At 37.5% G+C, this 144,179-nt stretch overlaps 1 protein-coding gene and 2 pseudogenes across 4 annotated transcripts; all 3 read right to left on the bottom strand.

Moving 5' to 3' along the window:
- Positions 1-1,178: 1,178 nt before the first annotated feature.
- LOC114087272 (purine nucleoside phosphorylase LACC1-like) lies at positions 1,179-16,735 on the bottom strand (annotated as a pseudogene).
- A 39,973-nt stretch (positions 16,736-56,708) lies between these two features.
- LOC114087487 (purine nucleoside phosphorylase LACC1) lies at positions 56,709-143,553 on the bottom strand. Of its 4 annotated transcripts, XR_011707377.1 has the most exons (9): positions 143,345-143,553; positions 142,291-142,367; positions 141,562-142,177; positions 140,755-140,933; positions 139,755-139,920; positions 136,653-136,878; positions 134,278-134,394; positions 67,460-67,655; positions 56,709-57,678 (listed from the first exon to the last, which is right to left on the bottom strand). XR_011707377.1 is itself a non-coding variant. In XM_071611483.1 (8 exons), the coding sequence occupies exons 3-8, from the start codon at positions 142,121-142,123 to the stop codon at positions 67,619-67,621; spliced, it is 1,287 nt and encodes a 428-aa protein (XP_071467584.1). In that variant the 5' UTR covers positions 142,124-142,177; positions 142,291-142,367; positions 143,345-143,553; the 3' UTR covers positions 64,211-67,618. The 4 variants fall into 4 exon arrangements, 3 of the variants coding, with proteins under 3 accessions (XP_071467584.1, XP_071467583.1, XP_027784783.2); XM_071611483.1 differs by lacking the exon at positions 56,709-57,678 and having other exon boundaries at positions 64,211-67,655; XM_027928982.2 differs by lacking the exons at positions 56,709-57,678; positions 67,460-67,655 and adding an exon at positions 135,393-135,553 and having other exon boundaries at positions 134,309-134,394; positions 143,345-143,544.
- On the bottom strand, positions 60,375-63,455 carry LOC114087270 (thyroid receptor-interacting protein 11 pseudogene; annotated as a pseudogene).
- Positions 143,554-144,179: the final 626 nt, after the last annotated feature.

Below are 144,179 nucleotides of genomic sequence, written 5' to 3'. Positions count from 1 at the left end.
TCACACACCTATAATTTATTCATCCCCTCTCTATTTGTTTCTTTCCTGAAGGTCATGAATATGCAAAAATATACATCTGGCTGAGGAATTTTTAATTAAATTAACTTATAGAAGAATTTTATACTTTCTGATATTTGATAAAATAGTAAGTTCATAATGCATCCAATTGTATCCTATTTTAAGGTTAACTTAATTATAATGTGAAAGTTCTCTTTTAGAACTTCATTTTGACTGCTTCATCTTAAAGATCTTACAACTAAACATTTCAAAACATTATTAGTAAATAATATTTCCTTTTTAAAACCAAGAACTGAGATTCAAAACTTAAATAACTTTGACAATGTCATATGATCAAACTGACTTCTCAACCAATTCCATTAATTTAGCTAGGTCAAAACAAAAATGTCACTTTCTTCTTTATGGTCTAAATATCAAAGTCACAGATTTACAACTAAAAGGGAATTCAAAACATCATTTCTCATTCCACATAGAATCATAACCACAGGAAAATCTAAATATTATTTTCAAATACCTTCACACAAAAAAATTCTGTAACCTTAGTACAGTGTCTGAAAGTACATCTGTGCTCTTCAGCAACAGTTATGTAGTCATTTAAACTAAAAGCAGTTTTCCAAACGTGTCTTGTTTTATTTAACTCTTTATTTTTACATCTGCTGCTGCATCTGCGTGAATTACTTTCTACACCATGCCTGATATTCCTACTCTCTGGTGCCTGGATAACAAGGGTTCCCAAACAGAGGCAGCACTATGTCCCTAGGCAGTACTTAGGCAATCATGGAAGGTTGCTGTTTGATTCTTGCAATGACTGGGGGTGCTACTGGCATTAAGAATTGCAAGGGCCAAAGATACTTTTAAGGGCACAGTAGGATTATCTTACCCACTAATGTTAATAATATCCTTGCTTACAAACACTGACACTTAGCCAAAACCTAAAGACTCCTCAGGAATCTACCTAGGGACCATCTCCTTTGGGAATTCTACTCTGATTCATATCATTTGACTTATATATCCCCTTTATCTGCTCCTATAATAAGAGAATAGTACGCAGGCTCCACCCCTATCATTACATTGATCACAAAGTAATATAATTAACTGTCACACCCACTAGAAAAATTGATTTTTTTCCTGTACTAAAAATTCAGGAAAATTCTCAATGCTTAATTAATATACTTAACAGAGTGAGCAACCCCACATGATTTTTGGCAGGATCTGCAAAACTATAGATATGCAGTTAGCACCAAGAGCTGCTATTGTGATTCCTCTCTGGTTTGAGGTTATTCCATCATAGGATCCAGGCTCCTCCCTTCCCATAATCCAGACTTCATTGGCATGATCAGCCTGATACCAAAGATACATGATAAAAAGATTTTGAAAATGGGGTTTCTCATAATATAAGCATTTCTGAAAGTACTTATTTCAGCATAAAATTATGTAACCAGCATAAATTACTAGAATTCAATAAGACTATCATTTCAATACAAAATACTAAATGCAGCATCTCTGCATGTTTTATTCAAAGGAAACTGGGTTTTAACACTTAAGAGTTCAATAAAGTTCATCGTGAAGACCTCATACTACAAATGGGTACTAGTCTTCCAAAAAGTAGACATTTAACATTTTAATAAAGAACTTAAATTAATTATCAAATTAATATTACATTTATTTTTCCTAGACTCAAATGAAGCTAGAATTTTTGTAAGGAACAAGATATTATTCCTTAATTATGATGCTAGTTTTTAGAAAATAATGGCTTTTCTTTCCTACAATTCAATAATCTTTCTTCTATATCAAAAAGGATAGTGTTACTCTACTAAGAATTAACCATACTTTTAGAATTGAAGAGCTCTATATGAAAAAAACTGAGATTCATATAAATATATATTATGAGATTTATGTAAATATATATTCATGACATTTATAAATCTCATAAAATTGATCTTTATGTTATGATACATAAATCTAAGAAAAACAACTACTAAAATTTTAGCAGAAACAAAAGTGAAAGAGTTTAATTAAAATCGATGTAGTTACTGGTATGGTCTAAAAATATGGTTCAAAATATGAAACAAAATTTTTCCTTTATTTGATAAAAATTTTCTACATTAAATCCTGCAGTATTTGCCAAACTACATACATTTTCTTGTGCCGCAGTCTGGCTGGGCACAATCAGAAGCCACTTGTCAAAAGAAACTAACTTTATTTTTAGAACCAAACACGCCAAACAAAACAGCCTCTCAGGAAAAATCCTCAGAGCCTCAACTGCCACCACCGGCTTTCCACAAGCCTGTCTCTCCCCCCACAAGCTTCTCTCCACCTCCCACAATCCTCCTGCTCTTGAGGCCGATTGGCTGGGTCACGTGGGCAGAGCCAAAAAGTCCCCCAATGAGCAGCTCCGTGGTCTGAAAGGGCAGGGAAACAGTCCAATGAGCATCACCGCAGAGGAGCCAATCAGCTAGATGTTGCTGGGGCCGAGGAGCCAATCAGCTAGATGTTGCTGGGGCCGCTGTGAGCCAATCATCAGCCGGCAGCTGGATTGCTGGCAGCTGGAAGTTTGCTGGGGCCCCTTCGGCTGTGGCTCTCAACATCTCCCCCTCTCTGTTTAAACAACAAGCATGTGGCTTAGGGACCGTGTCTGTTAGGCAGTCCAATTCAACATATGGTCCTTACCCGTCATCGGATGAACTGACCTCTAGGCGTTAGCCTCCTGTCTTAGGTTGGTACCACTGCAATTGGATCATACCCGTCACTGACTACCGGTCCAGCATACAGCTATACTTGTGGATAGGCCTTTGCACCAGTGGGGGGGTGAGGTTCTTTGCCTCACCTCTGTTGGCCCCCAAATTTTAGACCATCACTAGTAGAGGAGGATGCAAAATGCCATGACATTAAGCCAATTGAGGGCTCCTTTGAAAAATTGTACCACCGGTGACATCATCAGCAAAAATACCCCAACACTACCACAAGTCGCTGCACCAACAGATAGTTCACAATGCATACAGGTGAGCTCACAATGTGTCCAGGAAAGTTCTGCAAGCAGTTCAGTGATGGCTATTGTAGAAGCTGTAGATTGGTTTTATCTTTGACTTCACCAGCACTGGAATGAAGATAGGAATTCTAGCAATAATGGCTAAAGAAAAAATTATGTAACAATTTTCTTAACAATTTACATTGTCTTCACCGGCACTGGGATGAAGATAGGAATTCTGGCAATAATGGCTAAAGAAAAAATTATGTAACATTACAGAAGGCACTAAAAGAAAACAATTTTCTTAACAATTTACATTATCTTTAAGAGAATTATTAAATATAATGAAAAGGAAAGGTGAAAGTAAACAAACAGATCTGTTAACCTTCTTTTTTGTTTACATATTAAAACAATCCTCAACAGTTGTTTACCCAATTTAAATTAAACCATATAAATCACGTGAAAAAAAATATTTGGATCCATTTTATCATGAGTGCTCATCATATATGATATATGGACATACGTACATTCAAACATATAACACAAAACACAAGTGTGCACACATAACATAATACATACAACACATAACATTATAGTAAAGGCCTTATACCTTTTTACAGGTGAAATCTCCATTGCAATGTTTAAAAACTCTATAGTCAAAAAATAGAACTGATCAGCAAAACATTAACCTAGGTCTGTATGAGCTCAAAAAACAAAATAGAACTTCAAGATATGGCAAAGGGCAATAATAAAATAGATATTGAAAAAAGCATCCTGGTTCTGTTGCAGATGTAAGAATAGCCAAACTGGAGTTTTGGATATCAGTTGTTATGGATTTGAGCCAAATCATCTTCTTTTTGGTCTGTAGAAATCGCTTTAGTTAATCTTTCTGGAATCCAAATCGGCTGCTGTTCTCCCTGTGGAAACACACAAACAGACCCCCGACTCCAGACAATTACTGGGTCAGGACCTTTCCATTGTCCTGTTAGAATATCCTTCCAAAGTACCTTGGGCTTATGCACATTTTTTGGACACATATGCCTTTCCGCAGCACTAAGTCCTGATGAATCCAAATTTAAAAAGTTTAGAGTAAAAAGGGTTATTTTAAGTTTATCTTTGGGGAATATATACCCCTTCCCAATTCCTTCTTTTTGCTTTAATAAGTACATTTTAATAGTTTGATGAGCTCTTTCAACTATGCCTTGTCCCTGTGGATTGTATGGGATTCCTGTTATATGAGTAATGCCAAATGTTGAGCAAAATTGTTTAAAAGAGGTAGAAGTATAACCAGGGGCATTATCTGTTTTTAACTGTTTTGGAACACCCACAGTGGCAAAATTTTGTAAGCAGTGAGCTATAACATCTTTAGTTTTTTCTCCGGCATGAAGGGAGCCCATCAAAAATCCAGAAGAAGTATCAACTGTAACATGCAAATATTTTAATTTTCCAAATTCTGGCAAGTGTGTGATGTCCATCTGCCAAATATGGTTAGGTATCAATCCTCTAGGATTGACTCCAAGATTAACTTGTGGTAAAAAGGTCACACAATTTTGACATTGTTTTATTATTTGTCTAGCTTGTTCCTTAGTTATTTTAAAACGCTTTTGTAAAGTATTAGCATTGACATGGAACTTTTTATGAAAATTTATAGCTTCTTCTAGTGTAGAGAAAATATGTATGTCATGTGTAGTTTTATCTGCTAAATCATTGCCCAAACTAAGGGCTCCAGGCAATCCTGTATGTGCCCTGATATGTCCTATAAAGAATGGATCTTTTCTGTCCCAGATTAGACTTTGTATAGTGGAAAGCAAAGAGAAAACAGTAGAAGAAGGGGAAATCCTACCAGCATCTTCAAGAGATACTATAGCATTAACTACATACTGACTATCAGAAAATAAATTAAATACAGAATCTTTAAACATCACAAAAGCTTGTAAAACTGCATTAAGCTCTACCTTTTGAGATGATTGTTTGGGTACTAAAAATGTAAAAGTTTGATCAGGGGTAACTACTGCTGCTGTACCATTATTTGACCCATCAGTGAATATATTTGGAGCATTCATGATAGGTGTTTTTCTTGTCATTTTTGGAAAAATTACAGGATGCAATGACCAAAAAGACAATAAAGGATTAGATGGTAAGTGGTTATCAAATGAAACATTAGATTTGCACATGATTATTGCCCAAGTATTTAACTCATTAGCTAACTCATCAATTTGATTCATAGTATATGGAGTAATAATTTTATTGGGAGAAATTCCAAACACTCCCTTTGCTGCTTTTATTCCTTTGAGTTAATTGTCCTACAGCCTCAGGATACCTAGTAAGAATAGTGTTAGGAGAATAAGATAAATGTATCCATAATAATGGACCTTCTTGCCAAAATACTCCTGTAGGAATATTTTTTGTTGGTAGTACAATAAATAATAAAGGCAAACTTATATCAATTCTATCCAAATGCATATTTTCCATATATGTTTCAATGATTTTTAATGCCTTTCTTGCTTCAGGCGTTAACATTCGGGGTGAATTTGGATCTGATGGACCTTTTAGGATATCAAATAAAGGTCTCAACTCTCCTGTTGGTATACCTAAATAAGGCCTTATCCAATTTATGTCTCCTAATAACTTTTGAAAGTCATTAAGTGATTTGAGTTGATCTACTCGTATTTGAATTTTTGGTGGACGGACCATGGTTGAGGATAATAGAACTCCTAAATAATTAATTGGAAAATTTAATTGTACTTTATCTATTGCTATCTCTAGATTATATTTTTTTAATAAGTTTGTAAGTGTGGCATAACATTCTAGCAATGTGTTTTTATCTTTGTGTGCTAATAATACATCATCCATATAGTGAAATATTTGTAGTTCAGGATTTTGATTTCTAAGTGGCTGGATTGCTTTGTTAACATAAATTTGACACATAGTTGGGCTGTTAGCCATCCCTTGAGGGAGTACTTTCCATTCATATCTCTGATCAGGACCTTCATGATTCAGTGCAGGGATAGTAAATGCAAAACGTGGACTATCCTCAGGATGAATTGGAATTGAAAAAAAACAATCTTTAATATCTATAACTAAAACATACCAGGTTTTTGGCAAAGCAGACAACTGAGGAATCCCTGATTGAGCAGGTCCCATAATAACCATCTCATTATTAATGGCTCTTAAATCTTGCAATAATCTCCATTTACCAGATTTCTTTTTGATGACAAAAATGGGAGTATTATGGGGAGATACAGAAGGTTGTATATGTCCTTCCGCTAATTGTTGTTTGACCAGGTCATGGGCTGCTTGTATCTTTTCTTTAGTCAGGGGCCACTGAGGAACCCATACTGGTCTTTCTGATTTCCAAGTAATTTTTATTGTCTCAGTGGCCCTTTCTGAAAATCCAACCCATGTCTGTCTGTTCCTTGATCTATTTGTATTGGTGCTGCTATACCTTGTTCTTGTTTTTCTAATCTTTTTCCTTTCCTAAAACCTTGTCTAGTCATAATAGTGGGTGCATTTTGGTTGATGTTATTTGTTAATGTCAAACCTAATTGATCTAGGACATCTCGTCCCCATAAATTTACGGGAAGATGATCCAATACATATGGCTGTATAGTTCCTTCACATCCTTCAGGATCCTTCCAATCTAATACCATTGCACTTCTATGGGGATTAGTCGCCACTCCTAGGCCTCGAAGCATTTGAGTGGCTTGTTGTAATGGCCAATGTTTTGGCCATTCTTGACGAGAGATGATGCTAAGGTCTGCACCTGTATCCAGTAGCCCATTAAATTCATGTCCTTGAATATTTAGTTTTAGCATGGGGCAGAATCTAAATTTAAAGAAAGCATAGCCCAGTCTACACCTGTGGAGCCTAATCCCTTGGAACCTCTTTCTACAGTACGACTGGAAAATTTATCATGTAGGCTGGGTATTATTAGTAACTGTGCTATTCTATCTCCTGGTGAAATTACTGATATACCCTTTGGAGAACTGGCTATAATTTTTATTTCACCTTCATAATCGGGATCAATTACCCCAGGACTTATCATAAGTCCTTTTAGAGTAGAAGAGCTGCATCCCAATAATAAGCCTACTGGTCCTTTGGGAAGAGGTCCTTTCACCCCTGTGGGAATGATTTGAACTCCCATCTCTGGAGTTAGTACTGCTCTGGCGGAGGCGCAGATGTCCAACCCTGCGCTCCCTCTGGTTTGTCTGATGAGGGATCTGATGGACAATGTGTCCTGGGCACTACCCTGATGGGGTTGCTGGGTTCCTCCAGTGCTCCATATATTTGTGGTTTTGGGCCCCGGAGCATTGGGCCCCCCTGTCCATTTTTTGGCAATGGAGCCCGATGCCTTTCTCCACGATATCGTGGATAAACACCTGGTCCTTGTTCGTTTTTTGATAATGGAGTACCCTCTATGGTGGTTTGAGAACGGCATTCATTAGCCCAATGTCTCCCTCTACGGCATCGTGGGCAAATACCTGGTATTCTACTCCTTTGATACCTAGTTTTGTTAAACCCTCCTCCAATGGGGCAATTCCTTTTAAAATGTCCTGTTTGTTCACAATTGTAGCATGTTCTTGGCCTGGCATCTAAAGCCTGTTTTACTGCAGCTGCCACAATTTGCCCTTGTTCATTAATGTCTCTGGCATCTAAAGCCTGTTTTACTGCAGCTGCCACGACTTGCTCTTGTTCATTAATGTCTCTACATAATTTAATATATGTGTTTAAATCTTCATGTTTCCATGGTCTAATGATATCTCTGCACCAACGATTCGCTTGCTCATAAGCCAGGTGTTTTAGTAATGGCATTGCTTGTTCTGTATTCCCAAAAACTCTGGTAGCTGTTTGAATAAGCCTATCTATAAATTCAGCATAAGGTTCATTAGCTCCTTGTATTACCTTAGATAATTGACCTTGTAAACCTCCATGTCCTTGTAAAGTCTTCCATGCCTTAATTGCATCTGCAGCAATTTGTGCGTATACGCCAGGATCATATGCAATTTGTTGCTGCTGATCCTCATAAGGTCCCTTTCCTAACAACATATCTAGATTTCTCTGAGGATAACCAGCTGCTGCATTTCGCCTAGCCGTCTCCTTGCAAAATTCCTCATTGGCAACCTTCCATAACAGGTATTGTCCTCCATTTAGCACAGCTTTACACATATTAGCCCAATCTGCTGGCGTCATGTTCAAGTTGTTAATGGATTCGACCATGCTTACAGTGAAGGGTGCTTGAGGACCATAGGTTGTTACAGCCTCTTTTAGCTGCTTCACTGTTTTGAAATTTAAAACTTGGTAAAATCGCTGCCCTCCTGCCTCAAATACAGGGCATGTTAATATTTGAGATCTTGTTTCAGGATCCCAACTATCAACTGCGGGGGTTGGGGACCTCCCAGCATATGGAGGTGGCCTTGTTAGTTGGACACTTACGTCCTCTGGTGATAGAAAGGTGTTAGTAGCAGTCTCCTGTTGTAACTTTCCCCCTGATGGCTTTTTCTGTTTTACACTTTCTTTCTCTGTCTGACTAACTTGAGAGGCCTTCTCTTTTACTTGAATCTTTTCCTCTGTCTGACTAGCTTGAGAGGCCTTCTCTTTTACTTGAATCATTATGTCTTCTCCTTCCTCTACTATTGTCTGAACTGAAGGCTTTGGACTAAGCAAACAAGAAACCAACGCCCACAATGTCAATGTGCCAACTGGCAGAGTCCCTGGGCTTTTCTTTTCTATTCTTTTTAAATCTTCACCATGATGGTTCCATTGTGATATATTTAACAACTCCTCCTTAAAAAGCCATGGGCTACATTTTTGTATTGTATCAACGTATGCCCTGACTGCTATTGATTTTACTGGGATGCCTCCTTCCTCTAACAATTTACTTAACACTCTTTCAATTTGTTTTTTACTAATTTCTGATCCCGTATTTCTACTATAATACAACCCAACAAGATGACGCCTAACAAAACTGAAACAGAGTGAAACAAAATTGAAACAACACAAAATCATTATAATAGCCTCCTGAAATGTCCATCCGTCCTTTCTCCCTATCTGTTCCTCAGATGTGAGCGGTTTTTCTTCCATCTTACACATCTCCAGGGACAGGCAACTTAAAACAAAAGTGAAACAAAGTAACAAAAGAAGAATCTTAAAATGGCTACCCATCCTCTCGCCCTGCCCTCAGGGGCGAGCAGTTCACTTACCCTCAGTCGCTCCCCGTGCGAGCCACCAGATGCCGCAGTCTGGCTGGGCACAATCAGAAGCCACTTGTCAAAAGAAACTAACTTTATTTTTAGAACCAAACACGCCAAACAAAACAGCTCCTCAGGAAAAATCCTCAGAGCCTCAACTGCCACCACCGGCTTTCCACAAGCCTGTCTCTCCCCCCACAAGCTTCTCTCCACCTCCCACAATCCTCCTGCTCTTGAGGCCGATTGGCTGGGTCACGTGGGCAGAGCCAAAAAGTCCCCCAATGAGCAGCTCCGTGGTCTGAAAGGGCAGGGAAACAGTCCAATGAGCATCACCGCAGAGGAGCCAATCAGCTAGATGTTGCTGGGGCCGAGGAGCCAATCAGCTAGATGTTGCTGGGGCCGCTGTGAGCCAATCATCAGCCGGCAGCTGGATTGCTGGCAGCTGGAAGTTTGCTGGGGCCCCTTCGGCTGTGGCTCTCAACATTCTTGAACAACTACCTTGAGATCTTTTTGTTTGGAACTACTGAAGAGATTGAAGGAGCTAAGAGTTGGTATATAAGATATCCCACCTGTTCTTGTAGTAAAACCATGTATGAAAATATCTGTTGAAGACATGTAATGAGGATCGGCGAGTGGAATTCCGGGCGGCTGCAGCGACTCTGGTGCAAGGCGAAGAAGGCGGCATGAGCGACCCCTGAATGTGCATTTGGGCATATTTAGCCATTTGGTTTTGATTAGGAGAAAGAAGTCGGCCATCCCTGTGAAAGGTTACTCCCTGCGGCCCGCCGGCATGGTAGACACATCGCCCCAATTGGAGGAGTGGTGGAGCAGAGCCACCGCCCGCGCCTGCAAGGTAGGCAAACCTGTGACTGACCAGCGGAGCAGGCCCAGCGGCCTGCCGGCGTGGTAGACACATCGCCCCAATTGGAAGAAGGTCCCAGCTGCTGCCCACAAGGTAGGCAGACCGTGCATCCTGGAGAAGGGGCCCGGCGGCACGCCGGCCTAGTTGAAAGATCACCCCAATTGGAGGAGGGGCACAGCCGCCGCCTGCGCCTGCAAGCCAAAGTTAATCAAAAGGGATAAAGAGGGACACTACATACTGCTCAAGGGAACCATACACCAACAAGACATAACAATCATAAACATATATGCTCCAAACAATGGTGCAGCTATGTTCATCAAACAAACTCTTCTCAAGTTCAAGAGTCTAACAGACCACCATACAATAATTATGGGAGACTTTAACACACCTCTCTCACCACTGGACAGATCTTCCAAAAAAAAAGTTGAATAAAGAAACTATAGAACTCAATAATACAATTAATAACCTAGACTTAATTGACATATACAGAATATACCACCCAACATCAAGCAGTTACACTTTTTTCTCAGCAGCACACGGATCCTTCTCAAAAATAGATCATATATTATGTCACAGGGCAACTCTTAGACATTATAAAGGAGTAGAGATAATACCATGCATCTTATCTGATCATAATGGAATGAAACTGGAAATCAATGATAAAAGAAGGAAGGAAAAATCATGCATCACTTGGAGAATGAACAATAGGTTACTGAATGATCAATGGGTTATAGAAGACATCAAGGAGGAAATTAAAAAATTCTTAGAGATAAATGAAAACACAAACACAACATATCAGAATCTATGGGACACAATGAAAGCAGTTCTAAGAGGAAAATTCATTGCCTGGAGTTCATTCCTTAAAAAAAGAAAAAAACAACAAATAAATGATCTCACACTTCATCTCAAAATCCTAGAAAAAGAAGAGCAAATCAATAGCAAAAGAAGTAGAAGGCAAGAAATAATGAAAATCAGAGCTGAAATTAATGAAATCGAAACAAAAGAAACAATTGAAAAAATTGACAAAACTAAAAGTTGGTTCTTTGAAAAAATAAATAAGATCGACAGACCCTTAGCCATGCTAACGAAGAGAAGAAGAGAGAGAACTCAAATTACTAGCATATGGGATGAAAAAGGCAATATCACAACAGACACTTCAGAAATACAGAAGATAATTAGAAATTATTTTGAATCCTTATACTCCAATAAAATAGAATATAGTGAAGGCATCGATAAATTTCTTAAGTCATATGATCTACCCAGATTGAGTCAGGAGGATATAGACAACCTAAACAGACCAATATCAATCGAGGAAATAGAAGAAGCCATCAAAAGACTACCAACTAAGAAAAGCCCAGGACCGGATGGGTATACAGCAGAGTTTTACAAAACCTTTAAAGAAGAACTAATACCAATACTTTTCAAGCTATTCCAGGAAATAGAGAAAGAGGGAGAACTTCCAAATTCATTCTACAAGGCCAACATCACCCTGATTCCTAAACCAGAAAAAGACACTTCAAAGAAAGAAAACTACAGACCAATATCTCTAATGAATCTAGATGAAAAAATCCTCAATAAAATTCTGGCGAATCGGATACAAAAACATATCAAAAAAATTGTGCACCATGATCAAGTAGGATTCATCCCTGGGATGCAAGGCTGGTTCAATATATGGAAATCAATAAATGTTATTCACCACATCAATAGACTTAAAGATAAGAACCATATGATCATATCGATAGATGCAGAAAAAGCATTCGACAAAGTACAGCATCCCTTCATGTTCAAAACTCTAGAAAAACTAGGGATAACAGGAACATACCTCAATATTGTAAAAGCTACCTATGCTAAGCCTCAGGCTAGCATCATTCTGAATGGAGAATAATTGAAGGCATTCCCTCTAAAATCTGGAACAAGACAGGGATGCCCTCTCTCACCACTTCTGTTCAACATAGTTCTCGAAACACTGGCCAGAGCAATTAGACAGACGAAAGAAATTAAAGGCATAAAAATAGGAAAAGAAGAACTTAAATTATCACTATTTGCAGGTCACATGATTTGATACCTAGCAGACCCAAAAGGGTCTACAAAGAAACTATTAGAGCTAATAAATGAATTCAGCAAAGTGGCAGGATATAAAATCAACACGCATAAATCAAAGGCATTCCTGTATATCAGCGACAAATCCTCTGAAATGGAAATGAGGACAACCACTCCATTCACAATATCCTCAAAAAAAATAAAATACTTGGGAATCAACCTAACAAAAGAGGTGAAAGACTTATACAATGAAAACTACAGAACCCTAAAGAGAGAAATAGAAGAAGATCTTAGAAGATGGAAAAAGATACCCTGTTCATGGATAGGCAGAACCAACATCATCAAAATGGCGATATTATCAAAACTTCTCTATAGGTTTAATGCAATGCCAATCAAAATCCCAATGGCATTTCTTGTAGAAATAGATAAAGCAATCATGAAATTCATATGGAAAAATAAAAGACCCAGAATAGCAAAAACAACTCTAAGCAGGAAGTGTGAATCAGGTGGTATAGCGATACCAGACTTCAAACTATACTACAGAGCAATAGTAACAAAAACAGCATGGTACTGGTACCAAAACAGGCGGGTGGACCAATGGTACAGAATAGAGGACACAGAAACCAATCCACAAAATTACAACTATCTTATATTTGATAAAGGGGCTAAAAGCATGCAATGGAGGAAGGATAGAATCTTCAACAAATGGTGCTGGGAAAACTGGAAATCCATATGCAACAAAATGAAACTGAATCCCTTTCTCTCGCCATGCACAAAAGATAACTCAAAATGGATCAAGGAGCTTGATATCAAATCAGAGACACGGCACCTGATAGAAGAAAAAGTTGGCTACGATCTACATACTGTGGGGTCGGGCTCCAAATTCCTCAATAGGACACCCATAGCACAAGAGTTAATATCTAGAATCAACAAATGGGACTTACTCAAACTAAAAAGATTTTTCTCAGCAAAAGAAACAATAAGAGAGGTAAATAGGGAGCCTACATCCTGGGAACAAATCTTTACTCCTCACACTTCAGATAGAGCCCTAATATCCAGAGTATACAAAGAACTCAAAAAATTAAATAATAAGATAACAAATAACCCAATCAACAAATGGGCCAAGGACCTGAACAGACACTTCTCAGAGGAGGACATAAAATCAATCAACAAGTACATGAAAAAATGCTCACCATCTCTAGCAGTCAGAGAAATGCAAATCAAAACCACCCTAAGATACCATCTCACTCCAGTAAGATTGGCAGCCATTATGAAGTCAAACAACAAGAAGTGTTGGCGAGGATGCGGGGAAAAGGGTACACTTGTACATTGCTGGTGGGACTGCAAATTGGTGCGGTCAATTTGGAAAGCAGTATGAAGATTTCTTGGAAAGCTGGGAATGGAACCACCATTTGACCCAGCTATTCCCCTTCTCGGTCTATTCCCTAAAGACCTAAAAAGAGCATACTACAGGGACACTGCTACATCAATGTTCATAGCAGCACAATTCACAATAGCAAGACTGTGGAACCAACCTAGATGTCCTTCAATAGACGAATGGATAAAAAAAATGTGGCATTTATACACAATGGAGTATTACTCTGCATTAAAAAAATGACAAAATCATAGAATTTGCAGGGAAATGGATGGCATTAGAGCAGATTATGCTAAGTGAAGCTAGCCAATCCCTAAAAAACAAATGCCAAATGTCTTCTTTGATATAAGGAGAGTAACTAAGAACAGAGTAGGGACGAAGAGCATGAGAAGAAGATTAACATTAAACAGGGATGAGAGGTGGGAGGGAAAGGGAGAGAGAAGGGAAATTGCATGGAAATGGAAGGAGACCCTCAGGGTTATACAAAATTACATACAAGAGGAAGTGAGGGGAAAGGGAAAAAAACAAGGGGGAGAAATGAATTACATTAGATGGGGTAGAGAGAGAAGAGGGGAGGGGAGGGGAGGGAAGGGGGGATAGTAGAGGATAGGAAAGGCAGCAGAATACAACAGACACTAGTATGGCAATATGTAAATCAGTGGATGTGTAACCGATGTGATTCTGCAATCTGTATACAGGGTAAAAATGGGAGTTCATAACCCACTTGAATCAAAGTGTGAAATATGATATGTCAAGAACTATGTAATATTTTGAACAGCCAACAATAAAAATTTTTTAAAAAGGCATGTAATGAGGATTAAAAAGATGCTCTCCAAAAGACTACAAAGCATTACAAAAGCCAGTCTCTCCAGCAGACCTCTCTGATCACTTCAACCAGCTCTTATTGATCTGACTTCTAATTTTGACAGCACTTTGTACCTCCATATGTTCTTATTACCTACTGCTGTTTACCTTCCATATGGGATTACTGCTTTTCAAAGGGTATCTTCTGTCTCACCTGTCTTTTTCATACCAACAGCACACAGCTCACAGTACATACTGTCTAACCAAGAAGGAAGATTGACTATTTTAAATTTCACCCTTCTGGGAAAGTATTAATGAGTTGATGTTTCAGAACTTCTAAATAAGATTTCCAGTGTTACAAATCGCATTGTAAAGAAGGGCTGGGAAATTTGCTTAAAGCTAAATTTGTTTAGAACAAATTTGTTTATTTAGTATGGCTTTGAAGGAGTCTTCCCTTGTCACTGTGACCCACAAGGCCATCCATAACACACATTGCAAATGATGCTAATGAACAATAAGTGAACAAAAGAAAAGGTGGGGGGAGGTGAGCAACTTCTGAAGAAAGACTGGATTTTCACATATACAGAAAAACAATAGAGAATGTTGAATATACCTGGGACCAAAGGAGATGTGATAATAGTTAATTCTCCTTTCAGTGCTGGCAGACTTCTCAAATATGTTTCTATTTCACTGTGGATTTCTTCTAGTTCATGAGCGGTGATTGTGTTTATCTCAGTGTTTCAAAAGGCCATCCCTCAAAGTCACCTATAAATCATCAAACTCAAAATTGTAAACCTCAGTGAAGAGACGATTAATAAAAGCCTTCATTAAGGTTTTCCTGTGTGCAGATACAATTGCCTTAATGCTCTTCAGATTTTGTTCATCTATTTTTTGCTTAATGGTACACAAAGAGGCAGCCATGCTGGGATTATTAACTGTCTCATATTCTCTCCAGAGAGCTAACAATCCATTTCTTGTTTCCAGTTCACAATTATCACAGCTCATGTTACTGCAACCCATTATGCAAAGGAACTTGGCCTTGGGTATTGGATGCATTCAATGTCTTCAATATGTCTCACGGCAGTTTTCTGACAGTTCAACTTCAAATCAAAGAGATCAATCAAAACTGCATCTGCCATCCTTCAATAGTACACAAAGTTTTTCAAAGAAGATTTCTGTGCCAAATTACCTGAAAAAAAAAATGGCACAAGTAAGAATACAAAATAATATCAATTTTCTTACAGTTACAACAGAAATTTGTGGTGAATAAAAAAAAAAAAAAGAATTGACCTCAAAAGGTAACCAAAATAGGGTTAGGGTTGTGGCTCAGTGGTAGAGTGTGAGCAGGGGGTTTGATCCTCAACACCACATAAAAATAAATAAATACAGTCATTGTGTCTATCTACAACTAAAAAAAAAAATTTTTAAAGTAACCAAATAGTAACTCTATACTGCTTCCAGAAAAGACAGACCACTATTAGTCATAAGAGAAACATGACAAAGTCATCTTTTATTCTTTTTGTGAACATGTGGGTACATCTTTCCAGAACAATAATTCTGCTTTATTTTCTTTATATTTATAGCAAGTTTCAGTAGAAAATTACTTGTTGCCTTAGAAAGTACTGTTTTTAATTACAGGGTGTCAATCTACGTGCTCTATCATTGGTTCTGCATAACTGTTAAACTGGGTCACATCCCCTCATATGAAACATAGAGAGGCCTTAAGTTTAAGAGTTTAACCCGAAAATCGAAGTTTTGTGGGATGAAAGCCGAGGGACTAAGGGACTTCCCTCAGTGTGTGCCTTCTGGGCAAGGATCACGGAAGCGGCCGCCACTTGGATCCCAGGCGCTTCCTACCTACCTGGTTATTCTGGTTGGCGCCCAACTCCTCACCTTCCACCCAAGCGAAGTTAAAAGTCCCTCCCTGGTGACGCTTTGGGTGACCCCTTTGCCCGACCCTGTTCTCCCGCCGCCCCCTCGTCCTCTCCGCTCCCGCCGAATTTCATTTCGACAGCTGTGAGAGGGTGGCCACCCGCCTTTGCTGGACACCATGGATTCCCACGCGGCATGTCTGTCACCGCGGAGTCCCTGTCCACTGTGTGACGGGCGGCAGCTCCGCACCCGCCCGGCTGCTCCTCCGACTGCTCCCCGCCCACTTAGGGCTTTGGGACCTGCGGACAGACTCGCAGCAGCGCGGTTCCCCTTCTCGAGCCTCACCCTCGGCTGCTCGGCCTGTCTGCAGGCAGCTCGGCCACGACCCGCAGCCTCCCTCCCGACCCCGAGTCCGCCCGAAACCCGGAAGCCGCGAGCCCCACGCACCTTTGCCCCTCACCGCGCCCTGGCGCCCCAGCAACCTCCGCGTCCGCTCCGGGTGGAAACCCGATGGCAGAGGATGGGGGCCGGGGATTCCTGGGACCGGTCCGCGCCGAGCGCCCGCCGCCGCTCAGCAGTTCCCAGTCAGGAGCCGAAGCGCGGAGGACCCTCTGGCTTAGCCAGGCGGGTCAGCGGGCCCAAGGGGACACTCCGGACCCGGAGAGGGGGCGGCGGGAGCTGGGGCGCCGTGGAGTGGTCGCCAGGAGGGAACGGCGGGTCCTGTGAGGGCCGGGCGGCGGGAATGGCGGTCGTGTGGCCGCGAGCGCGCGGGGGGCAGGAGTCCGGGCTGCGGGCGAGTCCCCTGAGCGGACTGGAAGTCCCCGCAGCTGGCGCTTCCCGACGACCCCCTGAGCCAGCAGTGGGGCGGGGACACTTGGTTTAAGGAGTCCAGGCCCGATCCTGTCAGGTTAGCTCTTAGCGACTTGTCCCCTCCAGGTTCAAGGAATGGGCCTCTAGGGGGCGGTTGGTTAGCGTAGTTTTGTTTGCCTTTTGGTGATTCTGCCTTTCTTGAGAACAAGCCAATCCTCATGACAGCTCCCTCACTTTTATTGACTACACAAGGGTCGCTTATGCCCCTACCCCTTTTTTGCCCTTTTAAATAGTAGGTTTCTCTAATTGGAAGAAGGCACCAATTCTTAGAATCTTGCTAAAGGTACAATTCAGCGTCCCTTACCTTTCCTCCAGGAGTGTGATTTCACACATATTGAGCAGCTAAGGTATGGAAGGCATGTGCTATGATGGTGAAGGGGAAAAAAATCCAGCCTCCTCAGAATAAGAGTCTCTGTAGAACTGGCTAAGATGGAAGAAGAGGTCCCTTTATTATTGTTCAGGTGATAAATGCTGAAGAAGCTTTGCATGAATGACAGAGAATCTCTTGGAGGTGGGCACCTGTTTCTTCTTGACCAGAGACTGGGAGCATCAGCCCAGAATAGGAGCCCATTCTCCTTATCCCTGGCAACTGTTCTTGTCAAATTGGTATTTTCCCTGGACATCTGTTAGGAACCTTGAGTGGTAAGTGGTACACCTAACCAGAAGGTACACTGTTGTTTTATGTTAACTTTTACCTCAAGCAAAATATAGGTCTTGTAGTTGTTAAAGCAAGTTTACTATATATATATAGACAGTGTTGAGAATTCAAATTCTTTCATGCATCAGTAGTGGCACTAAAAAACAAAATATTTCAAAATAGTGAAGTTGTTAGGGAACAGTGTTATTTTGTGTTTACAATCATTTCCTTTCACCTTCTGGTAATAACTTCATGTGTCATTCCATTCTTACTCATCCTACCTCAGTGGTTTTCAGTCCTGGCCAAAAAAAACAGAATTAAAGTGGAACTTAAAAACAAATAATAATAATGCAGGGAACTCCACCCCAGATAAACATTGAATCAAAATCTCCTAGAGTCAGTCCTGGTATGTTTTGTTTTTCTTTCTTGTTTTATTCTTTACAGATGATTTAGATGCATAATTCATTTTGAAAAAATAATGGCCTTCTTCCCAAGCCATTCAAACAAAGGCTGTTCTTTGGATAGGCCACATGACTTCATCTTTACATTTGCTGTTTGTTCTACTTAGGACACCCTTCTTTTTGTATGCCTGTTTAGATAACTGTTCTTTATTCAATCTTCAAGCTCAAACATAGCCTTCCTTGAATTCCCATCCTAGATGCAGATAGTTTCTTTGGCATTTTGTTCACATACCAGAAACCCTGTATTAGAGGCAGTCCAGACCTCTTTCCAAACAAAAAATTGAAAAAGTTGGTTAAACATTGAATTGTATACTGTATAAGCATGAACTTTATGTATTGTAAATTATATCTAAGCAAAGCTTTTTTAAAATAGAAAAAGAGCAGTTTAACTAGAAAATCATGAAAGAGTGTAACATTATAAACTTTTATTTTTTACCTAAAACAGCTGTCTGCTCATTTGCCAATCTATTCAGAAAGCCCAGGGCCTTCTTTGCACATGGTCTACTGATTGGAGTTCTGTATTTTATCTCTTGCATAAATCATACAGCTAACCCAGTAGTAAGATTTCCCAAGATTTTGTTCCTTTAAGAGGAGAATAAAGGCACTTGTGAAGCAATCTGAGTGCTATTTTAATCTTTATAATCTTTAATAGTTATCTCACACAGCTTTATTGGATCTTTCCAAAATATTAAACATTGTTTTTAAAGAAATGACAAACTTTATTTCCATGCTATTTTATTTATAAATATTTTATTTACCCCAAGCAAAATATAGGTCTTGTAGTTGTTAAAGCAAGTTTACTATATTTATATAGACAGTGTTGAGAATTCAAATTCTTTCATGCATCAGTAGTGGCACTAAAAAACAAAATATTTCAAAATAGTGAAGTTGTTAGGGAACAGTGGAAATAAAGTTTGTCATTTATATGTTATAAAAGCACAGTGGCATAAATAGATTGGGAACAAACACAAGTAACTTATAGGACCCTACATCTGGTAGTGCAGAAAGGGGCAGCCTCATTGGAGAGTACTTTGCTAGCCATGAGCATTTAGCATGATATGGGAATTAGCCACTTATGATTTACAAAAGAAATAGGGTTAATTGCTTAGAGGTCAAATGTAGATAGGCTAGGAGAGCATCTACTGTGCCTCTCCATTTTAATTATTTGACTATATGGGTTCTTCCTCATAGAGATTTAGAATATTTATTCTGAAGACAGAGATTGTGCCTTTCTTTTCAGGGGAACTGCTGGGGAAATCCCCAGACATTCTTACCCTAACATGTAAATTTTATGAAAACGTGGAATTTTAAAAACTTGTTAACATTGTTTTTAAGGCATTTGCACAACAGTTTATGGATCTTCTTAAAAGCTTGAACTAGTTTCCTGGGGCTGCCATACCAATTACCACAAACTAGATGGTTTAAAATGACAAAAATTTGTTCCCTCACAGTTGTGGATGTCAAGTTATAAAACAGAGGTGTTGACAGACTTTGTACTCTTTGAAGCTTTCCTTGCCTCTTCCATTTTTTGGTGGCTCCAGACATTTCCAGCCTGGTGACTACATGACATGGGGGTCTGTGCCTCCATCTTCACTTGGTCTTTCTGTGTGTCTGAGTCTCAACTCTCTCTGTCTACCTTTCTCTTATAAAGAGAGCTTGAAAATAAATGGAAGAGCAATCAAATGAGAACAAGCAAAGGCTATTTGTTCAGAGGCTGCAAGGAAGTGCTACCATCTGCATTTTAGCTGAGTCAGAGGCAGGAAGTGGAGTATGACTTGATTGGAGGTATAGACTTAGGGAAGCTACAGGCAGGCTGGTTAGAGTGAGGCATCCAATGTGATTGATCAGGGGTGTATATTTGGTGTTCTCTGGTTGGCCCCAAGTTGGAAGCAGAGATAAAAATTAGGGAAAATATCATCATTAATCAGGGAGTGACTATTTGGGGGCACTTGTTATATTTGGTTTCCTGGGTTGTTACTAGAGATAGTGTTCTGACTTCCTACATGTCTGATTTATAAATAACAAATTGGCTTCCTGGACTGCTTCCTGGACTGTAGTGAGTCGGTTTCCTGGATGGGTTGCTACAGATTGTTTCTGATTTTTATTTTAATGGTCTGGCCATTGTATGGTTGCATATTTATTCTTACACCTGCCATTGAATTTAGCGCCCACACAAAATTCTTTAACCAAATCACATCTGCAAAGATCCCTTCTTCTTCTTTTCCCTACATAGAATCACATTCATGGGTTTTGAGCATTAGGACATGGATAGAGTATCTTGGGAGCCACCATTCAACCCACCAAAAACTCTTCTTGGTTTAGAAATGATGCTTGCTTGTTTAGAGGAATAAAACAAAAAGAAGCAAAAACCTTATCCCTTAGTGTCCTAAATAGACAGGCAGGTAGGTTATGACTAGATTTCACCAAAGACCTATGATTTCTATCACAAAGGCAGGGACATTTTGCAATAGTTGCCTGGGCATTCTTTAAAGCTTCATTTGGAGTTTCAGACCAACCCTTTTGCCTACCACTCCGAAATGAGATGTTTTGGTAGGCACTAATAAAACATGTCTACATTTTCAGAGAAACCCCACCTTTGGTATGAAGCTTGATGAAATATAGATAACATATGGATACTGCCTGAATTATCTTAGAGAGTTAAGGAATAAAACAAACCTTTTCTGTTTCTGTTTTCAATATCCTGAAATTTTAATTTCGGTGCCTGGTCAGAAAGTGGAAAAATTACTAGTTTCAGTGGATTCTAAAACATAGGGATATAATAAAATTTCATGATTTGATTTATTCTTTTTGGATGATGGCTGGCTATGTTCTAACTTCTCCTCAAAACATGATTGAAAGTTCTGGACAGGGGCTGTACCTCAGTTGTAGAGCACTTGCCTAGGACATGTGAGGCGCTAGGTTCCATCCACAGCACCAGATAAAAATAAATAAAATAAACATATTGTGAAAAAAAATTCTTTATTTTAATTTTTTATTATTTTTTATTTATATATTACAGCAGAATATATTACAATTTTTAGTACACATATAGAGCCCCATTTTTCATGTCTCTGTATATGAAGTATATTCACACCAATTCATGTCTTCATACATGTACTTTGGATAATAATGTGATCACATTCCATCCATTTCTAACCCCATTCACTCTACCTTCTCCTCCCACCACTCTGCCCTATCTAGAGTTCATCTATTCCTCCCACACTCCCCCTCCCTACCCCACTATGAATCAGCCATCTTATATCAGAGAAAACATTCAGCATTTGGTTTTTTGGGATTGGCTAACTTTACTTAGCATTATCTTCTCTAACTCAATCCATTTACCTGCAAATGCCATGTTTTTATTCTCTTTTATTGCTCAGTAATATTCCATTGTGTATATATGCCACTTTTAAAAAAAATCATTCATCTGTTGAAGAGCATCTAGGTTGGTTCCACAGTTTAGCTATTGTGAATTGTGCTACTATAAACATTGATGTGGCTGTGTCCCTGTAGTATGATGTTTTAAGTTCTTTGGGTATAGACTCAGAAAGAGGGATTTCTGGGTCAAATGGTGGTTCCATTCCCAATTTTTCAAGAAATTTCCATATTGGCTGCACCAGTTTGCAGCACCACCATCAGTGTATGAGTGTATTTTTTTCCCCACATCCTTGCCAACATTTATTGTTGTTTGTATTTATAATAGCTGCCATTCTGACTGGAGTGAGATGAAATCTTAGAGTAGTTTTGATTTGCAATTCTCTAATTGCTAGAGATGATGAACATTTTTTCATATATTTATTGAGTGGTTGTACATCCTCTTCTGAGAAGTGTCCTGTTCAGGTCCTTGGGCCATTTATTGATTGTGTTATTTGCTTTTTTGGTGCTTAGTTTTTAGTGCTCTTTCTGATGTGTGAGGGGTTAAGATTTGCTCCCAAGAGGTGGCTCTCTATTCACCTCACAGATTGTTTCTTTTGCTGAGAAGGAACTTTTTAGTTTGAGTCAATTCCATTTATTGATTCTTAATTTTAATTCTAGTGACAAAGGAGTTTTATTAAGGAAATTGGGGCCTAATCCCACTTGATGGAGATTAGGGCCTAGTTTTTCTTCTATTAGATGCAGGGTCTCTGGTTTTATTCCTAAGTCCTTGATCCATTTTGAGTTGAGTTTTGTGCATGGTGAGAGATAGAGGTTTCATTTTATTTTGTTGCATATGGATTTCCAGTTTTCCCAGCACTATTTGTTGAAGAGGCTATCTTTCTCCAATGTATGTTTTTGGCGCCTTTGTCTAATATAAGATAATTGTAATTTTATGGGTTAGTCTCTGTGTCCTTTCTCTGTTTCATTGGTCTACCACTCTCTTTTGGTGCCAATATCATGCTGTTTTTGATACTATTGTTCTGTAGTATAGTTTAAGGTTTGGTATAGTGATGCCACCTGCTTCACTCTACCTGCTTAGGATTGCTTTAGCTTTTCTGGGTCTCTTATTTTTCCAGATGAATTTCATGAGTGCTTTTTCTATTTCTATGAGGAAAGTCATTGGTATTTTGATCAGAATTGCATTAAATCTTTTAGTAGGATGGTCATTTTGATAATATTAATTCTGCCTATCCAAGAACAAGGTAGATCTTTCCGTCTTCTAAGGTCGTCTTTGATTTCTTTCTTCGGGGTTCTGTAATTTTCATTATATAGATCTTTCACCTCTTTTGTTAAGTTGATTCCCAAGTTGAGAGTTCTGGGCTGGGACTGTAGCTCAGTGATAGAGCGCTTGCCTAGCACATGTGAGGCGCTGGGTTCAATCCATAGCACCACCTTAAAATAAATGAAATAAAGATATTGTGGAAAAATTTCTTAAAAAAAAAAAAGTCCTTCAATCTTGGTTCTGAAGTTCAATTCCCATTGATTTATGCAATTCCAATGAATTATCAGTAGATGGCAGTAGATTGTTTTCATTTATTTCCATTCTATTGTAGAGATACAAAAAAAGCTCACACACCCAATTTTACAACAGATATCCTTTCATGATTTGTTGGTTTAAATAAATGTCATGCACTAGTTCTTCAGCTTACGTTACTTTAGAGAAAGAGATCAAGAAGTAGCAGTAATTATTTTCATGGTATAAATCTAATTTGCTTCATTCTTTAAGTTACTTCACCAAATATTCTAGGGAATACAAAAATGAGTAACACGTTGTATCTTCCTTTTTGCAGTTTACAGTTGAAGGGGAAAGATAGTGTAAAATAATGGAATTAATAAGAATAAATGTGGTGAAAACTCACCACTTGGTGGGAATTTGCTAAGGGCTTTATTTGCATTATTTAATTTCATGCATTGTCCTTACAGTAACACTAATGAGCCAGATACTCTTGTTCCTACGTATAAATAAGGAATCTGAGGCTCAGGTTAGAAATAATTTACCTAATAAGGTATAAAGTGTCACAACCTGGAACCAAAACTAGCTTTATCTTACTCTAGAACCTATAATGTAATCAATCATCATATGAGGCAGAGAAACAACATATTAAGAGAGAGAGATCACATATTCCCAGAAAAATTTAGAAATGTTTCTTAAAATGCTACCCCAAAGTAGAGTTTGAAGATTGGTTTTGATGTTGACATGAACAGAGAGTGTTATAGAAGCCATATTCTATCAGAACAGGGTAAGTTGGAGTACAGATAGACCACAGTTAGACACCTATTCTGTGCCAGACAGTGGAGGGTCTCTTCTCTCATGGAGTTTACATAAGTTGAAGGATACAGAAAAAATATAAATGTAAAAGATGTCAGTGGTAACAGATGTCAGTAATAATAAATGCTATGAAGCAAAGCAAGGAACCAGAAGATGAAAGAATAGGGTCATGTTCTTAAGAGAGTCATCAGGAAAGGTTTCTCTGCTAAGACAGTTATTTGGGAGTGGGTAAGGAATGATTACATTCCAATAGAATTTAAAGATACAACTAATTAATAAAAAAATTGCATGTAGCATGCATGATAATAAGAGTCAAGACACTAGACTGTCTCTAGTATAAGACAACTGGGGCAATATCCATGAGCAGCCTACCTGTGGGGTGTCTTCAAATATTTTCCAAAGGGCCTATGAAGTGACAACAATGAGCTCTCCTTTATGACTTGCTGGGGCAGGTCTGGTTGAATTGCCCTGGGGTATCTACCTTTCTAGAGACCTCTCTACTAATTAATCTGAAGGTTTGGCTTGAACAACAAGAAAAATGAATTAACTTACTGAGATGGAAAAAACTATGAAAGAGCAGCTTTAGTGGTGATGATTGAGTGGAAAAGGGAACCAGAATTCAATTTGGAACATATTACTTTGAAATGCCTTTTATTTTAATTTTTTTAAAGAGAGAAAGAGAGAGAGAGAGAGAGAGAGAGAGAAAGAGAGAATTTTTAATATTTATTTTTTAGTTTTCGGCGGACACAACATCTTTGTATGTGGTGCTGAGGATCGAACCCGGGCCGCACACCTGCCAGGCAACCGCACTACCGCTTGAGCCACATCCCCAGCCCCTGAAATGCCTTTTAAATTTCAAGTGGAGATATCAAGTAGGCCATTTGGACTGACTCTGTCCTTGAAGAAGGACATTCAGGCTACAGATATAAATTTGGGAGTTGTTAATCTATAAATGGATTTTCAAGCTGTAGAACTAGATGGTGGATGACATAACCAGTAACATGTGTATGAGAAAAGTAGATGAGAATTGAGCCCTGGAACATTCCAACAAGTGAGAAAGATGAGAAGGAATCGGCAAAAGAAACCAAGTGTAGTTTTTCAGAGAAGGTGGTCAGATCAAATGTGTCAAATGATGCCATTAGGTCAAATAAAAAAAAAAGGGAGACTGAACTTATCCGTTGGAATGTGATAACATGGAGGTCAGATAAGCGCTTAAGAGTAGAGTGGTAACTGTTTGTTCTCATTGGTTGAAGAAGAATGAAGGGAAAGGAATTGAACAGCATGTGTTGTTGCTTATAAATGGGAACAAGAAATGGTTGAGTAGCTGATGGGTTACAGAATCAAAGCAAGGATGTTGGTGTTGGTAGGTGATGATTTATCAGAGTCATATATGGCCAAATAAAGAGGGGAATTATGTTGAGAGAACATTCAAATAATGTCTTTGAAAAATGAGAAAGTCCAAGAGCTGAGGATTGACCTTAGTTATGAGTAAGGACACTTTATTCATTATAAGAAAAGGATAGACTGGTATATGGGTACAGGTTTAGAAAGACTAGTAGATGAATGATTTACTAACCTGTGATATTTTCTACTATCTCAGTTAAATAAGAGGGTAGAGTATTAGCTGAAAAGGGAAATAGATGTGGGAAGTTTGTTTTTTTAAAGAAATATATACAGCTACTTGAGCATAAGTGAAGCAAGTGATTGTATTTTTCCAGGAAGGTCAAGGAAAGAGTTCTAGGAGAAGTGGGGGTGAATGCAAAGGAATCTAAGCCAGATAAGGAAGTAAGAATACATGAAGGTCTGAAGGATCATGTAAAGGTAGAAGTGTTAATGGATTGGAAGTCTTGGTGTGATTGAACAAATACTGAATAGAATGAGCTAGAGAGTTAAAATACAGTTTGCAATTAAAATAATGTATGAGGTACTATTATTCCTGTGGGTGCCTGAGGAGAGTGGATGAAAGAAGACATCAAGGAACTCAGAGGCCAGGGTATTAGATTTACCATCTGTGTGGATGTGGAAACTCCAGAGAAATGTAAAGGGGAAAATGATGCAGAAACAGAAGTTATAATCTAGGAGTGAGGAGAAGAGAACTAAAGATTAATTAATAACAACAAGGACAGGTAAAGCTTAGTCTGATGGCCTGAACCTCAAAGAACCAAAGGTTTTAAATAGAAGAGAAGGATACTAGTTTGGTAGTGCTGACAGGGAACAGGAACAACGCCTTACCTCTAGATTTAGTAGTGATTTGAGGATGAAGAAGCAATATTTTTGGATTTCAGTTAGAGGCAAAAGGTGAAGGGAAAGTTCACTGACATTGTGAAAGATAGGATCTTTCAGAGACCACAATGGAAGGATTATAAAATAGTTGAGGAGTAGGTAACACAACATCAAATTCATTTAGCAAGTGAATATGGATGGGTCTTCATGACCAGGAATGAGCCCTTGGGAAGTAGAGTATTTTTCCAGGAAGGTCATCACAGTGTCTTTGATTATGGAAATGACACTGATTTGGAGGAAAGAGAAGAGACTCACCAGGAAGGCAACATAGTTAGCAAGAACTTAGGAGGAGCCTGCAGAACTCACAGGGTTCCTTCTTCAGTCATGCAAATTATGATACTGAGGCCAGGGGACATCTCCAGGAGCTGCAGCTGCTCCATCAATGTGCTTTACTGGAATAGTTCCCCAAAGAAGAAAAGATGTTAGTAGGAAAGGGAAAAGAAGGAAGTTGTGGGCTGGGGATGTATGGGGATGTAGCTCAGTGTGGAGTTATGTTTTTAGTAGGCACAGAGGCTGCAAGTTCAATCTCCAGTACTGGAAAAAAAAATTGATTAAAGCAACAATGTAACTACAAAAGAGTTGTTCAGTTTGATTCTGGAGGTTTAAAGATACAATTCTGCCCTTAAAATATAATCTTGGTAGTTTAGTTTAAGAGCATAAAATTTGGAACCCAAATATCTGAATTTAAATCACATCTCTTTTTTATTTTTTATTGATTTTTTTAAAAATAAATGACAGTGGAATGCATTACAATTACTTATATAGCACAATTTTTCATATCTCTAGTTGTATATAAAGTTTGTTGACACCAATTCGTGTCTTCATACATGTATTTGGATAATGATATCTATCACATTCCATCATCCTTAGTAATCCCCTGCCTCCTCCCTTTCCCTCCCACCCCTCAGCTCTATCTAGAGTTCATCTATTCCTCCCATGCTCCCCCTAAATCGCATCTCAATAACTATCTGGCTTCCGTTAAGTTTCTTAATCCATTCGTGCCTCACTGTACTTTTCTAGAAAATGAAAATTATAATAATAATATCTACCTCATAGAGTCAAATGATTTAGTATTTGTAAAGTTCTTAGAATACTGTCAGGCTCCACATAAACACTATATACTATAATTTTTGTTGTCATTGTTGTTTTTGTTTTATCTAAACCACTTATAACAATGTCCAGCATAAAGCAAGCACGGTATAAAAACTTATGGAGAGAACTGTCTGAAAGTATAAAGGCATGTAATTTCACATTAGGTAGGCAGAATAAGGATGTTGTCTATGAGCATGAAAGGCAAACTAAAGAGCTGGAGAGAAAAATTAGATTTGGATTTGTTAGAATTGATCTGGGACAGTTCTGTGTGCTAGGAGGAAAGGACTTAGAATAATGACTTGAACAGAGTAAATGGACTCGGCATCAGGAAAGACTTCAGGAAAGTGGTACATTTGAGGTGAGATTTGAAGGAAGTGACCTGAAGAGACAGGAAAGAATCATAAATTCTCAGGGGTGGTTATAAAAATCTGCTAGTTAAGCTCCCAGGCTTTCTTTTGCATGGTAGGATATTCTGGATAGACTTAAGTCTCCTCGGGTAGAGAGCAACTTAACTTTGATTTTCTCTCTTTTTATTTATATATCATGTTTTAATCTTTTAAAAGATGTGTGACTAATGCAGGAATACTTTGTCTATAATTTTTAGGAAACATATTTAGCGATTTTAAATGTTTCCTAGCATGTGCCTTACTTTATGACCTTTCTTTCTTTCTTTCTTTTTCTTGCAAAGCTTGTAGTCACTTGAGTACAATTTGGGAAGATGCACAGATTCTATATAAATCAATTAAGAGTTTTTTAAAAAGGATCAGTCATCTGAATAGAAAAACCATTATGTTTAATGGAAAATGGCAGCTTCCAATTTCAAAAGTACTTATTGACATTGAATTCCATTTACATATCATAAAAACTTGAACCATTTTCTCTGAGTAGGAATGGACAGGCAGATTTGAGACCTTTTCTCCTAAAGCCCATAATGCCCTCACTTCTGCCAACTCAGCATTGTTATTTTGGGACAACTTTCTCTTCATCTTTCAATGGAGAAAAATATGTACTCCTTCATCTTATCAGTTATTCCTAACTCAAGTACACTGGCACATGATTTTCAACCTGCTTAGGTCTTACCCTGACCAAAATAACACTGGCAAGAGTGCTACATTCCCCACATTCTATATTCATGGTAGAGATTGCTAAAGCATTCTTAGAACTAATTCTCACCAATTGTGTGTGTGTGTGTGTGTGTGTGTGTGTGTGTGTGTGTTTGGAAAAATGAGGACACAGCGCATCAAAGAAGAAACTTACTCAAGGTCATAAGAGCTAAAAAGCAGGAGAACCAAGATTCAAATACGGTTCAACTTTTCTTCCAAAATCTCTCCCTTACTCATTGTCTTTTAATTACTCATACCATTGGTGAAATGTCATTGCATTCCTGTGACATGTTTGACAATTTATAACAATATAGATGTTTTTGTAGGAGTAAAGAAGGTGAGCCAGACAGTGGAAAATAGGAGATTACAGACAATGAGAATGTCAGGAAGCAAGGAAAGGAAGAGTGAAGAAGTTCCTAAAGATGGTAGTGAATCAATCTTAAGAAATAAATAATTAAAAGGTCACCAATAAAAAGTAGTACAAAAGGATAATTGTGTTAGAAGGAATAATAAATTAAAGTAGAAGGAGGCAGTTATATTTCACCAGGAAGAAACGTACTCAGAGTTTAAAAAAGCTATAACAACCTGAAAATACAGGCCTATGTTGAAAATCCATCAACTATAATTGCTATTGAGTTGTTGTGGTGGCACTATAATTATAATTAGGACAACCAAAATATTTATATTTTTTCATAAAAGAACAGTTATGGCATTGCAGTAGGCAACTTTGAATTGCCTACTATTATTTCCTTTGATTATGGTTTTATCTAGAATCAGGGAGGATTACCAATCCTAAATGTACTTTTCTTTTAAATCAGAAAAAAACACCTAATATTTCATGTTCCTATAAAGAAACATAAGTGTCTTAAAATGTCTTCATTTCGTTTTTTATCATATACTTTATTCTTTTATCTAGCTGTGGGTAAAGAAGATACATCATCATTAACTGAAATTGTAGAGGAACTTGCAAAACAACAATCCCAAACATCAGAAATAGAAAGAAATAAAAAAGTTCTGTTTCATTTACAGGTAACTTATTTTATATAATTTTTTAAATGTCTTCAAAATATTAGTAGTGACATAAGGTTTTACGAGAACTTCATATTGGGAATCAATTTTAAATTCCTACTCATTCTCTCAGTTTCTCTATTCTAAGTAAAGTCTATATGAGTATTCCAGGTTTATGGAACATTTTATATTCCCAATACAGTATAAAGATTCACCAATGTCATTGTAACTATAGAATAAGTGTATGAAACCTAACATGTCATATAGAATCATTTTCAATTAACTTTATTGGATAGTTTTTCCTAAAATACTGAATTCAATAAAAGTTACATTGTTAGCCAGTGTTTTAAAAGTTATAGCTTGTGAAAAACTAGTTGTCAGTGAACATTTCAAGCAGCCTCCTCCTATCCTTGCCATTCAGAATATATTCATAAGTCCAGTATCAGGAACATGGAAGCCATTCTTCTTCTTTGCATGCAGCATAACTAATTATAACTATATTCTGTGAATATGATGAAATAAATCAATGTAAAAGTAGTATCATCATTTGTAAATTTTGTTATTTAATATATAAATTAAAAGACTAGGCTCTGGAGCTGAACCATCTTATTTGAAAGGCCAGATTTGCTATTTTTAGTTCTGTATTTGAATTTGTGTCACTATCTCCTTATTTTTAAAATGGAGATAATAATGGGACTTTCCTCTAGGCTTTTGTAAGGTATAAATGAATGACCTCATAACTATCTATAAGGTATCATTGGTGGTGCCCTGGTGCACAGATACACAGGGCCTGATTTTGACATTGGCTTTAGCCAGTAAATTAGCAGACATATGTTGATGATAATTATGTTAATGTAACATGATTCCTTATTTTGCATGTTAGAACCCTTATAAAAAGCAGTACATTTATACAGTAGGATATAATGCAAGAATAATATATTGGATTTTCTGGACAACTTACCAGTCTTCAAAGAGTTTTGCAGATATTTATTTCTTTAGGGCCCACTTTCTATTGAGCATTTTGCTAAGCATTTTTTTCTGAACATTGTCCTTATCCTTGTATTGCTCACAATTTATTTGGGAAGGAGACAAAGTAAACAAATAACTGCACTCAGGGTGGTAGCATCTACAATAGAGGTAGGAGCCCAACATATTTAACACTGAAGAATGAGTGATTGTCAAAGAAGTGATGTTTCAATCTTGGTTGTTAAAGAGCAGTTGGAATTCACTGATTGATTTGGTATCTGCGGCAGATATAAGGTTAAGGGATCTGGGATGAGGAAGAAGATATTCCAGATAAACAGAATCTGAGAATATTCACAGAAGACTGAAACAGCATTGGCACATTCATAGAATTCTAAGTAATTTGATAATAAAGTAATTTAAGTTAAATCTAAGTAATTTAATATAGTATAGAGTACATTTTGAGAAGAGGTGGGAGATATATACCATGATAAGACTTTATTCTAAAAGTGATGGGAAACCTTTGGTTTTTAAACAGGAAACAAATTATAAATTTCTCTTATATAGAGAGAATTTTTAAAAATATATATAAAAAGTGCTTCTTATAATCCAACATCTATTCATGACAAAAATGACTTAGCAAATTAGGATTAGAAGGGAACTTCTTCCATCTTAAAAAAAAAATTCTAAAGACAACCATATACCTAAGGTTGGAAGACTGAATGTTTCTCTCTTAAGATGAAGACCAATGCAAGGATGTCTACTCTTGTTTGTATTCAGGAAGTTACTGGGAGTTGGAGCCAGTATAATCATGTAAGAAAAAGAAATAAAAGGTATCCAGACGAGAAAGGAAGAATTAAACTGTTTCTATTCACAGGTAGCATGATTATTTTTTAAAAATCCCAAATAATCTGTAAGAAAGCTTAGTTCTAAAAAGTTAGTTATAGGATATAAGATTGATATACAAAATAAACCATTGTATTTCTATATATTGGCAGAAATATATAGAATTTTATAATTTTCAGAAATTCTATAATTTTTAGAAATTAAAAATTTTTAAGCAATACCACTTACAATAGTCCCAAAGTTATGCAATACTTAGGGATCATTTTGACATAAGGTTTATCAAATCTATATGTTGAAAATGCAAAATAATGATGAGAAAAATTAAACAACACTTGAATAAATGGAGACAGATACTATGTTGTAAATCAGAAACCACAGGATTATGATGTCAGTTCTCCCAGTTTTACTTATAGACTAAAAGTAATACTAGTCAAAATCCCAGAAGATTTTGTTATTGTTGTTGTTGTTTGCTTGCTTTTCGAGTAATTGACAGGCTGATTTCTACAAGTTGTATGGAAATACAAAGGAGGACCTAGGACAGCCAAAATAATTTTGAAGAACAGTGTTGGAAGTCTTATACTATTTGGATATTTTCCAACACCAACAAACAATTTTCTGATTTTCCCAATGCCAACTGCATATTGAAGAGTTCAATTCAATTCTGATATTATGTGAGGTTAGCATCAGATCTCACAAGTTAAAGGAATAATCCCCACAAGGCTTCCCCATTTCCATTGTCAGTTACAATTCCCAGACCACTCATACACTCATACTTCTGACCAACTGACTATAAATCAGGGATATTTTAGTCAAATTTTTATCACTATCATAAATACTTGAGAAAAATAACTTAGAATAGGAAAGCTTTGTTTTGGCTCATGGTTTCAGAGGATTCAGTCCGTGGTCAGCTGGTTCCAAGGCAGGAATGTTATAGAAGAAAGGCAGAGGAAAGGTACTTAGCCCATGGCAGTCAGAAAGCACAGAGAAAAGTAGGCACCTAGGATGGATAGTCCCCAGGGCATGCCCCAGTGATCTATATCCTCAAAAATGCCCCATCTTCCTTTAGTTCCTGCCACCTCCCAGTAGTCCATGGAGCTGTCTGTGGATTATTCCCCTGATGACATCAGAGCCCTCACCATCAATAATTTTCCAAAAGCCCACCTCTGAACCTTCCTGTACTGAGGATCAAGCCTTCAAGAAATGAGACTTCAGGGAAAATACCAGATCCAGACCACAAAGAGGGTTTCTCATGTCTACCCCCCATCCATACTCAAGGCTTAATAATTTGCTAGAGTGAATCACAGAACTCAGGAAAGCACTTTACTTACTATTACTAGTTTATTATAAAAGATACAATTCAGGAACAGCCAAACAGAGAAGATTCACAGGACAAGGTGCTGGGAAGGGACTTGCATAGAGCTGCCATATGGAGCACACCACCTTCCCAGAACCTGGATGTGTTCACCAACCTGAAAGTTCTCCAAAATTCATCATTGAAATTTTTTTTTTTATGGAGGTTGCATCATGTAAGCTTGACTGATTATTAGCTCAACTTCTAGCCTCTCCCCTCTCCCAAGAGGTGGGGACAGTGTAGATAAGGCTGAAAGTCCAGGATTTTAATCAAGTCTCAGCCTTTCTGATAGCCAGTCCCCATCCGGAAGCTCTCTAGAAGCCCATTGAGAGAATTTTTTTAAATCAGATTGGAGAAAAACACTTGAATATCCTCATGCCAGGAAAATTCCTTGGAAGGAAAATTCCTAGGAAGGAAGAAAGGAAGGTAGAAAGGAAAAGAAAAGAAAAACAGGGAGAAAATGTTTGGGAGTAATGGATATGTTTATTATTTTAATTGTTGTGATGACTTTATGAACATAAAAAATTAAAACTCATCACATTGCAGCTTCAGTATATGTAGTTTCTTTCATTCTATTTTTGCCTCAAAAAGCCAACAAAGGAGCAAAGAATACTGAGAAAAGGGAAAAGAGAAATACAAAAGAGAAAGAGGAGAAGGATGAAAAACAAGAGGCTGATTAAAGAGGAGGAGGAAGAGGAAAGAGTAGTGGTAGTAATTTAAAGTTGGAAATGTATTGAAGGAAAAAGATCTTAAAGCTAGTAATAAAGTTTAACAGCCTGTTACATTAGATCAGAAAAGAGAGGAGATGATGACCAAAGTAGTTTTCATCTCCTCTCCCTGTATTAATAAATAGAGTTGATATCCTAATGTAACTGACAACACCTGTCTCTTTCCTGACCATGTGCATCACTCATTTAATAAATACTTACTGAGTACCTACTTTGTACTAGTACTATCTTAAGCATTGGGAACATGGTGATAATGACAGAAAAGATTTCCGCAGCCATAGAGTCACTTTATAGTTAGGGGAGGCAAAAAATAAAGACGTTTTCTAAAAAAAATAAAATTAATAATAATAATAATAATAATAATAATAATAATAATAATAATAGATAATTTTAGATACTGATGGGTTCCAAAGAAAATAAAGTAGGGTAATGTATAGAGAGTAGCTGGGGGAGGGGAAAGGGTGGTTAATTTATATTTTGAGTCAGGGAAGCCTGTTTGAAGGAATAGTAATAAGGCTGAATTGTGACAAGACCCAGCAGTGTTAGAGAATTTTTTTTTATGTCATGCTGGGGATTGAACCCAGGGTCTCATGATTGCCAGGCAAGTGCTCTACCACTGAGCTATATTCTCAACCAAGGTTTGAGAATTATAAGGTAGATGGAAAAATAAACAGTTACAAATACTCTTAGGAAGGAATTAGGCATATTTGATAAACAGAAAAGAGGCTACAAGAAAGGAGAATAGTATATGGGCAAGATAGCAAAGTAGAGAGGTACTAGAGCATATAAGGCCTTACAAGCCACTTCGGTGAATTTGAATTTTATTATTAATGCAATGGGACACCACTGGAGAATCTTGAGCAGGGAGGTAGCATGATATGATAAATGGAGCCTAAGAGAAGGACAAGAATGAAAATAGGAAGATGTATTAGAAACTAGGCCACACTACAAAGATTGGCCAGAAGTAAATGTGGGGACTTAAGTGAGAGAACCAATTCTCACATTTTGGTGGGAAGTAAGATGTGGGGTAAGGGAAATGGAAAAATTAAGAATAACTTTTTGGCTTTGGATTATCCAGGTGGAAAATGGTGTAGTTTTTTGGAATCAGAAGAAGTAAGGAGGAACATGGTTTGTATATAAGGTGTCCCCAAAAGCTCCTGTGTTAGTGCAGGAATGTTCTGAGGTGCAATGATTGGATTGTGAGAGCTTTAACCTTCTAATCAGTCCATCCTAGTGTGAATAGACTGGATGGTAACTGTAGGCAGCTGGGGTTTGGCTGAAGGAGGTAGGTCACTGGGGAAGTGCCCTGGAAGGGTTCATCATCCCTGTGACTTCCTTCCTACTTTCCTCTGTCTACTTCTTGCCTCCATGTCTTCCACCACTCCCTTCCACTATGATGTGCTGCCGCTCTTGGGCCCAGAGCAATGGACTAGACCAAAATAAACTTTTCTTCCTCTCCATCGTTCTTTTTGGGTATTTTGATCATAGCAATGAAAGGCTAACACAGTGTGTACATTAAATATTTTCTGAATATACCTAACTGAAGTGTCTATTAAACACCCAAACAGAAATGTCAAGTGGGCATTTGAAATATTAGCACTGAAGACAAAAATTTAGTTTCACCAGCATATTATACTTTTCAATGTACTTATCTTTTTGGTCTCTATCAGAAAAAAGGATTGAAGGCCTTGTCTTTTTAATACAATGCCTTCCTCCCAACATTAAAACTTTATTTAGAGAGAATGACCATCTAGATAGAAAAAAATAGTGGAGATACCCTGCAATTATTTTGGTGGGAGGATCTACAGAATTTGTTGTACAGTTAGATACAAAGAAAAGGAGGAATTAAGGACATCTCTCAAAGCCATACTGTTAAGTATTTGGGGAATATAGGGTTATATTAATTGCATTTTTGTTCCCAATTTTTCATCCCTTTGTATATGCACTGTAATGCCAGATTCGTGGGACCCCAATAGACCTCCAGAAGCCGAATCCAATGCAATCACACAAGAGTCTTTATTGCAAGCTCAAGCCTGGATGCACAACCATTTCTGACGTAGCGGTCCCAGGGAGTGAGTCCCAGTCCTTTGTTCAGTGAGATATTATAGGTTTTGGGGGGATACTCTGTGCATCACAGCATCACACAGCAAATCATTCCTCACCGCAGGAAAGTCAAACAACAACTCTTAACATTGATTAGCATATTCACTGGCGGGAACAAGTTGGGTAGGGGTGATTTGTTAGTACAAGAGGGGGATTCCTTTGAACTGATTGGTTTAGGCCACAAGGTGTGTACGTGCTACACTACATGGTTCCCCAACATATTATCAACCACCATAAACTACTGGAGGTCATCTGTCATCCCAGGTATTTTCCCTGTCTCATGCTGATTGGTGGTTGCTAGGGGGTTGCTATGGGTCCTCACCTAGCCTAACTGAGTCAGGGACACCTGGCACCGCAGATCTCTCCTGTTATTTGCAGACAAACAACTCAGCAGGGTGGGTATGCGCTTAGGAGTACTCTGTGGGTTTTTCCAAGGACAAGGGTCATGCCCCCTTCCTTGGACAGGCTTTGCTCTGAGGTAGAACCTGGTTTCTCAGCCCACCCTTTCCCATATCATTATAATGCTCTCACATCATGGGCAGACATACTTCCACTCCTTGACTCTGAGTTTGATCATGTGACTGGCTGGGGTATTAGCAGATATGATTCCAGCAAAAGCTTTTTAAAAGCTCTTAAATAGTTGAGCTTTGGCTTTTCTGCATCTGCTATTGCCGCAGTCCGGCTGAGCAGAATAACCGCAAGGTGACAAGCAACTTGAAGGTTGAAGTGGGAATTGCTTTATTGTAGGGAAAACTCAGCAGGAACTGAGTGGGAACTCAAGGTAGCGGGCACCCAAGGTAGCAGGAGCTGCCTTACTGCAAAACAGCAGAGGTATATATACCTAACTGGTTACACACAGCTTAACTCAATTAGCATCATCCAGTTACAGCAATCAGCCAATAAGGAATCCCTACCATCTTAATGGCTTTGTGGCGTTGCCTTACAAACCACTCTTCCTGGCAAACTGCCAGGCGCCATCTTGACTTGATATGTGGTCCCCAACATCTCCTCCCTTTTGTTTTATTAAACAACAAGTATGTGGTTTAGGGACCATGCCCGTTTTAGGTTGTCCAATACTACATATGGTCCTTACCCATCATTGGATGGTCTGACCTCAAATCGTCAGCCTCCTGGCTTAGGTTGGTACCATTGTAATTGGATCTTACCCGTCTTTGACTACTGGCCCAATACACTTAGCCATACTTGTGGATAACGACCATAGTGGTTTTTACACAAACACCATAAACAACCTGCCACAAGTAGAAAGAGGAGGATACAAATGCCATGATACCAAGCCAATTGACGGCTCCAAGTAAGAAGCCCTTGGAAAAATTGTACCACCGATGACACTGTCAGCAAAGATACCCTGGTACTATTACAATTATCCATAGGTTAGTTCATAATGCATATAAGTGATACACAGTCCAGGTAAATTCTGTAAGCAGCTTAAAGCAGAGGAATCCATTAATATATCTATTTCTTATTAAAGTAAATCGACTCTTTGATTGACCATTACTTGTTGAGTTACATTATTCATTGATGCATCAGTTTATACAGTTTGTTGTGATAGCTATCACAGAAGCTGTAGCAGCAGCAGCAGAAACAGCAACAGCTATGATGATGGTAGCTGTAATTCCGAAGTCTCATTTGGTTTTTCAGTAATACTGGAAATTCTTCTTTTTTTTTTGTCTTCACTGGCACTGGGAATGAAGGTAGGAATTCTGGCAATGATGGCTAAAGAAAATTGTGTAGCATTCCAGCAAGCACTAAGAAATCAATTTTCTGAACAATTTAGTACATTATCCTGAACAGAACACAGTGCCTGGTGTAACTACTACCAATTAATTGAAGTAAGCTTAACAGGTTCTGTTTTTTACATTTGAAATAGGCCTCAATGGTGCTCATATTTCATTAGCCTTCAGGTGTGGGAGAACCATTGTCGCAGATGTAAGGATAGCTAAACTGGAGTTAGCATTCTGAACATTTGTATCACAGGAATAGCGAGGAGTCCCGTGGCAGCACCTACAGCAAATAGGGAAAAACTGACGACTCATTAGTTATTGGCATTGGAAATGGCCAAACTTCAGGGGCGCCAGGCACGTCCTGCTCCCTGGGCAGCCCCATGGCAGGGGGGCGGGGAAGGGCCGCCGGCAGCTGGAAAATCCCTGCTGCACCTGCGACCCATTTGCGCATGCGGCACCGCCGCGCCACGGTGCTTCACGCACCCTCTGGTTATGAAAAGAGATTAGTAGCAGCCTCCTATTGTAACTCCTTCCCTGATAGTCCCTCCTCTGAACTTTCTTCCTCTTTCTGACTAGAGTTCCTGGGCTTTTATCAACGTATGCCCTAACTGTTCTTGGTTTTACTGGGGTGCCTCCTTCCTTTAGCAATTTACTTAACACTCCTCCAGTTCGACCTTCACCAACTTCTGATCCCATATTTCCGCAACAAAGACAACACAACACACTAAGATAAAACAAAACAAAAACACACTGTATCAATCTTCTCCATTTTCTTGAAATGGCTATTCATCCTCTCACCCTATCTGCTTCCTCAGGGGCGAGCAGGTTTCCTCCTGTCCTATCTATTTCTAGGGACAGGCAGCTTTCCTCCCATCCTATCTATTTCTAGGGATGGGCAGCTTACCTTGTCACTTACCCCCGAGGGTCCCAGAGTTCTCCGTACGGGCCACCATATGCCGCCGTCTGGCTGAGCAGAATAACTGGGAGGTGACAAGCAACTTGAAGGTTGAAGCGGGAACTGCTTTATTGTAGGGAAAACTCAGCAGGAACTGAGTGGGAACTCAAGGTAGCGGTCACCCATGGTAGCAGGAGCCACCTTATTGCAAAACAGCAGAGGTATATATACCTAACTGGTTATACACAGCTTGACTCAATTAGCATCATCCAATTACAGCAATCAGCCAATAAGGAATCCCTACCATCTTAATGGCTTGGTGGCGTTGCCTTACAAACCACTCTTCCTGGCAAACTGCCAGGTACCATCTTGACTTGATATATGGTCCCCAACATGCTATCATGAGCAGGACATGCCTGGGCTGACCAACTGGAGCACAGGAGACACATAAAGTAGAACCAAGACACCCTACCAGCCCAGTTCCAAGCCAACATGTTATGTTGGTTATGTTGGTATGGTTATGTCTTATAACCAGCCAAACCCCAGTCATTTTTTTCTTTGATAAATATATAAATACTTAAATTTCAGATGTACCTATATTATTAAAGGACATAGTACACCTGTATACTAGTCTGGGATAGAAAAATAAAAATTACAAACTGCACGAATAGAGTTCCTAAATTCAAAACCAGGATTTGACCCTTACTGGTCAAATGATGAATTACTTTTGTTATTCAACATCTCAGAACTCAGTTTCATTATCATACAGTGGGAATAACAATGGCAACTGTTGAGGCTTTTCACCCATACCAGTCCTCTTCTCACTTCTTACCTTTTACATAGGAAACTGTATCCAAAACTCTGTGGCTAATTTCTTCTTCTTTTTTTTTAATTTTTTTTTAGTTGTAGTTGGACACAATACCTTTATTTTATTTATTTATTTTTATGTGGTGCTGAGGATCAAACTCAGCACCTTGCACATGCTAGGTGAGCGCTCTACCGCTGAGCCACAATCCCAGCCCTGTGGCTAATTTCACATGTTCCTTTTTAAAAAATGCCAAGAGAAGGAACTTAATGAATACATTTCCTGAATAAGGGGACTTAAAATTGCTGCCTAAATGCAATTTTTAAAATAAGCCCCAGGGCAGGGATGTGACTCCAGTGAGCACTTGCCTAGCATGCAAGGCCCTGGATTTAATCCCCAGATACACACTCATATACACTCACATACACACACACACACACACACACAAACTCAGGTGTTTGAGCTGTGAGTAGAAAAACATAGCTAAGCTAGCCAATCCCCACCTCTCCCAGTCATGTGAATCACCTAGCCAACACCTTCTTTTCCCTGTCATGTCAGTATTTTTTACTATGAACACCTATTTGTTGTTGTGTCACTGAGGTTTTGTGGTTCTGGCAATAGATAACTGATTCAAGGGGAAATAGGCTAGGAAGGGAAGAAAAATTAGTCTTTTGGGACATGATGAGTTTGCAATGGCCAATGGCATCTGGCTATGGAATTAAAAAGTCACTTTTATTCTCCGTATCATCGGTAGATGCATAGTTCAAAATTGTAAGTATGGGCAAGGTAACCCAAAGGTTATGTAGAGAGGGAGAAGAGGGAATGATGAATTACTGAACTCTGAGGAAGACCTGTGTTTGAAGAAATCACTGAGATTAAGAAGGAATGCTCAGAGATAGCTAAGGAGAATGAGGAAGAGTGGTGCTAGGAAAACTCCTTTTAAGGAGGCACCAGTTAGCCATGCCCAATGCCCTAGAGAGGTAAAGTAGATATTGTAGATATCTTATCATTTTACAAATGAAGAAAGCGAGGTGGGATGGGTAATTAAATTTGTTATGCATGATCACACAAAGTAGTGAACAGCAGTAAGGATTGCTGGAACCTAGGTCCAGGTCTTTTATTTATTTATTTATTTATTTTTAGTGTTGATGGACCTTTATTTTATTCATTTATTTATATGCAGTGCTGAGAATTGAACCCAGTGCCTCCCACATGGAAGGCAAGTGCTCTACCACTGACCACGATCCCAGCAGGTCTTTTAATTCTTGAGTCAGGGCTTTATCATTTTATTATATTGTCTTCCTTGATACCCATAAATATATTATTAAAATATTTTATTAAATGATTTTAAGTATTTTTACACATAAAATATTAAAACAAAATGATGAAATTTTAACATTTAGTATTAAATGACCATTAAAAAGTAATAAATATATGACTCTGGACTCTTTCTGAGAAATAAATTGTTACATTATTGCATATTTGCTTCTATTATGCATCAGTTCTTTTCTGTATCTGATAAATGTATATTTTATGTTAAATGATTTTCCTGCATACATTATGGATCAAAACAATTTTCCTCTCATGCTGAGTACCATGAATTAATAATGTTAATGTTGAAATATATTACAGAATGAACTTCATGAGCTTGAAAAACAAATAGCAGCTGTCTCTGCTGAAACTAAAGCAACAGAGAGGCAGACTTTTACAGTCAATTATTATTTACATGAATGGAGAACAAATATTGAAAAGAACATGCTTTTAATAGTAAAAATTATTTCTACCATTACAGAATTAATATGGAAACTAAGAAGATGCATATTTTCACTTGATTATGACTAATTTGACACAATACAAAAAGCATCTGAAGTATTAAAGGTAAAATCCCCTCATTTACATGTTCTCTATAAAGAGATACCATGGAAGTACACCATAGCAATAGAAAAGACACAACTCAATTCTTAAATTTTTTATTGAAGCTGGTAAGGTGTAGAACATCTGAAGTTTTAAACACTATTGGTGTGAATATACATTCTTAAAAGAATTTGGGAAAGGAATTTGAGATTACCTAGTACTTTTCTTATGCTGATAGGTTTTTCAAGGCACAATTGTCATAAGTCCACAAACTGTAAATGTTTGATTTTTCATTTTTATATATTCTTTTTGTTACACATGACAGTAGAATCTATTTTGATATATTTAGACAAGCTTGGAATCTATCTTATTCTAATGAGGATCCTGGTCTTGTGCATGTACACAATGATGAGATTCACTACAGTATGTCCATATCTGTACATAGGAAATTACATGAGATTCATTCTAGTATCTTTTCCATTTCCATCTCTCCATTCCTTCACTTCGTTCCCCTTTGTCTAATGCAACGAACTTCTTTTTTCCCCATCCCATTATTGTGGGTTAGCATCCACATATCAGAGAGAACATGCAACCCTAGATTTTTTGGGGAATGGCTTATTTTGCTTAGCATGATAATCTCCAGATTCATCCATTTACTGGCAAATGTCATAGAGTAATTCTTCTTTATGGCTGATTAACATTCCATTGTGTATATATACCACAATTTCTTTATCTATTCATATGCTAGTGGGCATCTAGGTTGTTTCCATAGCTTAGGTATAGTGAAATGTGCTGCTATAAACATTGATGTAACTTGGTCACTGTAGTATGCTGATTATAACACCTTTGGATAAAAATTGAAGAGTTGACTAATTAGATCAAATAGTGGTTTCATTCCTAGTTTTATGAGGACTCTCTGTACCGTTTTCCAGAATGGTTGCACTATTGTAATCCCACCAACAATGTATGAGTGTAGCCTCTTCCCCTCATCCCATCAACATTTATTGTTACTTGTATTCTTGATAATTGCCATTCTGGTTGGAGTGATGTGAAATCTCAAAGTAGTGTTTTTTGTTTGTTTGTTTGTTTTTGAATTTCAAAGTGTATTTTGACATTTTTTCCATTTGATTTACATTTCTCTAATTGCTATAGATGTTGAACATTTTTTCATATATTTGTTGACTATTCATATTTCTTCTTTTGACAAGTGTCTTTTTAGTTTCTTTGCCCATTTATTGATTGTGTTATTTGGGTGTTTTTGTTGTGGATTTTGTTTTGGCTTTGGTTTTGGTGTTAAGCTTTTTTAGTTCTTTGAATATTCTTATATGGGGGGGGGCAAAGATTTTTCTCCCATCCTGTAGGCTCTCTTCACACTCTTGTTTCTTTTGCTGTGAAGAAACTTTTTCGTGTGATACTAACCCATTTATTGATTTTTTATTTTACTTCTTGTGCTTTAGGAGTCTTATTAAGGAAGTTGATTCCTAAGATGACATGTTGGAGTGTTGGGCCTACATTTTCTTCTAGTAGGTGCAGTGTTTCTGGTCTAATACCTAGGTCTTGATCCATTTGAATTTTGTGCAGGGTGAAAGATAGGGATTAAATTTTATTTTACTACATGATTTCCAGTTTGTTTGAGTTGATTTTCATTTTGATTAATGTAAACATGCATCTGTGTTACCATCATCTAGATCAAGACATAGAACTTTCCCAGCATGTCCAGAAAGTTGTTTTGTACCCCTTTCATAGGCAAACCACAATTTCATCAGCTGAATTTTGAAAAGAGATTTACTGAGAATAACTCATGTCCCATTCACCATTCAAATTATTTAATTCAGTGGCTTTTAGTAAATCTACAGATCCATGCAACCATCATCCAAATTAATTTTAGGAAATTTCTTCCTCAAAAGAAACCCATTACTTTCTCTGTGACTTCTCCATCTGTCCCTATTTTATCCCTAATTTTGTTCCACCCTGATTTTTCTCCCTTCCTGATACTCTAAGATTCCATCTTTTATCCTCTCACTAGAAAACTTCTTAATTCATTCTCCTAGGGTAGGTTTGTTTGTGACAAATTATTTTCTTTTTATTTATTTATTTATGTTTTTTATCTTAGAATGTCTTGGTTTCCCCTACTTTCCTGAAGAATGTTTTTGCTATAGATAGGATATAGAATTGTGGGTCAACAGTTCTTTCCATAGTTGAAAAATACTGTATTACTGGAACCCTTCTGGCTTCCATGATTTCAATGAGAAATCTCCCATCAGCAGACATTTCTCCCCACACCAATGTTTGTTTCTTGTTTCTTCAAGATTTTCTTATCTCTGGTTTTCATAAATTTTACTATGACATGTTTAGACATAGATTTATTTAAATTTAACTATTGGTGGTTCTCTCACCTTTTGGATTCTAAAAGTATGTCTTTTGCCAGATTTGGGATTTTTTTAATCCATTATTTATTTGAATACTTTTTCAGTTTCTCTTTGTCTTCTCCTTGCAGAACTTGAATGATAGAAAAGTTAGGACTTTTCTTATAGTCTCATGGGCCCTTGAGACTCTCTTCCTTTCCCCTTTCAATCTATTTTCCATCTATTGCTCCAACTGAGTAGGTTTTAGTGCTCTTTCTTTTAGTTTATTAAATTCTCTTGTTATCTCCAGCTACTGTTGAAATCCATGGAAATTTATCATTTGGGTTATTCTATCTTTAATTCTTCAATTTTTATTTTGGTCTTTTATCTTCTATTCATCTTACCAAGATGTTCTTTTTTCTACTTTTTCCATGCATGTTCGTAATTGCTTGTTGAAGCATTTTTATGATGATTGGTCTAAGATGCTTATCAGGTAATTGGAACTTCTGTGTTATTCTGGTGTTAGTGCATGTTGATTGTCATTTCTTAGTCAGTCTTGAGATCTTCCTGGTTTTTGGTATGATGTATGGTTTTCTATTGAAATCTGGACACATTGAGTATTATGTTTCAAGATTCTGCATTCTCCAGATAGTAAAGAAAGTCCAGATCCTCCTATCAGTGTCTATTGACACCCACAGAAGAGCACGGGTTTCTTGTTACTGCTGGAGTGGGGTATTGGCTGGGTTCTGGGCCTCTGCTCATAGCACCCTGGCTTACCATTCCCCAAATAACCTCCACCACACTCTTTGGCAGTAGTCTTTTTACCACTGAGTAGTGATGAGATTCCAGACTCTCTGGGCCCCCTCTGACATTTCTCAAGCAAGGAGAGGAATTATCACTATTGATGAGGGCAGAGGTCCTTCAGATGGGCTCTGCTGACTACCTGATGTGGCTTGCTACTGCCCAGAGGGACTTGAAATTCATGATTCCACAGTTAGCTCTCCAGTTCCACCCTAGTATCGGGATTTGGGAACCTTATTATAGCTAGCAGTGATAGTTGTTTACACTTTCCACTGAGTTTTTACCAGTGTGAAGAGGTTTTTTTGTTTGTTTTTGTTTTCTTCCTGTGGTATTTGACTTAAGGAGTTATTGCCTAAACATTTTATTTTACTAGGCTATCATTTTCCTCATCTTTTGGCTAGAGAAAGCAGGCTTTCCATGGGACTTTTATTATCAGCCTTTACTGGCATTTCCAGAATATTCTCTAGGATATGTAGCAAAAAAGGAAAATCCATGTTATTCCTTATGTCCTGGGGTCCCTAGGAAATTTGCTTTCTTCTCTCCAACTTTCAGAAGCTTCTGATATTTGTTTTATACATGATGTCTAGGGGGGTTAGTTGTACTTATCAAGAAGAATAGATACATGAAGTAAATCTCCATTTTTCCATAAGCAGTAGTGTAAATTGGTATTTTAAATGACAGTGCGAGTTGAGTGGCCACTGATATTAGATCTTCAGGAACTGTCACTGAAGTTAAGACTCCACTTTTAAATGTTTTATCATAGAACTTCTTACCCTGAAATCTAATGACATTTTAAACATTCATAATAGGGAAGCCTCTCTAAAGATTCATTTATGTTTTTAAATTATAGTTCTATTACTTCTAATACATTTCAAATCATTCCCCAATTCCATTAGAGTGTTATAGTCAAAAATGAAAATTTAAGAAATTAAAGACTCTTTGTAAAAATTTTTGAAACTGAAGAACAAATACAGTCAGCTTATTGTCTTGAGAACATTGTATTTTTTCAATAATTTTAATAACTGTCTGATATGAATTGGTCATTGATTTGAATAACTACTTCTCAAAACAACCAATTTTTTGAAGAAGATGATAAGTTCAAATACCAGAAGATTTTTATTACTTATTTTTTATTTTGTGTCTTTTTTTCCTGTCCTTTATGAATATCTTACTGATAGCCTTGGTTGCGTTTAAGGGGGGTGCATTGCATATTTTAGTTTGTATGTCAATATTTCTTGTATATATTTTGGTTCAGAAAAATTGAAAATGGTTTTTAGATTTCAATTTTTTTTTCTGTCATGTAACTATTTTTAGTATTTCTAGGTCATACCTAAGTGAAAAAAATTCCAAATATTTATCCCAAAATGTCTTTTTATTCCCCTGTCTATTGTCTACCTTTATACATTTTGGAAGAAGGGAATTGAAGATAAGAGAGTGAAGAATAAAGATAAACTATGAGTCATTGAGGGAAAAATTGTGAACCAAAAATACAAAGCATACACACACAAAGATTCAAATACAAAGCATTGAGCAACAATCAGTGATTTTTAGTCCAAAGTTAAAAAAAAAAAGTGTTATTTGCCACATCCAGGAGGAGACTGGAGCATTTCAGACATTTTTAGCAAATGATGAGTGCTGCAAGCAGTGTTTTGTGATAGCAGACATTTTGCAAAGCATTGGTGATTTACTCTTGCCTAAATTTTGTACAATCTGAGCTGAAAATTTGAAAGGATGGGGGGGGGGAAGTGACAGACTTTCAGAGCTCCTAGAGATCATGAACAAAGCTTGTGTAACTTGATACAACATGTAGCTGTACAACTGACAATTGCATTCATGTATTAATGTGGGCTGCAGAATGACTACACAGCTAGACGCCAGTCCTATGAGAAAACCCCAGAGAAGAAGGGAAAAAAGGGGACCTAAAAGGCACCATAAGATTTGTTCAAGTAGATAGCTATAAAATATGGTAACAAATTATTCAGTTTTGTAGAAAGTAGAACAAATGTTAAGCATTATTATTTATTGAGTTCCTGGTATTTATCAAGCACTGTATATAGCTAACTCACTTAAATCCTTATAACATATCTTACAGAGCTTCAGAAAATTTAAATAATGCATACAAAGTTATACAGCTAAAGATAAGTGACAAAGCAAGATATGAATTCATGTCTGTTTGTATTCTTTTTCTCCCAAGGTTATTTAAAAATGTTTTTTTATTTCTAGGAATACATTCTTCTTGATAAAAATTAGATATTAGAGGTAGGGCTATAGTTCCTTCAAAACCGCTTCCTATCCCATTACTCTTTCTCATCACTGTCCCCTCTTATTAATGGTACATACACATACACACACCTCCAGCACTACCACCCTATTCCCCTATGGGAAGGAGGTTATATAAATGTACATATATATGTTTGCCACTGATTTACTTAAGAATTTCTCATGTAGATTTTTTCTATTAGTACATGTTGACCTACTGTACTCTTCTTAACTGTTACAAAATAGCCCACAGTATAGCTTAGCTTAATTTATATAATTATGTCACAACTGATGAATATTTAAACAGTTTCCAGTTTTTCATTATTAAGAGTTGTGTTTTTCATTATTAATGTTGAGTGAATACCATAGTATATATACCCCATTCACCAAAAATTAGAATTATATTCATAATAGTCATATTGTCCAAGCTCTTTTTGTTACTTAAAATTTCTTTTGTTTTTTTAAGTTGGAACTCTTCTTTTACTAACAGCCAAAAATATCATATAACAGATACAAATTCATTTTGTTACTCTCATTGTAGCCAAATTTTTCAAAATCTTCTCACTCTGGTGTTATTTACAATTCCCATATTCATTTTTTATTGATTTAAAAAATAAATGACAGTGAAGTGCATTACAATTCTTATTACATGTATACAGCACAATTTTTCATATTTCTGGTTGTATATAAAGTATGTTGACACCATTTCATGTCTTCACACATGTACTTTGGATAATGATGTCTATCACATACCACCATCCTTGTAATCCCCTGTGCCCTCCCTTCCCCTCCCACCCCTCTGCCCTATCTAGAATTCACCAATTCCTCCCATGCTCCCCCTCCCTACCCCACTGCGAGTCATCCTCCTTATATCAGAAAAAACATTCAGCATTTTGGGGGGTATTGGCTAACTTCACTTAGCATTATCTTCTCCAACACCATCCATTTACCTACCAATGCCATGATTTTATTCTCCTTTACTGCTAAGTAATATTCCATTGTGTATATATGCCACACTTTTTTTATCCATTTATCCACTGAAGGGCACCTAGGTTGGCACCACAGTTTAGCTATTGTGAATAGTGCTGCTATAAACATCGATGTAGCTGTTTCCCTGTAGTATGCTGTTTTTAAGTCTTTTGAGTATAATCAGAGGAGAGGGATAGCTGGGTCAAATGGTGGTTCTATTCCCAGTTTTCCAAGGAATCTCCATACTGCTTTCCATATTGGCTGCACCAATTTGCAGTCCCACCAGCAATGTTTGAGTGTACTTTTCCCCCCATATCCTTGCCAACACTTATTGTTGTTTGTCTTCATAATAGTTGCCATTCTGAATGGAGTGAGATAAAATCTTAGAGTGGTTTTGATTTGCATTTCTCTAATTGCTAGAGATGATGAACATTTTTTCATAAATTTGTTGATTGATTATATATCATCTTCTGAGAAGTGTCTGTTCGGGTCCTTGGCCCATTTGTTGAATGGGTTATTTGATTTTTTTGGTGCTTAGCTTTTTGAGTTCTTTATATACCCTAGAGATTAGTGCTCTATCTGATGTGTGAGAGGTAAAGTTTTGCTTCCAAGATGTAGCCTCTCTCTTCACCTCACAGATTGTTTCTTTTGCTGAGAAGAAACTTTTTAGATTGAGTCCATCCCATTTATTGATTCTTAATTTTAATTCTTGTGCCAAAGGAGTCTTATTAAGGAAGTTGGGGCCTAATCCCACATGATGGAGATTAGGGCCTACTTTTTCTTGTTGTATTAGCTGCAGGTCATACTATAGGGCTCAGCCACATCAATGTTTATAGCAGCACAATTCACAATAGCTAAACTGTAGAAACAACCTAGATGCCCTTCAATAGATGAATGGATTAAAAAAATGAGGCATACATACACAATGGGTTATTACTCAGCAATAAAAGAGAATATAATCATGGCATTTGCAGGTAAATGGATGGAGTTACACAAGATAATGGTAAGTGAAGTTATCCAATCCCAAATAATCAAATGCCAAAACTTTTTCTTTTTTATTAAAACGAGTCTGATTCATAGTGGGATAGGGACAGGGACCATGGGAGGAATAGATGAACTCTAGATAGGGCAGAGGAGTTGGAGGGGAAGGGAGGGGGCATGGGGTTATCATTATTATCCAAAGTACATGTATGAAGACATGAATTGGTATGAATATATTTTGTATATAACCAGAGATATGAAAAATTGTGCTCTATTTGTGTAATAAGAATTGTAATGCATTCCACTGTCATATATAAATAAAAATATAATGTATAAAAAAGAATTGTAATGCATTCCACTGTCATCTATAAATAAAAAATGTAATAAAAATAAATACATAAATAGTGTATATTTATAAAATCAATAGCTTTTTGTTTCTTTCATTGTATTGGTATAAAAATCGGTGTTTTGCTATAATGAGATATCACTTCATATTCCTGAGACAGCCATGACCAAAAAGGCAATAACAAGTATAACAACTAAGAAGGATGTGAAGAAATTGGAAGCTTCACATATTACTGTTGGGGATATGGTGCATTCATTTTGGAAAATAATTTTGTCATTCTTCAAATGATTAAGCATGGTTATCATATACATCAGTCAGCTCTTCAATGATGTAACTAAAATATCCAACAAGGACAGCTTAGAGGAGGAAAAGTTTATTTTGGGCTCACACTTTCAGAGGTTCAATCCATAATCTGTGGACTCCAGGGTTGGGGGCCTAAGAAAGGGCAGATCATCATGGTAAAAGGACATGGCAGAGGACAGCTGCTCAGCTCATGGCATCTAGGAAGCAGAGAGTGAGGAGCTAGGGACAAAATACAATCCCTGAGGATTTGCCCCAGTCACATGCTCCAGACCTAATTCCTCCAGTCACACCCAACCTGCCTACAGTTACCACCCCATAATCCATTCAAATTATTAATCCAAGTGGATTAATCCACTGATTAGGTTACAGCTCTCAGAATGTAAGCATTTCATTTCACCACTGAAATTCCTGAATTGCCTAACACCATGAGCTTTTCAGGGCATACCTCATATCATTATATATGTTGGTCATATGGTGTTATCAAGTCATAATGTCATGTCATCTACTAATTCTCCTATGCATATGCCCAAGAAAGATAAAAACATGCACATGAACACTTGCATGTAAATGTTCATAGCAGCATGATTCATAATAGCTAAAAAATGCAAACAACTCAAACATCCATTAAGTGATGAAGTAGATAAATAAAATGTGATAGATTATATAATGGGCTATTATTTGACAGTATAAATAATGAAGTACTAATGCATACTATGAAGTAGTATGCATACTACGCCATAGATGACCCTTAACACATTATCATAAAGTGAAAGAATTCAGTCACAAAAAAACCAACATATTATGATTCCATTATAATGAAATGTAGGCAAATGCATAAAAAAGAGAAAGATTGGTGGGGATTCTAATTCACACTAAGTGGGGAGAAGAATAGAGGTATTTTGGACTAGACAGAGAGGAGGGAAAGTAGGGGAGGGGCCATGGGTGTAGGAATGATAGTAGAATGGATCAGACATTATTCCATATGTAAATATATGATTACATGACTTATGTAACTTTATATCATGTACAACCAGAGGAATGAGACGTTATACTCCATTTATATATGATGTGTCAAAATGCATTCTATTGACATGTATAACTAAGTAGAATAAATAAAGATATATTTTTAAAATAATTGAATTATATGTGTGTTCCTTGTGTAGCCATCGGGAATTTTGACCTTTTTATTTTTTTGTGGAAGGACACCAACCACCTTCCCAATTTCCATTCTGCCTTATTGCCTTGTGTTGTTATCATTGTCTGGCTCAGCATAAATACTGATTCACTTAATAGTAGAGAAATACACTACATTATCTCTTAGATATTTAAATCGATGTATGGGTCTATTTCAGTGAACCACTGATATGGGAAATGGAATCATTTCTATTAACTGATGGCAAGAAAAAAATTAAAGAAATTGAATTTAACAGTTTATTAGTAAAAAGAACAATTTGTGAATTGGGCATCCCTCAGAACCAGCAGGGGTTTAGGAGATCCTTTCCATAATGTGAGCAGGTGGCCTTTCTAGACAGAAAATGAAAGTGAGGTAGAGAAAAATGTGATTGGTCACTTCTTAGTGTTGTTCTTATTTGAACATGTTCTGATCAGGTGGTAGCCTATGATTGAAGCATGGCTACAATAATTGTCTGAGACTTGGCTATTTCTTACAAAAGTATACTCCTACGTTAGGTTCTCTATTAGTAAAATTAGTCAGCTTTTCATCACTGTGACCAAAATACCTGACAAGAACAACTTTGAGGAGGAAAAATTTATTTTGGCTCACAGTTTTAGAGATCTTCTCTCTATGTTCCTCTTACTCCAATGCAGAAGCATGGCATAAAGACATTGTGGAGGAAACCTGCTCAACTTATGCCAGTCAGGAGGCAGAGAGGGAGGGAGAGAGGGAGTGAGGGAGAGAGAGAGAGAGAGAGACAGAGAGAGAGAGAGAGAGAGAGAGAGAGAGAGAGAGAGAGAGAGAGATCCACCAGGAGAAGAGAAGAGGGAGCCAGGGAGAAGAAAAACCTTTCAACTAGGTCCCACCTCCCAGTAGTACAATCAGCTATCAATGATGGATTAATCCACTGATGAGATCAGAGCCCTCAGGATCCAATCATTGCCTAAAAGCCTCACCTCTGAACCTTGTTGTATTGGGAACCAGGATTTCAGCACAGAAGTTGTTTGTTGTTTGTTGTTGTTGTTGTTGTTTGATTTTTTTTTAAAGGGGGGCACATTCCAGATGTAAACCATTACACATACTAATTTAAGTTACAGTTCTGAGAAGGGAGTCAGAATAAATTAAGTTTAATTTAATGCTGGGTAGCTGCCTTGAGAATGTGTTCCATCAAGGATGCTCACTTGGGTTCAATTCTCAAACACCACTAGCACTTGCTAGCTATGAAAGCTTGGACCAATGACTCTTTGGTCTTTGGTTCCTTCATGAAAAATGATAATAATAATACCCCCATCATAAGGTGTTCTGAGAATTTACTTATATGCAGAAAGCTTTTGGCACAACATCTAACTTGTAATAAGTATTGAATAAATAGTTATCACACAATTATTGTTTACATTTACTATTATCATTATTTACAACAGTTTCTAATCAAATGCTTTCTCTTAGAGTAGGCAAAAGATCTTTCATGGCTGTTGTGTTCTTCTCAAGCCCTGTTGATGTGTGCTGTTCTCTTCACAGGTGCAACATAAGAGGTATTATGCAATTCTTAAGCGTTTACATTGTCAGGTGAACAAGCTTCAATCAAATAGAAGACAATGGCAATGGAACATTCAACAGCTGGAAAAAACTGCAGCTGAACTAAGAAAATGTGTTGGAATGAAAGAGTGACATTACCATCGGGCAATGTGGAACACAGACCATGACAACAAAACTTTGGGGACAGAATTTTAAGTAAACCCTTTGGTTGCTTAACAACCAGCCTCCACTGGCAGAGGCCTGTCTAAATGACAGATGCGTTTTCTCTTTTTTGAATCAGTTATCTGTTGGTTAAAGTACCTCCCAACCTTACAATGGATGGCACTAGATAGACAAAAGCAATGCATACAAGAAAATAGTGGAAGGACCTTTGTGAATATTTCAAATGTGAATACTATATTATGCTTACATCTTTTAAAATACATTTATTTTATGTATTTTTATGTAGTGCTGAGGATAGAACCCAGGGCCTCACATGTGCTAGGTGAGTGCTCTACCACTGAGCCACAGCCCCAACCCCCATTATGCTTACATTTTAACAATGTTGTATTCACTACCCTACAAAGTAAAAAATTAGAAAAGAAACAATCAAATTTTCAATAATTTAAATTGTTGAGATAGTAAAAATGGTTGTTTTCAAACTTTTTATTACATCATGCTTTTTATAACTGCCTTCATAGTAGCCCACAAATATTAATATTCACAGTAATGTTGCTATATGTTTAATGTTCCAGATATTTCACACAGATTTCTCTTTTATCCAGAAGGTAACAATCATTTTTCTTTCTTATTAAATAACACATTTTAGAGTATTGCAATGCATATTATTTTTGTTCCTTTTTCTGTCTATACATTCTTTTTTTCTGCTGTGACTAAGTTAAAGTTACAATATCATATAAGGCCAACATACAAGCAAGTTCTTGAAAGAAGTTAACTAGTATAGAGAAACAGTTTTATTCTCCTAGGAAAGCAAATATTATATCCATGGCAATAGATCAAATGTTAACTTTTCCTTTTAAAATACAGTGCTCCCTTTCATGGCTCCATTGAGTCAAATACTTAGAGGCAAAACCCAAATATTAGTTATTACAGAGACTAGTTTAAATCTTCACTTGTAGGATTAAATGATTTCAAAGCAACATCAACAAGTCATTTCAAATCCTTTTTCTCTTCACCTTTCTATGTGCCTGAGATTCAGTAAAAGTGTAGTTGATATAAAACCTGATATAAATAATCTCATTATGTCTGACATTAATAGTCTTATCATGGCTTACTATGGTTAACATTTCAAATGGCTCATCCTGTTGTTTTGTCAGGATGATTAAATAATCATGACTCAGAAACACAGCTACAAATGAAAATAGTTAAATCTACAGATTGTAGAGAGTACCTACTAAGCTCAGCTGGAGATAAGGCTGAAACAGATGGTGATCATATAAATATATTTTAATATAACTTGTAGGTTAAGAGTGCTTATATTTAAACTTCATAATTTTAACTATAGCTTATAAAAGAAAAATTGTCTAAACTTTTTAAGTTTATCATGAGATTAAAAATATTTATACATGATAAATAACACCTTGAGTTACAGTTTCAGGAAAATCCAGTGTCTAAGAAGTGACTGCACTAGTTGAGAGTTGTCAAGAGACCACAAAAAGAGGCAAATTGATCCCAGATTGCACAGAGTACAAGTTACTGGGGACTTACTGACACAACCATGGCCAAGAGTGACAACAAGACTAGTGGATCCATATCAATGTGGGCTTAAAAAGAGTGGCTTTCACCCAAGTAGAAGTATACCTGGACTTATCACAAGCTAACATCAAAGATGTCAGGCATATTCCTGGAGCTGACAGTACTAGGGTCTGGTCGTAAAGCTCCACGTACCTCTCTAACGATTTTGTTAATCTGTCATAGTCTGGGTAACTATAAGGCAAACAGGCCAGAGGTTTCTCAGAGGCACCCATGGTGGCTACAATTCAAGATGGTTGCAGTCAGGTTCAAAAATATATATAAGTCTAATCTACTTCAGATAATGTAGTTTTTAAAAATATCATTAGTAATAAACACAATTATTTTCAATATTATGGCAGTTCAATTATTTGAGAGAAATCATTTTTCTTTTCTCTTTATACTCTTTAAAATAATTTCAGATAATGGAGAGCTTAATATTAATCAAGAACTAAAACACGAGGTGGCCTCAAACCTATTGAATTGGTAGATATGACATTTCAGCCCTATCATAAAGCCTAAGGTTGGAAAATTCAAATTATTTACTTTTATTTCAATATAACTGAATCTAGCTTAGAATATGAGACCTTTAGCCTAGTGTTCTGTTAGAGACTCTTTTCTGTTACTATAACAGCATAACTGAGACTGTTTATTTATCAAGAAAAGAATTTAGTTAGCCCATAGGTTTGGAGGCTGAAATTCCAAATAGGGTAGCACGAGCTCTGGCAAGGGCAAGGGCCCCTCTTGCTACTTTACCTCATGGCAGATGGCATCATGGTGGGAGCATATACAGGAATGACAGATCATATTGCAAGATGGGAATCCAAAGAGCCACTGGGGACTACTTGAGGTCCTAGGAGAACTATGCAATCCCTGAGGACCTAAGCACTTTCCACTAGCACCCACCTCTTAAAGTCCCACCAGCTAGACAATACTACTGGGGACCAAACCTCCAACTATAAACCTTTTGGGGACATAAATTATATAAAAACCATCTCATGGTCTTTCTCACATGTTTCTGGTTCCTTTCACCTCCTTGGTTGGATTAATTCCCGGGAATCTTTTTAAGATATTGTGATTGGGATGGTTTTCTTGATTTCATTCTCAGAAGAGTCACTGTGGAAATACAGAAAATCTATGGATTTATGAATGCTGCTCTTGTGTCATGCTACTTCGTTGAATTAATTTATCAGCTCTAGTCTTCTGGTGCAGTGTTTGGGGCCTTCTAAGTATAGACTCATGTCATCAGCAAACAGAAAGTTTGACTTCTTCATTTCCTATTTGTAAATCTTTAATTTCCTTCTCTTGCTTGATTGTTCTGGTTAGGATTTTAAGAACTATATTGAATACAAGTTGTGAGGGTGAACATCCTTGTCTTGTTCCTGCTTTTACAGAAAATGCTTTCAGTTTTTCTCCATTCAGTATGATACAGGCTTTGGGTTTGTCATCTACAGCCTTTATAATGTTGAGGTAAGTTCTTTTTTTCCCCTAGTTTCTCCATTCATGTTTTTAACATGAAGGTGTGTTGAAATTTATCAAAGGACTATTTTACATCTATTGGGATGATTATGTGATTTTTGTTCTTAATTTTGCTTGAGTGGCAAATTACATTTATTGATTTGCATATGCCAAATCAACCTTGCATGCCTGGGATAATACATTTGATCATGGTCTATTATCTTCTTGATGTTTTCTAATGTCTTGCTGATATCTAGGATTTTTGTGTCTGTGTTCATCAGTGATATTGGTCTGTTAGTTTTCTTTCCTTGATGTGTCTTTGTCTGGTTTTGGTATCAGGATTATACTGGCTTCACAGAATGTATTTGGGAATGTTCCCTCCCTTTTAATTTCATGAAATAATTTGAGAACGACCGGTATTAGTTCTTCTTTAAAGGTCTGGCTGAGAATACATCTGGTCCTGGGCTTTTCTTTGTTGGAAGGTTTTTGGTGTTACAATTTCACTACTTGATATTTGTCTGTTTAGGTTTTCTATGTCTTCCTGGTTCAACTTGGGCAGGTCATATTTGTCCAGAAATTTGTTGGCATCGTCTGGATTTTCCAGTTTATTGGAGTATAAAATTTCAAAATAGTTTCTAATGATTGTGTGTGTTTTAGAAGTGTCTGTGATGATATATCCCTTTTCATCTCTAATTTTGTTTATGTGGGTCTTTCTTTCTTTTGGTTAATTTTGCTAAGGATTTATCAATCTTATTGAGCTTTATTGCATTGATCTCTTTATTGCATTGATCCTGTATATATTTTTATTCTCTATTAATTAATTTGGACTCTGATATTAATTATTTCCTGTCTTCTAATCATTTAGAGTTAATTTGCTCTTCCTTTTCTAAAACCTTGAAGTGGAACATAAGTTTATTTAGGATCTATTTTTTAATGTACGTACTCATTTTTTTCTCTTAGAACTGCTTTCCTACTGTCCAAGAGATTTTGATGTCTTCTCTTATTTGTTTCCTAAAAATTTATGGATTTCTTTTCTCATTTATTTATTCTATGATCATATTTTATTTAAAATAATGGTGTTAAATCTCCATGTGCTTATGTAGCTCTCTTTTCTTTTTATATTTATTTCTAGTTGTAAATTCAGTTTTTTTTCTGATGAAATACTCTGTAGAAGTCTATTAGGTACATTTGATTTATAGTATTAAAGTCAGAAAAATCCTTATTAATTTTATATTTGGATGACCTGTCTGCTGGTGATAGAGGTTGTTGTAAACCACATGGTTGGATCTTGTTTTTTGATCCAACCCATTAATCTGTGTCTTTTAACTGGGGAGTTGAGACCAGATACATTCAGGGTTATTATGGATATGTGTTTGTAGTTTTCTGATATTTTGGTTTGTTTACTACATTTAATTCTGTCTTAATTTTCATTTAGTTGGTTGCTCTTCTCATGGTCACCATCTATTTAGGAGCTTTGGTGGTTATTTTTGGGTACATCTTTGTGTAGTTTATCTTTGAGCATTCTTTGTAGTGCTTCTTTGGTGATCATAAATTCTTGAAGCTTATCCCTCTCATGTAAAGTTATACTTTCTGCATCAATTTTGAAAGAGCTTTGCTGGATTTAGAAATCTTGACTGACAAAATTTTTCTTTAAGAGCTTTCTTTGAATATCTCATTCTGGGCCTTGCTCTTCTTTAGGATCTGAGTTCAGGAGTCAAAAGTGATCCTTAGTGGCTTGCTCCTAAATGAGACCTGATGGTTTTCTCTTGCAGCTTTTAGTGCTCTTTCCTTCTTTTCTATGTTAAGTATTCTGATTATCATGTGTCTTAGGTTCTATTTTGACCTTGTCTATTTGGTACCCTATATGCCCCCTCTATGTGGATGCTCCCTCATTTCTGATATAAGGACATTTTTCTTTTACTGTCTCATTGAAAATGTTCTTAATGCCGTCAGCCTGTATTTCCACATTCTTTTCTATCCCAATGACACTCAGGTATGCTCTTTTAATCCTGTCCCAGAGTTCTTGTGCATTCTGAATATGGTGTTTTATTTTCCCCCTTTATTACATGCTGAGTATTCAAGTTCCTTTACCCTGTCTTTTTTTTTCTTTGACCCATTAAGAATAAATTATTATTTTTGCCTGTACAGAAATGCATCACAAAAATGATATTAAAATAATAACTTTATTATAAAGATAATATTTGATGAATAGGATAAAACTTTCACTGAAGAAAACTGAAGGATGGGATTAGAAATATTTAGCCAATACACATTAACTTTCACCATGTGATTTTGGAAATTCCAATTTGTTTATAATTCTACTTTGGAAATTCCAATTTGTTGATAATTCTCTCAGTCAGCCAGAGAATATATAAGTGCTTGAATTTAATTATCACAATAGCTAATAATGCTTTTATTTAAAAAAGATTTTTAAATTTTATGGTAGTACAAAAGTAAAAGACATTCAGTAGAACTCATACTTTAGATTTTGAATTTTCACTTGTTCCTGGGCTAGCAATATGCAGTACAACACTCCCTTGACAGGGCAGCACCAGTGAGTGGCAACTCTCTATCAGCCCCATCTGCACACTGCAGAACATTAGGTGTGGTACATGCATTTTCAATTTAACATGTTTTCAAGTTACAGAGGAATTCCCCGAATGTAGCTCTGCTCTAAGTAGAGGATCATCTCTGATGCTACATTGCACAAGGCTCAGGAGGCAGTTTAACATTTGTCAAATGAACTCCTAGGGCAACTTTCTTTAAATGTACATAAGAATGGCAATATAAATAAGTTATTCGATGTACAACTTCCAACTGTAAATAAGAACATCTTCATACAACTAAGCATCAAGTCAGGACTTTTTATAATGGGCTGAAAAAAATTAAAGAAATATTCTTAAGTTCTAAACAGCTGGTGCTGGTGTCATGGAAGTGATTTCAGTGATCCTTAAGATGCAAGTGTGTCTCCTGGCTGTGGTGGTGATGGTCACATCAACCTATATGCATGATGAAATCACAGAGAACCATATCCACAGAGTTGTAGGGGACTGGCAATGCCCCAGAAAAAAACCTTCTTCTCCTCCTTTTTACACAAATTCTTCTAAAGATGATGAGCATTTCCTTCAGGTACATTTTCCGCACTATGTAAAAAAGTCAAAACTAGTACTTTTTTTTCTTTTTTGTAAATTGCTGGAGGTTTAAAGATAGACCACATGTTCCTATCAAAGAAATAAAAAAAAGTTGACACTGAGAGAAAATTAAAAAAAAAGAAATAAAAAAGAAAAGCTGACACCTGCAGCTTCCAAAACCACTAAGAACACTTTCATTAAAATTAATTAAAATTAATTAAAATGTATCATTTTTATTTTTTTAATTGTATAAAAATTTATATTAAATTATGTAATTCATGTTAAATAATCTGATTTATCTTAAATTTTATTTAATTTGTTTACATTTTATTAAATTAATTTAAATAAAATTTAGTAAATTTTAAAATATAACATAATTAAATATAAATTTTATTAAATTAATAAACAATACTAATTAAATAGTAAATTTAAATTAAATATAATAAAACTAACAAAATTAATAAAACAAACCTAAATTAAATGTAAGAAAATTAATTTATATTTAATTATAACAATTTATTTTATATTAAATTTTATTAAATTAATTTTAATAAAAATGTTCTTAATGGTTCTAGAAACTACAGGTGTCAGAGAAACAATTTTCACATAATCTGCTTTCTCTCCTCTCCGACTTTGCCCAACTCAAGTTGGAAACTCTTGATTCATGTTTTATCTTAATTTACAAAAATAAAAAAGAGAAGCGTGTAGATAAATAGTCCAGATTTTAATGATACATTCTTACAAATTAACTTTTTTATTGGACATGATTGATGTAATGACTCAAACTTAACGTGTAGAAATCATTTTCCTTATGGACATATTTAACACCTAGAAAATTGAATTTAACATGAAGTGACTTTTTATACAATTGAAAATAGTAAAATGGATAGGTTCATAGTATTTTGATTAAAAGAATCTTAGAATTTATCCACTAAATTTCATGTTTGGGCCCTGCAACTGTAATTTTCTTTTAGTAGTTGTACAATGTTTTCTTTGATAAAGAATTCACAACTTCTTGCTACATCATAGTTTGGATTTTTCTTTTTTTCTGTTATTTAAATGTATCATTTTTATTTTAATACAATTAAATTTAACAAATAATATCATTAAAAGAGAGGTTGAGCTGTATAGTTCACTGATACTGTTCTGATTCACAAAGTATTTAAGAACTGATTACTGCTTATGGTTACCTAATAACATCAGAACAAATTTTTATAAACAGAAAGTGCTACATCAAACAAAACAAAAAAAAATTTTTTAAGAGCTACATCCAAAAAAAAAAAAGAAAGAAAAAAGGAAGACAAAATACCCAGTAACTCTATATATCAGCCTTTTTTCTTTATCTTTTTTCTATAAATACGGGACTTTTTTTCCAAAATGCCAAACTGTGAGAAGTACCTTGTGTTTATGGCTTCTTTAAAGTGCTAAATCATCTCTGGCTTAAGAATCACGTATTGCTTTAAAAGGTCCTTTAGTACAACTCTGGGGCTGTTGTCAAGGGGCATTGGCAATAGTGTACAGGTCAAATGAAGATGCCCAGGTCCATCAGGTCCAAATCCAGCTGCATTAATAAGAGTCACAGCTTCCAAATGGGGAGCCAAGAATGGTTCTTCTACCAGCTCTGAATTCTGCTGCATCTTTAAAACTTCCTGGTACTTTTGCCCCTTGCTTTCTCCTTCCTAGCGAGTCTAAAAGTTTCATGGCATGAACAGAAAGTTTTGGTGGTAGAATAGCTGGATGAATGTTAGGAAGGCCTTAGGCCTGAGCCTAAGCAACTCCGTTTTAAAAACTCCAGTTTGAAACCTGCAGTTTCACTAGGCACACCCACAGAGTCCTCCAGTATGTCCTCAAACAAATTGCTTCTCCTCACTCTGTTAAACAGAGAGAAGTCCCTGGCAGGCTGTCCTCTCCTGATAAGAGGGAAAGGGGAGAATCTCTATCAGGTTGGAGACCACCAGAAAAGTTGTTTCTGACCCCAGGGTAAATGATGTCACTGAGTAATCTGGTGGTAGCTGATAAGGATTGAAAGGGGGGTCAAAAGCCCCCAAATTTAGTATAAATAATAGAGCAAATGAACAGGAATTCAGCCAGCCCAAACAAAGATGCACTCAAGATGGAAAGCCTGCTAAGGACCTGACATCCCATCACTTGTCATAATTTTCTGAGCCTCTGTGTGATCCTCACTGCTCTCAAACTCTACCGCCTCGTCTGGACCTTGGTGAGAGCCACAACTTCTCCCTAGGACCCTCTCCTCAACCAGTCGTCCACTGCATGCCAGGAAAAGCCTGCCTTGATTCTGGACCTGATCACCACAGTCTGAGTTAGTATGCATCTGATGGACTTAAAGCCTAAGGCTTAGGACTTTTGAATTTAGCATGCAGAGGAAATGTCTGTCATTAGCCTATCATGATTAAGTGTGTTTTGCAGTGCTTAGAATTAATCTAGAATTGTTTGCTGTGAATTAATTATGTCTATTGCAGTGCTTAGCATTAAGGATTGTTGCTTTCTTGATTAAGAACCTATAGAGTGAAATTAGTAATTTGAGTGAATAAAGCATTGAAAGGGGCAGAAGTACATAAACATTCTTTATTTCTCCCCTCAAGTGCATACATCACAATTTTGCCCCCTAGTGACAACGAGATTCTGTTTCCAGAAACTGAACAAAAAGTCCTGAAAAAGAACTATTAAGCATAGTTTTCTCATCTGGTCTCAAAGGTATGCTGGGGACACTTTTGGATCTTCTCATTTAAAATGTTCTCTTTCCATAGTGAAGTCTAGAGTTACTGCTAGAGGTCAAGGACATCCTAGGTGTATGAAACTGGAGACATTCTAGCAGGAAGAGCTCGTCTCTCCATGTCTTTCTGCTGGATAATTTGAGTAAGTTTCTCAACCTCATCTTTAGACAGCTGAACAATCTGTTTGGTTAAAGATATATTTCTTTCATTCAGAAGTTTAATCTCAAGTACTCGTTCTTTGATTCTTTTCACAAATTTTTCCATTTTGGCTTTACACATGTCATGGTTTTCACTCCCATTTTCTATATTAAGGCTTTTTACTTTTGTTTCTTGAAAAATATTGGCATTCTCTGTTTGAATGACTTGTCTCTCTTCATGCCCCTGGGCTTTTATTTGTTCGATGGTTTTCTGCAAATTCTTAATTTCCTTGTCTTTTTTAAAAAACAGTTGGGTATGTGCAGCCTTCATCTGCTCATACTGGTATTTAAATTTATCCATTTCCTCCTTCTGCTCCTGTAGAGACTGAAGTAGTTGCATTTGACTCTGGTTTTGATCTTCAATGACCTTTTGATGATGTGTAACTTCCTCTTCCAGATGATTCTTGATGATATTCAGTTGAGATACCTCAGATTCTAGTTCTGTGATACTATCGAGGGTTTGAGGCTCAGCCACAGCTCCAATTCGATTCTGCTGTTCCCTAAGTCTTTCCAATTCTTCTTGCAGATGACTGTTTTCTTCTTTCATGGAGCTAAGACTTCTGTCTTTACCCTCTATGGTCTGCCTTAAAGTTTCATTTTGTTTTAAGGCCTGAGAACACTTATCTAAATCCTTTTGCAGTGCTGAACTTTCTTGTTTGAGTTGGCCAATAAAAATTTCTTTCTCATTTATAAGTTGCATCAATTGCTTCTGTTCTTCTAAACGAGATGCCAACATTTCCTTAGTTTCTTTTTGATCAGTAGCCATTTGCTCAATATTCTTTTTGAGTCCTGCTATTTCAAAGTCTTTCTCTTGACTGAGTTGCACTACACGCTCCTGTTCCAGCTGTAAGGCAGAGGTATTACAATTACATACATTTGAGAGTTCCTGAATAGTCTGCCTGTAATTGTTTGCTTCTTCCAACAGTTTCTTTTTGGCCTGACACAGTTCTACTTCTATCTGTTCTTTCTCTGTTTTCAGAGTCTCCATAATAGTGTCTTTTTCTAGAGAAATTTGGTTGTTACCAGCAATAGATTCTTCCAATTGATGCCTTACATCTTCACATGCTGAAATCAACTTGTCATTTTCCATTTTCAGATCAAAAGCAACTTTCTTTAAATTTTCATTGAGCTGTTCTACTTCTGCAAGATTTTGCTTCAAGTTTGTAATTTCGACTTCCCCTTCTTTAAGCAAGTCATCCTTAAAATGAGAGTCTTCATTAACAGCATGTCTTAACTCATTCTGAACTCTACATAGTTCCTCTTCCTTTTGGCTAATGTATTCCTTAAGTTCCAGGTTTTCCTGCTGGATATTTAAACTACTTTTTTGTGACTGACTTAGCTGATTTACTAAATCTTCAACTTTATCTTCAAGCTTCTGCTTGGTTAAATGCAAATCACGGAGGCTCAGTGCACTCTCAGTTAACTTTTCTTTCTCTACATGCAACTCTTTAGTTATGTCCATTTTATCCTCCTCAAATTGATGAACTCTCTCTTTTTTGTCATCTAGATCTTGTTTCAATTTCGTGATTAGACCATCTCCTTCATTTTGCTGTTTTGATAGCTCATCTATTATCAAATTCATGTGCTTTGTAGCTTCCTGGTTCTCGTTGTCCAGTTTTTCTAACTCAGCTATCAGCATTTCCTTTTCGTTAATACTTTCATTCAGTTCTTGCTCCTTAGCGTCCAAGTTAAGTGTTAAGTCATGTATTTGTACATTCAAATTCATGTCTGTTGAAGCTGAACTTTTAATGACTTCATATTCCCAGCTCAATTTGCAAAGTGATATCTGAAGTTCTTCCTTTTCTTGACTCAATAATGATTTCTCTTTTTCTAAAACTTGGACATGCATTTGAAGTTTCAGATTGTCTTCAGCAAGACTGGTATCTTGTTTTAAACTACTCAGACTCATTTTTTCATTTTCAACATCAGACAGGGCTTGTTGTATTCTCAACACTTCTCCCACTGATGAACTCTGTGGAGAAATTGTTCCTGCCACAGGATCACTCTGCTCCATCACAGAAGGTTGCAATTTAGTACATTCCAATTTCAACTTTTCACATTCTTCAATCATTTGTTGCTTTTCCACACTGAGCTGTTCTTTATCTCTCTTCAGGACATCTCTATCATTTTCTGCAGAAGATAATTTTTTATTTATGTCTTTTATTGTACCCTCAAGTTCTTTGATTCTTCTTGTGGACTCTAGTTTTTCAGTTTGTAGAACCTGAATAGTGTTTTGCATCTCCCAGACTTGAGACTCATCAGTGACTGTAACTCCTGAGTCACCTTGGTGTAACAGCTTTTCCAGTTCTGCAATCCGTCCTTCATAGTCATTTGACTCCTGTTGATGCTGGTGATTTAACTCTGCCAGTTTCTGTTGATGTGCACTCTGCAAAACAGACATTTCATGTTGGTGATGATCCATGTCCTGACTTCGGTTTTGTTCCAGGACCTTAATAGTATGTTGTAGTTTGCAGATTTCACTGAGTCCATTACCGGATGAACAAGGTGCACTGGTGGCTGGTACACCACCCGCTCCTGAAGGTACTGATTGAGCAGCTGACTGCAGGCCCAACACCTGCTCCTGTAGTGCCATTTGGCTTGCCTGAAGATGGCTGATTTCTACCTGTTTCTGTTGCAGTTGGTTTCGGTAACTTGTAGATTGAAGGTTTATTTGAAGCTCTGATGCTTCATGCTTTTTTTCCAGATCAGTACAATATTTTTTAAGTCTTTTATTCTCAGATCTCAACCTTGATTTCCTGGCTTCAATTTTCTTTCTCCGACAATGAAATGAACGGGCTTCCACAGCTTTGGAGACCTCCACAGGCATATCTATGGTGCAGTTGGAGACTTAGCCAGTGGGGGAAGCCAAGCTGCCTCCCACCTGACCCAAGGAGTGGCCCAAGCCAGAGCCTAGGCCTCTAAACCAGGATGACATTGCTAGAGCTTCAGAGAGCCATCAGCTCCTCCCTGAAAACCACTCTATGGCCATCCACCTTCCAGCTGAATGTCCTGGAGCACTGTGGGGGTCAGTTATGACCAAAGCATTCAGAATTCTGGGCAGCGCAAGGTTCCTGACACCCTTGGCACTCTGCCTCAAATGTAGAGGCTGGCCTGGGCTTTGACCAGGAACTTGTTGCCAGGGTGCAGTAACCCCTGCGGGGCCTCTGCTCCCTCCCTGGACTTTCAGCCCTCTGGTTGGGTGACCAGATCCGTGGGCTGGTCCTGCCACCTCCATGTTGGCCATAAGAACACCCCCATCTGAGAGCCTTTGCCCTGTCTTGGAGGCCTGAAGTTGAAGGTCTGTCCTCAAGGATTCAAGTTCTGTTTTGTATGCAATCTAATCTGTTGGTGATGGTTTCCAGTGGAATTTTTATTTTTTTTTAAATATATTACAGTGGAATGCATTACAATTCTTATTACACATATAGAGCACAATTTTCTACATCTCTGATTTTATACAAAGTTTTTGAACACCAATTCATGTCTTCATATATGTACTTCATATATGTTCCAGAAAAAAAGTAAAATGGAAATGGGAATGTAGCTAAGTAGTAGAGCATTCTTGGGTTCAATTATTAGTACCACAAACCACTACCAGCACAACAACAAACAACAACAACAAAAAAAAAAAAAAAAAAGCTTAATACTAAGAATTTGTATTTATTGAGACTTTACAGTGAGCCACAGTAACATTGTGAAGTAGATCACAAATGTGTTTTAGAGATTATTTTAGATTACTTAGATTAGTAAATCATTTAGTTTATTTTAGGAACTGATTATTTGCTGTGATTCTTACATAAAGAATTTTTAAATTTTTTTTTATTTGTTCTAAGTAGTTATATGTGACGGTAGAATATATTCTGAACATCACACATAAATGGAGTATGACTTTTCATTCTTCTGGTTGTACATTGTGTAGAATTATACCAGTCATGCAATCATATATTCATACATGGTAACACTATCTGATTCATTCTGCTATCCTTCCTACCTCACCTTGTAAAGGTCAGGTGAGCGTTGGAGGAAGAGACCACCAAGAGACTGTCTCATGCAACAGCAAAGGGTTTATTGGGGGTCCAGCATGCTGGGGCTCAGAGCTCACTTGAATAGAGCAAAGAGCCCTGAGAACAGTTTAAGCAGAGCTTATATACTTTCCTTGGAGAGGACAGGGAGGGAAGTTCATTGATGGGTCAGGGCGAGTGGGCGGTTTAATACATTCTGCAGTTTGGCAGTTGGGGACAGCACATTATGGGAACAAGATTAGCAAACAGTTCTCAAGATTATTAACCTTTCATTCCCCACTTCTTCTTCTGGCTACTTTTAATCATAAAAGTGATCACTGGGGGGTGTCACATTCTATGTCTGCTAGTGGGGTATATTGTTGTCTGATTACCAAAAGTTTAACTTGTCCAATTTGAGCTTGGAGAAAAGAAGTTACACAGTTGAGCAAACAGGGTCCTACAGTTAGCAATAATATGAGGATTATTAATGGACCGGCCAGGGCTGATAAAAGCATAGTTAACCAGGGGGACTGTGTGAACCAAGACTTAAACCACCCTTTTTTGGGTCTCTCTCTCGTTGACGCTCTTCAAGGCGTTTTTTTAATTTACTTATAGATTTTTTTATAACTTTAGTATGGTCGGCATAAAAACAACATTTTTCCCTCAATGCAGCACAAAGGCCCTCTTCTCTCATGAAGAGGAGGTCCAACCTTCGCCTGTTCTGTAAAACAACTTCAGAGAGAGAGGTTAAAGATTCCTGCAAAGCTGTGATGGAGGTTTCTAATATCTTTAAGTTTTGGTCTATTGCTGCTTCTAATTGGGTCATTTGTTGTGTCCCATGGACCAGAGCAGTGGTTCCTGTACCCACCCCTGCAGCAACTCCTATTCCTAATAGGATGGCTAAAGTGAGGGATACAGGTTCCCAGCGAAACCGGGTTGTATGCCCCCCTATTTGATCTTCAAATGAACCTGCATCATGATAGAGCACTCTGGGAAACATCTGCACCATTACATAATTAATTACATCTGTTGACCATTTTATGAAAACATAAATAATGTTTAAGTATATAGAATTATACTGTTGTAGGGACGGACAAGGCAAGGCACCTAAGATAGTACCGAAGACAGGGAAACAGTCCTATTTGGTTGCAACCGGATTCAGAGGGCATTGCTTCTGTTGTAATCAATTAATCCCCTGAACCCCACGTTTAGGTAGTTTCAGAATTTTTGTACCCAACATGTAAGGGAAGGGGCTCAGAAGTTCACAGTCTGCAGAAGTTTATAAAAAGCAGTTTTTGTTTCTGTTTTTTTTTCCTCTGTTCTGGGCAAGTTAACTTTTTAAGGACACCTGGGAGGGGGAAAGCTTTTTCTTCCCCCTTTTTTAAATTTTTTTTCTGCCAGCTGTTACATGGAGCCCAGTTGGTAACTTCTTTATCTTAGAAATGTAGCCATCTCTGTGAAGCCCCAGCTCAAGGCCAGAGGCCTTGTTCACATATTTTGTGAAAAACTAGTAAGGGGGTGTCTAGCTTAGGAGTGCTGATTTTTCCAGCCAGTGGCCAAGTAGAACAGGGCAACACGAAAAGAGGAAGTTTATCTATACTGAACTCTTTTATAGGGACTCTTTTGCTGAAAGTCCTAAAGTCAGCCATGGTGAAGACTTCTGGAGAAGGTCAGTTAAGACTTTTCTGTGGGCCTGGTACAGAGGGGGAAGATGGGGAAGGCGGGGCTGAGAGCAGCTCCGTGGATAATGGGAAAGGGGTTTGGGATTTTCCTAGCAACAAAAACTTGAGTAGTAGAACAGGTAGAGCAGAGGGGAAGATGGGAGTGAGTATCCCAAAAAGCCTGTGAGGGACTTTAAATTCTTAGTAACCTGTTTTTAGTGATGACAAAGCAATTTTAAAGGTCATTTTCATTACATCTTGGATAGGGGTCTGAGGGCTCTCCTCAGCTGGTTTGAGCTTTGGGTTAGCTGGTAAGAGGACCTGGTGGGACCCGGTGTGGGCACTGACAGGAGAAGAGAGGAGTGAGTGCGTGGAGGGGTACCTCAGTACCTGCTACCTCAGCAAGGGGGCAATGGTCTGAGAACCGGCGGAGGTTTGGGTTTTTGATCTAGTAATTGGAGGGGAGAAATCAGGTTGCTGAGGTGGGAGTGACAGCAGAGAGTCCGGAGCAGAAGGCTAAGGGTGAGGATCTATTGGAGAAGCATAGTTTAGGATGTGAGCGAAGGAGGGAAAAGGCCTCCACATAGGGGAATTTGCTTCCACCCTTTTGAGCACTTGCAGAAGTTAAAAAGTTCACGCAGAATTTGAGGATCTAGAGACCCCTCTGGGGGTCTTCGGTTTTGGTTATCTAATTGGTAATATGGCCAATGCTGTGTACTGAATTTGATGAGGAGTTTGGGTTCCACCAGGTAGCCCCTGTATGCTCACATCCCCATGACTTACAGAAGAAGTCGGCTTTTTCCCCACACAGCCGTGACTGTTTGTGGCTTCAATAGTCTGCTGGGCAAACATAGTAATCTAGGTTAGCCAACCTGCATCTGGCTCGCGTGTCCCTACATCCATAATGTTTGTTTCCATTATCTATGTTACGGAAGGGATTTAATGGAATTTTAGTGGGATCCTCTTCATCAGGGATATCCCAATAGGAAAGACCTATAGCCAGCTGACAAATGTCTGGGTGGAGAGATGGCCACCAGGTCCCTAAGGGGGCTGTATGCGAGATAGACCATATTTCTTGTCCAGTAGGATTTGTGATCAGCCATCACTGCTGAACGGGCTGATGAGGATTAGGACTACTGGTGGTCAAGGGGAGAGTCTATAGCCCTATCCACATGGTGAATATGCAATTTGAAAGGGTTACCAGTCTTTTTTAGTTTCCAGCCAGAGTCTGGACAGGGCGCAGGCTTGAGATGAGAGGCATGGGTGATTCCACCTACCTTTACCGCTGTAGGTGTTATAAGTAGCACCTGGTATGGTCCTTTCCAGCGGGGTTCCAGGGATGACACCTGATGTCGTCTTATGTAGACGAAGTTTCCCACTTGATATCGATGTGGAGTCCTTTCATCCCCAGGTTGGTAGGCAGTGGCCAGCTGTTTTTACAGGTATCGCTGGGTTCTTTCAAGAGCTTTAAGTCTGTCAAGCAAGGGGGTGTGGAAGGGATCGTTAGATCTTAGAGTTGGGGTTAGGTCCCTTACTGGAGGAGGGGCACCATAGAGAATTTCATAGGGGGTGAGGTTACACAAAGAAACAGAGGGAGTATTTCTTGCATGAAACAGTGCATAAGGCAGGAGCATAGTCCAATCTTTTATGCCGGTCTCTAAGCTTAATTTCGTTAAGGTCTCTTTAATGGTTCTATTCATTTTTTCTACCTGTCCTGAACTCTGGGGTCTATAAGCACAATGTAACTTCCAATTAATCCCCAGGGTCCTGGTTAACCCCTGACTTACCTGGGCCACGAATGCCGGTCCATTATCAGACCCTATTTACCTTAGGTAGGCCGTATCTTGGAAAAATATCTTCTAGGATCTTCTTGACCACCATTTGCGACGTTTCTTTTTTTGTGGGGAAGGCTTCAATCCATCCTGAAAATGTATCTACAAAGACTAGGAGATATTTAAGTCCACACCTTGCTGGCTTAATTTCAGTAAAGTCCATTTCTTAGAATTGTCTTGGTCTGGTTCCTCGTAGGCGCTTTCCTGCAGGAAGTTTGGAAGGGTAAGCATTAACCAATTGACAGACCCAACAGGCTTTTGTTACCCGTTCAGCTATTTCCTTTCGCTGTGAGTCAGTTAGTGGAAAACTCTGTTCTTGATCTTTCAGGAATGCCTGCAGTTTCTTTGAACCAAGGTGAGTGAGTTGATGTACATTTTTAACGTAGTGTAGGGCTTTCTGAAATTGCAGGCTGGGCTCAGTGAAGTCGAGGAGTTCAGTGTCAGTGTCCTTAGATGTTAAGTTGTCAGGGTGCTCCGACAGTAGTTAAATCTCCTGACTTATGTTCCCCCGGTGTGGAAAGTGTTAACATGGTTACTCCATTTAGGGCTGCCAATTTAGCCTCTTCATCTGCCCTTCTGTTAGATGGGGGTGGTATCTGCACAACGGTTTGTTTTCTGGGCTCAGTGAGCCATCGTTTACCACCCCTAAGGGAATAGCCCAGGAAGATTACTTCTTGCTGGCAAATTTGGGCCTTTTTGGCAGAAGCTTTATACCCGAGTTGAGCAAGCTCGGATAATAGTGCTTGGGTCCCAGACTCACAGTTTTCCTTGGTGTCGGCTGCCAGTAGCAGGTCATCCATGTATTGAAGCAGGGTGACTTCGGGGTGCGTAGTTCTGAAGTTGTTGAGATCTCTGTGGAGGGCTTCATCAAAGAGAGTGGGGGAGTTTTTGAACCCCTGTGGGAGTCTAGTCCAAGTTAGTTGACAAGACGTCCCGGTTTCTGGGTTTACCCACTCGAAAGCAAACAGCAACTGACTATCTTTATGCAGAGGCAAGCAAAACAAAGCATCTTTTAAGTCCAGAACAGTATACCATTTCCGCTCAGGGTTCAGAGTGCTAAGCAGATTGTACGGATTAGGTATCGTGGGGTGAATGTCCTGCACTCTGTTGTTGATCTCTGTTAGGTCTTGAACGGGGCGATAGTCCCCAGTTCCTGGCTTTTTTACTGGTAGCAGGGGAGTGTTCCAGGCCAATTGACAGGGCCTTAGGACCCCTAAGGCCAGATATTTCTGAATATGGGGCCTTATCCCATCTTTAGTTTTTTTTTTTTTTTTCAGAGGATATTGTTTGACATTGATTGGGGAGGCTGAGGTTTTTAACTCCACTGTTATTGGAGGTTGTTTCATGGCTAGGCCTAACCCAGCAGTTTCTGCCCAGGCATCTGGGTTATCTGTTAACCATTTCTGGGGTAGCTTGCCTGTTTGATCAGTCTTGGGGGTGTGAAGAGTTGATGTTTATCTTTTACTGACATAGTTAAAGCCATGACTATAGGAGTTTTTACTGAAGGATTTAAAAATTTCATTTGTGGGCCTTCAGGGTTAAAAGTTATTCTGGATAGAGGACACAGAAACCAATCCACAAAATTACAACTTTCTTATATTTGATAAAGGGGCTAAAAGCATGCAATGGAGGAAGGATAGCATCTTCAACAAATGGTGCTGGGAAAATTGGAAATCCATATGCAATAAAATGAAACTGAATCCCTTTCTCTCGCCATGCACAAAAGTTAACACAAAATGGATCAAGGAGCTAGATATCAAATCAGAGACACTGTGTCTGATAGAAGAAAAAGTTGGCTACGATCTACATACTGTGGGGTCAGGCACCAAATTCCTTAATAGGACGCCCATAGCCCAAGTGTTAATAACAAGAATAAATAAACGGGACTTACTTAAACTAAAAAGTTTTTTCTCAGCAAGAGAAACAATAAGAGAGGTAAACAGACAGCCTAGATCCTGGGAACAAATTTTTACCCCTCACACTTCAGATAGAGCCCTAATATCCAGAATATACAAAGAACTCAAAAAATTAAACAATAAGATAACAAATAACCCAATCAACAAATGGGCCAAGGACCTGAACAGACACTTCACAGAGGAGGACATACAATCAATCAACAAGTACATGAAAAAATGCTCACCATCTCTAGCAGTCAGAGAAATGCAAATCAAAACCACCCTAAGATACCATCTCACTCCAGTAAGATTGGCAGCCATTATGAAGTCAAACAACAATAAGTGTTGGCGAGGATGTGGGGAAAAGGGTACACTTGTACACTGCTGGTGGGACTGCAAATTGGTAAGGCCAATCTGGAAAGCAGTATGGAGATACCTGGGAAAGCTGGGAATGGATCCACCATTTGAGCCAGCTATCGCCCTCCTCGGACTATTCCCTGAGGATCTTAAAAGAGCGTACTATAGGGATACTGCCACATCAATGATCATAGCGGCACAATTCACAATAGCTAGACTGTGGAACCAACCTAGATGCCCTTCAATAGATGAATGGATAAAAAAAATGTGGCATCTATACACAATGGGGTACTATGCAGCAATAAAAAAATGACAAAATCATAGAATTTGCAGGGAAATGGATGGCATTAGAGCAGATTATGCTAAGCGAAGCTAGCCAATCCTTAAAAAACAAATGCCAAATGTCTTCTTTGATATAAAGAGAGCAACTAAGAACAGAATAGGGAGGAAGAGCATGAGGAACAGATTAACATTAAACAAAGACAAGTGGGGGGAGAGAAAGGGAGGGAGAAGGGAAAGCATATGGAAATGGTAGGAGACCCTCAATGTTACACAAAATTACATAGAAGAGGATGTGAGGGGAAAGGGGGGGAACAAGGGAGAAAATTGAACAACAGCAGATGAAGTAGAGAGGGATGATGGGAGGGGAGGGGGGATAGTAGGGGAAAGGAAAGGTAGCAGAATACAACAGTCACTAATATGCCATTATGTAAAAATGTGAGTGTGTAACCGATGTGATTCTGCAATTTGTATTTGGGGTAAAAATGGGAGTTCATAACCCAATTGAGTCAAATGTATGAAAGATGATATATCATGAGCTTTGTAATGTTTTGAACAACCAATAAAAAAAATAAAAATAAAAAAAAGTTATTCTGGCCCAGAGCTTGGTGAGCAGATCTCTGCCCATCAATGAGGCCGGGCATTCTGGGATCACTAGGAAGGAGTGATGGACTTTTCCTTTCCCCAGGTCCATGGTCCTCTTAGTTGTCCAAGCCCGATATTTACTGCCATTAGCCCCTTGAACTAGAGACCTTTTATTTGATAGAGGGCCCAATGGGGCTTTAAGGGCTGAGTATACTGCCCCTGTATCCACTTCAAAGTTTACTGGGGTCCCCTCCACTTCAAAAGTTACCCTGAGCTTGGGGAGGGGATCCAAGCCCCGACTTTCCTAGTCATCCTCCAGAGTCAGAATGGCTGGCTGGCGTGGCTGTCTCTTTCTAGGGCACTCTTTGGCCCAGTGTCCTTTTTCTTTACAGTAGGCACATTGATCTGAGGCCAGAGGTGGCCTCTGGCGTGGGCCCAGGTAGCCCTTCCTGTCTCCCTGTTTAATTTCTGGCCTATTTGTTGTTGTGACCAGGACCTTAGTCAATGCCTTAGTCTGTCTTTTGCTTCTCTCATCCTCCCTTTGCTCCTTTTCTTTCTCCCTCCTTTGTTCCTTCTCTTCCTCAGTTTCTCTCTTATAGTATACCTTCTTGGCTTCTCTGACCAAATCTCTCAAAGTCATATCTTGTAATCCATCTAAGCATTGTAACTTTCTTTTAATATCCAGGGCAGCTTGCCCAATAAAGGCCATCGTGACAGATGCCTTTTGATCCTCTGCCTGAGGATCGAAAGGAGTATATCTCCTATATGCCTCCATAATTCTCTCTAGAAACATAGAGGGAGATTCATCAGGCCTTTGAATAATCTCTCTTACCTTGGCCAAATTGGTTGGCCGCCTAGCGGCCGCTCAGAAACCCACTATTAGAGCCCGGCGATAAGTGGACAGATGCTCCCTACCTTCAAAGGTGTTGGGGTCCCAGTTGGGTCGGTTCAAGGGGAAGTTGTGTCGGTCGTCCATCTGGTCCGAGGATATTTTTTCTAGCTTCCAGGAAGATTCTCTCTCGTTCCTCTTTCATGAAGACAGTGCCTAGGAGTTGTTGGCAGTCATCCCAAGTAGGTTGGTGTGATAACGCTGGTGAGTTCTTTTAGCCGGGCCAGCTTCCTCCAGGGGAGGAGAGGCTGTGTGTGCCGCGGGGGAGTCATCTGGAGGGCGCTGGGCCGGCTTAGCTTCCTCCAATGGCGGAGAGGCTGAGTCAGCAGCAGGGGAATCACTTAGAGGGTGTTGGGGGTTGGGGGACGAGGGCAGGGGATAAGGAGGGGGAGGAGAGTCCAGTAGAGTCAAATCTTGAGACAGGGAGAACAGAGGGTGGAGGAGGAGGAGGAGCAGAGGGTTTGAGAGACAGAATCGTGGAGGAAGGAGTAGGAGCCGGGGCAGGGACAAAGAAAGGCTTCACCCATGGAGGAGGAGATTTGCAGAGGTCCTGCAAAGTTAAGATATACGGCTGTTGATCTGGATGGCTATGTGGCCCCGGCTGAAAGACAAAGACAATATTTCTGACTTTTTGAATTAGTGGGAAGTAGAAAGATCCTTCTGGGGGCCATCTGACTCCAAAGGTGGGCCATTCTGAGGCACAGAGTCTGCCAGGTCCGGCGTTTTACTGAAAAAGAAAGATTCTGAGCCCTTAAGCGGACTTTGGTCCAGTGATCAAGGGTCAGGGACAAAGGCGTTGAAGTGCTCTGTCCCATAATGAAAGATACACAAACAGTGAAAGCAAGGACACACGACACAGACGATAAAGACAGACAGTAAACGTTCAACACAAATTTGAGACAGAGACCAGAACTGAGTAGCCAGCAAAACCTGATGGGCTGGCAAACCGAATCGGAAGCAGAATACTGCTGAGTCGAGGAAACTACTGTTCCTCGATTTCCTGAGTCCTCTGGGGCATCCCCCAGGGACGTGGCCTGTGGCTCTGTGACACGTCTGTCAGCCACCGTCAGAGAGAGCTCATGCTCTTCACCGACAGCCATTTTGCCAAGCCCTAACCTGAAACCTGAAACCAGAAGCCAGAAACCAGAAAGAGGTGCCTTACTTACCCCGAGAGGAGCCCGTTGGGGGTCTTTCATCCGCCGCTGCCAAATCTCGGTGGAACCTCCATATGTAAAGGTCGGGCGAGCGTCGGAGGAAGAGACCACCAAGAGACTGTCTCATGCAACAGCAAAGGGTTTATTGGGGGTCCAGCATGCTGGGGCTCAGAGCTCACTTGAATAGAGCAAAGAGCCCCGAGAACAGTTTAAGCAGAGATTATATACTTTCCTTGGAGAGGGCAGGGAGGGAAGTTCATTGATGGGTCAGGGCGAGTGGGTGGTTTAATACATTCTGCAGTTTGGCAGTTGGGGATAGCACATTCTGGGAACAAGATTATCAAACAGTTCTCAAGATTATTAACCTTTCAACCTCACTCCTCTCTATCTAACCCAAAGTTCCTCTATACATCCCTACCCTACTCCCTTACAGTGGGTTAGCATCCACATATCAGAAAACATTCAGCTTTTGGTTGCTTGGAATTGGCTTATTTCATTTACTATGCTCCATCCATTTACTAGAAAATGCCATAATTTCATTCTTGTTTAAGGCTGAATAATATTCCATTGTGTATATACACCACATTTTCTTTATCCATCTACTGAAAGGCATCTAGGTTGTCTCCACAATTTAGCTATTGTGAATTATGCTGCTATAAGCATTGATGTGGCTGTGTCCCTGTAGTATGCTGTTTTTAAGTACTTGGGTACAGACCAAGGAGTGGGATAGGTGTGTCAAATGGTGGTTCCATGCCCAGCTTGCCAAGGAATCTCCATACTGCTTTCAAAATAGGCTGCACCAATTTACAGTACCACCAGCAATGTATGAGTGTGACTTTTTCCCCATATCCTTGCCAACACTTATTGTTGTTTGTATTCTTAATATCTGCCATTCTGACTGGAGTGAGATGAAATCTTAGAGACTCATGCTAGGTATCAGGCAATCTTAAGAGATGGGTCCTAAGACATTTTCAAATTCTTCAAATCAGAAATACCATTATAGCATGCAATTCTTATCATAAAGTGCACCCAAGTATTACTAAAACCTTTTAATTAACTCCTTAAGACTTTTATAATTCTATAAATAGAGAGCCAGACTCATTAATGAAGCTAATAATACAAATTCTGTCTGGAAAATTTACTGAAAATTTGTGAGTTTCCTCTCCTTACTTCTTCACAGAATGCATGACAAAATTCATCATATGCATCCAAGCCACTTGTCCATGTGGCATTCCAACTCCATAATTCAGCCCAAATTTCTATTTTTTTCTGAATAAGCACAGGTATCTTCTTCACTTTTTCTTCAAATCTGGGGTGACACTATTTGCTGGTTGGATTTAGAATGTTTTTGTTGTTGTCTTGTTTGGCTTTTTCCCTGTTTGTTCCTTTGTTTACAAGGGGGCATTTTCCAAAGGATACAGAGACTTTCGTGTTTCACAACAGGTACATGGATGGAAACATGAGCTAAAAACTATAAAGTCAGGCTGAGATGAGGATGCATGCTGCTGAACAGGCTCCAGCCCAGGTGAAGTGAAAACTCTGCAAACCATGTGTACATTGACAAAGTTCAAATTATTACATTATGTGGACCACTGGAGTTCCTTGAAAGCAATCAAAACTGCATATGTAAATTCTCTAAATATGTAAGGTCTTAAAATGGTTTTTAAAAAATATTCTAATATAATCTACAAATATATAGCCTTTTTGAGAGACTGAGGAAATGAGACTAAATTAGTGAGAATTAGTGAGCCCTGTAAAAAGAGCCGGGCTATTTGCTTTATGATTTAGAGACATGATATTATTTATTTGATTCTTCCAATAACTTTTTGTTGTTGTTGTTGTTCTGTTCTGTTTTTGTTTTAGTGCTATGCATCCAGCTAAGGCTTTGTTCAGGCTAAGTGGGTACTCTATTGCTAAGCTCTACCCTAACCTCCTTCCCGTAGTGTTTTGAAGTAGCTATGTGATTCCTATTTTTATAAGAAATGAAAGCTCATAGAAGATTTAGACATGTTCATTATTACACAACTAATCACTGGTTGGAAAAAATTCAAAGCTCTTTCTGTCTGACCCAATAATGTATTTCTTTCTTCCTGTCTGTGTTTTTGTAGTTGGAAGGCAGAATATAAAGGTCTAAAGAGGCAACAGATTCCTCAAAGTCCTTTATTTTTCTATACCATCTAGAGAATAGTAGGGAATAAGGAAGGAAGAAGGAAGGAAAAAAGGGAGGGAAGGAGGGAGGGAAATAGTCTTGGACATTAGTTTTCCCACCACTGGAGGATTAGTGTTTGGGCCATGGTGTGGGGAAAGTATGCAGTTGGAGACTTGGATGTATGTTTGTGTGGCAAAAGCCTGGGGAGCCAGCTGCCTTCTGCAGCCCCTGCCATGGGGCCTACACTACCCCTTGCTTCTGGAGCCATGATAGTCTAAACACCAAGAGAATTCACCTTTGTGAGGAAAGGGCTAAAACAATGTTGTTGCCAGAGAGCACATGTTTTGAAATAAATGCTTTCTTCAGCCTGGGAAAAAGGTGCAAGAGTGAACTGGTAACCCTTTTAGGTAAACTACAACTTTTAAAATGGAATGGAAGAGTGGGTAAAAATCAGATTTGGGTGACTGGAATGTCTGCAGCACTGTAGACTCTAACGCTATGGTTCCAAATACCTAAACCTCAGCATATTAAAACTTATGGAAGGTCCTGGGCCTCCACTGAAATTGACTCTATTTTATTCCCATCTCAAATTATACTTTAAATAAAGCAAAGGAAAAGTTATATTCTTTAAGCTCGTTTTCAAGCTTATTATGCACATTCACCAATTATATGAAAAAACAGATGCCAAATTGTTACCAAAAGTCAAGTAAAACTAAGATTAATTTTTATATATAACTTCCATGTAGAAATCCACATAGAAATATATTTATGTTTTAAATCTAAAAATCCACATATGCATCTATATATTTATGCATATAGACATCAAAGGACATATCAGATGTACTGACTTACAGACAGTGAGGTCTGTAATATTCTATTGGAAATAACATTCTTTGAAGCCATCACTTCTTTCATTCAATTGCTGGGACCAGCTTTTCAAAACATATTTTAAAAGATGGTTATGAGGAATATGGAAAATACAAGTGTCATGGTTTAGACATGAGGTTTCCCCCAAAAGCTCATGTATAAGACAATGCAAGAACCACCAGAGTGAAATAAATTAACTAGGTGGTCACTAAAAGCAAGTATGGTGTTGCTGGAAGACAGAGGTCACTGGGGGCATGTCTTTGGGGTTTACATTTTGTCCCTGGTGAGTGGAGCTTTCTTCTCTGCTTCTTTGTTGCCATGTCCTAAGCTGCTTTCCTCTGTCATGCTCTTTGGCCATGATGTTCTGCCTCACCTTGAGCCCAAAGCTATGTAGTTAGCCAACCACAGACTGAACCTCTGATACCGGGATCCAAAATAAACTTTCCCTCCTATATGTTGTTCTTGTCAGGTCTTTTGGTCACTGTGATGGAAAAGGTGACTAAAACGACAAGGAAGGAAACTTTGGTAAAAGAGCTACTTCTAAATTCAAACTGAAAACTCAAGGAAGTTCAGAGTCTAGAAGGGTGCTTTATGGGTACAGCAGTGGGCTTACATGGAGAGCCATGCTAGTGGAATAGGCTCTGCTCAGGATCAAGGTCCACTATGGGATTTTCTCATCTATCTGTTCTTTCTTCTTTTGCTTCTGCATGAACCTAAATAAACACATTCTTTATCTAGAGGGGTATGTTCACCATATGTTGTGGGCCCAGTTATTGGTTTCAGGGAGAAACCAAGTATTGAAATTGGCTGTGGACATGGTGGTCTTCACAGCCTTTGAGGCAGAGTATTTGCTCAGGGAGAGGAGCTGGCTGTAGGGAGGAGGCATTTGTCTTTGCTGCCTAATTTTAATGAATGGAATCTATCAACAAAGTCAGGACACTGCAAGGCCTAAAAGGTTCCAGGACCCTCCTGGACTGAGATGAAACTGGGGATTGGAGTCTGACACAGAACTTGTCACATTTAGTATTAACGAAACCCTACCGGGTTTCTGTTCTCGACTAAAAGGCTCAGAGGTTACTCCAGGTAAATTGAGATAACTGGGCTGCACAAAGGTCACTCCAGATAAATTGAGATAACTGGGCTGCACAAAATAACCACACAAGAGACACAAATACCTTTTTCTTTAGGGTCACTCTGATGGCTCCCCTGATCTTAAGGGTCCACAGGGAGAGAGAGAGAGAGAGAGAGAGAGAGAGAGAGAGAGAGAGAGAGAACACGCTGACCCCTTTTATTGAGGAGAAGCTATTCAAATGAGGCAAGGGGTATGGTTTCAGGGGGCTAAGTCTATCTTTATGATGTCCGCTGTCAGCAGGTTAAATGACTTCTATGTAGGCCACACCCAAGGGCACAGTAAAAAAAGGGGACACACACAGGGCACTTCCATGGAACATTCTATCCTAAACAGGGCAAGGGGGAATATTATAAAGGAACAGGTGAGCATAGCTCCAACCATGAGGCTGTAGGAAGACATGCCCAGGCACAAAGACAGTCACTTGAACCCTAGAAGAGCGGGGCAGTCTAGCAGCATGGGTGCCTGACACCATATCACTCAGCAGGGGAGTTAACTCAGTCATATGCAAGGTTGGTCTCCCACTAAACCTGAAGCCACAGCTACCAATTCTCCTAAAACGAAGGATACTCAGCCTGCTGTGTCCTGCCCTGTTGTCAGATGCTACTGGGAAATAAAGGACACCTTCTTTAGCACATTGTATAAATAATGTAGAATAAGTTGCTACCATAGTTAGCAAACAAATGTCACATGTTATAAATTGTAAATACACAAATTCTATTTGCATTTTTCCCTTAAAATGAAAGACAAAACCTGCAGAAAGCAGATATCCTTCAGCCCCAGGATACAATAGCCCAGAATACACCACAGAGCAAGCTCTACTTCTGGTCTGATCTAGTTGTGCACGGGTGGGAGCACAGGTAGCAGTGGTAACTCATTCAATCTTATTCTTCCTAGGGTGTCTCTGAGTCCACTTGATTTATTTCACTGGCAGAAAGCATGTTTTTTCATCTGTTTGCGTCACTGAACCAACTGTGAAAAGGGAGAGAACAAAATGGATTCTATTCCTAGTGAATTATTAAAGCAAGCTGTCAGCAACTATAAATCCTGATAATAGGTGACAGCTTCAGAAGCAGAGGGATACAACCCAGTCTGTAGAACTTGGTGGAAAAAAAGTACGAAAATCAATTCAATGAAAATCTGAAGAAATTCCTATTTAGATTTTGAATGTAGATTTTGATCTTCACAGTCAACCCTAATTAATAAATTAGTGAACAATAAATCCTTTTTTTTAAAGAGAGAGAGAGAATTTTTTTTAATATTTATTTTTCAGTTTTCGGCAGACATAACATCTTTATTTCTTATTTTTATGTGGTGCTGAGATAGAACCCAGAGCCCCGCGCATGCCAGGTAAGCGCGTTACCACTTGAGCCACATCCCCAGCCCCCAATAAATCCTTTTGAAAAATGGTTGGATGAAGTTTTACCCTATTCCTTTTGCTCTTGTTCATTAACATCTTATGTGGTTGAGCCTTAGAATCATCTAAAGTGATTTAAGAGATGTTGCAGAGGAAAATTTTGTGGTTACTTAATGCAGATATAGCCTACACCTTCTGCAAAAGGTGTAAAGAAACAAACAATAAAAAAATATACTAAATAAAACATACTTTAACTACTTTAACTACTAGATAAAACCGAAATAAGGATACTAAATATTGGACTATTAGCATGAGTACATGTGTTCACATTCCTGTTGCCAGTTGTAATTCATTATCTATTCATTTGGCAAGCCCTTGCTGGGGTTTCAAAGTAACTTCCTCTTTATCCTTTTTGAAGCAAATACTTCTGGGTTAGTCCTTTGAATTTTCCAACCAGCAACAGGATAGGAAAAAAAAAAATGTCTTTATGATGGTGTCAACCTAAATTTTTCTTTTCTGTCAGTTTAGGAGTTTACTTTCATTCATCCTAAATTAGTAAATGCCAGGGAGTAGTTAAATATTAATAAAGCATTTTGTCTTAAGAAACATCATGAACCCCACAGACTCCCTAATTCTGAATGGATGTGGGGCCCAATGTAGAGAGAGCAGACCACCCGTGCCAGGTATGGTGGTGTTTGGCCTGAGAGGGAAGGGGATCTTCCCCTCTCGGAACCTCGGAGTCCCTGCATTTCTATTATCCTAAGACTGAATGCCTGCTTACCTGTTGTACGCTTAGGCTCCTTATTTGCCCACTCTACTCCTGGCCTTGCCTCAATGCTGCTACTTTGGCGAGCTATATGACTCCAGAGACATATAGGACATGCCCCTTTCTTCTCTCCTAGTGTAAGACTAGTGAGAATTTAAATAGCTTCCCTTGACTCCAGCCCCAAAGCTCAGCTATAAGTATACTTTTCAAAGACGCTGCCCCACACTGGGGACAAGGGGACACTATTGCACAAAGAGCACTCAGAGAGTCATTTATGAATGCTAACACTGCACATTTTTGCTCAATATTAAATACTTATTTTGTTCCCATCCTATGCTTTGTCCATGACTTTTGCTGTGATTTTTGACTATGGCTTCTTCTAGGCTTCTGTCACCTGGGTTCTACCTTTTCTCAATAATAGGACTTTCCACACTCACTATCACCTGAGTTCTTGATCTGATTTGTTGTATGCATTCCCTTCATGTTTTCTCCTTTTCCCCCAAGGTTGTGGGCTGAGGTCCTGGTTTCATTTCATAACCCATGGTGGTTGCTGACAGTGTGTCATAGAAGGGAGAGAGGAGCCCAGAAAGACTTGCTTCCTAAAAATATATACTTTGCTCTTTTGGACTGCATAGGTGTGTTACAAAGATCAACATTGATGAAGTCTGTGTGGATTAATGTGAAAAGCAGCCATGTAGAAGATTGCCAAGTTATTGCCTTGGTAACATCTCCACATTAGGAAGAAACCTATAACACAAGTGCAACTATAAAGCAGAAGGCTGGTTTTGTTTTTAGCAAACTGTACTTTTAGGTGCCTTCTGCTCCCTTTAAATGAGCCATTGTGGGAAACTGTCAGTTATTTCGTTTATTTCAGTAATGAATCCCTGCCCAAAAATTGTTTGGAATGACCTCTGGTATTTCTTTTAGGCTGGTGGCACATCTTCCCCCACAAATATCCTGAATGGGAAAACATTTTTGATTTATCAGGAGGCCCTAAATTTAAACCACCAAGTCTCATGAGGAAAAGTAGCCATTAGTCTAAGAAAAGCTGGAGATAAAGAGACAAAGAAAATCTGGTTATAGATTATATATATAATTATTATATCTGATTCTTAAACAGTAAGGTGGAAAATATGGGTTTACGTACACTTATATGGAATAGGGATGTGGAACAGGTGTGAATAAGAGAATGAAGAAGAGGGAAAGAACATCCTAGGTATTCTAATTTATTGGTGAAGTAGTGACTTACCTGTCACAGAACAAAGAAAGCAAATGAACAGGCTGTGTGTACTACAACACCTCCCCTACCAGCCCCATCAGGAAAATCTTCCAGCTTAAAGGCAAAAGGTCCCATGGGACACACCACGGGAATGCCTTTCCTCCACCCAGGATCTGCACAGCATTGTCACCATCTCCCATCTCAGCTGCTGCAGAAGGCCAGCCAACAGGGCTGGATGCAGACTTATCAAGGGTTTCCATTTGATTTTTGAGGAAAAGCTTCCTTTACAAATTGGCCAATTTGCTACTTAGCTGCAAGATATCTCCCTCCCTATCCAAACACTTTTCCTTCTCCCTATTTCCACTATTCTCTCCCTCTGACCTCCTTCTACCTCTTTTTTGTTTGTTTGTTTTACTTCAAACAGGATGGTGCTCCTTAGGGGCCTTCCAAATACAGTAATTCTTGAAGAAGCTGGATGATTTACAGATCAATGGATCCCCAATAGATATTTTGGGATACTTGTAAAAACCTAAGGGAAGGATGAGCAGTTTTGCTAGCCACAGAAACAAAAATCTATAAGTGAAGAGCAACCAACCCCTCTCTCAATCCTCTTAAGAAATCTAGTTATTGCTTTCTTTCCCTTTGTCAGACAATTTCATTTTAAGGTGCCTACAAAAGAGACAGGAATATTCTTGCTTTGTGAATTCTGGTATTTACTTATTCATACTGTGTGTAGTTCCTGGCCAACATTAATAATGGGCTGAATTCTCAGGGTTTGCTATATTCCCTGCATCCCAGAAAGGCTGCCTGTCAGATTTTTCTGAGGACCACTTGAGGCTACTAAGGTTTCATATTCATGGCTTTTTGTTTGTTTTATCTATCATAATTCCTCTTGTAGATTACTGATTGTAGATGGGATTAGTATGATCTGTTGCCTCAATCTCACTCAGTTTAATAATCACTATGAAATCCTTGCTAAAGGTAAAAGCAGCGAGGTTACATAAAAAGTTAAAATATAGCTCACATTCTAAATGGATAGATCATCCAAATATAACAAGAAATTTAACACAGAATGGAGTGATACAGGTATCATAGGAAACATAAAAATTATTCATTTACTACTACAGTGCTCTATGCATTAGGATTCCAGGAATGGAATCCTAATGAGAAAACAGGTGGGGGAAAAAACATGAAAAAGGAAAAGAATTCTATCAAACATTCCTGAGAAAAGATAAACCTAAGCCTGAATTCTGAGGTTTATGCTCTTCTGGCTATACTGGAATTCTCTGAATAATATTATGTCCATCTGGTTTTAGGGTATAAGTGTGGGGAAATGTCACAATATGTGGTGGATCAAGGCCACTCCAAGTGGATTGGGCTGGCAATGAAAAAAAACACGTAAACACCAAAAATAACCTTTTTGGGGTTCAGGATGGCTCTGCGCCTCAAGAATCAAGCTCCAATGCTGGAGGGCAAGAAGAGCAAGGGAGGCAAGATGCAAGAGGCAGGCAAGAGAGAGAACACACCCTGAACCCTGGTATTTATTGGGGAAAAGACATTCCATAGATATTTCCACTCAAATAAGGCAGGAATTGGGTTTCAGACGGTGGAGCCTGGCTTGTTGATGTCTTGTGGTCAACAGTTTGACATCTTGGAAAGTCACACCTATCTCAGGTATTGTGTGGGATCATAGGCAGAGCGAGAGAAACAGCACAGATGCGTTGCACAGCCCAATCAGGCAGCAACGTCAGTCCAGTTCCCTCAGCCACTCAAATGCACACAGCTCACACAGCCCATGGGTGGCTCATGACAGAGAAGCCCTTACTTTATTTCAGAAAAGAGTGGTGAAAACCAAAGAGTAGAGGGACCTGATAAGTCAGGCAACGTTGACGTCTGCCTTTCAATAAAAATTCTATTCTAGCTGGGAGAATGGTCCTGTCTCTAAACACACCCAGAGGTGATTCATTTATTTCTTCCTGACCCAGCAGCCAATTGATTCTTCAAACAACTCTGTTCAGCTTTCCTATAGTAAAGCAAATCTGCCTCCATGTGATTTCCCTCATATGGCTATCTCGGCCCTTCTCCATTAAATTCTCTCAGATGTTTCAAATAGGTATAAAATCATCTATCTTGTGGCACAATTTATCCCACTACTCCTTGCTTTTATGCAGCTATATACCACTACCTACTTCAATAGGTGTCTCCTCAAAATACTTTTATTTTATTAAAATATAAAAATAATCAGTGAATATTGTAGAAAATCCAAAAAATGTATAAACAAACATAGAAGTGTGTGGTCCACCTGGAAAACTGAATGTGTGACATAGACAATATCAGGAGGACAAAAAGTAGTTGTTTGAATGAAACTGGGTGAAAATGACGTTGAGCTGACTGATGATAGATGAACGGAGGAATAAGGTAAGCCTGGCCACAAAGATGCTCCATGAAGAAAAGAGGTAGAAAAAAATACATGTTGTTTAGAGAACTGTGTGAGTTCAGTTTGGCAAATGGGTTAATTAAAGAGTGGTAAAAGATGAAACTATAGATCTAGTGGGGCAGGAAGGACCTTACTAGCAAAGTACCTGAACAGACTCTTCTCTGAAGAGGATATACAATCAATCAACAAATATATGAAAAAAAAAGCTCATCATCTCTAGCAATCAGAGAAATGCAAATCAAAACTACTCTAAGATATCACCTCACTCCAGTCAGAATGGCAGCTATTACGAAGACAAGCAACAATAAATGTTGGCAAGGATGTGGGGAAAAAGGTATACTCATATACTGCTGGTGGTGTTACAAATTGGTGCAGCCAATATGGAAAACAGTATGGAGATTTCTTGGAAAATTGGGAATGGAACCACCATTTGACCTAGCTATCCCTCTCCTGGGTGTATACCCAAAAGACTTATAAACAGCATACTACAGGGACACAGCCACATCAATGTTTATAGCAACACAATTCATAATAGCTAAACTGTGGACTCAACTAGATGTCCTTCAGTGGATGAATGGATAAAAAGAGTACTATATATAAACAATGGAATTTTACTGAGCAATAAAATGGCAATTGTAGGTAAATGAATGGATTTAGACAAGATAATGCTAAGTGAAGTTAGCCAATCCCCCCAAAACAAATGCCGACTATTTTCTATGATATAAAGAGGCTGACTCATAGTGGGGTAGGGAGGGGGAACATGGTAGGAATAGATGAATTCTAGATAGGGCCAAGGGGTGGGAGGGAAAAGGAGGGGGTAGGGGGTTAGCAAGGATGGTGGAATGTGATGGACATCATTATCCAAAGTACATGTGTGAAGACACGAATTGGGTGTCAACCTACTTCATATACAAACAGAGATTTGAAAAATTGTGGTATATATGTGTAATAAGAATTTTAATGCAAAAAAACCCCAAAATACATGTATAAAGACATGAATTGGCAATACCATACTTTATATAAAAGATATGAAAATTATGCTCTATATGAGTAATAAGAATTGTAATACATTCTGCTGTCATGTATTTAAAAAAATAAAATCAATCAATCAATAAATAAATAAATACTTCATTCCTAAAACAATGTGAAGGCTTTGAAGAGTGATCAGCAGAGTTTTCTAGATCAGGGCTCTATTTCCAAAGAGTTCATTCAGGCCACAGTGTGAACAAGGAATTGGAAGAAGGGGTGAGATGAATACAGAGATAAGTTAAGAGTATTGCAATTATTCACATGAAAGAACATAGTAGCCTGGATGGAAGAGGTAACACTAGAGAGTGTTGTATTAGAAATATTCAGCATGAACTCCAACAAGATTTAGTAATTGATGTGATTATGATATTGTAACACAATATCTAACATCCAGTACATATACATTCTGGGCCTGCACTGTGTTCCCCAGTATACAGGGTTTGGTCCCATCACATAAGATAAGGTCATATTGAAAAGGAAGAGAATTTCTACTTGAGGTTGGCATATCACAGGATGGTGGGATATATAATTCGAAAGTTCAGGAGAGGTATTGAGCTAGAGATTTAGATTTGGGGATCATCTACATACAATTGAGACATTGAGAGTAGATGAGGTTGCAGGGAGAATGTCTATAGACTGAGATTGGAAAAGATCTAGAGCCAAACACTGAAAAACAGAAATTAGTGACTTTTCCTGTTGAATCAGAATGGGCACTTAAACCTACAGCTGATACCTATTGTTTCTAAGTACTCACCTCCTAAAGATGCGTGTCAGTCATTATTCTCAAGTATTCTCACTAGGACTTTCTAAGAATTTTAGATTTGTTCCTACAACAATCATCCTGAAGTGGATCTACCATGAAACTAATAAAGCTTCAAACTTTAGGGTCTTTCACTTTCACTGGCCTCTTCTAAAGTATTTTGGGGACTTAATAATTTATTAACAAGTCTAATTTCTTTTAAAGTTTGCAAAAGTAAAATAGAGGCATATATCCATGCTATCGCATGTTTGATTCCAGATCACTGCATAAAACAAATATAGCAATAAGTACAAGATATTTTAGTTTCCCAGTGCATATAAAGCTTACATTTACACTATACTATACTCTGAAACCTGTGCAGTGGCATTAAGTCTGGAAAAAAAATGCACAAATCTTAATTTGGAAATACTTTATGTTAATAAAAATAAAAGACTAATGATCATCTGGGCCTTCAATGAGTCCTAATCTTAATGCTCCTGGTGTGTTTTGCCTGGATGTTGATGGCTTTTGATCAGGGTGGTGAAGGCTGGAGTTGGGGTGCCTATAGTAATTTATTAAAATAAGACAACAATGAAATTTTTGACTTTTCCTCTCATGAAATACGTCTCTGTGGCAGACAATGCTGTTTTTTAGACGTTTATCCAGAGACCTTCTTTCAAAATTGGAGTCAATCCTCTCAAACCCTAACACTGTTTTGTCAACTCAATTTTTGAAATATTGTATGTCTTCTAACACAATTTCAACAATATTCATAGCATCTTCACCAGGAATAGATTCCATCTCAAGAAACAAGTTCCTGTTCAGTGCCGTAAGAAGACATTCCTCAAACAATAATGTTTTATCATCAGACGACAGCAATTCAATCATATCTTCAGGCTTCACATCTAACTCTATCTCTTACTATTTCCACTAGTTACTTTCTCCATGGAGTCTTGAACCTCTCTCACAGTCATCCATGGTGGTTGGAATCAACTTCTTCCAAACCTCGGTTAATGTTGATATCTTGACCTCCACCCATGAATCATGGATGTTCTTAATGGCATTTAGAATGATGAATCCTTTCCAGAGTGTTTTCAATTTACTTTCCCCAGGGTCATCAGCAGAATCACTACCAATGGCAGCTATAGCCTCACATAATTTATTTCTTAAATAAATTTGAAATGACTCCCTAACCCATGGGCCACAGAATGAATGTCATGTTATCAGGCCTGAAAACAACATTAACCTCAATGTAGGTCTCTATCGCAGCTCTTGGGCATTTTCAATGAGCAGCAACATTTTGACAGGAATTTTTTTTCCAAGCAGTAGGTCTCAACAGTGGGCTTATGTCATTCAGAAAACCATGTTGTAAACAGATGCACTGTCATCCAAGCTTTGTAGTTTCATTTATAGAGCGCAGGCTGAGGAAATTTAGTATAATTCTTAAGGAACCTAGGATTTTCAGAATGGAAAAGGAGCATTTTCTTCAATGCAAAGTCACCACTTATATTAGCTTTGAAGATAGGAATCAACTTCTCTCTAGTTATGAAAGTATTAGATGGCATCTTCTTGCAATATAAGGCTGTTTCATCTACATTGAAAATGTGTTATTTATTGTAGCCACCTTCATTGATTTTCTTAGCTTGATCTTTTCAGTAACTTGCTACAGCCACTACATCAGCACTTGATGCTTCACCTTATACTTTTATGTTGTTGAGACAGCTTCTGTCCTTAACCCTCATGATCCAACTTCTGCAATATTCAAGATATTACAGCTTCCTCACCTCTCTTGGTCTTTATAAAATTAAAGAAATTTAGGGCCTTGCTCTGGATTAGGCTTTGGCTTAAGGGAATGTTGTAGCTAGTTTGATCTTCTATTCAGACCACTAAAACTTTGTCCATATCAGCAATAAGGGTGTCTCACCCTTTTTATCATTCACTAGTTAACTGGAATAGCACTTTCAATTTTGTGTTAAGAACTTTTCTTTTATATTTACAACTGGCTAATTAGTGCAAGAAAGAGGCCTAGCTTTTTTGGTCCATCTTGGCCTTTGACATCCCTTCCTTATTAAGCTTAATCATTTCTAGTTTGGGATGCAAAGTGAAAGATAAGCCATTGTAGGGTTATTAATGTTGGGTGCAGAGCAGGCTGAACTGTGTTGTCTGCAGGGCAGGCTGAACAGACGTTGGCTGCAAGATAGTCCACGCACTCAAACCCCCCTCTATCTGGTCCTTTATCACCTGTTTGCCTCAAGTCTGAACATTCAACCCTGCTTAAGGCTGAACACTTAACCCCCACCTTGGGCCAACAAGGCAGCTTGCAGACCCAGAGGCCCCATTAGATTTGGGCTATAAAAACTCCCTCCTGCCAGGCCCCCCTCTCTCTTCCTCTTTCTCTCTTGCTCTCTCTCTCTTGCTCTTTATCTTTCTTACGTGCGCTCTCTGTCTCTCTCTTGCTCTTGCTCTCTCCCTGTTCATCTCTTCTCTTTTCTCTCTCTCTCTTTCCTTCTTTCCTTTCTCTTTGTTGCACTGCTGCAATAAAGATCTTTTGGTTGCTCCGAGTGTTGTGGTCACTTTCCTTTCAATTAATTGGCCTAATTTCAATTTTATTGTGTCTCAGGGAATAGAGGGGGCTGAGGGATGGGGAAGATATTGGGGAAATAATAGCCTATTAGTGAAGCAGACAGAACACATACAACATTTATTAAGTTCACCATCTTATATAGGCGAGGTTTGTGGTGCTCCAAATCAATTATAATAGTAGCATCAAAGATAACTCACTGATCACAGGTTTAATAATAATAAAAAAAATTAAATATTGCAATAATTAGTAAAATTTGACACAGAGATACTGTGATTGCACACTTTCGGAAAAATGGCTCACAGAGACTTCCTCTATGTGAGGTTGCCACAAACCTTCAATGTGTAAAAAAAAATGCAGTGTCTGCAAAGTGGAATAAAGTGAAGCACAATAAAATGAGCTATACCTGCACTTTAATTAAAATTATTGAAAACACTGCAAATTCTCTCCATCATATTTGTGTTTACACAATTTTTCATTTTTATGGCTGTACATGATGCTTAGTCACACCATTCATGCATTCATACAGGGACACAGGGTAATAATATACATCTCATTCCACCATCTTTCCGACCCCCAGACCCTCTCCCCTCCTCTCACTTCCCTCTGCCAAATCCAAAGTTTCTCTGTCATATTTTTACAAATATAATTTGGTAGAATGATAAGGGTTTTGAATTTTTCTAGGGGTACTCTGAGTTGGGGATTCATTTAGTTTGGGTTTAGTGGGACCTGTTTATATAGTTTTTAGTCACTTTCATTTATTGTTAAGTTATTTCTGACTGCTCCATTTAGCAATGGATTCCAGAATGTTTCTATCACTCACCATGGCAATTCTCTCAAAACTGTGACAAGAGAACCCAAAGCCATAGGACATGTACTGGTATTAACCTTGCACTTGGTACTGTGAATGTACAAGTAGCAAAAATGAAGATATGAAATCTTTGGAATCAAACTCTGGTCTTTGGAAAATTCTTCCAAATCTTAGATATCATGTATGAAAAAATACAACTGAGGTTTCCCTAAATTTGACAAAACTATTTACAATGTATATTAACATCCCTAAAATGAACTGTGAAACTTAAAGAAGCAGTTTAAAACATTATCAATAATGAAAACAGGCTGGGGATGTGGCTCAAGTGGTAGCACGCTCTCCTGCCACGCATGCGGCCCGGGTTCGATCCTCAGCACCACATACAAAGATGTTGTGTCTGCCGAAAACTAAGAAATAAATATTAAAAAAAATTCCCTCTCTCTCTCTCTCTCCCCCTTCTAAAAAAAATATTTATTGGTCACATTAGAAGATAGAACTGCTTGTATATTATTTCTACAGAAATACCGAAACAGTCAGTGTCATATAAAGAATTAAAGGGTAGGGGCTGGGGATGTGGCTCAAGTGGTAGCGCGCTCGCCTGGCATGCGTGCGGCCCGGGTTCGATCCTCAGCACCACAAACAAAGACGTTGTGTCCACCAAAAAATAAATAAATAAATATTTAAAAAAAAAAAAAGACTTTAAAAAAAAAAGAATTAAAGGGTAAAAGATATGCAGACAAAAATATTTGATAGTTACTTAATTTTAAAATGTAACTTTTTCTGAATTTCTTTACATTTGTCAATTTTTAAAAATGTTTATTAGGATATGAAGTACAAATATAAAAATTGACTTAAATTTACTAATATCACTAGTTATAATAAATGTAATTGTTCCTACTAAACCAAAAAAGAAGCAGAGATTGTCAAATCAGAGAAGATATCAAAAAACAATAACATGGGCTGGGGACGTGGCTCAAGTGGTAGCTCGCTCGTCTGGCATGCATGCGGCCTGGGTTCAATCCCCAGCACCACATACAAACAAAGATGTTGTGTCCGCCGAAAACTAAAAAATAAATATTAAAATTCTCTCTCTCTCTCTCTCTCTCTCTCTCTCTCTCTCTCTCTCTCAAAAAAAAAAAAAAAAAAAAAAAGCAAAAACAAACAAACAAAAAACAACCCAACAACATGCTTTCTATAAGAAATCCACTTTACATATGCAAAAGCATATCATGGTCAGAAATAAATCTTTTTCATATTTAATGTACCTATTAAGAGAGCTTCAAAATCATAAAGAAAATACTGATACTATTGGAAAAAATGAATAGGCAAATTCACTGAGAGATTGAAATTTCAAAACCCTTTCTCAGTAATTTACAGAAGTAGATAGAAAATTGTAAAATATATAGAAGATTTGGATATCACTAACCTCTGACCTACTGAATTTTATAAAAGATTCTATTCAACATCAATAGAATATGTATTTTTTAAACAAATATAAGTAGTACATTTACCATGTATGCTAGTTTCCTGGGGCTTCCATAAAAAAGTACCACAAATTGAGTTCTATGGTTTGGACATGGTTTGACTATATCTCAAAACTTTCATGTGATTAAAGGCTTGGTCCTCAGGGTGACAGGACTGGAAAGAGGTGGAGCCTAGGGCAGGTCCTCAGGTCATTGGGAGTGTGAGGTAGTTCTTTTGCAACCCTTTGGTAGTTCTCACAAGAAAGGTGGCTATAAAAGGAGCAATGCTGGCTCCTACCATCCTCTCTGTTTCCTGACTCACCAAGTGATTCTTCTTCACATGCACTCCACCATCTGCTATCAGCTACAGGTTCCTTGTCAGAGACAGAACATGTACCATGTCATTTGGGCCCTGAATCTCCAAATCAGGAGCTAAATAAATCCCATTTTTTAAAAATAACTATCCTCTGAAAGTATTTAACTACAGTAACATAAAGCTAACCAATACACAGAATGAGTTAAAACAACAGACATGCATTTTCTCACATATTTGGAGGTTAGAAGTCTGAAATAAGGGTATTGTCAAGGTTGGTTCCTTCTGGAGCCCCTGAGGGAAAATCTGTTCCATGCCTCTTTTCTAGGTTTTGGTGGTTACCAACAATCCCTGGTGTTCCTTGACTTCTGGAGACATCCTTATATGGAATTATTCTATATATTATTATATAGAATTCTCCCATGTGTCTCTATGTCCAGATTTACCTCTCACAGTCATTGGATTAGGATCCAGCCTAACTAGTATGGTTTCATCTTATCTTGATGACATCTGAAAACACTTTTTCTAAATAAAGTCACATTCACAAGTACTGGCAATTAGGGTTTAAACATATTTTGGGTGGAATACAATTCAACCCACACCACCATAAATTTAAAATGACTGAAATAATATAATGTATATTCTCTAACCACAATCAAATTAACTTAAAAATCAATAATAAAAATATTCTCAATATACCAGTGACAAATCCTCTGAAATGGAAATGAGGACAACCACTCCATTCACAATATCCTCAATAAAATAAAATACTCGGGAATCAACCTAACAAAAGAGGTGAAAGAACTATACAATGAAAATTACAGAACCCTAAAGAGAGAAATAGAAAAAGACCTTAGAAGATGGAAAGATATACCCTGTTCATGGATAGGCAGAACTAACATCATTAAAATGGTGATATTACCCAAAGTACTCTATAGGTATAATGCAATGCCAATAAAAATCCCAATGGCATTTCTTGCAGAAATAGAAAAAGCAATCATGAAATTCATCTGGAAAAATAAAAGACCCAGAATAGCAAAAGCAATTCTAAGCAGGAAGAGTGAAATAGGTGGTATAGCAATCAGATACCAGACTTTAAACTATACTACAGAGCAATAGTAACAAAAACAGCATGGTACTGGTACCAAAACAGGCAGGTAGACCAATGGTACAGAATAGAGGATGCAGAGATCAATCCACAAAATTACAACTACCTTATATTAGACAAAGGTGCTAAAAGCATGCAATGGAGAAAGGATAGCATCTTCAACAAATGGTGCTGGGAAAACTGGAAATCCATATGCAACAAAATGAAGCTGAATCCCTTTTTCTCATCATGCACAAAAGTTAACTCAAAATGGATCAAGGAGCTAGGGATCAAACCAGAAACTCTGCGTCTGATAGAAGAAAAAGTTGGCTCTAATCTCCATCTCGTGGGGTCGGGCTCCAAATTCCTTAATAGGACACCTATAGCACAAGAGTTAAAATCTAGAATCAACAAATGGGACATACTCAAACTAAAAAGTTTTTTTCTCAGGAAGAGAAACAATAAGAGAGGTAAATAGGGAGCCTACATCCTGGGAACAAATTTTTACCCCTCACACTTCAGATAGAGCCCTAATATCCAGAGTATACAAAGAACTCAAAAAATTAAACAATAAGAAAACAAATAACCCAATCAACAAATGGGCAAGGATGTGAACAGACACTTCTCAGAGAAGGATATACGATCAATCAACAAATACACGAAAAAATGCTCACCATCTCTAGCAGTCAGAGAAATGCAAATTAAAACCACTCTAAGATACCATCTCACTCCAGTAAGATTGGCAGCCATTATGAAGTCAAACAACAAGTGCTGGCGAGGATGTGGGGAAAAGGGTACACTTGTACATTGCTGGTGGGACTGCAAATTGGGCAGCCAATTTGGAAAGCAGTATGGAGATTCCTTGGAAAGCTGGGAGTGGAACCACCATTCCACCCAGCTATTCCCCTTCTCGGACTATTCCCCAAAGACCTAAAAACAGCATACTGTAGGGATACAGCTACATCAATGTTCATAGCAGTACAATTCACAATAGCTGGACTGTGGAACCAACCTAGATGCCCGTCAATAGATGAATGGATAAAAAAAATGTGGCATTTATACACAATGGAATATTACTCAGCACTAAAAAATAACAAAATCATGGCATTTGCAGGGAAATGGATGGCATTGGAGCAGATTATGCTAAATGAAGTTAGTCAATCCCTAAAAAACAAATGCTGAATGTCTTCTTTGATATAAGGAGGGCGACTCAAAACAGAGCAGGGAGGAAAAGCATGAGAAGAAGATTACTATTAAGCAGGGATGAGAGGTGGGAGGGAATGGGAGAGAGAAGGGGAATTGCATGGAAGATGGAAGGAGACCCTCATTGTTATACAAAATTACATATAAGAGGATGTGAGGGGGAAAGGGGGGAAAAAGAGAGAGAAATGAATTACAATAGATGGGATAGAGAGAGATGATGGGAGGGGAGGGGAGGGGAGGGGGGATAGGAAGGGGATAGGAAAGGCAGCAGAATACAACAGACACTAGTATGGCAGTATGTATAAACGCGGATGTATAACCAATGTGATCCTGCAATCTGTATACATGGTAAAAATAAGAATTCATAACCCACTTGAACCAAATGTATGAAATATGATATGTCAAGATCATTGTAATATTTTGAGCAACCAATAAAAAAAGAAAATTTCAATTTTATCTATGAGTTTAAATATATAAGTATAATAATAAAAATGAAATTCTAAAAAAAATAGTCTCAAAATCTCCAAATATTTTGAAACTAAATAACACTTCTAAATTACCCAGGGGTCAAAAGCAAATCATGAGTAAGATTAGGAACTGAACAAAAATTAAAACACAAAATCTTAAAATCTATGGACTTAATATGTGAACTTAGATGAATGGATTAAGAAACTGTGGTACACACACAAACACACACACACACAATGGAGTTCTTCTCAGCCATAAAAAAGAATGAAATTATGGCATTTGCTGGTAAATGGATGGAAATGGGAAATATCATGCTAAATTAAATAAACCAAACTCAGAAACTCAGTGGTCTAATGTTTCTCTCATGTGTGGAAGCTAGAGTAAACTAAAGGACATGTGGAGGGAAGGATAGGATAACATAAAGAACCAATCAAATAAAGATTAATAGATGAGGAAAAGGAAGTCTAGTAGAGTAGATGAAGGAGAATAGTAGAGTAGATGGAAGAGAGGGGAGAAGATGAAAGGGGAAAAGGGAAGAGAAAAGGGGCATAGAGATCATGAGCTGAAATTGATTTCCATGCATGTGTGAGTTTGGCAGGATGAATTCAACTACTATATATATATATTTAGATATATAGAGATATACATAGGTATTATATATATAATATATATATAATATAATATAATAATATAATATATAATAATATATATTTTATATATATAATAATATAATATATAATAATATACATTATATATATAATAAATAAATTTTATTTTATATATATATAATAAATAAAATTTATTGACTACAATCTAAATGTTCTTAGGGGTATCATAGGTTTAAGTGTTTGTAGCATATATAATATTCATGTATTAGTAATGTAGAAGGGTTTAAAATGAATGATTTAGGTTTATATCTTAAGAAACTAGAGAAAGAAGAAGCAATTAAGCCTATATATGCATACAAAGGAATTAAAATAGATAATAACAGAAATTAATAAAACAGAGCACACAAATGCAATAGAGAAAAATAAATGAAACAAAAATCCATGCACAAAAATTCAGACACAAATATGTCACAACAAATCCCACTATTGTATATAAATATAATACACCATTTAAAAAGCAGGTCTTTTTAATACAATAAACAACATTAACAAATTTTAGCAAGAATGATCAGGAAAACACATAAATTATCAAGGTCAGGGATAAAACAGGAGGTTCTATTGTCATTAAAAGGAAGATTAAGAACAAGTTTATGCCACTAAATTCTACAACTTGATAAAATGAACAAAAATTATTGAAAGACACAAATAACCAAAATTCATCTAAGAAAATTTAACTAGAAAACCCTATATCTTTTAAAGAAATTGAACTCATAGCTAAATTTTCAAACATATACATCTTTTTAACAGTTATTTTTAGTACTGACATACATATTTTAATTTTTTCAGTTGCTTATGAAATTTTCTCCTCATCTTTTGTGTTCTTAGTCTCATTACATGTCTAATATGACTTTTGGCATGAAACTCCTCGTGTTTTCTAAATCAGAGAATTAATTATTTCCCTCAATTCCAGAAAATTCTCAGTCATACTTTTAGAAGTGAAACTGACACTCAATCTTTGTTTACCCAGTGTTAGGTTCACTTTTTGACTATAATTGCAGAACATATTTAGGCAAACAGATCTATCTAGCTGAAATTTTACTTCTTATACACACTCCATTATTGAAACCCTTCTGTATTTAGACAGGCTCCTTCTATAAATCATCAATGTCCTATCTCTAAAATTAATTAGTAGAATATCAAAACACTAAAGTAGAGACATTTTGGAGTATCTGCTGAGTGCCTGGCCATTCTTTGTAATTTTTCTTAACTCTCACCCTTTCCTGCTATATTTGTACCATGTTTTCTCTTCTCCCTTAATGAAGCAAAATGAAACAAAGATGGTGCCTCGCTCAAACTGAGTTCCCTTTCTTTGAATTTCAGAATGAGGACACATGAGTCTAAGTCAGTTTATCTGAGGAAAGAAGAGTCATAAACCAAAACAAATGTAACCAAGACTTTTTGAAGGAAGCACTATGATGAGGATGGAAAACTCCAAACTAGTAATACCCTCATAACTGACACTCTCTCCCTAAAAAGATTAGCTCCTATAGGATTGGAATCCCCAGAACACCACCCAGTTTACTTAAGATAGAATACAAGGGTTTTATGAGAAAAATAAGCAACCCCACAGCACTCCACTTTTCTAGGCATTGGCCTTGAATCCTTGAGTCTAACATTGAGAGAGACATAAATAAAGACAATTTTTACTTTCTTTCAGTATAGGAAGTTTGCCATGTTTTGACACAATATGTGTTGGCTATCAATTAGAATTCTAAATTCAATGCCATAGATATTGTTTTTAAAGTAAAGTTTCACCATCCATTGTTAAAAAAACTAACTATCAATAGTATCTGGTTTATTTCTGTCAATTCTCTTTTTTTATTGATGTTGCTGCAGAAAGTAGAGATTGGCTCAGAAGGAGACAACTGTCTTGACATCCTTTCTCCACAGCACTAATGTTCATGTTTATAAGACAAAGCTATTGATAATGCTTTCTGATTATTTGGACTCTGACTTTCCACTGCCATAAATAAGCTTTTCGGAAATAAACTTTCCTTTTCATAAAAAATTTCCAGCTTTATAGATTTCCACAAAATTGCTCAAAACCTTAACACAATCCCACAATGTTTTTAATCTCTTATAACTCACCCACTAGAAAAATGATTAATTTCCAATCAGTTCTATATTAATGCTATTCATGATATTTTTATAGCAAAATCTGGGTCCATATTTCAGCATAAATGCCCTTGGAAAGTTTCAGATATATTCTAGTAACTTTAGCGTTGTAAGTGTCTGACTAGAAAACAAGACATTAGATAATCTAACTCAGAAAATTCACAGGAAATATAATAATCACACATCCTCCTTTATCCTCCCATGAACAATGAATGATGAAGAATCTGACAGTGTGATAAGGAACACTCCTTGCTCCCAGGTTGATTTGCTCAGTGACCACAAGAATGGTTTCACTTTCTGTTCTTCAGTCTCAATAAACAGAATTAAATCCACTTCTTTTAAGGTCAAAATTTTAATATAAATGTGTTGATACGGCAATTTGAGGTCTCACATGATCATAAAGGTAAACTATTAAAGGAAGGCTACTATTATTTTGAGAAATTGAGGAATCTCCACTTGTGCTTGTCAACACCAGTGTTGCTCAATTTCCATAAAGGAATCCAGACATTGCTGTCTATCCCTATTATTTCACCACTGTGCAGTTAGGCCAAAGCATGCAGACTGATTTTGCTTTCAAAATTGGACTTGTAGACAATAAATTTATATATACAAGCAGAAAGCATATCAAATGCATATGATCTCAACAGCAGAACAGTGTACATGTCAGGACCTCAGCAGGAAATAAGGAGAGCAGAAAGAAGGAAAGAGAAGAGAAGGGAGGGAGAGGGCCCTTGTATAAGTACTGATAACCTCAAATATAATTATCTTAAAGAAGAGTAGATGGGTTGGGGCTGTAGCTCAGTGGTGGAGCACTAGGCTAGCATATGTGAGGCACTGGGTTCGATCCTCAACACCACACAAATATAAACAAATAAAGGCATTCTCTCCATTTACAACAACAACAGAAATGAGAGTAGAGTGAGTTCGTGATGAGCTTGGTCCTCCATACACCTAAATCTATCACCCACATACCCATTTCCATTATCCTCATAAATGGTTATACATGAAAAAATAACTTCATTGCTTTATTTTCTAAGAAAGAAAAGCATAAGCAAACATTAGTCTATCACATTTTTAATAAATAAGAAAGTAGATTAAATCACAGTCAATAAAGAACATCAGTTCTATAAGTTACTTCTTTTTCCCACGTACAGTCCATTAGGAGGGGAAAGAGAGAAAAAGGAAGGAAAAAAGGGAGAAAGAAGAAAAAGTAATAAATAAAGAAAAGGAGAGAGATTCAATGGGGGAGTCACAGAATAACAAAAGTGACATCAAATATACCAATAAAAATAGAAAAGGAATAAATGGAATGACTACCAATAACAAACTTAATTTTTTTGGTCAAAACTGAACTAATTCCAAAATGCCTCTCTCTCCCTTTCCTTTTACATCTTTCATTTATCAAATTGGTAGTGACCTTTAAATTTCAATTTCAATACAGTAGCTTGCAGGGTTTGAATACAGTTTGTACATCTTTCACCAGAAACTGGACTCTGAGCTTATATTCAGAGGTTTGTCAATTTTTTTTCTGAAAAAAAGGGAAAAAAATACTGCTTCTCAGTGCTTGTGAAGTTAAAATATAATGGCACTCTTTTTTTGGATTGAGGGGTCAGGAAAAAGGCTAAATGGTCAACCAACACCTCCAGTTTATTTCTGTCAAATAAGACTCAAAATGTTAAATCAAGTGAGTGGACACTGGCCAACAACCTGAATGTTGTGAACATCATTCCCTATGTAGACAATATAGCAGTGACCAGAGCAATGTTATAACTTTAAAGATAAACTTTGAAATCATCACATAAAATCTATAGCAAAGGTCCCATTCTACACTAAGATCATGCCTAGGGCTTCCTCCAAACAGCTCAACTACTTACATTTTCATTTCTCATTAGGCCAAATTTCCTGTTCTTATATTTGTACTAACAAATTGTGAAATTTCATTGCTGTATAAAAAATCTACATAAGTTGCATGTAGTTCTGAGATTTGAGGTACAAATTTCTAGCTCTGCTGAAAAAGATACCCAGAGCACACCCAAGCACAAACTGGTTTTCCCTAGGATAAATTTGGAAGAGACACTGATTAGTATTCTAGCTCCTAGATAATTACTTCTCACTTATAGAAATTATGAACTCCCTTAAGAGGAAAGTTTAAAAAATAATCTATATCATATCACATTTTATTTTAATAAAAGCATAAAACAATATTTAAACTCCTTACTCCTTAAACACTTACACCCTTATGAAACCAAAAGAAAATTATAATCTCATAAACACATTGAAAAAAAATTAGGAAAATTCAACTTTGCAATATTAATTTAATTTATGGATGGTATTGATCTGTGAAAACTCCATCTCTAAAACAGAAAAACATAAATTAAGATCCAGGTTTAAAATAAGCTCTCTTTCATCCCGAGAAAGATTTTCCCTGGTATGTGAAATAAAGTCTAACTCCTTAGCATAGCATTCTAGACTCTCTTTGTAGTCAGACCTCTTCCAACCTATTCCCCTCTTTATCCCCTACTCACTCTTTAGACTTCCACCCAGATGATTTGCCATTTTCCAGAGAAGCCCAAACTTTGCCTGTACCTGTGATTTTTGTCAACACTGTCCTCTCAGACTCCACTCTTCTCAGGCTACCAGCACTCTAATGTTCCTCTCAGATTCAGATCTAAAGCCCTCTATTTCATGAAGCCATTTCCATTCCTGAGACTTAAAAATCTCAGCCCACTTCCCCACCAACTTTCTAGAGTGTTTGGCTCATAGTGTATCTTTTCACATCTGCTATTATGTCAGCCATTTATAGATCTGTTTTCTTTACTACACTGTAAACTGGGAAAAATACAGATTTATTTAGTTATGATTCACATAGCATACAATTCACCCATTTAAAGTGTATATCTGAATGATTTATAGTATTGTCACAGGGTTGTACAACCATTATCACAAATAATTTCTGAACATTTTTATCACCTGCATTGGGAATCCTATGCCCATTTGTACTCACTTCCTGCACCCTACCCCAGACCTGAGCAACTGCTAATCTACTTTCTATATAGATCTGCCTATCTAAACATTCCATGTAGATCGAATTATCCAATATGTGATATTTGGTGTATATGTAATCTTTTAAGGGCAGAAATCAAGACCTATTCATAGAACTAGGAGTTAATGAGAAGGACATGTGATATAATAAAAGAGAATGTGTTTGGAGTCAGACAAGTCTGAGTTAAAAATAATAATTCAGTTTTTTACTAGTTGTGTAACTTTGGAAAAGTCACTCGATCCCTCTGTTCATTGATCTATACAATGTGGATAACAATATCCTTCTTAAAAGATTGTTGTAAGGGTAAGAAAAAGGATATGGAAAGTTCCTGAAGAAGAATTTGCTCAATAAACAGAAGTTGTTATTTGTTTTTATCTGTACACCCACAGCACATGGCACAGTAGATCATAATGTAGCTTCCTTTTGTTTCTCAACCACTGTTCTTCCTTAGAAGAAAATTAATCTAGTCAATATGGGGAGATGGTGAATCCAATAAACAAATCTAGGATCTGAGATCAGAAGGAAGGCAGTTAGCCTTCTGAAGACGCTTAGAAAAATCAGCTCATCCATCTCAACTTTTAGCTTTCATTTGCATATATTGTCATGTAGTAATTATTTCTGCTTTCCTTATGAGGGGACAATAGAAGCCTGAATCACACCTGAAATTCTTAGGACTGAGGAGCAATACCATCTGAATCATGAGGAGAAAGAAGTACAGAACCCTTTCACAAAACATATGTTTATCCATGAGAAGGAAAATCCAATCATCATGACAATTATATTATATCTAGAAATGTCCAAATAGAGACCTTTACCATTGAACAATTAGGGTCCTCATAGATAAGAAAGGTATTCACATACTAATTCAATTCTACAACATAAACAGGAAAGAAAGAGACAAAAGTCACAATAATAATAATAAGTTTGTTTGAATCATACTTCTAATACAGGATATAAATGATTTAATTAAGAGCCAGAAAGAAACTGAGTAGTATGCCTTCAAATAAAAAGGGTATACAAGTAATTCAGTCCCTATGGAAGAGAAACACAATAGGATGCTTAAAGAAGAAAACATCTAATTTACAAAGGACAACAGTATAAGTGATAGGAGTTTTCTGTAGGACTTAATTAAAAAGTAATAATCCTACAAATCATGGCAATAAGAAAATATTTCTTTTCAGAAGAGATAATGTAGCAATTGACTGTTACAGTAACTTGAATTAATAAATTCCAGCCCATTATGCAGGCTGAAGAAATTTTCAAACATAGTCATGAGGCAGCATTATTAGGACAGAAATAAGCTGAGCATTTCATTCTGAAATTACTCTTTCTCTTTTAATTTACCCTTTCCCCATACTTTTCAAAAACTTTTCTAATGTCACAATTTAAGTTGACCTTCTAATCGAAAGCAAGAGGGCCACTAAGTTTTTCCATTCACTTTTTGCTTTCAAAATCAGACAGAAAAAGATAAATAATAAATACATATCAGTTCTTAATATATCTAGTTCCTTATGCTGGTGGTCTGCTCACATGTGTTCATGAACAAGTCACTTTGAAACCTCATGCCATAATCTCTCCTCCCTTTGTGAAAAGAAATGCCCTGTCAAGACAGAAAAACTTGAGACCCTGTTTCTGGTTTACCATATAACCTAGCTATCACACTTCTGGCTATATCTTCAAAGGAAACCAAATCAGTGTATGAAAGTGATACCTGAACTCCCATGCTGTTGCAGCACTGCTCACAATAGCCAAGATACAGATCAACCGATGTGTGTCCAGCAACAGATAAATGGGTATAGAAAATTTGTTATATGTTACTGTGCAATATATAATTATACATTGTAATATATATGGAATATTATTCAGCCATAAAAAAAATGAAATTCCATTATTTGCGCAAAATGGATTAAAATGGAGTACACTCCTAAGTAGAAGCTAAAAAAGTTGACCTCCAAGAAGACAGAACAGTGATTGCCAGAGGTTCAGAAGGATAGGGAAAAGCAGGGACAAAGGGAGTTGGGTAACAGGTACAAAAATAGTTACTCAACTGGCCCAGCTCAGCTCTAGGACTTAGGCACCAAGGAGGGGAAGCATTGTCTACACTTTTTACTGGGCTTCTGTTTGCATAAGAAACTTTCTTATACTGAGAAAGACATTTAGTACTGAGCATCTCTGAAAATAGTCCTTCAAGTTATGACAAGCTTAGGAACTAATGGGGGGAAGAGGGGAGGAAACTGAAGGGACAAGATATTGGCTTTCAGTATTACCCTAACCATACCTGGAGTGAATCAAAATCCAGAACCCAAAATATCAACATGAAACTCACTGAAGAAAATGACCAGAATACAAATATCCTCTCATGTAAAATGATGGAACAGGAAAATTGTTATTCACCAAGCTTTTGAGTCCTCTCTAACATTCACAATGACCTAGGGACTTATCCCAATATGGAATGTCTTCATTAACTCTCTCTTGCTGACAAACCACACAAAATCAAAACTTGAATTAGTTTTTAACATTTCTTAAGAGTTTTGTTTCAAATGCCAAAAGTTTGCTCCCCAGGCCACTAATCATTAGAATCCTGCCCTATCTTTGGCTTTTCCATTGACTTGTTACTTTAACCAGTTGAGTAGATATTTTTAAATATCTCTAGTTTTTCTTTCTTAACTTAGGAATGATAATATAGTACCTATCATTTGTCTTAACAGGGTATGATAAATGTTCTTCAATCTTAAGGATATTCTTCCGAACAAATATGAAGAGGCATTTCATATTGAAATGTTATGAGACAGGCTGGGGATGTGGCTCAAGTGTTAGCGCGCTAGCCTGGCATGCACGTGGCGCTGGGTTCGATCCTTAGCACCACATACAAATAAAGATGTTGTGTCCGCCGAGAACTAAAAAATAAATATTAAAAAATTCTCTCTCTCTCTCTCTTTAAAAAAATGTTATGACACACTAATACAATATTGAAATAAAACATTAAAGTAATAGCTCCATAGCATTAGCTAAAAGAGGTGGTAGTCATGAATATACATACATCCCAGCCCTCAGAATACCTTATTACTGCCCACAGTTCTTTTTCTCCTTTGGAATGGAGGAGCCAATGGTTCATTCAATGTATTCCTTAGTCATCAAAATATTTTATATTCCACTAAAAGGCTATTGCCTTTGACTCAAATATTTTAGAAACTGACCGAAATATCCTCTTGCATCTAAGATCTCTATTTGCCTTAGATAGGTATATAAATTAGACTTGCTACTTATTATTATAAAGGTTAGTTTGATGTGAAATCTAAGTCAAAGGGGCAGAATTATGGAGAAATGTACACTATGGTGTACACCTGTAATCCCATCAATTTAGGAGGCTGAGACAGGAGGATCACAAGTTCATGTCCAGCCTCTGCAAATTAATGAGACCCTGTCTCAAAATAAATCATAAAAGGGCTAATACCATAAAGAAACAAAAACCACTTTAACTTAATAATGAAGCACCTCTAGGTGCATCTCCTTTATGATCAGCCAGTGATGAGACCACCAGTTCATATTGGTTTAGGTCCAAAAGTCACATGCAGACCAACAGCTGGCAGACACTTTCAGTGGAACCCCAGGAGCAAGTCATGATCTGTTTTTCAAAAGGAAAACAGTGACTTTATATAGAGGTCTGAGCCTTGTTCTAAAATCCTAGGGACCCATACTGATTCTGGACTTGCTGCAGGCTCTATTCATACTCCTCATCCACTCTGGACACTCAAGCACCTTGCTGTCCCCTGGTTAGAAAAGCTTAAATTTCATGGCCTCTTATACTGAAGTCTGGCCAATCCTGGAGTTCATTTTCATTTGTCTTGCACTGGGCTCCACTGGAAATATTTCTGGTTGGTGACTAAATGAGTCAGAGAAGATCTAATTCAGTTCATCTTGCTTCAAAAATCCCAAGATGCCTGCTAAACATTGCTCCTCTTTCTTAATGGAAGGGGCACAGGGTGAACAATCATTTTCTCTGGATCGAATATCCCGTCTCGATGCAAACAAATAGACCCTTCAAACTTGATTGAGATAGTGGGTACCTAAATTTTCAGAAATTTTAATCTCTCAACTACTGGCACCCACATCTTAGGGTGTCTATTATTTACTGCTACCAGGTCTTGCCAGTATGATATCAAAGATGTAATGCACAAATGTGTTGTCTTTCAGGACAGAGTTGACATAAGCCTTTGGCAAGATTAGTTGTTGAATAGTTGGGAAATGCCCCAATTTCATGACTAGGTGCATCAGAAAGTGTGGCAGTTTGTATCAGAAAAAAATAACAACAATAACAACAAAACAAAAAACTACCTCTGAATGTCTACCAGTTTCAACTGAATTGATTGAGTTTTAATAATTCATTGTCAATCACTAAAATACAGTCAAACTGGTGAGCTAAATGAGAACATAATAGCAATTGCTTCTGTCTTAGGTCATTTTCTGTTGCTAAATCACAAACTGAGGAACTGAACAAGCACTTCACAGAAGAAGTATGATAGGTCAACAAATATATGAAAAAAATATTCAACATCTCTAGCAGTTAGAGAAATGTAAATTAAAACTACACTGAGATTTAATCTCATTCCAGTCAAAGTGGAATTATGCAGAATCCATGTAACAATCTTGGTGAGGATGTGGGGAAAACATACACTTGTACATTGCTGGTGGATCGCAAATTGGTGCAACCACTATAAAATTCAGTATGGAGCAAAACACTATGGAAAGCAGTATGGAGCTTCCTCAGAAGACATGGAATGGAACCATCATTTGACCCAGTTATCCCACTCTTCAGTTTATACCCAAAGGACTTAAAATCAGCATACTACAGATGCAGCCACATCAATGTTTATAGCAGCTCAGTTCACAATAACAAAACTATGGAACCAACATAGCGGCCCTTCAACAAAGTCCAGCCTCTGCAAATTAATGAGACCCTGTCTCAAAATAAATCATAAAAGGGCTAATACCATAAAGAAACAAAAACCACTTTAACTTAATAATGAAGCACCTCTAGGAACCCCAGGAGCAAGTCATGATCTGTTTTTCAAAAGGAAAACAGTGACTTTATATAGAGGTCTGAGCCTTGTTCTAAAATCCTAGGGACCCATACTGATTCTGATTGTTCATCTGTAAAATAAAATGTAAAATAATAGGTGATCTTTGGTATTTTTTTCTAAATTTAAAAACCTTTGGTTTTACATCTATATGAATGCTTTACAACTGCCCTAAGTTTTACATTCACTGAGAGTATAGTAGCTCTTGATGACTATGGCTCTGATGTCCTGAAAATCTTGTTTCTTATTTACCTTATCTAAAGTTTTCATCTTGTGGAAAAAGTAAAAAGTAGATTGAACTTTCGGTCAGTTTCTACCTCTATTTATTCCTGGAAACACAGAACTGAGGTACTATACAGAGAAAAACCCAAATAGAAAAGGTTGAGTCTTCTGTCCATTAGGATCATACTTTTCCCATTTGGGTTTCTCTGAGGTTTTATTTGAGAGAACAAAAGCCCCATTTAGCAGAGGTTCCACGGAAACATAAAAGGAAGCTGTTATTTTTTTAATTATATAGGTCTATTTATAATAATGTGAGAGATTACTTATCATATACCGAGGAGCAAGAGTTTCGAGTTATTCTAGGATTAGAAACTGGAAATTATTCGTTAAGATACCACTGACTTTAATGGAAGTCTATTAAAAATTCTGCATAATAATCCTATTATCAGTGTAATTTCAAATTTTAATGATGAGAAAACAAAACAGACAAGAAATAAAATGTGCACTTGCCAAAATGGTTAGTTTACCACTGACTTTACCATTGACAATCTGCCTCCTTTTGAAATGTCAAAAGGCTGAATTTTGTAAAAAAAAATATTTTTTTAGTGGTCGATGGACCTTTATGTGATTTATTTATTTATATGCGGTGCTGAGAATCGAACCCAGTTCCTCACATATGCTATGCAAGCTTTCTGTCACTGAGCCACAGCCCCTGTAATGTGCTCAGCAGAGCATGAAATCATAGCAAATTATATCTGGAAAGGAGACTATTTATGGATTGTGTTTAAATTTAGAACTAGACTCTTAAGTACAAGAAAAAGAACCAGTCACATATCTCTTCATCTGCACAAAGTAGGATTTAGGCAGAACTCATTTTTATGTTTCCTTCCAATTTGGAGTTACTGATTCTTAATTCACATACATGCAGCCCTATGTAGATATAGTCATAGACACATAAAAATGTCCTTAATTTGGACTGTGTTAATTTGAGAATTTATGATCAATCATCAAAGTGAGGCTAGTTAAGTTACAATCTTCCTCTGCCAATGACATTAGTAGCTTGTTCAGAAACAATAAACAAATCATAAAAGGCTTACCAGCTTTAAAGAAAAAGCTAGTTTCAAAACATTTGGAATTCCTGATTGTAAAGAAAGAGCAAAAGTGGAGGTCAGCCACTTGGAAAACACAAGTGATGTTTTGATGTACTTCAGAGAGATCTTCAACTAGGACCCCTTAGAGAGAAGGCTTCCTGACCCTCAGAGGACCAGGAAGCTTGCTGTGACAGAAGAAATCAAGGGAAATCATCTGTAGAAGTACCATAGCCCAGCAAATTATCCTCTGAGCCTCCTCTTGTATTTTCTGCTCTGGCAGTAAAAGACATTCAATGAAGTTATATGCAATGAAGACCACTCAGTTACAGGTCATTATGTGAAATTCACTCATTCAGAAAGATTTATTGAATGCCTCCTTGCAAGATTTGCTATTATGTATCCTTACCAAGTTGATTTCATCTATTGCTTTTCAGGATATGTTATATGAGTACCTCACTATTACACAGTTGACTCTAATGGGAGTTTAGTTACATTGTCTCAAAAGGCTGCATGTGGACCTCACAGGCAAATGGGATATTACCAAAATCAGAAACTAGGGCTGTTAGAGAATACTAACATTTATTAATTGCTTTTAGCACTAACGCTAGAAAAGCTAAAATTCAGAATGAGAAGCAAATTTAGAAAAACCAGAAAAACAACCTGGAAACATATAACCAGAAATTTTCATCACATTTTATGAAAACTATCACAAAATGAATGCTGAAGAGAATGTGGATGCAGGAGAGCAGCGATAGGAGTCAGCTGAGATAGGAGTCAGAGAACCCTTCAGATTCATTAAGTCACTCTAGCTGAGTCCAAAGGCTAATCAAGATTGGCCAAGGCCTTTCATCCCATTTGAACTCACTGACATGGACTCCTACCTGTCCCTCCTAATGCTGATCTCTTTGCCCCTGTCTGACTTTTCAGAAACTGTTCATACTTTAGAGACTTGTTCAGCTATCCCCACTGCAGTCCTCTCTGGTTCCTCCTTACTCAACATGAGACCCACTTTCTGCATGTCCCAGGAAAACCTTTAAAACATGGCTATTTACCACTGAATGGTTCTCTTATGGGTATTGAGTTCTGGAAGTCATATCTTAAACTTTTTGATGATTTATGAATTTCCTTGTGCACAAAAGTCTTACAAGATATATAAATTAGATTGTATCAATTAAATAGTTAATGAATTGCATTTGTTAAAAGAATAAAAATGTAGAAGAATGACACTGTTTTAGAAATTTTGGGATTTACGACCCACAATCCCCACTATTCCTAATTCCTATAAGAAAGAAGGAAGACATTTAAATATTTTTGCCAAATTGAAGAATGGTGTTAAGGAAGTTTTTCATTACTGAGAACTTTAATTCTAATCCATATATTAATGTATGAAGTTAATTAGTATAAATAATCAGACCAAAATGTCCCCAAATATACCGACATTCATCACCACCACCTCTAAGAACTTCTCAGTTTCTGTATCCTCTCTCCTAATTAGTGACATCAGCTAGGAACCTGGGGTCCACCCAATTCTCTCTCCCACTCCCATATCTGATTATTCACCAAATTCTGTTGAACCTTTCAGATTCATTCTTGCTCCTCCTTCAGCTCAGGTTTTACCTTTGTTCAGGCCTTAACATCCCGGCCCATCCAGGCTCTATGGTCATTTCTAACTGGTTGCCTAGTTGGTCTTACCTTTTTCTAATCCACACCACAATCAGGAAGGATCTTTCTGAAAGACAAATCTGTTCTTGTCATTCTCCTTTTCTAAGTCTTGTAATAACTTCTAATACCTACAAGATAAAGCCTTAACTTCTTTGGAGTCCATCAACAGTCCTCATAATTTGGTCCCTGTCTTTCTTTCTTTTTTCTTATTTAGTTTGGTACTGGAGATTAGACCCAGGGGCACTTAACCACTGAGCCATATTCCCCAGCTGTCTGTCTGCCTTCCTTCCTTCCTTCCTTCCTTCCTTCCTTCCTTCCTTCCTTCCTTCCTTCCTCCCTCCCTCCCTCCCTTCCTTCCTTCCTTCCTTCCTTCTTTGACAGGGTCCTGCTAAGTGGCTTAGAGTCTAACTAAATTGCTGAAGCTGGCCTAGAACTTGTGATCCTCCCACCTCAGCCTCCCAAGCCACTGGGATCCAGGTGGGCACCCCCACACCCAGCTCCACCTTCCTAACATTGCCTTTTTCCACTTGCCTATGTGCAGGATACCTTCTACCCACCCTATCACTGTTAGGCTTTGAAGTGCCAAACTATTTCACCTCACTGTGTAGAAACATTTTGACCCTGTATCCTTTTAAACTACTTGAGTCACCTTCAGACTCAACACAAGGACCAGTTTTTTTTCTTGACCACCTCTGAAAGATGGATGCCTGGGTCACCATGCTGCCTGGTAATTGCCTCTAAAATGGCACATACCCATTTGACCTACTAGACTTTCTCAAGTAGAGAGGGCTGGGAAGAAGATAGATTCTGTGTGAGAGTAGAAAATAGAGTTGGGCATTTCCTATATTACTATCACCCATCACCTAATAACTACTCAAGTGCTTGCTGAACATTAGTGACTTTGGACTCAGCTAGAGTGAGGTGATGATGGAGAGAGTTTCAAAGAGAAGGAATTTCAGGGAAAATGAAAGAGTAAAGCTCAGAAGCAAGAGCAAAAGCTCAGAAGTAAATGTGAAGTACACTGAGAACTGCACACCAAGTTTTTTTTTTTTTTTTCTTTCTGATATGGCTACATTGAAGGGTTTTTACAAAAGGGCTAAAGATGAGGAAAGGAGCCAGTCTGTACTAGTACTGAAGATGAAATAAAACAAAAATAACTCAAAGACTTTTGCCTGGGAAACTGGGAGACTAGTAGTATCCTGATAGAATATGATGAACCTCAATTGCACATTCAGACGTGTTCTTAACATATGAACTTGAAATAACATCGACCAAGAAAAACTGGAGGGTCACCTATAAACTTCCTACAAATGTCATTACCAACCTGAAGTCTTATGCCATCTAGTGGTAGTTTACCCATATTTCTATTTTCTTGGCTTCATGTTCAATTGTTTTTAAAGAATGGTATTCCTAATACAAGTTCTTACACACAACAGACACACAGTACTTTTTTCCCCTTTTATTGCGGTACTGAGCATTGAACCCAGGTGTACTCTATCACTGAACTACATCCATAGTCCATTTGCATTTATTTATTTTGAGACAGGATCTTGTTCAATAGCTAAATCTGGCCTTAAACTTCCTATTCTCCTGTTTTGGCATTCCTAATAGTTGGGATTATAGGCATGCACAAAAAAGGTATGTCAAAGATAAGGTATAGATGATACTCAGTTTGTTTTAAAATATGATCTTTATTATGATCATCATCCAAGGTTCAGCAGTAGGGCACTTGCCTAGACTGGGAAAGACATTGCTTTCGATCTTCAGCAGTGATGATGATGATGATGATGATACTAAATTAAATAATCAATAAATTCTAGGACTTGGGTTGGGACTATATAAGATGAGTTATATTCATGTAGTCTCAGAAAGAAGATCTATAGTGTCAGAAAGTAATGAAATGCTGAGTTTGATGGGCATGCCTGTAATCCCAGGTACTCAGGAGACTGAGACAGGAGGATTGCAAATCAAAAGCCAGCCTGGAAAATTTTATAAGTCACTGTTTCAAAATAAAAAGGACTGGGGAGTAGATTGCTGGCAAAGTGCCTGCTTAGTATGACTAAGGCCTTGGGATCAATCCCCAGAAGAGAGAGAGAGAGAAAGAAAGAAAAAGAGGGAGGGAGGGAGGAAAGAGTGGGGGGGAGGGAGGGAAAGAGAGAGAAAAGGAAAGACATAAGGACAAAAGAAAGGAAGGAAGGAAGAAAGGAAGGGAGGGAATGAGGAAGGGAGAAAAGGGCTTAAAAACTAAAAAAAAAAAAAAAAAAAAAAAGGTTATGTCAAAGATAAATAGGAACCCAACTGGAAAAGCAACAAATGGATAATCTGAGCAACAAAAATAAAGTGACATTGGATTGAAATTCAAAGTAGAAAATACATATCCATAAGCCCATACTAATATAAATGATTAAATAATTCATGGAGGAAAGCAGACAACTCTCCCGTACAGAAGCATTTCAAATAATTTATGTAGACAACACACTGAGTTAAAACATAACTCCACTTAGCAAGTCTGAGCTATGTATACACTTTCAAACAGTGAGGAACAAAAGGGAAATGAAAGAGTAACTTTCCAGTGGAGGAACCTGGGAAACACTACTTCAGGCAGGTGACCAACAACTTTGTGTTCTGTGGACAGGACATATTCTGGATAAAAGGTTATGAGAATGACACTTTAGTTTTGTGATCTTCTCTCCAAAGTTTATAATCCCAGGCTAATTATGAGGAAAATATTAGACAAATCCTAAATGAGGGACATTCAACTAAATGCCTGGCCAGTACTCCTCAAAGCTGCCAAGATCTTGATGAAACTGTCCCAGCCAAGAAAGCCTAAGGAGACATGATGACTGAATTCAATGTGGTTTCCAGGACTGATGGCATCTTGGAAAAGAAAAAGAACTGGACATTAGGTAGGGAGATGGCTATCAGGTGGAAACAAAGGAAGTCTGATAAAGAAAGGACTTTAGTTAACAATAAGGTATCATTATAGGCTCATTAACTGTGACAAAGGAGACAAATAATGAGGCTAGTAATAGGGAAACTGGGCATGGGGTTTATGGAAATTGTACTATCTTTGCAATTTTCTGTAAATTGAAAAATATTAAAACATAAGGAATTTATTTTTTGAAAAAAAAATAAATCAAAGCTATTACACTCAGCAATAACCAGTGCTATGTTCAAGGAAATGTCAAAATACTGCTAAGGAACTATGGGAAAATTAGCAGAACATACCAAGGAAACAGAAGTTTTTAATTTAGGTAAGAGGAAGAGTACAGATGGTTTAAGTGTAGTTGAATATATTTTTCATTAACGATAATATTGGGAAAACTACAAGATAGCAGAAAGGGGAGATAAAAGCTTTCACAATTCCATCTAGAACAACTATTATTAGGAATTTTTTCATTTTTTAAAAATGTGTCCATATTTTTGTGGGTTTTTCATGGTTTAATCATAATTCACATGCAATTTAATCTGTTGGACATTTCTGCCTCTCTTAATTGAATATAAATCTTAGGTAGTCCAAGTCAATTGGCCTCAATTTGCATTATGAACAGAGTTGGTTTAAGTGAAAGGGAACCATATGACTTCCCAAGAATAGAGGTGTGGAAACCCAGAATCTGCTCTGTTTATCTAGGACACAGTGCAGAGTCAGAGGAGATACACATGATATTATATGGGAACTCACTGGTCTATCTCTTGATTTCACTGTGGAGGTGGTATGATATTTAAGAAACTAAACAGAAAGTGGGGGAAAGCCCTCTGGCAGGCAAGAGCCACAGAAATAAGAGGTAGATTACTGAGAACACTGAAGATGGCAAGTGGGCTTGAGGGATTTGGAAAGGGCATGTATCTATTTCAGATGTGAAAATCTATACAATGGTGATGAAACTGAAGAGCATGAGGGGAAATTTATTTTGTACATGTGTGGTGTGTGAATTTGATAACAGAAGGGAGAATGTGTTGAGAGAAATGGCAAGAAGTATTAACACTATTAAAATTCCTGTAGTCTCCTCTGGGGAGGAGCTTACATTCAAGACAATACTTTTTCTTAAGATTTGATAAGATGGCTATTTTCCTAGTGAAAAAGTTTGATGTCTGAAATTCTGTTAGAGTGAGACTAGAAACAGTAAACATTCTTGAGCACAAACTGCCACCCAGTGGGTGAATGTGCATGATGCACAAAGCATTTGCAAAGGAAAAGACAAAGGAAGACAGCAGGGGATTGCCTGATGTGAGGTTGAAGCCTTGTGTTCAGTGAAGGAGGCCTACCATGTGATCCAAAACTGATTATGCCACTCAGAATGCCAGGCCAGGTTTTGCTATATGTTTTCAAAGTATCCTGATAAACATTATCAAAGGCTTTGGCAATGAAAGAGAAATATTTTGGGATATTGATGAGGGCCACAGACAAGTCAAGATGGCGCTTGGCACTCTGCCAGAAGGAGTGGTTTGAGAAGTAATGCCAGCGAGCCATTAAGATGATGGAGATTCCTTAATGACTGACTGTTGTATCCAATGATGTTAATTAAGTTAAGCTGTGTATAATTAATAAGATGATGAGGATTCCTTAATGACTGATTGCTGTAACTGGATGATGCTAAATTGAGTCAAACTGTATATTCAGTAATGTATATATACCTCTACTGTCCTACAATAAAGAGGCTCCCGCTGTTTCAACCTTCACATGTTGCTTGTCACCCCCCTAGTTATTTTGCCCAGCCAGACTGCGGCAGGGCTGGGATTGTGGCTTAGCGGTAGAGCACTCGCCTAGCACAGGCGGGACTGGGGTTCGATCCTCAGCACTACATAAATAAATAAATAAAGGCACTGTGTTGTGTCCATCTACACCTAAAAAGATAAATATTTAAGAAAAAAAAAGTGAGGCCATGTTTACCTCGGGATTTCCTAATGGTTCAATTGGGAGCTACAGAGCAATATTTTTCTTTTGGGGGCAACTCCACAAGAGTAATCTGGTATTCTATAGACAAGTCCAAACCTATTCACTGTGTATTTAAACAAGAAAAATAGAATATATAAAATTGGAATGACATTGCAGGTCCAAGGAAATCATCTTGTCTGAGACTTGATTTTTTTGTTCATATTCAGCATCCACCTCTAGAGAGAGAACCGCCAACTGATATACTTATTCATTATCAGGCCTGGGATTTATTGACTTTGCTCTACTTACAAGATAATAAAGTAGCCTATCATGGCTTCATGGATATTGGTAGAAGACTAGAGATATCTGCCTTAGACTTCATTATTCACCACTATGGAGAAGCATGAGCACCAGGTTTGAATTGGTTTTCCTAATCGCCCAAGCCCTATAGCAATCAGCACCATGCAGGAGCCTAGATATATCCTATGCACAATTATTTGTTTCCTAGGTTGAGAATACCGAGTCAGGGGAATCCACCATTTTTTATAACAAATGGGAAGCAAGCTAGCTCATTTTTCCAATGTAGGACCTAATAATATACCTCTCAAGGTTGCTTGCTGAAAAATTGCCTGTGTAAAAAGCAACTAGGGATTTGCATTCTTGGTACACCCAGTAAAAATGTGCTAGGATGCTTAAGCCTCATTAGTGATTGCCTTTCCCAATTCTTACCCAGCCAAAATCAGCTTTCTGATAATTCCCACTAGTTTTGATATTTTTCTAACTCTTTTGACCATTTTCTACTGCAAATACATGCTGGGTGTTATCCTCTTGCCAACTGAGACTTCTTTTCCCCAAGCTGATCATTTCTAACCCCATTCCTCCATTGACCATATCTGATTCTGGGGTGCCCTTACCATCAGAATTGCTTTCCTCTAAACTTGTTTAAGAGTTACTTTCCCAAATGTACTATGATACTCCCAACGATGGTGCTAATGAAAAAGCAGACTAGAAAAAGCCCTTTACTTATTTTAGAAATACATATATATTTTTAAGCAAACTATGCTTGGCAGTTCTGTTAGTTCCCAAAGCATAAACTGCCACTAAGTCATATATTTCTCTATTCCTATGGCAGAGGATGGAAATTCCATGTAGTTTTTTATCAAAGAAATTATTATGTCAAGGAGATCCCATTCATCACAGTAGACAGTGTTAGCTTAAGATCCTTCTTTATTCATAATTAGTAGTTCTAGGAGGAAAGTATAACTACTGTTGTCTTTACTTTGCGAATTATGAAACTCTTCTATATAAGCTATTTGTTCTTTGTGTTAATATATATGGCATATGACTCTCATACTTTGTTTCAATAGGTACCCAGTCAGACACTTTTACCCACTCCACCATGCACATAGGAGAATAAAGACAATGTGCACCTGTTGCTTTAAAAAAGGAAATTGATATGTATGTATGTGTGTGTGTGTGTGTGTGTGTATATATATATATATTTTTTTTTTTAAAGAGAGAGATGTTACCCTATTACTACTAGCAGTATAAGTTTAATTTTAAAAACAATATAACTACAAACACACAGAAAAATTGAGAAAATTGTACAATGGACCCCCAGATACCCATCACTCAGATTTCACAATTTTCATGATTTTGTCACATTTGTATCATCTGTCCCTGTTTTCTTTCTTGTTATTAATAGCATTGAAGCATGTAGCAGTAAAACTTAGATAACATCAGCTCATCTCTAAATAGGTCAATATGTAGCAACATGGGTGCTTTTTACATAACTGCCATGCCACTAGCATCTAACAAGATTGACAATAATTCCTTGGTATCATTTAATAGCTAACTTTACTCAAATTTTCTGAATAAATTAGTCTTTAGAGTTGTTCCAATCACAATCCAAACTAAATTCACTCATTGTATGCAATTGACATGCTTCCTAAATCTTTGAATCTAATAGTCCCTTTGTCATTCATTTTTTAATTTCTTGACTTTGATCATCTGCAAAAAGTCAATCTTTAACCCACACTCTAAATTTGTGATATCCTTTAACTTAATCCTCCCTCTCCATATTTCTTATAAACCGCAAAATTATTTCAAGGTGTCTTATGAACTTCTTCTTCCAGCAGATTGAGAAACAGCAATGTCTGCTTGCCTCACATCTATGAAATCCTGTTAAGGAATTATTATTATTATTGTTGTTTTTAAAGAGAGAGAGAGAGAATTTTTTAATATTTATTTTTTAGTTTTTGGCAGACACAATATCTTTATTTGTATGTGGTGCTGAGGATCGAACCCAGCGCCGCGCACATGCCAGGCGAGTGCGCTACCACTTGAGCCACATCCCCAGCCCAAGGAATTATTGATAGACTCATTTCTTGAGCTAGCCTTCCTCTCTCCTTATCTGCCTCACTTTATCCTTCCTCCTTTCCTCCCTCTCCCTCCCCTTCATCCTTCTTTTTGTCAAAAATACATGTTGAGGGCTGGGGATGTGGCTCAAGCAGTAGCGCGCTCGCATGGCATGCATACGGCCCGGGTTGGATCCTCAGCACCACATACAAATAAAGATGTTGTGTCCGCCGAAAACTAAAAAATAAATATTAAAATTTTAAAAAAAAGAATACATGTTGAATTTTGATAAGACTTTTAGATACCTATAAAGACAGTTACATGATTTTTCTTCTTGTAACTATGGTATGATGAATTGATGAATTATACTAATGTTTTTTCTAATATTGAACTCGTAGCATTTCCATAACGAATGCCATGTGCTTATGATATATTCTTAATATTTTGCATTCTATTTGACATTATAGATCCTATTTAACAATATTTTTAAAAGATTTTTCATTGATATTCATAAATTAGACAGGCCTGTAATTTTTTAGTACTATTTTATCAGGCCTTCATTTTGACACATACTTTATAAAAAGAATTTGAAGTTTTCTCTCTTTTCTACACTCTGGAACAATTTACATACCACAGGGTACATCAGAAAATCCAAAGGCTAAAAGAATTTAAACTCAATTAGATCTAGAAAGATTATCATGGGAGGAGGACGGCCACCAGCAGAGTTCTGACAACTTTTCAAGGTTTCATGTACTTTTGCAAAGAATTATTTAAAGTAGAATTTTACTATTTTCTGTTTCAAACATTATTTCCCTGTGCTATTTTGTGTTTTCTGAATTTGTATTTTCACCAAAGAGAATGATTCACAGCTTATTTCTCTTCATTATTAATCACCATTTTTAATGTTTTATTTTGCTTTCTAAATTGTCACCTTTGGCCCTTTTTTCTCCATTTCTTCTGCTTTATTTCAGTTTTCATTTCTGTATTTTTGTATTCTTTTGAGTTGAATATTGAATCCACTATTTCCATTTTATAGATAAAGGATTTTAATGTAATAAATGTTTCTCAGAACACTGCTTCAAATGTATCCCAGGGGTTTTGATGTTTCATTATTATTATTTTCTAGAAGTTTGTATTTTCATTTTACTGTTACTTTCAGCAACACTTACAATACTGCAGTTTATCTTCATCTTGTTTAAGTCCTGCTCTTTTTGGTGATTTGGTTACATCCACCCATAGTCTGAGATTTGGAGGGATTTCAATTATATTTCATCTTGTTAATCTGTTTGAATTTTACAGAAGGAGTTTTGAAGTGATGACTCAAGACTGCTACTATGATCATGGATATGGAAGATCTCCCAGGAAGAAAACCAGTGAGAATTATAGATACTTTTACGAGACCAAAGGCTACTGTCACAAAATGTACTAACAATTATAGAATCTGGGTGCCTTTACAGGGAGGTTCTTTGTTTGAACCAGCTTTTGCAAAGATAGTTTTATAATCCAGAATCATTTCTTTTTATGCATATGGAGGAGAAGATGGAATTTTCACTTCATCCTGTGATTTTTTGTATTTCCTTTGCTGGCAGGTTGAAGAGCCTACATCTTCAAGACCAAGCACAAGAATCACATTTAGCAATGAGAAGCTAAAACACTTACAACATGGAAAGTGAAGAATAGAACAATTTTAACAAATGAAACCTGGAGTTCCATATATATATATATATAGATATATATGTGTGTGTGTGTGTGTGTATATATATATATATATATATATATATACACACACACACACACACATATATATTTATATAAAACAATTATATACATATATGTATATGTGTATATTACTTATATGTATATGTGTATATATACATATACGTGTGTGTGTGTGTGTGTGTGTGTGTATATATATATATATATATATATAACATATAATGCTCCAATTATATTTCCAAAACTATAGCTTTGGAAGGGAAATATAAAGTCAGGAAGAAATTGATGACCACTTAGACCTTTAAATGAGTAAGATCTGCAATTAATCACTGAGTATTATCAAGGCCAAATTTTCTTCATAGTCTTTAAATACATGTGCTCTGTAGAAAGTTATGAATTTAAATGTACAAAAATAAAATAATATTACTAAAAGGGGGAGGAGGAGAGAAGATAAAACTGGTACAGATTTACTTCATATAAATCTTTTTATAAAACTTCATCTAGGTTGGAAAAGATGTGGTTTTCTATGAAGTTAACAAAATGTAATGGGATAATGTTTTCCTACTGTGCAGCTCTTGTTGAGGGGCCAAATCTGAGAGCAACAGCTTCACACTCTATATAAACAAAGAAACAACAGACCTAAAAAGAGTTTGCTAAGAGGTGGGTCCCCAAATATCACCTGAGACGTCTAAAGCATCCTCTACCTGCAGAGATTAAGGCTTGGGATGGAGGAAGTTGGTAGGGCTTTTCTTAAAGAGTATTGTCAAGGTCTTGTGCATTTTCCTTTCCTCCTCAAAAGAATCCCCACTCTCCACTCTCAGCAGAGACAGTTGACAAAAGGCAACTAAATCAATTGAAGAACTTTTGCTAAACTTGACCTATGCTTCCCATGACTGGGGTCTGACCTATGTTTATTCTCCCCTGTTTTACCTAAAGAAGAGGTAGGCTAATGGTTAGAGCTCTCTGCAGTAACAAAGAAAACAAAGAGGGCTATATGTGAGGAATAGTCTGCACATCCAGAATTTCTTGGGGGCCAAAAAGCCAGCTTTCCTGTAGGCTTAGGAACCATAGTTAGGCTAGAACTATCTTTGAAAGACTTTGCCCAAGACTATAGAAAGAGGCTGTGTAAAGTGCTCTATCAAAGTAAGAGCTGAGAGGGACAGAGAATGGTTAGTTGAAAACCTTGTCTGAACATGTGTGTGAAGAACGTAATTGGGGAGGCCTCCCACTAACCCAGCCTAACTCTCATCTTTCCCTAATATCAAAACTCTGGCCATCAGTGAGTAGAAAACATTGGCATCGTATGAAAAACAAAACATATTATACCTTGTTCCCCAGTATTTGTCCAGTCCCACCTGGTAAGGAGAGAAGCTTTAAATTGAGATTAGATTAGACTTGTTAATGTTCCAAGCTTTTACCACAAATTAGAAACAGTTTAGTCTAGTGATAGGTAAAGAAACATGACCAAATGCCTTAAAATAGATCTCCTTTGGAAGCATTTTTTGTTTGCAGTTGTTTTAATGTTATTATTATTTAAATGAATTCAACTAAATATTGAAGATATAAAAGCACCTGGTTAACAGTGGTCCTCAAAATTGGTTTCACATTAGAATTATCTAATAACTTTTAAAAACCACTGATTCTTGTCCTACCCGAGATTCTGATTTATTTAGACTCAGAGTTTCTAAAGCTTACCAGATGATTCTACTGTGCAGCCAAAGTAAGGAATGACTCTAAAAATAGTCTGCCAAAAAGTATACATATACATCCCTACATTACCCTCAAATATCAAGAGAAATTAATGAAAAGGTGGAATTTTTCATGGAAAAGATCTACATGTTTGTTTTCTCTCTGGGCACTCTCCTAGAGAACTGATTAAATAGTTTGTATTCATTTCATTAAAGACATATAAATGAGTAAGTGCCAAGACAGGGTGGGATATAATATAAACACTCAAAATATACAGGTGTGGAAAGAAATACATTTGTAAAAATTAATTTTCTAACATACAGGATTTCTCACAAACAGGTTTCTAACATACAGGATTCTTTAGAAAGCATGTATCTTAAAGTGGTATTTTAAAGTTTATCTTGCTATACAAGTTGGAAATAGGAATGTTTAAGGATAAATAAAGAAACATGGCTGAATGTCCAAAAACAGCACTTCATTAACGGTGTTCTTTCCTGAAAGTGACCTTAATTTTTCCCGATCATTTGAATAAATTCACCTAATCATTGAGAATATGATAGTACCTGGTGAAAATTGACAAAGCACACACATATTCCAAAATTCAATTCAATTTATTTATTTATTTTACCGTTCCAGACCTGACATTACATCATTAAAGGATTCTTTTACTTCCTTTCTTCCCTTTTCACTTCCATAGAGCTAAGATGATTGCAATGTAATAATCTATGCTAGATCATAAATATATGAAAATATGTTCTGTGAGTTCACAGGACAGAGGCATCACAATACCTGACTTCAAATTATACTACAGAGCTATAGTAACCTTGTGGCATACGCAGTATCTAGCAGAAAGTGAGTGGCATGGGCAAAGAGAATAATGTATCCATGGGGTTTAAGTCAGAAATACAGAGATGAATGCAACTAGCCTTCCCTTTGAGTCTGGCAGATCACATGACCAGCTGAAGATGGTCAAGGAAACTGAAGAGGTGGGTATTGATACGCTCAGGGACTAAGCCTGGGAAGGTAGTATTTTGGGGTGGCAGAGTGTGCCAGACCTGTGGAGGATTGGTTCCCCTGTCCTAATTCTTGGAAAGCACCTGAGATCCATACTCCCAGCAGGAACTGGTATCTGCTAGGCCCTTGGGGTATGTTGATCAAATCTCCCCACAACAGTTACCAACCAACAAAGTCCCTAGGGTCTGATTAGATCTAAACCTCATCCCCAGAACCAAAAACGTCCCTCCCAGAACTCTGCAGAAGTCTCATCCTGGAGTGCACTGATCTGGTCTATGCAGACAAAACTCCAATCAACAGTACTTCCCATTCCATCCTACCTTATACTGGTGAGAACAGAAGCTGAAAGCTACTTCAACTAACCTCACACTTAGGCCACTCTTATTGGCAACTCAGTGAGCAACACAAAAAGAGGAAGGGTTTAACAAGCCCTTGGGGTGTGTGCTCTCTTCCTCTCTCCCTCTTTCAACATATCCCAGAAGAAATGGAAAGAACAGTCAGGCAGAGGCAGTGACCATTTGTCCATGTTGACAGTTTTGACTACTTCAGTAAAAACAATTCTTTCATTTTTCATTATGTGTGTGTCTGTGTGTGTGTGTGTGTGTGTGTGTGTGTTTTCTTGCTGTGCTGATCAGTTTGTGGACATATTTCTTTCTCATTTTGTTAAAAATTTGTTAACTATTGATAAATAGTTATTTTAGTTGTGTTGTCTTTTGATAGTTTTTTGTTCATTTTGTTTTGTTTGATTCTCATTTTTCTCTCTCCTTCTCCCGTTTAACAGCCAAATTCTCTTGTTCATTTTCTCTCACTTTATTTTTTTCTCCTCCTTTTTACCCATCACTTGCTGCATCTCTTCTGCATTCTCTTCACACTTCAAACATCCTAAACTTTCTTTTACTTACCTGTCACATTTTTTTTTTTTAAGGAAATGTATTTTTAAATGGCAGCGCCCATCACGTACTGGTGTCCATGAAGTGGGAGATTGAGCTGTGGGTGAGAGCGTGGACCTGGGTACTGTTCTCTACAGCTGCTTCATCATTTTGCTTTCTCACCAGCAGTGCACAGAGTTCCAGTTTCTCTACGCAAGAGGGGACCCAATATGGCGGCCGGCGAGGAGGCAGCACTTTCAATACCTCCACAGTAACGGGATCAGAGAGACCCATTAATACACCTACATGCTACCTGCTGAGAAACTTCTAGCAAAATTCCGCTGAAAGGAGACCTGCCGGGAATTAGTAAGTTTATTGGAAGTGTCAGTTTGTCTCGGCCACGAGGCGCAGGGGCCCAGTCCCGCCGGCCGCCGCCGAAAGGCCGCTGCTAGCCTGGCGGCGAACGTTCAAACAGTCGCTGCCTGCCTGAGCCCCTGCCGGCCCGGCTCTGTAAACCGCCCCCGGCAGTTTGGCGCTGCAAACAACCCCCCCTTCCCCCACCTCGGGTGAACAGCTCCCCCCCGTCTGCGAACGGCCCCGCCCACCCCGCACAGCGAACAGCCCTGCCTGCACGGCGAATGGGCCCCCGCCTGTCCGGCAGCCCCGCCCGCACGGCGAACGGGATACCACCTTGGCAGAGACCTGACGTCACAGGCGGAGGAGATAACTTCATTGAAACCAGCACGACAGGTGTGTAATCCCCTAGCCATCTCTCTCCACACAGCGGGGAAACCTTAAGAGCCCCTCCCAGCTCTCCTGTGAGCTCCATAGCCAGACCGAGGGAATCAGGAGTGGCGCGGGACTCGCGGCGCGGAACTCCCGGCTAACGCTCCCACCAGTGCTGACAACTGAGGTCTCTTGCACCAGCTACCGGAGGCGTGGCTACTGGAGGGCAAGCAAATTCGCTGGGGGTTCTCAGCCCCAAGCTCTACAAACTTAGGGTCTGAGGGAGGCAAACAGGGAGAGTGTGCCCAGGCGTTCATGAAAACAGGGCTCCCAGGAGCAGCAGACCTGGCGTGTAACCAGTATTGTGGTAAGCATCACAGGTGAGTGGGGCCTGGCTTGAGGAAACACAAGAGAAGGCCCTAGGCACTAAGGATTGGAGACCTGCCCAGTCTGGGACAAAGAGCTGCCGCACAGTGAATGGTTCCCACCTATTGAGAGGAGAAGCTTGGCCCAGTGGGCACAGCTCCACCTACTGGAAGAGAAGTTAATCGAACTCTATGACTGCATTTATTATTTTTTTTTTCTTTTTCTTCCATTTTCATTTTTTTGTTGGTGTTGTTGTTCTTCAACTTTTTTTAATGTTTTAAATTTTTTTTTAATTTTTTATTTTATTATTAGTATTATTTCTTTAAATTTTAATTTTTATTTTTTTATTATCTTTATTATTTTTTTAAAAAAAATTTTTCTTTCTTTATTTATTTTCTATTTTTTTTTCTTTTGTCTTTTCATTTCTTTTCAATTTTCTTATTCCCCCTTCCTTGAATTCTACCTGCCTACTCTCATTCTCTTTAGTGACTTCTTCCCTTCCCTTCTAATATACTTCCTCCCAAGCATCAAATAAATTTATAAGAATAAACAGTAACTCAGCAGTCAAATAGAACAAGAAGTAACATGAGCAGCATAAAAAAGCAAGGAAGAAAAGGAGTACAAACAATGAATGACAGCCTAAATATTCAGAAGGATCTAGAGTCATTAGAAAAATGGTCATATAAAGATCTCAAGGAATACCTTAGACAGATGGAATGGAACCTTAAAGAGGATACGAGACAGCAAATCCAAACAGTGAAAGAACACATTGAAAGTGAATTACATAAACAGATAAAAGAAGAAGTTAAGCATCTTTATCAAGAGATAGAGATTATAAAAAAAAATCAAACAATAATTCTAGAAATGAAGGAAACGATAAACCAAATTAAAAACTCAATTGAGAGTATCACTAACAGAATGGAGCAAGTAGAAGCCAGAACGTCAGATAATGAAGACAAAATATATCATCTTGAAAAGAGTCTAACCAACTCACAAAGGCTGGTAAAAAATCACGAGAAAAACATCCAAGAGATATGGGATAATATAAAAAAACCAAACTTACGAGTCATCGGGATAGAGGAAGGTACAGAGATTCAAACCAAGGGAATGAATAACCTGCTGAATGAAATAATTACAGAAAACTTTCCAGAAATAAAAAAGGAAATGGATATACAAATTGTAGATGCATACAGGACACCGAGCACACAAAATCACAGTAGACCAATGCCAAGACACATTGTTATGAAGATATCCAATATACAGAACAAAGAGAAAATATTAAAAGCTACAAGAGAAAGGAGGCAGATTACATTCAGGGGTAAACCAATGAGGTTAACAACGGATTTTTCATCACAGACGCTGAAAGCGAGAAGATCCTGGAACAACGTATTTCAAACACTGAAAGACAATGGATGCCAACCAAGAATTCTGTATCCAGCAAAATTAAGCTTCAGGTACGACAACGAAATAAAAATCTTTCATGATAAACAAAAGCTAAAAGAATTTGCAGCCAGAAAACCAGCACTGCAAAGCATCTTGAGCAAAACACTACATAAGGAAGAAATGAAAAACAATAACCAAAACCATCAGTGGGAAGTGCCTCTGTAGAGACAGAGGGCGGGGGGAAAGCTAATCATGGAGAAACAAACTAATTTAAAAAAAAAAAAAGATAAATAATCAAACATGGCTGGAAGTACAAACCATATATCAATAGTAACTCTAAACGTTAATGGCTTAAACTCTCCAATAAAGCGACATAGGCTGATAACATGGATTAAAAAAACAAATCCAACAATATTCTGCCTCCAGGAGACACATCTGATTGGAAAAGACATACACAGGGTGAAGGTGAAAGGTTGGGAAAAAATATACCACGCACACGGTCCTCGTAAGCAAGCAGGGGTGGCCATCCTCATATCGAATAAAATCGACTTCAAGACTAAGTTAATCAAAAGGGATAAGGAAGGACATTATATACTGTTAAAAGGAATCATTCACCAGCAAGACATAACAATTATCAATATTTATGCACCAAATAATGGTGCTGCGACGTTCATAAAACAAATTCTCCTCAAGTTCAAGAATCAAATAGACCACAACACAATAATTATGGGTGACTTCAACACACCTCTCTCACCATTGGACAGATCCTCCAAACAAAAGTTGAATAAAGAAACTATAGAACTCAATATCACAATCAATAACCTTGACTTAACTGACATATATAGAATATATCAACCATCATCAAGTGGATATACTTTTTTCTCAGCAGTACATGGATCCTTCTCAAAAATAGACCATATATTATGCCATAGGGCAACCTTCAGTAAATATAAAGGGGTGGAGATAATACCATGCATTTTATCTGATCATAATGGAATGAAACTGGAAATCAATGATAAAAGAAGGAAGGAAAAAATCCTACATCACATGGAAAATGAACAATATGTTACTGAATGATGAATGGGTTACAGAAGACATAAAGGAGGAAATCAAAAAATTCTTAGAGATAAATGAAAATACAGACACAACATATCGGAATCTATGGGACACAATGAAAGCAGTTTTAAGAGGGAAATTCATTGCCTGGAGGTCATTCCTCAAAAAAAGGAAAAACCAACAAATAAATGAGCTCACACTTCATCTCAAAGCCCTAGAAAAGGAAGAGCAAAACAACAGCAAATGTAGCAGAAGGCAAGAAATAATTAAAATCAGAGCGGAAATCAATGAAATTGAAACAAAAGAAACTATTGAAAAAATTAACAAAACTAAAACTTGGTTCTTCGAAAAAATAAATAAGATCGACAGACCCTTAGCCATGCTAGCGAAGAGAAGAAGAGAGAGAACTCAAATTACTAACATATGGGATGAAAAAGGCAATATCACAACAGATGCTACAGAAATACAGAAGACAATTAGAAATTATTTTGAAAACCTATATTCCAATAAAATAGAAGATAGTGAAGACATCGATAAATTTCTTAAGTCATATGATTTGCCCAGACTGAGTCAGGAGGATACTCACAACTTAAACAGACCTATAACAATGGATGAAATAGAAGAAGCAATCAAAAGACTACCAACCAAGAAAAGCCCAGGACCAGATGGGTATACAGCAGAGTTTTACAAAACCTTTAAAGAAGAATTATTACCAATACTTTTCAAGTTATTTCAGGAAATAGAAAAAGAGGGAGCTCTGCCAAATTCATTCTATGAGGCCAACATCACCCTGATTCCGAAACCAGACAAAGACACCTCAAAGAAAGAAAACTACAGACCAATATCTCTGATGAACCTAGATGCAAAAATCCTCAATAAAATTCTGGCGAATCGGATACAAAGGCACATCAAAAAAATTGCGCACCATGATCAAGTAGGATTCATACCTGGGATGCAAGGATGGTTCAATATACGGAAATCAATAAATGTTATACACCACATCAATAGACTTAAAGATAAGAACCATATGATCATCTCGATAGACGCAGAAAAAGCATTCGACAAAGTACAGCATCGCTTTATATTCAAAACATTAGAAAAACTAGGGATAACAGGAACTTACCTCGACATAGTAAAAGCTATCTATGCTAAGCTTCAGGCTAGCATCATTCTGAATGGAGAAAAATTGAAGGCATTCCCTCTAAAATCTGGAACAAGACAGGGATGCCCTCTATCACCACTTCTATTCAATATAGTTCTCGAAACAGTGGCCAGAGCAATTAGACATACAAAAGAAATTAAAGGCATAAAAATAGGAAAAGAAGAACTTAAATTATCACTATTTGCAGGTGACATGATTCTATACCTAGAAGACCCAAAAGGGTCTACAAAAAAACTGCTAGAACTAATAAATGAATTCAGCAAAGTGGCAGGATATAAAATCAACACGCATAAATCAAAGGCATTTCTGTATATCAGCGACAAAACTTCTGAAACGGAAATGAGGAAAAAACACTCCATTCACAATATCCTCAAAAAAAATAAAATACTTGGGAATCAACCTAACAAAAGAGGTGAAAGATCTATACAATGAAAACTACAGAACCCTAAAAAGAGAAGTAGAAGAAGATCTTAGAAGATGGAAAAATATACCCTGTTCATGGATAGGCAGAACCAACATCATCAAAATGGCGATATTACCAAAAGTTCTTTATAGGTTTAATGCAATGCCAATCAAAATCCCAACGGCATTTCTTGTAGAAATAGAGAAAGCAATCATGAAATTCATATGGAAAAATAAAAGACCCAGAATAGCAAAAGCAATTCTAAGCAGGAAGTGTGAATCAGGCGGTATAGCGATACCAGATTTCAAACTATATTACAGAGCAATAGTAACAAAAACAGCATGGTACTGGTACCAAAACAGGCGGGTGGACCAATGGTACAGAATAGAGGACACAGAGACTAATCCACAAAGCTACCACTATCTTATATTTGATAAAGGAGCTAAAAGCATGCAATGGAGGAAGGATAGCATCTTCAACAAATGGTGCTGGGAAAACTGGAAATTCATATGCAACAAAATGAAACTGAATCCCCTCCTCTCGCCATGCACAAAAGTTAACTCAAAGTGGATCAAGGAGCTAGATATTAAATCAGAGACTCTGCGACTGATAGAAGAAAAAGTTGGCTCCGATCTACATATTGTGGGGTCGGGCTCCAAATTCCTTAATAGGACACCCATAGCACAAGAGTTAATAACAAGAATCAACAAATGGGACTTACTTAAACTGAAAAGTTTTTTCTCAGCAAGAGAAACAATAAGAGAGGTAAATAGGGAGCCTACATCATGGGAACAAATTTTTACTCCTCACACTTCAGATAGAGCCCTAATATCCAGAGCATACAAAGAACTCAAAAACTTAGACAATAAGATAACAAATAACCCAGTCAACAAATGGGCCAAGGACCTGAACAGACACTTCTCAGAGGAGGACATACAATCAATCAACAAGTACATGAAAAAATGCTCACCATCTCTAGCAGTCAGAGAAATGCAAATCAAAACCACCCTAAGATACCATCTCACTCCAGTAAGATTGGCAGCCATTATGAAGTCAAACAACAAGTGCTGGCGAGGATGTGGCGAAAAGGGTACTCTTGTACATTGCTGGTGGGACTGCAAACTGGTGCGGCCAATTTGGAAAGCAGTATGGAGATTTCTGGGAAAGCTGGGAGTGGAACCATCATTTGACCCAGCTATTGCCCTTCTCGGACTATTCCCTGAAGACCTTAAAAGAGCGTACTACAGGGATACTGCCATATCGATGTTCATAGCAGCACAATTCACAATTGCTAGACTGTGGAACCAACCCAGATGCCCTTCAATAGATGAATGGATAAAAAAATGTGGCATTTATACACCATGGAGCATTACGCAGCACTAAAAAATGACAAAATCATGGAATTTGCAGGGAAATGGATGGCACTAGAGCAGATTATGCTTAGTGAAGCTAGCCAATCCCTAAAAAACAAATACCAAATGTCTTCTTTGATATAATGAGAGCAACTAAGAACAGAGCAGGTAGGAAGAGCAGGAAGAAAAGATTAACATTAAACAGAGACATGAGGTGGGAGGGAAAGGGAGAGAAAAGGGAAATTGCATGGTAACGGAGGGAGACCCTCATTGTTATACAAAATTGCATATAAGAGGTTGTGAGGGGAATGGGAAAATAAACAAGGAGAGAAATGAATTACAGTAGATGGGTTAGAGAGAGAAGATGGGAGGGGAAGGGAGGGGGGATAGTTGAGGATAGGAAAGGTAGCAGAATACAACAGTTACTAATAGGGCATTATGTAAAAATGTGGATGTGTAACCGATGTGATTCTGCAATCTGTATTTGGGGTAAAATTGGGAGTTCATAACCAACTTGAATCTAATGCATGAAATATGATATGTCAAGAGCTTTGTAATGTTTTGAACAACCAATAAAAAAAATGTATTTTTACAATCTCTTAGAATATTTGGTTTATATAATTATTGCCCCCACCATTCATGTTGTTGGAATTATTAGTACTGTGGATGGTATACTTGACACCTGCTGTTTACTTTGATACCAGATGTAGTTCATGGCTATTTATTGTTTTTGCTGTTGGCAATTTCCTGTTTTTTTGTGGTAATTAGTGTTGTAGATGTCATAATAGGCAAGAAGTATTTATTTTGATGCTGTACATTGTTGGCTTTGGTTTTTGCTATTATATGTTTCCCCATTTCTGTGAGATGCTGGGAATCTACAGGGACACTGTGAGTTCCCTGGACAGAGGCATCCCAATACCTGACTTCAAATTATACTACAGAGCTTTAGTAACTAAAATGTTACTTTTTTAATGCATAGTACTGGCATAAAAACAGACACAGACTAATGGTAATGAAAAGATACACATGTACAGCCATCTGGTCCTTGACAAAAGTGCCAAAAACATACATTGGAGAAAAGATAGCTTTTTAAACAAATGGTGCTATGAACACTGGTTATCCATATGTAGAAGAATAAGACTAGATCCTTATCTCTCACCTGCACAAAAATCAACTCAAAATGAATCAAAGACCTAGGAATCAGACCAGAAACTAAGCAACTCCTAGAAGAAAATAGAGGGTCAATATCCAACACACAGGCACAGGGAATGACTTTCTCAGTCAGACCACGAAAGTTCAGAAAATAATGCCAAGAGTAATAAATAGGACAGCATCAAATTAAACAGTTTCTGTCCAGCAAAGGAAACAATTAGGAAAGTGAAGAGGGAATGTATAGAATGGGAGAAAATCTTTGCTAGCTACTCTTGTGATACAGGATTAATACCTAGAAAAAATATATATAAATGTAATACCCAAAAGAAAAAATCCAATTAATAAATGGACAAATGAATTAACCAGACATATTTCTAAAGAAGAAATACAAGTGACCAATAAATAAATAAATAAATGTTCAACAACATTAGTTATTAGGGAAATACAAACTAAAATGACACTGAGATTTCATCTTACACCAGTCACAATGGCAGTCATCAAAAATACAAAGAACAATAAGTGTTGGAGACGATGTTGAGAAAAAGAACACTTTTCCATTACTGGTGTAATTGTAAAGTACAACCATCCTGGAAATCAGTAAGGAGGTTTCACAAAAGGTAGAAAGGAACCACCATATGAACCAGCTATAACACTCCTTGGTACTTATCCTGAAGAATTAAAGTCAGCATACTATAGCAATACATGCATACCCCTGTTTATAGCATCACAAATCACAATAGCCAAACTATATAACCAGGCTAGATGTCCATCAATGGATTAATGGATAAAGAAAATGTGGCATACATACAAAGGAGTTTTAGTCAACAATAAAGAACAATGAAATCATGTCATTTGCAGGAGATGTGCATACACTACATATATATTTTTAAATTTTTTTTTGTAGTTGTAGATGGGCAGAATGCCTTTATTTTATTTGTTTATTTTTACGAGGTGCTGAGGATCAAATCCTGTGCCTCACAGATGCTAGACAAGTGCTCTGCCACTGAGCCTCAGCCTCAGCCCATGCATATACTATATTGACAACTGAATGTTGGCCATATCTCTGTAAGAAACTAGGGACACACACTGTATTCATTCCCTTACATGTTTACATTGTATATACATGTCATTGGTATTAAGATGCTAATTTAGTAGAAAGACAAAGTAAAAGTAATCTTGAACAAAGTCTTGATTTCTAAGTGGTCTTTGAATGAAAACCAACCTCTATGAGGCCTGACCTAGGTTACTGGCCCATATTCTAGGAATTGGAAAAGTACAAAATGACTAGAGTAGATGGTGTAGAAAAGGGAGTGCAAAGTGAAGAAGTAAGCAAGGGTGAGCTCATGACTACATTTGCACATTTTAGTCAGAGTGTTCATTTTGGAGGTGGTGGAAAAACCATGAAGTAATTTAGAAAAATGTCCTGGGACGATATTTGGATTTCAAAATAATCAATAATGGCAGGGTTAGATGCAATTAGAAAGGAAAAAAAAAGGCTTATCTAATGACACAGGTGAGCAATGATGACCTGAATGTCTGGTGGTGAAACAGAAACATAGGAACAGATGGTAGACATACCGAGTCATTAGTGTGAGAAAGGAAGGGGAAAGGAAAGGAAGGCATTCGGAGGAACTCCAGGTCTTCTGGCTGGACAACAAAATGAATAATGGTTGAATTCTTTAAGATAACACAGAGCACCAGAGAGAAGCAGGTTTCAGTGAGATAAAGTTTGGAGGATATTGTATTTAAGGGGCCATAAAATATGGCCAATAAGCAACATAGACAAGAATGGATATGTGTTTAAAAACAGAAAACTCAAAGAATGAAGTTACCTGTGACTATGAAATATCAAGGATGAAAACAAGGTGATGGAGATAAGAAAACACAACCTTAAAACATGTGATTCAGGAAAGCAGTGGGAAAGCATGGTAAGCTATAACTGAAGCAATGTATGATGCAAAATTTTAATTAAGAAAATGAAGGCTATTATAAACTCCATTGCCACCATCAGCAAATCTGTTTTCTACAAATATTTCTCATGAAATGGGAGTACTCATTTGGTGTATGTCTAGGCCAGGGGGTGACTGGTTGAAAAGGAATGTGGTATTTTAAGCTATAGAGACTCGTGGAAAATTTAATCATTTAATAAAAGATGGCAACTGGACACTAAGAATTGTCCTGGACAACTGGACAACTGAGAATTTGATGAAACAAATGAGCCTGCTCCTGATATACAAGGGACATGGTTCACCTCAGACATCTGGCACAAGCCACAGGTAAAGTGATGTAAGCATTTCTTTCTCTGCAAAGAAAATGCATCCAAATAAAGTATGAAAAAACTGTCTCAACACAGTAGACATGTAATTACTGTGAGTTCAAACTAAATGTGTTAATCTGGAAAAAGATGTACTGGCAGATTTCTTTTTCCTTCATTAAGCAATGACTTAGCGTAGAACAATGTACTGCTCACAGCAGCTGTCTCATTCTTGAAATCACAAGCAAAGTTTAAAAACACTGTCTATAATGGAAATGTATGTGCCCTAGACCAGGTTACCATAAACACATCCAGTAAGCATACCTGTCATGCTTCCTATTCTTTGCTGCACAATTTATTTTTAAAAAATTTATAGAAAAACCTATGATTTCACTTCAGCTAATGTGTTTGTACATATGAACTGACATTAGGTACAGCAATGAGGCTGCACACCACACCTAACACGTGCACATTTCTTGTTTGTACTTCAAACACAGAGACCCATGTATAAAACACACAAAAAACACAGATAACTGAACAACGTTTCTTTAAAAGTGCTGGAATCCATTAATTGGTAGCATTCTCTAAGAGTTTACAAAAAAATTAAGATGGATACATTATAAATGTAAATTTAGGAGCCTGGAACTGGATGCTGGGTTGGAGCCTCAGCAGCACCACATAAAAGTAAATAAACAAAATAGGGCTTTGTGTCCATCTACAACAACAACAAAAATCTTTTACATATAAATTTAGGACAACCAAGTAAAAACATCTGAAATCCACTTTGAGATTAAAACAATGTAACTCATATATTACTGTCCTCTTATATTCCCGATTTTGAACTCATCAGTAGCTTCTGTTTTTGTTTTGTAACATAGTATATAAGCTTCTAAATTCCCCCAAAATATCAACTCACATAAAAGTCGTTACTAACAATTGTGCAGAAGATTAAGGGTTCCTAAATGCTTTTATCAACTTCAAGTACAATGTTGTGCCTAAAGTAAGAACAATACACTCAGTCATTTTAAACACCATCCTCTCCTTTTTATTTTTTTTCCTACAAGAAAATTGTAGATAAAATAAGATTGGTTCAATTTCATGCAAAGAAACAGCAGAGGCACTCCTAGAAATTCTGCCACCTATTGCTCAAGCGCTCTTTGCTTTATAAAGCACTGGAGTACAGCCACCATGCAATTCTTCATAAGTTGAAATTATAATTAGATAAAGAGGACAAGGTCATCTTATGTGACCTATTAAACTTCAGTTTGATAATTAGTACTTCCATAAAAGTCATCCCAGGAATTCATTTGATTTACAAATTTAATTCCTCTTACTAATAAAATGGCAACCACACAAGCCTCTGCAGGGCCCAGGTGCACAGAGGGCCTGGTCCACCCCTTTCCGGGCGGGGCAGACACTCGCCAGAGCCTAACCTCTGGTGCAGGGCTGCCCCCTCTGATCAGCAGACTACCAAAGGAGCCAAGATCCATCCCAGAAGGCCCACATCAGCCCACATGGGATCCAGGATATCAGTAGGCACGGTTCACCCCTCCCCAAACAGGGTAGACACTGCCAGAGCCTAGCCTTTGAGGCAGGACTGCCCCTTCCTACCAGCAGACTACTGTTGGAGGTCAAGCCCAACAGCCCAGATGCCTCTGCAGGGCCCAGGCACACAGCATGCCTGGCCCAGCCCTTTCCCGGTGGGGCAGACACTTGCCAGAGCCTAGCCTCTGGTGCAGGACCACCCCTTATGACCAGCAGACTACCATGGGAGGTCAACCCCAGTGGCCCAGATCTACCCACTCCAACTTATGCAGGTCCCAGATCCAGGATGCAGCAGCATCCACTGAGGGACACCAGCAGGGTCTGGAAGCCCAACATCAAGGTGAGCTACAGACAATTTGTAGGGATACTACAAGAATATAGAGAAGAAACTGTAATATCTCAGATCCACACTGCAAGAAAGGAAAACACATAGACATCATGAAAAAACAAGTGAGAAAAATGTCCCAAACAAACCAGGACACTATAATAACAGAACCCATGGATAGTGGAGAAGGAGTTCAGAAGGTTCATCATTAAATTGATCTGTGAATTAAAGAATGACCTAAAAGAGCAAATACAAGCAAAAATTGATCACTCCAACAATGAGATAACAGAGCAAATACAGGTAGCAAAAGATTACGTCAAGGGAGATAAAAAAAAAAAACAGTCAGAAATCCTTGAAATGAAGGATTTAATGAATACAATAAATCAAAAAACTCAACAGAAGGCATAACCAATAGACTAGATCACTTGGAATAAAGAATGTCAGATAACGAAGACAAAGTTTACAATCTGGAAAATAAAGCTGATCACACAGTGAAGAAATTATAAATATCAAATAAAATTACACACAGGAAAAAATTAGAAAATTATCAAACTTTCTCAAACAGTAAAATTTTTCCTTGATCTATATTGTTACTATTAAACAAAAGAATATTTTGCATGAGTTTGAAATTTCTATCCTGTGCTTTGTGTTCGATGCCTTCCCTGAACTGGTAAGAAATTAGGTGTTTTTTTTTTTTTTTTTTTTTTTTTTAAACTTCACAGTGGGCTATCGAATGCACAGAAAAATTAAACAAAACAAGGTACCCAGTTGTGGCCACCTCCAAACACAGTATTGAAACTGCTGGTCTATTGACCATCAGTTTTCAGTATATGAAACATTTTGGGGGTTGCAACTATATGTTTTTAACCTATCCTAGTAGTACCTCAACAAAATTTTGACTGAATGTATGAATAAATTTGAACATAAAATTTAGATATTTTTAATTAACGATAAATCTGAATGGAGATTTGGAGACACAAAATATGTGCTCAAATCTTATCTTAGGAGAAACAAACACTTCTGTAATTCCTGTGGCTCAGGAGACTGAGGCAAGGGGGTCACAAGTTCAAGGCCAGCCTCAGCAACTTAGTGAGGTCCTAATCAACCTAGTGAGACCCTGTCTCAAAATTTAACAAACAAAATAAAAATGAAAATAGGTCTGGGAATGTGGCTCAGAGGTAAAAGCCCCTCTGAGTTCAATCTCTTCTACCACACACACACACACACAAAAAAATCACAAATTACATGATTTTGAATTCCACCTCAGTGCAGTTTCCCATCTGAAAAAACAAAGGGCAAACACCTATGTATTTCATAGTAGCTGTAAAGGCAAAATAAAGTAATAAATATGAAAGTCCTTTGTATATATTTTTAAAAAATGATATTTGAGCTGGGTGTGGTGGCCCATGCCTTTAATCCCAGTGGCGTGGGAGGCTGAGGCAGAAGAATTGCGAGTTCAAAGCTAGACACAGCAAAAGCAAGGCACTAAGCAACTCAGTGAGACCCTGTCTCTAAATAAAACATAAAAAGTAGGGCTAGAGAAGTGGCTCAGTGACCCAGTGCCCCTGAGTTCAATACACATACCAAAAAAAATAAATAAAAAAAGATATCTGCTGTTATTATACTACATTATATACATGTAGAAATACATGCATGAAATTTACAAAATCTAAAATCTTTTAAGATGCAACATGACAACTTACATTTAAAATATTTCCCCAAATTAAATGAAGCTTAACATTTCTCTTTAGCCTACAAATAAACTCAACCAAAAATGTATATATATATATCTTTCTTCAAATGTATATATATATATCTTTCTTCAAGCTTTTTCTCTTCTCAAGCAAATATTGTCAAAGAATGGACACCTATGCCTCCTCTTCCTCAATGCACCAACATCTGACCTGGCCACCACTGCCTGCAGAACAGCTTCAATACAGCCAAGCCATTAATTTTTCTTCTCAGCTTTTGCTTTATTTTATACCTGAAGATTTCTTTTTCAGCACCTCTCATAACTATGTTGGTTTCTTCAAAACAGCAAAACCCTATTTATTTCTATAATTATTTTTTGTAACTGGTTCAGCTTCTTGTTCGTCAAATGCAGGTGTTCTATGAGGTTCCATACTTGTACCTCTAGGTTGCTCACCCTATTTTTTTTCTTAGATGATCAACTTGCTCCAACAGACTCAGGCATCCTCTTGACATAGCCAACTTCTAGATCCATGTGTTTGTCTCAAGGTACCTTCGAAATATTTCCATCTGCATGGTCTTCATTCTGTTTGAAGTGAAATTCACTACCTTTCTCCCTTCTCTAAAACCTCCTCCCTTCCTTTGTTACCACTCATGGTAGTTGGTGGAACAAAAATTCTAGAGTCATCAATGACTTCTCCACTCTTGCACCCTTCTCATTTCCATGATCTATTCACATAATCTATTGATTCCATCTCTGAAGTGTCTCTCTAATGCATCTACTCTCTTTTCCATTTTAATGTCTACTGTCTTTATTGGGGCTTAGTTATTTCTTTTTTGAAATATTTTCACTGCCTCTTATCTAATCTCTCTGGTTTAGGTCTCTCAAAATTTGAATCCGTCCTGTGAATGGATGACAAGGAAATCAAAACACTCCTCTATTTTTGATGCTTTCACACTATCTGGAAAATAAAGTCCAAACTCTTCGACATGGCATTTGGGATCCTGCTAATCTATTTCCAACCTGTTTTTCCACTCCTAACTCTGGCCACTCTGTTCTCTCTCTAGAACATGTTATAAACTTTCACAATTTCATGCCCTGGATCATGGTGTTCCCTCTACTTGTTATGGTTGTTCTTCATTTTGGGTCTATGTATATGTCATTTTCTCTGTAACACTGTCTGTGATTGCCTTCTTTCTACTATTATTAAAAGTACATTTTAGTTTCAAAAAGTGTTCATCTCCTCTACTGCAGTAGGCCCAAAGGGAAAAGTCTTACTCATTTTGATTCACTTTGATAGCACAATATCTGACAAAGACAGTATCTACTAAATACTAAACTGAGCAGACCTATTCCTCATTTCAATAGGCTATACCAAAGAATCATTTTCATCTGTAAAACATCATACTTATACTGATTATTTTGTCAGTTTCATTATAATGTCTTTCTTTCTTGAACTGAGGATTGAACCCAGAGGTGATTTAACTATATCCCCAGCCTTTGTATTTTTCATTTTGAGACAGGATCTCACTGAGTTGCTAAGGGCCTCACTTAGTTGCTGAGGCTGACCTTGAACTTGTGCTCCTCCTGTCTCAGCTTCCCAAGTCACTGCAGTTAGCAATAAAGTTCAGTGAAAATCTTTTGGCTTTGGTAATAAAAGAGAAAATGTACCCTAAAGATGAATTATCCATTGTAATCCTCTTGGTTTTACATAAATCAAATAGTAGTTTTTCTCTTGCATTCAGTTTGGAAGGACACAGGAAGTCATTAAAAAATCCAGTCAAATGTCTGTAAAATACAAAGAAACATAATATAAGACCTTTACTAGCACTATTAGAATACCAAGGTAGGAATCATAATGCCTATCAATTTTTACATATTAAAAACCTAAAGATATTGTAAAGTCTAAACGTAGTATTACTTCAACGAAAAGTAACCTTAGAGAAATTGCATATATGCTAAAGGGGCAGTGTTAAATCAATGTCATGAAATATTTTTGTATAACTCTGAAAAAAAATCTAATAAATACTATTTTAATGAAATTACTCTATCACTGTGTGTGATATAGTTTGTCAGCAAACTATATCCTGTGGGCAAAATGTGGTTCCTCACCTGTTTTTTGTTTAAAAAAAAAAGTTTAACTGGCACACAGACACACTCACTTCTGTTCTGTCAGAGTCTGCTTTTGCTCCACATTGGCAAAGGTGAGTAATTTAGATAGAGACTGAATATCACACAAAACATAAAATATTTACTATCCGGCCCTTTAAAGAAAAATCTGGTCAACTCTACTATAGATAGCAGTTGGAAATCTAGCTGAAAACTAACTCAATTTGTATATTGTGGATTTCTTTTTATTCTAGAATTTAGAATCTTTATGCAAAGATATCATTTCAACAATTTTTTTTAAAAAGCATAAAGATGATATGATAGGAATGTATAGATATCAAGTACATAGTAAACACAAAGAACTTACATACAGGATTTTTTAAAAAACTAAATCAGTTAATTGTAGTACTTTTATTATAAGCCTGCCCGATTATTCACTAACTAGGAAAAGGAATGGCTCATTTTTATAATAGAATATGTTACTACTACAGTCTCATTAAAAAAATATTCTTTTTATAGGAATAAAAGGGTAAAATTATGTATACTTAATTATTTTTTTAAATAAGGGGAGAAAAAGGTTGACAGAGGAAGAAGAAGAGAGGAAAAGAAAGAAGGAAAAAGAGAGGGAGTCAGAGAAAGAGGCAAGAGAGACTGGAAAGGAAGGGAGAACCCAGTACCTCATTCTCTAATTGATATGAAGCCAATCTGTGTGCCAAAATTAAGGCCATCTCGGACATGGGAGAAAAATTTGTCAGGATGGCAAGATGTACAAAGGTTGAGATCCTGGTTCAGGTCGTGAATATTCTGTGGAAGAATTCCTCCTTGTTCTAGAAGAATCCTTAGGATAAAGATTTTTTGAAAGAGAGCAAGCATTTATTTTACCAAATGCCCAAGAAATATGAAAATAGTATGTAAAACAATGTAAAAGAGTTCTATAAAAAATCTGGCAGGAATAATGCAAATTGTTACTTATGTACACAACAAGAACTAGCTAAGAAATGGTAGATTTTTATCACCTAAATTTATAAATGAACTGTATAAACTTCTATACTGTCCTGTAGACATAATCTGCTTACAGAATTTTATAATCAAAATCAAGGGCTAACTTAAGAAGAAATTTTTCAAACTACAAGAGTATTTTTAACCAAGATTTATTTGGTTTATAGAGAGTGTGCTTTTTAGTGATCTAACAGTCTGGTCTCCTTTCCTCTTAATTAGCCGTATTTTTCACTGAAAACGTGTTTCCCTATAAAACTTTATGATATGAAATATGAATGAAAATTAGTGATATTATTTGACAAGTCAAATCAAGAATTAATTCCAATTCTTTACACTTAGGTATTAAGTGAGTAAGGTTTTACTGACTGGAATAAAAACACAATTCAAATCATCTATCAATTTCCTTTGTAGAAATAACAAATATTTTTCAAAAGACAATAAAAGCAAAATTTTTTAAATTCAAGATGCATGAGACCACAAAAAAATGAAAAGTGGCTTTGTATTTATATTACCTGATATTGTTTCGAAAACATATATCCTTCTAATTAATTAGAAAATATGAACAATTTTAAAATATTAGCTTTCTAAATGTTTTTATATTCTAGAGAGTTTACCTAAGGAATAACTGTAATGTCAAATAAATGCCAGTATTTCTATATGAAGTAGAAATTGAATCTTTTTCAAGGCCAGCTGTTTCTTCCTTCATTTTCAAATCAATGAGAGACACCAGATAAGAAATTTAATGTCATTTGAACAGGCTGAGAATAGATTTTATATTTAAAATGAGTTTTTGTGTAGTGTAGTGTGTTGTGTAGTGACTGCAGTGTATATCTGCCACCTGTCTTCTTGGAGTTAGCAGTTGTTCTCTAAAATAATTTTCATTTCAGAAGCAATAAACAATAATCAAACTTGCAGTTCCACAGTGAAATCAAACATACCTGGTGGCTTTACGGATGTCAATATGGGGTCTGGGTGAGTTAAAAAGTCGTACGCATTCAGGATGAAGATTATGAAATGCGTTTGCTGATTCCCTGGGAAGAGTAAAACAGCAAGGTCCTACTGAAGGTCCCAGTACAACAATAATGTCTTCTAAGCTACAGCCATATTCTGCTATCATAGCATTCACTGTAGCCATAGCAACTCCTAATAAAGTACCTTTCCAGCCTGGTAAACAGGAAGAAAAAGAGATAAGGAAGATTACAGCATAAAATTTCAACTCAATTTGTGTCTAACTTAAAAATGAATAGATTCAGTTTCTGATTCACATAATTATTACACAAAGTACTTTTTCCAAAGTGAGATGTACTATTACAAAATACAATGACACAGAATAGCTATTTAATGAGAGTCACTGTCCTCTTCCTTTAAAATTTTCTATATGCTTCATTTATACCATCTTAGTCTTCTCTCTTTACAAAATATTAATTGTGGTAAGAAACATATAAAATGTACCATTTTAAGTGTACAATTCAGTAGTATTAAGTATATTTACCATGTTGTATAACCAACCTCCAGCAGAACGTTTTCATTCTGCAAATCTGAATCTCTATATCCACTAAATAACTAATTTCTCCCTTCACTTAGTCCCTGGTGTCACAATTCTTCTTTGTTTCTACAAATTTTATTACTCTAGATACTCCTATAATTGAAATCACATAGTTTTTATCTTTTGGGGAGTGGCTTATTTTATTTAGCATAACGATCTCAAGGCTCATTCATGATTTAGTATATGTCAGAATTTCCTACCTTTTTAAGGCTAAATAATATTCTATTGTGGTATACCACAATTTGTTCACTCATTCACCTGTCATTGGATGTTTCGTTTGCTTTCACATCTTAAGTATTATGAATAATGCTGCTATAAACATGGGGCGGTATATGTCTTTTAGATTGTGCTTTCAATTCTTTTAAATGTATATTCAGAAATATAGTTGATAAATCATATGACAATTTTATTTTGAAATTTTGAGGAATTGCCATACTGTTTTCGGAGGTGTGAGTCATTTAACATTGTTCCTTTTTTTTTTTTTTTTCCTGAGATTGTTGTAACTATCAGGAGCCCTCTGAGATTCCATTGAAATTTCGAGATGGATTTATTTATGAAAAAGTGCCTTTGGGATTTTGTAATTAATCTGTAGACCACTTCAGGTAATACTGACATCAATAATAAGTCCTCCAATCCATGAACATGGGATTTCTTACCATTTTTTTGTTTCTTCTTTCATTTCTTTCAGCAACATTTTGTAGTTTTCATTTCTACCTCACTTTCTATATGTAAAACAAGTCTATTTCAATTAACCTTCCCTTTTACAAACTTCCCTTTCTCTTTGTTGGATCCTGTGGAATTCTAAGATTAAACCATTCTTCTCTCATCTACTTCTGGAAGACAAAAACTAAACAATGTTGCTTTTTTCCTTTATTCCCTATATTGGGAGTAAGATTCAGCTGATTTAGCTGGACAGTAAGGAGCCCCCTTACTCCTTCCTTCAACACTCCATATGTATATGCTTCTAAAACTAAGCACTCAGGTGAAGAGACCAATCTTTCCAGATAAAGGAAGGAGATGATGAAAGCAAGAAATATTTAGATGATAAACTTCTCCTGGGAACCCACTAGATATGTGGTTTATGGAAAGAACAGAATGAAATATCAGATTCTAGGTAAGTAAGTGGATTATCAGTGGCCAAAATAGGAAACCAATGTGGTAGAGAAGGCATTAGGAAAAACATATTGCATTTTTAACATGATGATTTTCAGCTACCTCTGAAATTACAGGCAGTGATTTCAGAAGAAAGCAACTATAAAAAAGCATTCTGAGCTAAAAAAGAGATATTGTCAAGGCTTTTAATGGATAAGAGCATCTCTCTGCCTTGGAGGCCTTCCTTAATTATTCACACACATATAATATATTCATCTTCTCTCTATTTGTTTCTTTCCTGAAGGACATGCATATGCAAATATATACATCTGGCTGAAGAATTTTTATTAAATTAATCATATAGAAGAATGTTATACTTTCTCTGATATCTGATAAAATAATTTCAAGGTTAAAAATTATAATGTGAAAGTTCACTTTTATAACTTCATTTTGACTGCTTCATCTGAGACACCTTAAAACTAAACATTTCAAAACATTATTATTAAATAATATTTCCTTTTTAAAACCAAGAACTGAGATTCAAAACTTAAACAACTTTTGACAATGTAATATGATAAATGTTACTTCTCAACCAATTCCATTAATTTAGTTAGGTCAAAAGAAAAACATGTCACTTTCTTCTTTATAGTCTAAATATCAAAGTAGTCATGGATTTACAACTAATAGGGAATTCAAAACATCATTTCTCATTCCACATAGAACCATAACCACAGGAAAATCTAAATATTATTTCAATACCTTCACACAAAAAAAATTCTGTAACCTTAGTATAGCATCTGAAAGTACATCTGTGCTCTTCAGCAACAGTTATGGTTAAATACATATAGCTTTTTAAACTAAAAGCAGTTTTCCAAACGTGTCTTGTTTTTTTTAACTCCCTACTTTTACATCTGTTGCTACATCTGCGTGAATTACTTTCTACACCTGCCTGACATTCCTACTCTCTGGTGCCTGGATATCAAGGGTCCCAAACAGAGGCAGCACCATGTCCCTAGGCAGTGCTTAGACAAGCATGGAGGGTTGCTATTTGATTATTGCAATGACTGGGGGTACTAATGGGATTAAGAACTGCAAGGGCCAAAGATACTTTCAAGGGCACAGTAGGATTATCTTACCCCCTAATGTTAATAATATCCTTGCTTGCAAACACTGACACTAAAGGATCCTTAGGAATCTACCTAGAGACCATCTCCTTTGGGAATTCTACTCTGATTCATATCATTTGACTTATATATTCCCTTTATCTGCTCCTATAATAAGAGTATGCCGCCCCACCCCTATCACAAAGTAATATAATTAACTGTCACACCCACTAGAAAAATTTATTTCCCTGTATTAAAAATTTAGGAAAAATCCTAAATGCTTAATTAAGTATACTTACCAGAGTGAGCAACCCCACATGCTTTTTTGACAGGATCTGCGAAAACTATAGGTATGCAGTCAGCACCAGGAGCTGCTATTGTGACTCCTCTCTGGTTCGAAGTTATTCCATCAAAAGATTCAGGCTCCTTCCTTCCCATAATCCAGACTTCATTGGCATGATCAGTCTAATACCAAAGATACATTATAAAAAGGTTTTGAAAATTGGGTTTCTCATATCATAAGCTTTTCTGTAAGTACTTATTTGAGTGCAAAATTACATAACCAGCATAAATTACTAGAATTCAATAAATCTATCATTTCAATACAAAATACTAAATGCAATATCTCTGCATATTTTATTCAAAGGAAACTAGGTCTTAACACTTAAGAGTTTAATAAAATTCATCGTGAAGACCTTATACTTGAAATGGGTACCAGTCTTCCAAAAAGTAGAAATTTAACATTTTAATGAGGAATTTAATCAACTATCAAATTAATTTTGCAATTATTTTTCCTAGACTCAAATCAAGTTAGAATTTTGTAAGGAACAAGACATTATTCCTTAATTATGATGCTAGGTTTTAGAAAATAATGGCTTTTCTTTCCTACTCTTCAGGAATCTTTCTTCTACAACAAAAAGGGCAGTGTTACTATACTAAGAATTAACCATACTTTTAGAATTGAAGAGCTACAGTGGGTTACCAATGGTAACCTACCAATGGTAACCCACTGAATAAAAAAAGTAATCCATATGTGTGTATGTGTGTGTGTGTGTGTGTGTGTATATATATATATATACAATGAGATTTATATAAATATGAGATTTATGTAAATATATATTTATGAGATTTATATATCTTATAAAATTGATCTTTAGGCTATGATATATAAATCTAAGAAAACAACTCCTAAAATTTTAGATAAAACACCAAAAGCAAAAGTGAAATACCTTAATTAAAATTCATTTAGTTACTGGTGTGGTCTAAAAATATGGTTCAAACTACGAAACAAAATTTTACCTTTATTTGATAAAATTTTTCCACATTAAATCCTGCAGTATTTGCCAACCTACGTAGATTTTCTTGAACAACCACCTTGGGATCTCTTCGTTTGGAACTACTGAAGAGATTGAAGGAACTAAGAGTTGGTATATAAGATATCCCACCTGTTCTTGTAGTAAATCCATGTATGAAAACATCTGTTGAAGACAAGTAATGAAGATTAAAAAGATTCTCCCAAAAGACTACAAAGCATTACAAAAGCCAGACTCTCCAGCAGACCTCCCTGATCACTTCAACCAGCTCTTATTGATCTGGCTTCTAATTTTGACAGCACTTTGTACCTCCATATGTTCTTATTACCTACTGCTGTTTACCTTCCATATGGGATTACTGCTCTTCAAAGGTTATCTTCTGTCTCAGACCTGTCTTTTTCATACCAACAGCACACAGCTCACAGTAAATACTGTCTAACCAAGAAGGAAGATTGACTATTTTAAATTTCACTCTTCTGGGAAAGTATTAATGAGTTGATGTTTCAGAACTTCTAAATAAAAGATTTCCAGTGTTATAAATCACATTGTAAGGAAGGGCTGGGAAATTTGCTTAAAGCTAAATTTGTTTAGAACAAATTTGTTTATTTAGTATGGCTTTGAAGGAGTTTTCTCTTTTCACCCCTGACTCACAAGGCCATCCATAACACACATTGCAAATGATGCTAATGACCAGTAAGTGAACAAAAGAAAGGGTGGGGAGAGGTGAGCATCCTCTGAAGACAGACTGGATTTTTCACATATACAGAAAAACAACAGAGAATATTGAAAATACCTGGGATCAAAGGAGATGTGATAATAGTTAATTCTCCTTTCAGTGCTGGCAGACTTCTCAAATATGTTTCTATTTCACTCTGGATTTCTTCTAGTTCATGAGCTGTGATTGTGTTTATCTCAGTGGACTGTTTCAAAAGGCCATCCCTCAAAGTCACATGTAAATCTTCAAACTCAAAATTGTAAACCTCAGTGAAGAGACGATCAACAAAAGCCTTCATTAAGGTTTTCCTGTGTGCAGGTACAATTACCTTAATGCTGCTCAGATGTTTTTCATCTATTTTTTGTTTAATGGTATACAAAGAGGCAGCCATGCTGGGATTTCTAACAATCTCAAATTCTCTCATAAGAGTTAACAATCCATTGCTTGTTTCCAGTTCACAATTATCATGTTCACCATCCCTTTCACAGCTCATTTTCCTGCAATCCATTATGCAAAGAAATTTGGCCTTGGCAGCAAGGTGGTACTGGATGACATTCAATGTCTTCAATAATGTCTCATGGAAGTTTTCCTGACAGGTTAACTTCAAACCAAAGAGATCAATCAAAACTGCTTCTGCCATCCTTCAATAATACACAAAGTTTTTCAAAGAAGACTTCTATGCCAAACGAATTACCTGAAAAAAAGAAAAACTGGCACAAGTTAAGAATACAAAATGATATCAATTTTCTTACACTTACAACAGAAATTTGTGGTGAATTAAAAACAAGAAGAATTAATTGTCTTTACCTCAAAAAGTAATCAAAATAGGGTTGTGGCTCAGTGGAAGAGTGCTTGCCTAGCAAGTGTGAGGCATTGGGTTCCATCTACAACACCACATAAAAAATAAAACAATACAGTCATTGTGTCCATCTACAACTAAAAATATATATATATTTTTAAAAGTAACAAATTGTACCTATACCCCTTCCAGAAAAAAAAAGACCACTATTAATCATAAGAGAAATATGACAAAGTCATCTTTTATTCTTTTTGTGAACATGTGGATACATCTTTCCAGAACAATAATTCTTCTGCTTTATTTTCTTTACACAGGAAATTTCAGTAGAAAATCACTTGTTGCCTTAGAAAGTCCTGTTTTTTAATTACAGGGTGTCAATCTACGTGCTCTACCATTGGCTCTGCATAATTGTTAAATTGGGTCACATCCCCTCATATGAAACCTAGAGAGGCCTTAAGTTTAAGAGTTTAACCTGAAAATCGAATTTTTGTGGGATGGAAGCTGAGGGACTAAGGGACTTCCCTCAGTGTGTGCCTTCTGGGCAAGGATCACGGAAGCGGCCGCCACTTGGATCCCAGGAGCTTCCTACCTACCTGGTTATTCTGGTTGGCGCCCAACTCCTCACCTTCACGCGAGGTTAAAAGTCCCTCCCTGGTGACGCTTTGGGTGAACCCTTTGCCCGACCCTGTTCTCCCGCCGCCCCCTCGTCCTCTCCGCTCCCGCCGAATTTCACTTCGACAGCTGTGAGGGTGGCCACCCGCCTTTGCTGGACACCATGGATTTCCCACGCGGCATGTCTGTCACCGCGGAGTCCCTGTCCACTGTGTGGCGCTCGGCTCCAGAGCACGGGCGGCAGCTCCGCACCCGCCCGGCTGCTCCACCGACCGCTCCCCGCCCACTTAGGGCTTTGGGACCTGCGGACAGACTCGCAGCAGCGCGGTTCCCCTTCTCGCGCCTCACCCTCGGCTGCTTGGCCTGTCTGCAGGCAGCTCGGCCACGACCCGCAGCCTCCCTCCGGACCCCGAGTCCGCCCGAAACCCGGAAGCCGCGAGCCCCACGCACCTACGTCCCTCACCGCGGCCGCGCGGCTCCGACAGCCTCCACTCGGGCTCCGGGTGGAAACCTGACTGCGGGGGCTCGGGGCCGGGGGTTCCCGGGACGAGTCGGCGACGAGGTCCCGCCGCCGCTCAGCAGTTCCGGGTCAGGTCCGCCGCTGAGGTCGCAGGCGCAGGAGCCGCAGCCACGGAAGACCCTCGGGCGGAGCCAGGCGGGACCCGGGGCCCGAGGCGGGCAGGCCGGACCCAGAGAGGGGGCGGCGGGAGCGGTGGCGCCGTGGAGTGGTCGCCAGGAGGGAACGGCGGGTCCTGTGAGGGCCGGGGCGGCGGGAATGGCGGCCGTCAGGCCGCGAGCGCGCGGGGGGCAGGAGTCCGGGCTGCGGGCGAGTCCTCTGAGCGGGCTGGAAGTCCCCGCACTGGCGCTTCCCGATGACCCGCTGAGCCAGCAGTGGGGCGGGGACACTTGGTTTAAGGAGCCCAGGCCCGATCCTGTCAAGTTAGCTCTTAGCGACTTGTCCCCTCCAGGTTCAAGGAATGGGCCTCTAGGGGGCGGTTGGTTAGTGTAGTTTTTGTTTGCCTTTTGGTGATTCTGCCTTTCTTGAGAACAAGCCAATCCTCATGACAGCTCCCTCACTTTTATTGACTACACAAAGGTCGCTTATGCCCCTATCCCTTTTTTGCCCTTCTTTAAAAATAGGTGCCTCTAATTGGCAGAAGGCACTGATTCTTAGAATCGTGTTAAAGATACAATTAAGCATGTGTTACATTTCCTCCAAGAATATAATTTAACAAATATTGAGCAGGTAAGAATGGAAGGCATGTGCTTTGTTAAAGGAGAAAAA

The sequence above is a fragment of the Marmota flaviventris genome, chromosome 4, assembly GCF_047511675.1.
Source record: "Marmota flaviventris isolate mMarFla1 chromosome 4, mMarFla1.hap1, whole genome shotgun sequence".
Lineage (NCBI taxonomy): Eukaryota > Metazoa > Chordata > Mammalia > Rodentia > Sciuridae > Marmota > Marmota flaviventris.
The sequence above is the reverse complement of the archived record's forward strand: the minus strand, read 5'-3'. Positions and strand labels throughout refer to the sequence as shown.

Coding starts and splice junctions, on each gene's coding strand:
- LOC114087487 (XM_071611482.1), bottom strand. CDS start 142,123: ATGGCAGAAGCAGTTTTGATTGATCTCTTTGGTTTGAAGTTAACCTGT. Junction 140,934..141,561: donor CACATCTCCTTTGATCCCAG/GTATTTTCAATA, acceptor TGTCTTCAACAG/ATGTTTTCATACATGGATTT. Junction 134,395..136,652: donor GACATCCGTAAAGCCACCAG/GTATGTTTGATT, acceptor TGTATTTTACAG/ACATTTGACTGGATTTTTTA.